This window comes from Rhipicephalus microplus, chromosome 2, assembly GCF_043290135.1.
Source record: "Rhipicephalus microplus isolate Deutch F79 chromosome 2, USDA_Rmic, whole genome shotgun sequence".
NCBI lineage: Eukaryota > Metazoa > Arthropoda > Arachnida > Ixodida > Ixodidae > Rhipicephalus > Rhipicephalus microplus.
Window position 1 is genome coordinate 34,025,098 of NC_134701.1, and position 144,179 is coordinate 34,169,276.

Here is a 144,179-nt window from a genome sequence, read left to right on the forward strand (position 1 = left end):
ATTACTTGACGCGAACAAACGACGAACGTAAATGACACGCGCAAACAAGTTAGTCATGACATGCGTGTAATTGAAAGCATGACTACTTGGTAGGCTCATAGTGTGCTCGCAGTCGTTTCGCTAGCTTCACGTATACCAATTTTGGTGTTACGTGACGTCAATTATTGACGAAGGTATACGACTGGTTCAAACATGGTATTCATCACGTGCGTGTCATGTAAGAACATGAACACATGCCACGCTTATCATGCGCTCATAGCCGTATCGCTAGCTCCACATTTACGAAATTAGGTAATACGTGACGTGAATAGACGATGGATAATCATGGCATGCGTGTCAAGCGAAACATGACTACATGCTATGCTCACAGCATGTTCGTGGCCGTTTCACTAGATCTTGTGGGGGTACTGACACCCCCTAAGGGGTTGTTTGAGCCGCGTGGCGATCATGGCTCGCACAGAAGCCATATTTCAGGGGTCACAACTATTGAACGATAGGCGGCGTTATGTTTGTGAGCGGTGATCGCCCCTATAATTGTGTTGGTAGAGTTGTAGCGCCGGCGGCGACTCCTGGCGGAAGGCAAGCTGGTGGGGGTAAAAAGAGTTGAGCGAGTCTCTTCCGCGCGTGGCGGTTGCCGCGAACGGTCGTCTCTAGCGTGGGTCCCTGGTGCGTGGCACCGCGGGTTGCGCGTCGGAGGCCCGCGTGGTAAGTCAAGCGTTGGCGACGCCACCTTGGGTGTGTTATTTTGTTTGTCATGTTTGGGAGTGTATGGTAATATTGTGTAAGGTTGTCCTGCCGTGGTGATCACGATTTATGTTATAATAATTCGGCGGATGATATCATCGTTCTCAAATCAGTTAAATAAACACATATGTTGTTTGGTTTGTTCCAACCGTGTCTGCTGAGACCGTTTACTTGATGAGCGTGACGCTCACCGATTCGATACTCCACAATCCACATACGCGAAATTTAGTATAACGTGACGTGACATGACACGTGCAGGCATAATAATCATGGCGGGTGTGTCATGTTTTACATGGTTTTCGTCCACGTCGTTACATTGTGCTTATTTTCAAGTGACATATGAACCTATTTCATTCGTGCCTCGCATTTCGTCAATTCCCACTGTACGTGGAATCTGGAAGTTGTTTTGTCTTTACTCGAACAAAAAAGCGCATATGTAGAGTTTATAGCTCGTGCGAAGCATGGGATAGATGTTTTTGTGTTATAAGCAGTTTTAGTGTTAGTAAATGTAGGCTAATCAAGACTCCCAACGCCATCTAGCTCATTCCAAAATCTCTCAATACTGGTGAATATACTCTCCTACAACTACAATTATTGCTCAATGATGAGATCAATACAGTTGATGATAAGGCGCGTTTAGGTGGTCTCATACACTGACATGTCGCTCTGATTCTAACTGTCATTTATAGGTCTTTAGTGTCCATTTATTAGTTTAAAAGCATGGGATATTGCTTGTCATGCAAATTGCGTTCAATTCAGGCTTACATAGAGATAATATTCCTTAGAACAAAGTCCAAAGACAGCCAAAACGAGCCATGGCCTTGTATTCCTGCTCATTAGTGTGGATTTACCGTGTTGAATCAACTTCCATGTTATCCGCTTTACTTTGTGTTCCTTTATCTGCCATTATCTGTGTGTCCAACGCCGCGATTCCTTAAGATGACATGGATAATTGCGTAAACAAAAGCGTGAAAATAAATAATGCCCAAGCAGCATAATTTAGTTATTCGGCTCCCACTTTCTCGCTCTCCCTCTCACAGGCACTCACTCACACTTACCAAGTCCATCGTTTCAATCATGTCTGTCTTATTGTTCAGTCTCCTGAGGAACACTGGGAAAAATGATAAAGAACCACAAATTAGCCGTGCGCAGAATACTGCTCTGTGAAATTTTAGTGCCACTAAGCTTTTCATTTGAAACACTAAAATACCAGCACAGGTTACGATATCAATAAAATATTACGGATACCTTAAGAGCCGTGATGCGATCTCATGATCGCACGTAGGTTAGGAAAGTGCTGTAGGAAGCGGCAAGCAGCTTGGTGCAATCCCTTGGAACACGTAATAGCGCGTGAAGTCCAAAAGGACGCTGCATACGCTTGCTTCAATATCCATTTCTATCGGTAATAGCTAAGAGCCATGACAAACCTCCAATTTCGTTATGAAGCTTTTCACGCGTCAGTTGCCCCCCCCCCACCTATAACAAACAAGTAACCATAATCTGGCGACAAAAAATTACCAAGAAAGTACCAAAAAAGTTCTCTTTCTTTCAATAAAATGACAGGGGGCTGAGCAGGATGGTAAGTACTAATTATAAATGACCTAGCATTAAACACAAATACAAGAAAGAAAGTGAAAACACCACAAACACTGAGTAGCAACAGCAATTTCGAATGAATGCAGAAAAGAAAGCATAAAATTCTCTGTGCATCCACAAGCATCAGGTAAGAACAATCTAGCATACGATCTGTATATTCCTGTCGTCGTTTTATATATAACACTGTACTTATGAGTATTTTCGTAGGGCATATGCAGACATTACTATATACTCTCACAAAGTTCTTTTTGTCAAGCACCCCACGATCTTTCATAATCGAATTCTACACAAGAGAGAAATTAAGTAGCCTATTAAAACTGCAGTCGCTTTCATTATGCAGGTTGTGACGTCACATACACACTCATGTTATATAAATATATTTATATGTATCGAGCTGTGGCACGGCCGCTTACGAATGCCGTGGCATGGCTGAATATATATATATATATATATATATATATATATATATATATATATATATATATATATATATATATATATATATATATATATATATATATATATATATATAAAATAAGGGGAAGAAGTGTATACCTAAGGGCTCATTTTTTCGTGTTTTAAAACAGTATTAATGAGATCTAACAGACAGTAATGCCAAGGAATGTACAGGGGAAGTTATTAAAACCAATGGAGTGTAAATAAGAAGAAAGAAAAGTGGATAAAAAAATAACCAGCCGTGAGCAGGAATCGAACCTACAACCTTCGAATAACGCGTTCGATGCTCAAACCACTGAGCTACCACAGCGGCCTTCCCTCAATCCACTTTTTTTGTTTATATGTGAATTTAGAAGTAGGAGTGACAGTCAGCGCCATCTATAAGCCAAACGACGAGTGTGAAAATACTCTTATTCGCATGTTTGGCGTCACGTAGCACGTGAACTTATTATGAGCGGGCAGCTGAATAATTGTCCCTCTTATACAACCTAAACACACCAAGTCTGCCAGTACGAGACCCTCGTTCAATGAAATGAGGGGAAGAAGTGTATACCTAAGGGCTCGTTTTTCCGTGTTTTAACACAATATTAATGAGATCTAACAGACAGTAATGCCAAGGATTGTTTAGGGGAAGTTATTAGAACCAATGGCATGTAAATAAGAAGAAAGAAAAGTGGATAAAAAAATAACCAGCCGTGAGCAGGAATCGAACCTACGACCTTCGAATAACGCGTTCCATGCACTATATATAACAAAAATTGCGCAACATTATATATATATATATATATATATATATATATATATATATATATATATATATATATATATATATATATATATATATATATATATATATATATAATGTTGCGCACATGCACGAAGACAAAGAAGCGTATACGGTGAACCCACTTGTCGCCCGTAGCGAGAAAAGAAGAAGAGGATTGGGAGGATCATCATCAGTCGGCCGCTTCTGAGCTGCCTCTCATGACCTAATAAACGGCCCCTCTCCAACTCTACCAGTCTCTTTCAAGCGTAACAGAGTGTTGGAGGTGCTGGGTAAGCGCTTCAAGTACAGAACGATCACTGCCGCAGCTTCGACGAAGCCTTCGACTGGTCGGTCTCTCATCATCTGCCGTGAGTGACTTCGACATGCCCGAAGAAACAGGCGTTTCCAGGACGGCACCGTCTGGTCCGCTTCCGTACTACCGAGTTCCACCGCCCTTCAAAGGAAAAGCCGAAGAAGATGTCGACGCCTGGCTCACCAAGTACAAATGTATGGGCAAGTCCAACGGTTGGGATGCAGCCGTTATGCTCGCCAACGTAGTGTTCTGCCTGACCGACACCGCACTGGTATGGTACGAGAACCACGAGGACGCACTCACGACGTGAGATCTTTTTGTTGAAGAGCTCAGGGCGCGTTTCGACGACTCGGTTGCTAGAAAGAAGCGGGCTGAGCAGACACTGTCGCAATGGGAACAGCTACCAGGGGAGACATGCACAACTTACATAGAAGAAGTGTTAAGGCTGTGCAAGGTGGTCTGCGCTACCATGTCGGAAGAGGACGAAGTTGGGCATCTGCTCAAAGGAATTGCTGAGGACGCATATAATTTTCTAATTGGAAAAAAAAGCTTCAGCTCTGTGTCCGACGTCATTCAGCATTGCTGAACGTTTGAAACACTCAAAATGCGTCGAATCGTGCCCAAGTTTGGTTGACTGGCTAACGTTACAACTGTTGCCAGTGTGGACACGAATCCTGGCCTCGACCTCATTTCTACCATTTGCCAGATTCTTCGTGAGGAACTGTCCCACCAAGAAATGTCGTGTTCGACAGCTAACCATCGCGAGTTGTGTCTGCCACGTGAGGCAATGAATGTGCCTATTTTGACCCCACAGCAACCGACGATGAGCTCAGCAACTGGGGAGTACAGCCCAGCCCCACAGTCAGGAATGACAACTAGATTTCTCGCGTCGCGGTATGACCGACGCTCTCAGCGCATGCCTCCTCGACACCGGACGTCTCGGTATGACGTACCCGACCAGTACATTAGTCACACAAGAGGAAAATGATGGCGCTCTATTCATCGACGAGCGACCAACGTTTTGACCTCAGCTGGTGTGCTATTCCTGCTGTGTGCCAGGCCACATATCGCGGTTTTGCAACCGTCGGGTAACTCCTCGGTATCATCAGCCATTCGATTTCTCACGACCCTTCGAACAGTCTCATGGTGTCCGGTGACCGGCCAACATACCACCTGATGACAACTATTGGCCCACCAACTTTCGCAACCACTCCCCGGCATCTGACAGGAGTTTAACGCCCCCATCGCGACCTCGTTCTCATTGTTCTCCTTCACCGCTGCGTCGCAAAGCGCCCTCTTCACCACCGAAAAACTAGCCAGCGCGGCCAATGGGGTTGAGGTCGCTGGAAACGTGCTACTGACAGAAATACCTCCAGTGTGTATGTTTAAAAACAAAGTGCGTGTTTTGGTAATATATGTGCCTGTGATGGCCTTGATGGACACAGGTGCAACGATTTCCGTGATGAGTGCTTCATTTAAAGACGTGGTAGGCCGGAAAGTTGTTTTTACCTGGGACGAAACTTTGACGTTCTGTGGAGTGAGTGGAGAGCCGTTGCGCCCCATTGGTGTGTGTAGTGCTGAAGTATTTTTGGGAGGCCGTATGATAACGACAGAGTTTGCAATTATTCCTTGGTAGACACTTGACGGCATTCCCGGCATGAACTTCTTGCGAGAATGTGGTGCCACTGTAAACTGTCGCACGGGAAAAGTCTTTGTGAGTGGCCAGATGCTGTCAGAACTTCTGGAAACTCCAGCGGATGACCAAACAACGCTATGTGTCTTCGGCGATACGTTCATACCTGCGTTGTCTACCATACGCGTTCCTGTTATTTGTCGTGGCGCGGATTCTGACAGCTTCGATGCGAGCGTAGAGCCAATGCACATAAACTGCTTGAAGAAGAATGTGTTGGTCCCTCATTGTGTGGTGTCGATCGATGGCGAACGAACTAGCCTATGGACTGTAAACTGTTCTTCTGAGCCCGTGACACTACCCAATGGTTTTAAATTAGATTCAGTCAGCAAAGAACACGTGACCTTATCGGTGGTCGAGCTCACGGACGTGCCGGAAGAACGTGACGGAACTGGATGTCACAATTTGGACGGCGCGCTCATGGCAACGATAAAAAAGTCGCTTAGCTCAAGTGAGCACCAAACTCTAATGAATGTGCTGTTGAAGTACGTTTCGGTATTTGACTTTGCGCAGAAAGGCAAAGTAATCCCTATCCCCCTGCCTCGAACGCACCATTCTATCAACACTGGCGTGGCGTGTGCGATTTGCGAAAAACCTAATCGCGTTTCCCCGTCAGAAAGACAAATTATACAGGAACAAGTGCAGGAAATGGTGCAAAAGGGAGTACAAGAGTCAGCCTGTCCGTGGGAAGCACCCGTAATCCTTGTTAAGAAGAAAAATCGATCTTGGAGATTTTGCGTCGAATATCGCCGACTGAATGCCGTGACCAAAAAGCTCGTATACCCGCTGCTCCTTATTGAGGACGCAATAGACTGCTTACATTCGGGCTCTTATTTTTCCTCCGTAGACTTACGATCCGGTTATTGACAAATTCCGATTGATTGATTGATATGTGGGGTTAAACGTCCCAAAACCAACATATGATTATGAGAGACGCCGTAGTGGAAGGCTCTGGAAATTTCGACCACCTGGAGTTCTTTAACGCGCACCCAAATCTCCGAGTATCATCCGAGTTTTAAGGGTGTCCCTTTGATTGCCGAAACCCTCAAGAGTGCACTCGGTCGCGGAGACTTCGACGCTGCCACGGGGTGGTCGACTCAACCAGCAGCTCCTGTCAATATGCGTTCAACAGAACAAGACACCCACGACAAGAACTCTGCATATTAACATACACCAGGAGCACCACACCCACCCAACATGACAGACGAGTTCCCGACAATCGGCAAAACTGTGACTTCGGCGAGCCACAAGCACCCCCTCACCATCATCAACAGCGCACCACTACTAGGGGGAAGTCTGCTGAACAGCCAACACGCGTCCCTCCATTGCGGATGTCGATACCAAAAGCACTACACGACAGCACCACTACAGCCCTCTTCAAAGGGAAGCCTGCCGAACTACGAAACCGCGTCCCCCTATTGCAGACCCCGGAACTGCCAACAAACACGTTCGCCGGGAGCCCAACGCCGAAATCCTCCCTACAACGACGAAAGCCTGCCGGACATAACTACAACCTGCGCACCTCATCAGTGTAATCCCCGCACCCAAAAGAAGATTGACTTCTGAAATGTAAGTCCAGCTCATCGCTTCCCAGTTGCAGTGCCACTTTCCTTAAAGTACGAAAACTTGCTGACAAACGAATTATACATGAAATGCATAAATCAACAAGATAATAATAATATTATTATTATTATTATTAATACGTTTAGTTCATCATCATTGTGTACATGATGACAGGGGCGCGCAGTAAAAGCTGCAAAATCCGGGGATCAAAAAACAGCTTGACTGAGCTGCTGACCCCTAACTTGGCAAACAGCAAGGATTCAAGAATAAAAAACCAAATGTGCATAACATATCAGAAAAAGAAAAATGAAAGACACAATACAAGGAAGTACACTTTTAAGGCACAGAAATCGCGAGCAAACAGATAACAGGAATTATGAAAGAAAAATGATAACAACTCTTTATTTGTCAATGTTTCAAGAGGTGCGTTTTTAGCTGCGAAGCTATTGAGCAGTCGCGGAAGCTGGTTTTCCAGGGTTTGCGTGCCGTAAGTTGTTCTGTATATTTGAACGTGCCATATATCTGTATTTCTTGTTCTGCATATATGTTTTCCCGGCTCTAGCACAGCAATCTTACGAAGTAGAAATGTACTATACTTAATTTCACGCTTGAAGAAATGACAAAGAAGATACTCATATAATTTAGTTACTCGCACAATTTTGTGCTTGGTAAAAAGTTCGGTTGTTGTGTGCCAGCGAGGAAGGTTTTCCATTACGCGTAAGAAGCTCTTTTGTAGGACGTGTAATTTGTTTAGGTTTTCTTGTGTCGTGGTGCCCCAGACTAAGTGACAGTAGTTTAATGAGAATAAAATAAAGACTGATAGATTAGGATCATCACGTTCAGCGGCAGCATCTCACGTTTTCTGTAAACAATGCCTATTATCTGCGACAGCTTGCTACCAAGATAGGTTACATGGTCGTCCCAAGACAGTTTTTGATTTATCATAACTCCTAATGTTTTAATAGACGGCTTTATTTCTAGGGGAATACGCTGAAAACTTATATTTCTTGTTAATGCGACTTTTTTGTTTTTCCTCTAAAGATGACGACTTTAGTTTTTGAGCTGTTTATCTTTAATGCGTTCTTTCGTGTCTAGTTATCAAGTTTGTCTAGTGCGTCATTTGCTTGTTCTGTCAACTCGCCTATATTATCTCCAGCTAGAAATATGCTCGTGTCGTCAGCGTAGCATACAACTTTTGCGAAGGGTAAAGCCTGCACAATATTATTTATAAACATGTTAAAAAGAAACGGGCCCAAAATGCTGCCTTGTGGGACGCCACACTGAACAGGCCATGTATCGGATAAGAATCCGTCTACAACAACTGCCTGCCTACGGAAATCAAGATAAGATTTTACGAGTGCAGATGCATGTCCACGAAATCCGCAACTCTCTAACTTGCGTAGCAATCGTTCATGGTTTATTAGGTCAAAAGTTTTCGTAAAGTCGACATAGATCCCAATAACTATTTTATTTTTGTCAAGTTCCTTTAGAATGTGTTCTTTTTGTTCCAGTAACGTGAGCTCTGTCGAACAGTGTTTTCTGAAAGCGAATTGAGAGTCGCTAATTAGGAAATGCTTAGATTCAGAGCTCACGAAGCGCTTATGAATAACTTTTTCAAACAGTTTTGAAAATATTGGTAGTATAAATATTGGCCTGTAATTTCCCAATATATTTCTGTCACCCTTTTTATAAAGTACTGATACACGCGCAAGCTGCATACCACGAGGAAACACTGCCTTAATGATACACTTGTTGAGAATATGCGTAATGCGCGGCGAAATAATGTCAAATATAAACTTAATTGGTTTAACTTGGAATCCACCAATGTCACAAGATGTCGTGTTGTTTAGCGTGTTGAATGTGCCCATCACCTCAGCTTCATCAACCGGGCTAAAAAATAGAGTATTTTCAATCGAGGTAATGTTTAGGAGGTCATTGATTACTTTAGCTTCACTTAAAACGCTTACAAAATGGCGATTATATGGCGATTACAAAATGGGAATTATATTCATTGGTCAGTTCCTGGCCGGATATAGCTTCCCCGTTTAGTACAAGTGTGGAAAGTTCTTTTTCACAACTTTGTTTCTCTAGAATACTGTTTAGCTTTTTCCACGTTAAATCAGTGCGACCCTGGCATGCAACAAACTGATTTGTGTAATAATCTGCTCTAGCTTTTTTAAGTTCATTGTTCAGGCGATTACGGAGATTCTTGAAGATACGCAAGTCATTCGCATCTTTAGTTTTGATAAACTTGTGATACAAAGTGTTTTTCAACCTAATCTTAGTAAGCAGTTCTTGTGTGATCCATGGCTTCCGAGTTCGGTGGTTGTTCCTCACAACTTTGAATGGAAAACTTGCGTTGTAAATTGGCTTAAGAACATTTATTAACTTGTCGTACGCTATTTCAGGATCATTTTCTTCCAGAATAAAATGCCAGTTTACTTGCGCTACATTTTGCCTAAATATAGAAAGGGTATTTTCAGTGATAGGTTGAAAAGAGCGGGTATTGCTAACATGTTTTTTGAACTCTTTTGTAAAACACAAATAAATCGGTAAGTGGTCACTAATGTCAGCGCTAATTACTCCATATTTTACCGTTGCTCTGTCTATGTTCGTAATAAACAGATCTAGCAACGTGGAAGAATTTGGCGTGATGCGGGTTGGTAAATCAATGACATTTGAAAACCGATTTGCCTGTAATAACAAGTCGAAACTCTTTTTCGAAACATCATTATTCAACATGTTAATGTTCATGTCCCTGCCACATACTAGGTCCAATCGCTTTTCGTGGCAGTATGAAAGCAGAGATTCGAAGAATGCCCCGCCGCGGTGGTCTAGTGGCTAAGGTACTCGGCTGCTGACCCGCAGGTCGCGGGTTCAAATCCCGGCTGCGGCGGCTGCATTTCCGATGGAGGCGGAAATGTTGTAGGCCCGTGTGCTCAGATTTGGGTGCACGTTAAAGAACCCCAGGTGGTCGAAATTCCCGGAGCCCTCCACTACGGCGTCTCTCATAATCATATGGTGGTTTTGGGACGTTAAACCCCACATATCAATCATCAGATTCGAAGAAACCAATAAATGCTGTGACTGAGCCCTGTGGATGACGATAACACACTGCAAAAAGGTTGCGTCCTGAACATACCGATAACACTTCATAGTCGCTCGTGCATACTGTGAATAACGGTAGCAAGTCTGGTTCCCAAATATTTTTAAACAGCATACAGACACCTCCCCTGCGACCATTATCGCGGTTTTAAAAAAATGTTTGGTACATAGGAAGATGGATAAGATCACAATCATTTTTCGACCAAGTTTAAGTTACTATAATTACATCCAAAGATGTATCTAACTGTTGCAAAAATAAATTTAGGCGCATTTCTTTATTTCCGAGTGACTGTGCGTTAAAATGAACAGATTTGAAAGATTTTGCGAAGGGTGGACCAAGCATTTTTGAAAACTGGTTAGGATTAACGTAGGACGTATGGCAAACAGGTGCCATCTGGTGATTCTTTTACACACAAAAACCTAGAAGTACTAGTCAGACATCTAGGTGAGCTTAGCAACATCACGGAAGTCCGAGATAGGCTTCGTTGGATGATTCTCCGCCTTTTTTACGAGGATTTTGTTGTTTCTATGCTAAACGTACTTATAGTCGTTTACCTTTGCCCAGTCTTTTACTTCCTTCAACAGTGCTTCACTGCGTTTTGTGAGGTTTTCCAGCACGCAAACTTCTTTGTTCATTTCCAAAATTTTAAGCCGGTTGTCCCACCACGCTTCTCGGACGTTTAGTTTAGTGAAACGACAAATTATTGCGGGAATCTTATCTTGCTTGGATGGCAAACGGTGAATTGCTGCCACATCGTCGCGTGATAGTTCAGGAAGCTCGTTTTGGATAGCTAACGCATTTATCTTGCCAACAAGATCTTCTTGTTGAGTCTGTTGTATGCCATGAAATTCGAGAATGTACCTTCGGCTACGCCATTCAAGGTCGTCAAGCTGGCGGTTTAGCGATTCAAGTTTTTTGTCTTGCATTTCGAGATTTTCAATCCTGGTACGTGGTTCTTTGATGCTGCGCTCATTTTCTTCGGTGCGCTTCATTACATCCGTCATCTGATCGGACATGAACTGCACAGACTCTTCTATCTTATCAACGGTTTCTTTCAGGGGCATCAAAACATCTAGCTTTTGATTGACCGCCTGCAGCATCAAAAACACATCCCGTACGCAAGGTTCGTCATCAGTTTTTTACGTTTGCCCAAAATTTTTTGATGGTCTGCACTTCACACATTTCCACCTTTTGCGATACGCATCCCCTTTGGACTTCAATGTTGTGTCAGACACACCCGCACATTTTCCCGTATGATACGGGAGCTTACATAAAGTGCACACTATGCCATCACTAGCACTCTCTAGTAACTCTTTACACTCCGGGCATTCAATGTTGTCAGGCATAACACTTTTGGCGGCAGCAGCGACAAATATGAGCACAGGCAAGAGCCAAGTGAGACATTTTACAAACCTGTAACAGTACAGGGCGATAAGTTAGGGCGACGTTCCAGTAGCCACCGCTGCCGCCAAAGTGATGCTCGGTTGAAGAAGAGGTCCCTTTGTAGGCTGCGATGACCGCGCCAAGTGCAGATTGCGGCAGGTCACGTGAGGTCCCATGTCGATGAAGTCAGCAATTTGCAAGTGTACATTCGTACAATTTGCACATTGTGCAATTTGCAATTGCAATGCAATTTGCGATTCGCAATTTGCATTGTACAATTTGCATGTACAATTTGCATTGTACAATTTGCACATTGCAAGTGTACCTTCGAGCTAGAATAGCCCCCAAGGGTATGACACTCTCCCTCACACCAGCCGCTACATATCTAGATGAACACGACCAAATAACATGGAAAAACGTCCTCCTTGAGGCATCTTTAAAATTAACAGAAATCGCTCTTAATCACAGTGATAAGCAGGTTAACAAACTGGTCGCCATGACCAACATCATTCTCCGCCGCAACACTTTATCGAACGAATAAATCACGCGATTAACAGAATTTGAACAGAATAAATACCAAGCCATCATGACAACAAAAATTCATAAACTCAAAAAAGACCATGTGCCCAAACCCGCGTTCCCTGATATAGTTCCTTATCACTACAACACAACCGCCCAGGAAATCACTAATAGTACAATCGAGCACCCATCTAGGAACACACCCTGTGACACTGTGGTTGTAAACTTATCGGACACGAGCTTGTCACCTGACGAAGAAAAACTGCTAGCTAAGGGACTAAGCTTCTGCCCGATCACAAAATTTTTCGATGAATTCCACTTGCTCTGAGCCCTCGACAACTTCGCTCGAAGCTTAAGGTTGCGCGAATATTTCTTGAACAGGCCTTATAACCACGAAACAATTCACCGTCGTAAATCAAATGATTGGACACCGAACAGTAATCGAGACAAGTGCTTGGACCTTTATATCACCGCAGTACTGAAAGATATAGTACACAAATTCCACAGACAGAAAGGAAACCGAGAAAACTTGACAAAATCTGAAAAAAAGGAGTATGAAAAATTTGGCATTTAGGACAGACATAACAATAAAACCCGCTGACAAAGGAGGAGCAATTGTAGTGCTTAATACAACCAACTACTTACAAGAAGCATACTGCCAACTAGACGACTCCATATTTTACGAACGCCTCACAGGTGATCCGACAGACGAATACAAACTTATCGTATCAACAGAACTAAAGAAACTGTTGGGTGCAGAAAAGATAACCAACACTGACCACAAACTGATGCTAGCAGCATACCCTCGTCCAGGTCGCTTCTACATCCTCCCAAAAATTCACAAACACGGTAACGCAGGTCGACCAATCATATCAGGCATAGGTACAATAACTGAACCCATATCAGGGTACGTGGACAAACTAATAAGCCACATTCCATGCACCCTCGCGTCGTACATAAAAGACACCACACATTTTCTTCGAGACATTGCAGGTCTCTGTGTGCCGAAAAACTCGTACTTGATTACTCTTGATGTCTCTTCATTATATACAAATATTCCTCACGATGACGGCATAGCTGCATTACAAAACATGTACACAAACGATAGACACTCTAACACCCCAGATTTCTCTGCCACTGCAACTTTGACGAGGATGGTCCTCGAATTAAATTCATTCGAGTTTAACCAAGAGTATTTTCGACAAATCAGCGGGACCTCTATGGGCACCAAAATGGCACCTAACTATGCCAACATATTTATGGGAAAGCTAGAATCTGAATTTCTCGCGCAAAGTTCCTTGAAACCAATGTTATACAGAAGATACATAGACGACATCTTTCTTATTTGGACCCACAGCGAGGACGAACTTCTCAGCTTTATAGACACTTACAATGCTGTACATCCGAACATACACTTCACGCACACATACTCGCAAGTTACCGTAAATTTTCTTGATGTTACCATAACGATAGAAGAAGAGAGCTCTCTTCGACCCTATACCGCAAACCAACGGATCGACGACAATACCTCCATTACCAAAGCGATCACCCACGCCACTGTAGAAACAGTATTCCAAACAGCCAGGCTCACCGGTTTAAGCGAATCTGCTCTAGATACGCTGACTTTGACACGAGCTCACAGAGGCTAAACCTTATGCTCGAGAACCAAAAATACCCACCACATGTAATTAATGACGCTGTTCAAAAAGCGAGAAAACTAAAGCGTGAAGACTTACTTATGAAGCGACCACCACGAGACCCTACAACATACAAACCTCTGCTTTACTTACAACACAAACTTCCCCAATGTAAACAAAATCCTTAAACGACATTACAACATTCTGGAACAAAGTGAACGTCTGAAACGCGCATTCCCATCCGCTCCAGGCGTCGTTTACCGACGACCACGTAACCTCAAAGACACCCTTGTCCACTCCCAAATTAACACATCACCTTCCAATAATTCATGCCGCCCTTGTTTAAAGGCACGATGTCTTGTATGTAAGGCGATGCGAGAAACAGACAAAGCAACCAGCACACAATCCAAGTTTTCGATTAACATACGAGGAAACCTAACATGCGATTCCTCTAAAGTGGTATACCTACTCGAATGCAACGTGTGTGGTATGCAGTACATCGGACAAACAGAAACACCATTTAGGATTCACTTCAATAATCACAGAGCCCATGCGAAATCAGCCCCAAGTCTACCTCTATAAAAACATCTCAATCTTCCCGGCCATGCATTCGACAAACTATCAGTAACGCTCTTAGAGACGGGATTTAAATCAAATCGAGAACGTGAACAACGAGAGTCATACGTTATCCACCGATTTAACACCCTCGATAGAAGAATAATTGAGAATCCTGGTACACTTGCAGCAATTAAAGCATTAGAAAACAATAACAGCAACAATGAAAATAGGAACTGAGTTCACGGCACTGCAGCTGCGAAGGGCACTGGACAACCCAAAACAATTCCAAGTGTAACTACTCTTCCTAAGTGCAGCTGTCGTCTGTTTTCTGTTTTATTTTACTACTCAATCAATTGTGCCATGCATGACATGCCCAACAGCAACCCTGTGCACAGCCGGGAGGCCCCCACTACACGCGTCATCCAGAAGCGGGCAAGGAATTCGCATTGCGCCCGCTTACCAGCCTCTACCGAAATATGGGGCACCCCTCTTTTTACGACGTAATGTTGACAGGGCGCCGAGTAGTTAAAGGCTTAGAACTTCCTAAAATGCCCGCTTACCAGCCTCTGCCACAATACGCGGCCTCCCTCCTTCTACGATGAATTGTTTACGGGACTCCGAGTAGTGAAAGGCTTAGAACTTCCTAAAGAAGCTCTTTTTGCCCCACACCGAACCGCCAGTGCCACGAGGCGCCGTCTGGTCGGGTGGAATGCGTTAGTGAAAGGAAACATACACAGACCGCTGACATCAGAAAGGTGAAGGGGAGAAGGGGGAGAAAGATGAAAGTGGAGGGAAGAATGGAGGGGGGAAGTGGAGGCAAGGTGAAAGGGGGCGCCCGAGGGGAGTCCACCGTATATAATTTTTCTCTTCTTCTCTTTTTTCTTCTTTTTCTTTTCTTTTTCTTTTCTTTTCTTTTTCTTCTTTTCTGTCTTTTTTCCTCTTTCCTTGCCCTCTGATTTGAGATTGTATAAAGCTGAGCACCAACAAACTGTACCTTTAATCCTGATGAAGGCCAGACTCTAGGCCGAAACGTCGAAATAAACCACGTTGTGACCGCTCACGGAGGATCTACTGGACTATATATACATATATATATATATATATATATATATATATATATATATATATATATATATATATATATATATATATATATATATATATATATATATATATATATATATTTATATATATATATAGATATATATATAGATATATATATATATATATATATATATATATATATATATATATATATATATATATATATATATATATATATTATGAAGTCTTGGTGTGGAAGGCCTTTATTAGGCCCGAAGAACCGGCTGCCGACAGCTGATATGAACGGACCAAGATGATGATGCTACGTGACAACGATGAGGATGCATGAGCAACACATGATAATGATGATAATGCTCAGATGAAGAGGATTGGTATACTAAATGCCCACACTAATTCCCCCCACGTGAAAGCGGCCAGCCTGGCCGCGGCAAGTGGAGGGGACAAAGAACGTCGCATGAAGGGCTTCATACGGGAGACATGGACGACCTCAGTAGTTCGATAACGGCGATCAGCTAGGGCTACAAGTGGCGTCACGCGATGATTCACTGGTGCAGTTTCTTCAAGAACTGTGTACGGCCCTATAAATCGTGGCTGGAATTTGTCGCACAAACCAGGTGTGCGAATAGGCGTCAAAAGGAGCACTTCGTCTCCAGGTTGAAAGGATACAGCACAATGCGATTCATCATATACCAGCTTTCTGTCTTGCTGTCGGGCTTCAGTGTTTATACGATTACGTTGGCGGCTCTCTGCGAGCCGTAAAACGTATTCCTCTGAAGAGGATGGAGATGAATCCACATGGCAGGTAAAGAAAGAGACGTCCAGGAGAGAAGTATTGGAGCGTCCATAAACTAGGTAAAATGGTGAGTAGGCGGTTCTCCGCTGAATAGCCGTATTGTAGGCGAAAGTGACGAATGGTAGGACTACATCCCAGTTCTTGTGGTCAGGTTGAATGTAGGCGGCGATCATGTCAGAAAGCGTGCGGTGGAATCGCTCAGCGAGGCCGTTAGTTTGGGGATGATAACTAGAGGCAGTCTTGTGAGTTGTGCCAGAGGCGCGAAGAAGTTCGTTCACTAGTTGTGAAAAGAAGTCCCTTCCATGGTCACTGAGCAATACACGTGGTCCTCGGGTGGTCCATGGAGGCAAAGTTTTGTATGAATCGCCGAAAGTAGGAGGCGAGACCAAGGAAACTTCGCAAATCTTTTGGCTTGTCAGGGCGAGGAAAGCGAAGCACCGCAGCAGTTTTCTCAGGGTCTGGACGAATTCCGTCCTTCCTCACAACATGACCGAGGACCTTGATAGATCTGCTGGCGAAATGGCACTTCTTGGTGTTAATTTGAAGACCAGCGCCCGCAAGGCAACCAGGACCTCGTCCAAGCGTTGCAGATGTTGAGGAAACGTCGTTGAAAAGACAACAATGTCATCGAGGTAACATAGGCAAGTATTCCATTTCAGGCCACGCAGCACGGTGTCAATCAAGTGCTCAAAAGTTGCGGGAGCATTGCATAGACCAAACGGCATAACATTGAATTCGTATAGGCCGTCCGAAGTTGCAAATTTGTCCTCTTCGTGCATGGGGATTTGCCAATAGCCGGAACGCAATTCGAGGCTTGAAAAGAATTCAGCACCTTGTAAGGAATCGAGGGCGTCGTCGATACGTGGCATGGGGTATACGTCCGTCTTAGTGATCTTATTGAGTGCTCGGTAATTGACGCAAAATCGTACGCACGAGAACCACTGGAGACGACCAAGGACTTGTTGAGAGTCGGATTATCTCCCGTTGCAGCATATCGTCTACGTTTTCCTCAATGATTTTTCGTTCGGCTAGGGAGACGCGGTACGGACGACGATGCACAATGGATGTTCCGTCGGTCTGAATACGATGTGCTGTAGCAGTTGTCTGACCCAGGCTGGATGAATGAACGTCAAAAGAGTTTGCATGCTTTTGCAACAAATCAAGCAGCTGCTGCTTCTGCGAGTCTGTCAAGTCCTTGTTGATGGCTGCTGTAAAGGCCGAGGAAGCAGCATGATCTCCAGGATGGCCTTTAGAGGAGGCAGGGGTAAAAGGCACGACGCACACAGGCTCCAGATCGGCAACGCAGGCGACAGTAGTGCCCCGCGGCAGTAAAATTTTATCTGGTGTGGTGTTCGTAGCAGCGAGTACAGCTGACCCATTGTTAAAGCGAGCCACACCTGAGGCGAGCGCTATGCCTTTACTAAGGCAACGGGGCGATGGAGTGACCAAAATGTCACCAGAGTCGACGTCGTTGGACAAAACTGTGACTAATTGATGTTCGTTCGGGGGTAACTCGATGTCTACAGCAGCGATAAGTCGAAGTGGCCTGTAGGTTTCATCACTAAGCAAGTGGTCTGTGTCAGTAAGATGGACGACACGTTGTGCACAACAAATAGCCGCGGAAGCAGACGAAAGAAAGTCCCAGCCTGAAATGAGTTCGTGGGAGCACGGGGATAGCACAGCGAATTGTATGTGATGAGGAATGTCGATTAGCACACGGGCAGTACAGAGAGCGGAAGGGCGAATCATTGTTCCCTGGGCTGTAACCAGTGTTGGTCCATCATAAGGCGTCACGACTTTTCAAAGACGGGCACACAAATTAGCACGAATAATAGAAAACCCAGCCCCAGTGTCCACCAAAGCATCAACGTCCACTCCCTCAACTGAGACTGCAATAATATTGTAAGGGCGCGCTGGAGGAATTGGAGTACTGTGTTGGAATGCAGTTTCTCCTCAAAAACTGCATTGCTTAGTTTTCCGGACGCCGATCAGAAGCGACAGAAGCAGGCTGAAGAGGAGAAGAGGAGTGACGATAGGGCGACGGTGCACGGCGTCTGGTTGATCGAAGACTACTGCGCAGTTCACCGGATGCTGGCGGAGATGGAGACCGACGCGGTGGTGACGAATAGCGACGGCCCTGGTACAAGGCTCCTGCGGTATAGTCTCGTTCACGTATGTCGTACCCTCGGTGCTCATCTTGCTGGCACTTGCGGCAAAAGCGTGAAATGTGACCACGATAGCCGCAATAATAGCACGTAGGGCGAGTCGATCGATAAGGAGGGTAGTAGCTTGTGTTAGATGAACCGGGAGAGAGAGCAGTGAGAGGGACAGATGATGGCTCCGGCGGTGGTGATGGAAAGCTCGTGGGAAAGCTTCTGGGAGGTGTGGCAGCAACCGACGCGTACGTTCGTGGTGGTGACGTCGAGCTGACGGTGCCTGATGGTGCGGCGACGGCATGCGAGAACGATGGGAGAGTACGAGCGACAGTGGGCTGCAGGTGGGCCATGTGGGTCATGGACGTGAGCTCCTCCCTGATGACATCCCGCAATGACATTGAAGAAGACTGAATGGGACACACTGAAGGTAGTGTGAATCCCATTGATTCTAATTCTTCGCGTATTATCACCCTTATTGTGTCTCGTAGGTTTGGATCCGCCGTAATACGGGCCGCGTCATTGTCCGGTCGTAGGCGCATCGACTCAAGTGCTTCGAGGCACTGACAGGTTGTCGCGACGTCAGCAACGGTAGCCGGATTCTGGATTGCAATGGCATTGAATGCGACGGGTCCAATCCCCTTAAGAAGCTGGCGTACCTCGTCTGACTCTGTCATTGGGGTGTGAACCCGGCGGCAAAGTGAAAGGACATCCTCGATGTAGGATGTATACGACTCCCCGATGTGCTGTTTCCGAGTCGCGAGAGCTTTCTTTGCGAGAGCTGAACGAACAGCCGGTGTGCCAAAGACATGGCGAAGCTGATCTTTGAAGGCTGACCAGTCGGGGATGTCGATGAAGTGGTTGAGGAACCACGTCTTCGCGACACCCGTGAGGTAGAATGACACGTAAGCGAGTTTAGCAGCGCCGACACGTTCGAAATCGTCCAGCCATTCCTCCACATCTTCTCCGCGCATACCAGCGAAGGGATGGGGCTCACGCTGGAAGCTGTTAATGACGTGAAAAGGCGCGGCACGCGGTGGCGGAGTGGGAACGGCTGCAGCACCGCCCTCTTCTTGGTGCGACATATTTCCGGACACCTGGCCCAAGCGGCGACCTGAACGTAGCTCCAGGGAGTAGAGTGGTCGAGAGGATGACGGGGGATCGAACAGCACGCTCCACCACGTATGAAGTCTTGGTGTAGAAGACCTTTATTAGGCCCCAAAGAACCGGCAGCCGACAGCTGATATGAACGGACCAAGATGGTGATGCTACGTGACAACGATGAGGATGCATGAGCAACACATGATAATGATGATAATGCACAGATGAAGAGGATTGGTATACTAAATGCCCACAATATTTATATATATATTGTAGGCATTCATCAAGCACCTCTACTGTCTTTACACGTGTCCACCCTCATGAGTGGTCGTCATCTTCATCTGCTGTAGGGACTTCGCTTGCCTGAGTTCTGTGCCTTGGGTGTGGCCGCTTCGTTATGTCTTCTGGGCCTAATAAAGGTTGCCTTCACCGTTACATCACAAGTGGTGGAGTGTGCTCTACGATCTTCCGTCCTCTACCAGTTCACTCTGTCTCCTAGACCTCCGCTCAGGTCATCGTTTGTGCCCCGTGTCCGGTAACACGCCCCAGGACGAGCCAACCGGAGCTCCTGTGGCTACCTCCACGGCCCCGGCTACCGCGGCCTATCCATCACGGATTACTACCGCGCACCAGCGTGAGCTGCCCACGCTCGCTGGACTTCGAGGTGGAGATGTGGAGGACTGGTTGGATCAGTTCAATCGAGCGAGTTCCACTAACAACTGGAATGATCCTACCAAGCTTCGTCGTGTTTATTTCTATCTGACAGGCGTAACAAAAACATGGTTTTTCAATCAATTTTCAAACCCGACCACAGTTGCTGACGTTGTTGCCACGTGCCAACGCCTAGAGAAACTTGAGTCCCAACAGTTACCACCGGACAGCGCTGAAACCACCACCACGACTGATGCCTCATTGCGTGCCATGATCCGGGCGATTATACGGGGAGAGCTGCAATATTTCGGCCTTTAAATGATAGCGAGTCCACCTCCCCCCTCTAACACCATTTTTCGCGACGTTATCAAAGAGGAGTTCGCGTCCATGACCGGGCCAGCGTATGAAGACTCTCCAGTACCTCGACAGCAGCCGACGTACGCACAAGTCCTCGCTGGCTCACCACCCGTCGTACAACCGATGCCCGCACACTCGACACCTGTCCCACTGGCTTCGTTAACTCCGAGTGCGCCTAGTCAGCCCTTTCACCCACCATGGCAGCCATCTCGTCCGATCTGTTGCTACTGCGGCTATCGGGGCAACATTGCACGCTTCTGTCGGAAGTGTCAGCTGCACGAGCGTCGTGGATTCGACACCTACGGATAAGATGATGTGACAAGCTGGTACGCTTTCCAACGTCTTCCTTATGATCTGCCGCTACGTCGCTCCCCGTCTCCAACTGCGACATCTGAGCCAACCACTTCTTACAGCTCTACTAGGCGCCGCTCACCATTTCCCCTCCACCGCTCCACGTCTCCATTGTGACCTGTCTCGCGATTCACCTACCAACGCCTGGAAATCTAACCTCCGCAGCTTTGCGAGGAAAAGCTGCATCGAACGAAAAGGCAGAAGTTCCTCTATTACGTTCATATACGACATCTTTTTAATAAAAGGTGTGTACGTGGACGCTTTAAAAGACACTGGTGCTTGTTTGTCTGTGATTGAGCGTTCCTTGTGCTCACGTCTTTGAAACGTCACCACCCCTTAGGATAGACCTACACTGCTCGCAGCTCAAGGGGACGCCATTACACCTGCCGCTATGTGCAACGCTCGTGTTTTCATAGCTGGCCTTGTCCATTTTGTGCAATTTGCCGTGCTGAGTACGTGTGCCCACTAGCTCATGTTAGGCTGGAATTTTCTGTCTACGGCGAACGCTTCTATCTGCTGTCGAGAAAATGTTGTTCATATGATGGAAACTGACTATGCCCTTTATGCGGTTGACAAGCCTGTTGGCTTGCTCACTGCGGAAGATACCGAGCTACCACCTGGTGATCAGCGAAAAGTTACTATCACTTCCAATGTGATCAACTCTGGTGACGTGTTTGTCGAAGCATCTGCACGCTGTCTCGCAAGAGGTATAGCCATTGCTTCAGGTCTAGCGCGGTTCCACAATGATTCCGGACTTCTCTACGCTACAAACCAGACGTCTGAGATAAATTCTCATTCCTAAAGGCACCACGATGACTTGCGTTACCGAATCCCAACCTGTCTTTATTGTCCCGCCTACGCCAGCATGTTCTGACCTTAATTACATTGGACGTTCATCAAGCGTTTCTGTTCTTGCTGCGACTATTAGTCCAGAGCTGACCTCTTCACAGACAGACGAGTTGCTTGCCTTGCTACAAAAGCATAGGAGATTGTTCGATGCCGATTCCTCATCTCTCGGACAGTCGTTAATTATTACGCATCGTATCTATACCAATGGCACTTCCATTGTACGCTGTCGCCCATATCGCGTCTTTTCGTCTGAGCATGAAGTCATTGAACAAAATGTAGCCCATATGCTGCAACGGAACATTATACGTCCCTCCTCGAGTCCTTGGTCATCCCTTGTTGTTTTAGTAAGGAAAAAAGATGGCTCCGTTCAATATTGCATGGACTACAGAGCACTTAGTAAGATTACCCGCAAGGATGTTTACCCCATGCCGCGCATAGAGACGATGCTTTGGATTCACTGCAAGGTGTCGAGTACTTCTCAAGCCTAGACCTGCGTTCAGGTTACTGGCAAATACCCATGCACGAGGATGACAAGGAAAAGACAGCGTTTTCAACACTAGATGGGCTGTACGAATTCAACGACATGCCATTCGACTTTTGCAATGCTCCAGCAACATTCGAGCAGATGATCGACACAGTATTACGAGGCTTGAAATGAAAGACTTGCTTGTACTATTTAGACGATATTGTTATTTTCTCGTCAACCTGGCCTCAGCACTTGCAACGACTGGACAAAGTTCTCACGTGCCTTGGTAACGCAGGGCCTTCAGCTGATTTGCGAGCAAGACGATTGGAGTGTTAGGCCACATTGTAAGCAAGGACGGTATTCGTCCTGATCTAGACAAGATTTCCGCTGTCCAACACTTCCCGCGTCCTGAAGAAGCCAAACGTTTGCGCAGTTTCCTCGGCCTCGCTTCTTATTTTCGCCGATTCATTCGAGACTTCGCCTCTATAGCTTCACCATTGCACAAGTTGCTCGGATCAGGGGTCGCTTTTGTGTGGTCTCCTGAGTGTGAAGCGGCGTGTCTCAACTGAAGTGTGCACTAACATCCGAACCAGTCCTCTGCCATTTCGACAAAACCACGCTTACGCTCCTGCATACAGACGCTAGTGGTCAAGGCATTGGTGGAATTTTCCTACAGCGAGACAAATCTTCACGTGAGAAAGTCGTCGCATACGGGAGCCGTGCACTGAGCACTGCCGAAAATAATTATACCATCACCTAACAGGAGTGCCCAGCGGTCATATGATCGATACAAAAGTTTCTACCTTATCTCCACGGCCACCACTTTACTGTGGTTACGGACCATCACGCCTTGTGCTGGCTCTCGACAATCAAGAACTTGTCCGGCCGCCTTGGTTGCTAGATTCTTCGCTTACAAGAATACGACTTCGCGATTACATACAAGTCGGGAAACAAACATCAAGACGCCGACGCACTTTTGCGTTGCCCACTCTGTTAGGAGCCACTTAACAAACCCGCCACTGCTGCACTCGACAAGCTTTCGGCCGCCTCTTCCCCACAGGTTTTGTGCTTCGCTAGTGTGGCCCCAGCTACTCCAAGCAAGTGTGGTTTGTTCTTATCTCACCAACGTGCTGAGCCGTACTGTCGCCGAATCATGGAGCGTCTTGAAAGGACTTGCCAGCTTCCTAACGCCCGTCTTCGCCGACAGCTGACGCAATTCAAGCTCAACAACCACGTCCTGTACCGTCATATCTACCACCCTTATGGTCAACGCTGGGTGCCCCTTTCGGGACGTTAAACCTCACATATCAGTCAATCAATCAATCAACGCTGGATGCCTGTTCTACCTCGCTCTCTTCGGGCTCAAGTCCTCAAGACATATCACGATGACATTTCTGCTGGACACATGGGCTTCCAGAAAACGTATGATCGCATAGATGTCACTACTACTGTCCGGGCTTGTCCACCTGTGTCGCAAAGTACGTTGCCTCATGCGCCCTCTGTCAGCGTCTCAAGCTACCTACATCTACTCGAAGTGAACAATTACAACCACTCCCGTGTCTCCCGCAACCATTTAGGTAGTTGGCGTTGACCTGTGTGGTCCCCTTCCTATGACTGTCACGGCAACCGATGGATACTTACAGCTGTCGACCACATCACCCGCTCCGCCGAAACAGCTCCCGTGCCTTCTGCATCAGCTTCGATTGTGGCTGTCTTCATCCTTCGAGCAATTATCCTTCGTCACGGAGCTCCTCATGTGATCCTGAGCGACCGAGGAAGAGTATTCCTTTCAGAACTCACCGAAGAAGTGCTCAAGGAATCCGGCACTACACACAAAACAAAGCTCCAGTTATCTTCCTCAGACGAACGGCGTGACTGAGCGCTTTCATAGTACACTTTCAGATATGATAGCGATGTATATCGAACCGGACCACAGAAACTGGGACACCACTAAGCCATTTGTCACTTTTGCGTATAATACCTCTGTACAGCGCAAAACCGGTTACTCGCCGTTCTACATCGTCCACGGTCGCTTCCCCTCTTCATTCCTCGATGATTCTTTCTTCTCTGCGCCTTTTAAACCTTGTTCATCTTCAAGCGAAGCATACGTGTCGCGTCTACTTCGTTGCCGCCAGCTGGCTCGCGTCAACACTGAAGCAAGCAACAAAATCGCAAGCTTGAATATTAGGCCTCTCATCGTGCCATGTCCTTCAGCCCTGGCGCTTAAGTCCTTCTTCTTTCACCCATTCGCACTCCCGTTCTGTGCGAGAAGTTTCAATTACGGTATATTGGCACCTACACTGACTTGGAGCAAACATCGCCTGTGAATTATCGCGTGGTACTCGTTCTTCTTCCAACGGACCACCGCGGTAGGACAGCAGAAATAGTCCACGTATCCCGGACGAAGCCTTTCATGCGGCATTTTTCTTCACTTTAAGCTGCGGCCAAAATCTGCGGTCATGATGGCCGCTTTCACGTGGGGGGGGGGGAGTTAGTGTAGGCATTCATAAGGCAGATCTACTATCTTTACCCATGTTCATCATCATGAGTCGTCGTCATCTTCATCTGCTGTGGGGACTTGGATTGCCTGAGTTCTGTGCCATGGATGTGGTCGCTTCATCGTGTCTTCTGGGCCGAATAAAGGTTGCCTTCACCGTTACATCACATTATATATATATATATATATATATATATATATATATATATATATATATATATATATATATAGATAGATATATTGTGGAGATAGGTTTGCACAGGGCTTACCTACTATGCGCAACCATGTAGGTATGCGACGTCCCCCACTGCCGCTGCGTGCGAAGACGTTGCCGCCGGGTTCGTCATTTTCTCCGACGCGGTGCAGAAACCACGCACGAGGCAGGATAGCAACAACAACAACAACGGGTTTATTAACCCAAGATGCAGCACAGTGTGACACTCACGGGCTTGCAGGCCGTATAGGGAACTCCGCCAGACCGAGCAAGTACGCTTGCCTAGGGCGCTATGACTCTCGCACTAGGGCCAAAGTCGAACGCACGAACGAGAAGCCGCGCCTGCTAAGTAGCGCGTCAATGTCTCGTGGAGGCCTGAGAGCATCTGCTGTGACGAGCGATTCGTCGGGCGCAACACAGCTCGTAGGAGAGGAGGATGTCACGCGTGCCCAATGGAAAATTGCGCTGCGTTGTGACGTAGGCCCGCGCAGCGCACCATCTTAGCGTGCCCGGACATGCCAGCGCGGGTAGAAGCCGACGGTTGACTGGCCCAGACCAAGAGGCGCCCTGGCAGCCATCTTGGCGGATGCCGGCGCTTATGCGCGCCCGGGCTACGCTGCTGGCGCGCGTGCGGCAGCTGGGAACGAGGTGCCAGGTAGGAGGGTGCTCTCGATTCCCACATCCCACCTCCTAAGACCGAGCCCGCCCTAAGAACGCCGTAATAACAGCATCCACTCACCAAAAAAACTGAGGTCCAGCTCCGTGCCGTCCACAAGATCGTCGGTTGCCCCGGTGTCTTCCTTCGGCGGCGTCTCAGGCGGAGCCTAGGGCCGTTGGGGGGTGGCTGGCACCGAAGCAGCGATGGCCGATTTGAATGAAGAGTCCGTGACGAGCACCGCCGCGACCGCCTGATTGGAGTCGGTCGACAAGGCGGGTCGAAGGCCCAAGCCAGGCGGCACCGCTGGAGTGGACAGGACCGCAGGGTCACAGCCGGACTTCGCTCGGTGAACCCGCGAACACAGGTGGGCAGCCTCGTGCACCAGCCGGACACCGCAAGCGTCGCAGTAGGAAGCCTCAGGAACAGGCGACATCGAGGCACCTCCGGAAGCGTCTAGCAGGTCCGAAAGAGTGCGTCCGCAGAAAGGACACGGGACGGACTCAGGGTCTAACCCCACCCAGACTGTGCGTTGCTTGGACCAGCGACGAGTCGACACGAAGGCGACTGGGGTCTCAGTGCCTTGTTGGAGCGTCCACGTAGCGACTTCACAACGAGGTGGTGTCTTGTTAGCAGGGGCCGGTGGAGCATTCGACGGAGGCGGCATGGACGCGGCTGGTGCCTGCGGAACGACCGAACGCGCGGCTGGTCTCCCGGGCTTTTTCTTGGAGGAACGGGCTATCAAGGAGGACATAACGAAAGCTGAGGTGTCGGCGAAAAGCCGAAACGCAACTGAAGGTGCGGCCCTGGAGGCGCGACAGGCTGGCCCAATAAAGAGAGCCAACTCCGTCGGATTGAAGGTTGCGTCAGCCAATAGGGCGCACGCTTCCCTTCTCCCGCCGACTACGCGGAAGATACCCACTGAGAGAGTGAGCCACCGGGGAAAGGGCTTTTCTCTCTCGAGCAGCCGGGAGCACTGTGAACTGGGGGGATATTCCGTGCCCAGCCCGTGTAATGGTGTTATCAGCGAGAAAGCTCGCCAGGTAGCAGTTACTGTTGCTGCTGGATGAGCAATCGCACAGCAGCTATAATCTCCGCTCCCTTACATTGAGGGGCCCCGCTGCGGTGGTCTAGTGGCTAAGGTACTCGGCTGCTGACCCGCAGGTCGCGGGCTCGATTCCCGGCTGCGGTGGCTGCATTTCCGATGGAGGCGGAAATGTTGTAGGCCCATGTACTCAGATTTAGGTGCACGTTAAAGAACCCCAGGTGGTCAAAATTTCCGGAGCCCTCCACTACGGCGTCTCTCATAATCAAATGGTGGTTTTGGGACATTAAACCCCACGAATCAATCAATTACATTGAGGGGATGACGTCCCGCTACATGCCAGGTGCGAAAATCAGCCTAGGTGCGTTTTTGCAGATTTTACCAGTGGCGTGGTTTAGAACCAGCCTTATCCCGGTTTCCCTGCGGTTCGGTGACCGCCTCCCCCTCCCCGAATTCGTTGCTGGCTGCGGGCAACGAAAGGTGTGAGGTCGGAGACGTTAACTGAACCGCCGACCGGTTTCCCATGGGAGTCTGCCAGCTTGTATACCCGGGGCGACACTTTGGTGTGCACTCGGTATGGGCCCAACCACTTGGCTGTAAGGGAGGCCGAGATGCCTTTGGAGGCGTCACTCAAGACGTGATTGCGCCTGATGACGAGATCGCCGACATCGTAACGGACATCCCGATGCGACCGGTCATATTGAGCCTTCTGACCAGCTCACGCTTTCGCTAGGTTGGAACGCGCCAGGTCGAGGGCTGCGTCTATCCGTGAGCGTAGTTCCACCGCGTAGCCAGATGGGCTGATCTTTGAGGCGCTTGCCCGCCTCTGCCCCGTAGGACGCGGTCCATGGGGTTAGGCAGCTCTTTCCCAAGGTTAAGGAGAGCGGGCGTGTACCCTGTCGAGCAATTGATCGTAGACCGCAAGTAGAAGCCGATCTCGTTAAGACAAGCATCCCAATCCCTGTGTTGCTGCGCAAAAGCTGTCAGTAAGGGCTTCAGGTTCCGGTTGATCCGCTTGGTCAGGTTGGCCTGTGGGTGATACGTGGTTGTTTTATAGTGCTTAATGCCTAAAGCAGCACACGCATCCACAAACACCTTGGCCGTGAAATAGGACGCATTTTCCATGATCAACTCTGCCGGAAAGCCAAAGCGGGTAAAGACCTCGGTCAACTTGTCCCAGATTACGCGTTCCGTTACCTTCCGAAGGGGAAACAGTTCGACCCACTTCGTGAAGTGATCTGTGACAGCCAGGAGAAAAACTTGGCCTCTCCAGCTTTTTGGGAAAGGTCCTATAATGTCACAGGCCTCGACCTGCCAAGGCTGTTGGCTGTCGATCGGCTACATGAGCCCGGGAGGCTTGCCCCCGCGAGGCTTTACGCATTGGCACACTCGGCATGAGCGGGTGTAGGGAAGGGCGTCGCGCTTCATGCCAGGCCAGGTAGCGCAGCGGCACAACTTTTGAAAAGTCTTAAGGCCAATCGCGTGTCCGGCCAACCACGAGTCGTGGAAATCACCCAAGGTGGCTTTCCTTAGACTGCGGGGCATCACCACCTTGAAACTAGGACATCACCACCTTGAGACTGCCCCGCATCACCACCTGGGGAGCTTCTTCAGATGGGACGTAGCACAGGAGAACGCCGTCGGCATCAAGCAGTTACGAGTCCAATGTGCCCGCAGCAATACCAGCCTGCGTACGGCACTTGGCGCCGACAGCAATACCAGCTGTCTGTTCGCGCCCGGCGGCTTGACCGCCACGCTCCACTTGGGAGCTCAGCTCTTTGAGCTCATCAACAACGAGGTGACAAAACGGGTCGTCCTGCTGTGCCTTGAGCAGCTCCTTTCTGCTAAATACAATACCGGTGGACGTGACAGGGTCCACAAGGTATGCATCCTCACCCGATGCTGTCGACTCGAAAGGCGCGTCACCATCGGGGTTCGCGCCTTTCGACCTTTGGAGCCAGAGAGCCCGGGGTCTACTTGATGCGACCGCTCTCGGGAGTGGCGGACGCAAGTGCCGGACGCCAAAACGGGGGCACGCGACAAAGCGTCAGCCACGACGTTCGAACTCCCTTTCCGGTAGTGCACAACAAAGTTGCACCGCTGCAAGGTCAACGCCCAGCGTGCGAGGCGGCCCGAGGCCTCGCGCAAGTGCTTAAGCCAGGTGAGTGCCATGTAGTCCGTTTCCAGCACGAATGGCACACCGTCGACATAGCAGTCGAACTTCCGGAGAGCAAAAACTATAGCGAGACATTCCCTTTCTGTGACGCTATAGTTACGCTCGGCGGCGTTAAGTGACTGGCTCGCAAAGGCGACTGGCTGGAGGACACCGTCATGCTCCTGAAGGAGTACCGCGCCGAGATCCAGGTCACTCGCGTCCGCTTGGACAACAAACTCTCTGTTCAGGTCGGGCAGCTTTAACTCGGCTGTGGCCACTAGAGCTTCGGAAAGCGCCTTGAAGGCTCGCTTTTGTTCTGGCCCCCAGCTCCATCGTGCCGACTTCTTCAAGAGTGCAGTCAAGGGCGCTTGGAGGGCTGCGCAGTTTGGGATGAACTGTCGATAGTAGTTCAGCATGCCCAAAAAGCGCCTCAGGCCCTGAATGTTTGCCGGCGTCGACTACTCTACAATGACACGTACCTTCTCCTCGCACGGCAGAACACGACCGCTCTGAATGGTAGAGCCTAATACTGAGATGCGAGTCTCAGCTACTCGAGCTTTCTTCGGGTTCAACGTCCACCCGGCGGCACGCAACGTCCCGAGGACATCCTCCAAGTGGTGAAGGTGTTCCTCGAACGTTCGAGAGAAGATGACGATGTCGTCGAGGTATGCCATGGCTTGTTGCCATTTAGCGTCCCCTAGAACGTGGTCTATCAATCTCTGGAACGTAGCTGCAGCTCCAGAGCAGCCAAAGGGCATGCGGATAAACTCGTACAAACTTGTGTGAGAGGTGAACCCAATTTTCTCCGCGTCATCCGGCTCCATCTGAACCTGTAGGTAACCGCGGCTAGCATCCAAGGTGCTGAAGTAGCAAGCACCACCTAGAGCAGCCACGATCGAGTCAACGTTAGGCATAGGATAAGTATCCTTCCTCATGACCTCGTTCAGCCGGCGGTAGTCCACACAGCCGATGAGAGCTGCCTCTTTTGGGGACCATTACCACCGGTGAACCCCAAGGACTGTTTGAGCATTGGACAACTCCGGTCTCACTCAACTCATCCAGTGCCTGGTCAATTGCTTTCCTCTTTGCCGTACTAACGGTACGAGGATTGCATTTCCACGGTTGTGCGTCGCCTGTGTCAATCCGGTGCCTCACCAGAGAGGTTCAACCCGGCCATTCCGTGAACGTGTCGCTGAAACGTGTCAACAGCGACGACAGGCGTGCTTTCTCGCGTTTCGACAAACTGTCCGGCAAAGGCGGCAGCGAGCCATTCGAGTTGCTGCTTAACGGGGGGGGGGGGTCACCGGCATAGCCGAGACCTCGTTCACCGCGACAGCATTATGCTCGAGGGAAAGCTGTACGCACGGACCGTTTTCCACCGTGCCGGCCAAAGAACCAGGCTTGGCGTCGGAAGGGGAGACGCGGGCCGCGGGGGCACCGCTTGGTCTCCTTTCCTCCTTCCTCCTCGTGGCGTCCGGCGACTCACTGGTAGCCGAGACCACGGCAGGTTCAGCAAAAGGCCGTAGGGCGCTGGAAGGGCCGTCCCTGTAGCTTCCGCTTGCGACGTCAATCACGATACCTGTGCGCGCGAGAAAGTCGCGACCGAGAATCACAGGCACAGAAAGACCAGGGAGATGCACAAAGCGCTGTCACCGTGCGCAATTCTCCTAACGCACAACCAACAGCGCAGCGCCGCACAAGGTGGCGGTACCGCTGGCGAGGTGGAAGGCAGTGTCGCAAGCTCGAATGCGGACAGAGCGGTCTCGCGAAAGAGCCCTAACCTCTTCGCCGAACAACGAGATAGAAGCCCCGCTATCCAGCAACGCCGCAAACTCTCGACCAACCATCGTAAGGGCAATGAACGGCGCTGGCGTGGCTGGAATGTCATGTGCAGCACGACACGCCATCAGTGCCAGAGGTTGTGTTACACTCCCGTGCTCTCTTACTGCTCCAGCCGCCGGCAAGGGGGAGCACACCGACGGCTCACCCCGTTTCTCGACGGGTGAGGAGGCCCTTGTGTCGGTTGGGGCGCGTTGCACTCACGCGCGATGTGACCACGCTCATGGCAACGAAAGCAGACAACACCTTTTCCTGTAACAGGGGGGGGGGGGGATTTTGGCAATCCTTTAGAGCTACGAGGTGTCCGTTCGGGAGCCGCAGTGGGGGCTCCGCGATCGAATATTTCCTCGTGCACTGGAGCACGGGGTTTCCGCTCTTGTTCACGCTTCCGGGCAACGGTGGCCGCCCGGCCGTACGAGTACGGGTCCAGAGCGCGGTGCGACACGTAAAGCGCGTCTCGGTCTCTCGCGGCTGAGGCCGCCTCATGGTTCGGGGAACCCCAGTGTGACGAGCCACGACCAGCCCACGCGCAACGAGGCTCAAAAGACGCGGACGGCGGTGGCGGCGGGCGATAGGCTCGCGCCGTCAGAATGTCGCCCTGAATACGCTTTGCCTCTGATGCCAGCTCGTTTAGGTCACGATAACGGGCGCCCCGAAGGTAAGCGCCGAATGTTGGATGAGCCTGGCGTATGGCTCGCTCCACCTTCTCAGCGTCTGATGCCATGGGATCGGCAAGGAGGTAGAGCTCCTGCAAAGCCCGAACGTACTCGAGAAGAGATTCGTCGGGATGCCGTGTGCGAAGCTCTAACTCGCGATGCATGCGGCGCTCGTATTCAGGAGGAAGGAATTCGCTTCGAAAGAGTGCCCTAAACTTCTCCATCGAGCGAGCTTGGTGGCCGACGAGCCGGTACCTCCTCGCCGCTTGAGCTGTCAGCGGCACGGGCAAAACAGAGCCTAGCATAACGCTGTCGCTCAGCCTCGTAGTCTGCTGATAGCGGTGCAATGCATCGAGGTACTCTGTGGCACTGATGCGGTCAAAATAACCGCTGTACTCAGGCAGAGGTACCCTTAAGCTACTCGGAATGCTTGGCTGAGGGGACGCGGGGTCTCCCTTTAAAGCACAAGGCTGCGAGCGCATCGCTTCCGAAAACAGAACGTTTAGGAGCTGCGCCGCAGTTGCGTGCAGCGGTGACTGCTCCAACGCGAGCGTGGCCGTAACAATTGCGCGCGCCTGTTCCCCAACATGCGCCTCCGACCGAAAAGGGCCAGTACGCGGCATGGAGGAGGGTAGGGTTTGCGCTCCGACTGGTGCTTGAGGCCTCACGCGACTGGTAAACGGGTTGACAGTGGAGCACGGTGGCCCACGTCTGTCGAAAGCATCGCCCACGCGAGTCTCAGGCCAGCGAGCGTCGGTGAACGTGGTGACGTTGTCGGTTGAGCAAGCAGGCTCGCGAACAACATCGTCAATCTTTTGCGCTCGCGACCACGACGGGTCAATAAGCGCGTTCTCACCAGCACCTGAGTGCCCTCAGTAGGAAGGACTGGGTGCGGCTATTTGAGCTGTCAACCGTGCTGCTGACGGGGAAAGGTCAGCGAGCTGAGACTGCGCCGGGACGGGCCCGTAAGCGCGTGAGTCTTGAACAGCTGATACAGCCCGTTACTGGCTTGGCTAGGATTGTGGTCCTCGTTCAAGCGACTCGCATCACCGTAGGGGGCCCCGAAAAAGGGATCTCTCCCGGTGAACGAAAGCAGAGGGTCGCCAAAATGGCCGTACCCCGTGCTGTTGAAGCCGTCCGCCTCGAACGAGATCAAGTTCGTCACCACAGGATCGAACATGAATGAGCGCCTTGAAGGGTTCTGCTCTGAAGCCATGCCGAAACGAAGTTGGGCGCCAGTTATGTGGAGATAGGTTTGCACAAGGCTTACCTACTATGCGCAACCGTGTAGGGATGCGACGTCCTCCACTGCCGCTGCGTGCGAAAACGTTGCGGCCGGGTTCGTCGTTTTCTCCGGCACGGTGCAGAAACCACGCATGAGGCAGGATAACAACAACAACGGGTTTAATAACCCAAGATGCAGCACAGTGCGACACTCACGGGCTTGCAGGCCATATAGGGAACTCCGCAAGACCGAGCAAGTACGCTTGCCTAGGGCGCTACGACTCTCACACGAGGGCCGAAGTTGAACGCACGAACGAGAAGCCGCCTGCTAAGCAGCGCATCAACCTTTCGTGGAGGCCTGAGAGCATCTGCCGCGATGAGCGAAACGTCGGGCGCAACACAGCTCGTAGGAAAGGAGGATGTCACGCGCGCCCAATGGGAAATGGCGCTGCGTTGTGACGTAGGCCCACGCAGCGCACCAGCGTAGCGTGCCCGGACATGCCAGTGCGGGAAGAAGCCGACGGTTGACTGGCCCAGACCAAGAGGCGCCCTGGCAACCATCTTGGCGGATGCCGGCGCTTATGCGCGCCCGGGCTACGCTGATGGCGCGCGTGGGGCAGCTGGGAACGAGGCGCCAGGTAGGAGGGTGCTCTCGATTCCCACAATATATATATATATATATATATATATATATATATATATATATATATATATATATATATATATATATATATATATATATTGTCACGTTCCTTTGTCTCACGTTTTCTTGCCTCTCAGCGAAAATCACACCTGCATAGAAAATCTCTGAGGCTGTAGTAGATAATTTCGTCAACATTATGCCCACTCCGTGAACATTACATGTTCATCTTGACCCTACGTCGCCTTTAGCGATATTGCCAAAATATTCGATGGCAATGTATACATGCCGACGCGTTTCGCCGCTTGACAGTTGATCGGTGATCAATGCTCTCCTCCCCACTCTCAGTGCCCGTGTGTTCCTGTAATCTGACCTTCAGTTTTCTGACCACAAAACACAAGATCGGCTGAATTAAACGTTTATCTGAATAAATAGTCTGTTGCCTTCGCCCACGTCACGAACCCGTGACATCTGGTCGAGGTGCAGGTTATACGTCTTTTTTCGTCATCGTGTTGAGTCACCGATAGTTAACGCAGAAGCGTAGTGTAACATCCTTCTTCTTCACTAAAACCCCCGGTGACGACCATGGACTCTTTCAAGGCTGGGTGATGCCGTCGCATTGATGAGATCGTATCCCCCTGCTTTACACTCTGCTTGATTGCTATTTTGTTGCTTTCTTTTAGAAGCACTATGGTGGCAGTTGATCCTTTGTAGATTTCCTCCACGATGTTTATATATGCTTCGTCGACGTCCTCATTCTACAGTGTCTGCTTGAGTGCTGATACTTCAACAAAATCAAACGCCGTCTCGTAATCTATGAAAGTTATATATAAGGGTTAGCTGTATTCTGAGCATTTTTCAATTACCTGATTCACAGTATGAATGTGGTCTGTTGTTCAGTAGCCTGTTCGAAATTCAGCTTGTTCCTTTCGTTGATTGAATTCAAATGTGGTCCTAATTTTCTTAGCGATTACTTTTGTCAATAGCTTGTATACGACAAATACCAAGCTGATCAGCCTGTAACTCTTCAAGTTCTTGCAATCTTTTTCATTATGTAGTAACATGATGTTAGCATTTATCCAAGATTCTGGTGCTCTTCCTGTCAGGAGACACTTTGTTACAGCTTACAGGAGGTTTTCAAAGGTCTAGAGTAGGAATAGTTAGGGATAAGAGTTAATAGAGAGTGCCTTGATAACCCTCACTTTGCCAGTTATATCGCATTGCTGAGTAACGGGGGGTACGAATTGCAGGTCATGACTACGGAGTTGGACGAGGAGAGCGGAAAAAGTATTTCGTAAAATAATCTGCAGAACACGAAAGTAATGTACAACAACTACGTTTACTTAGGACAGGTAATAACCGTGGAGCCAAACTACGAAATTGAAGTAACACAAGAATAAGAATGAGTGAAGCACATTAGGCAAGCACTCACAAATCATGACACGTAGATTTTCACTATCCCTCAAGAGGAAGGTATATATAACAGCTGCGTCTTGTTGGTACTTAGCTGTAGAGCAGAAACATAGAGACTTACAAAAAGAATTTATCTTAAACGGAGGATGGCGCAGCGAGTAATGGAAAGGAAAATTACAGGCGTAACCTTAAGAGACAAGAAGAGAGCAAAGTAGATCGAGGAACAAACGGCCGTTAAGGATATCATATTTGAAATCAAGAAGAGGAATTGGACATAGGCCGGACATATAGCGCGTATGCATGATAACCACTCGTCACTTAGGGTAACTGACTGGATTCACAGAGAGAACAAGTGGGTTAGGGGGAGAGAGAAAGTTAGGTGGGCAAATGAGATAAAGAAGTTTGCGGGTATAAATTGGCAGCAGCAAGCCCAGGACCGAGATAACTGACGGAACATGGTGAATGCCTTTGTGCTGCAGTGGCTATAGTCAGGCTGATGATGATGATTTTGTCGTGGAGCATTTCTTCGACCTAGTGTTCTCGCGTTTAAACTTTGTACGGGCTCTGGCGGAGTGGCCTAGAATTTTCTCTTATTACGATTTGATGTTTCGCGACAGGGGTCTGTCGAATTCTCGACGACGACCAAAAACAGTTCTTGTATTTCAGGAGTAGGTTCTTGAGCTGTTCTTGTTTGTGTGTTGGAAGGCTCGGATTAACGACAAAAGCTGGTTTAAAGGTTTCAGTAGTCAAAGTAGATTCAGTGAAATCGGTGAGGGCGAAAGAGTTTCTGGCTTCCAGTATCTTTTTGTTGTATGCGACCGTCGTGACTTTGCTCACGTGGTTGTACTCGTTGCTGAAGTTTGTGAGCATCATTCTGGCGTTTCCTTCTCGCAGCTCAGCTATCCTTCTGGCGACGGAAATTTGACGGTTAATCAACAGGTGCAGGTCACCTCGCATGGTGTAGTCTGTGACTTCAAGAATTCATTCGACATCACCGTCGTTTACAAGTCGGTGCGAAGGCACTCTGACGCCAACTTCCTGTCTTGTGCCTCCACTGACCCAACATCCCCGGACAGCGAGGACTGGCGCCATTTTCCTCGCGTAATAACATCCTCGTCAAGAAAAACTTTTCCCAACGTCAGCCCAACTACTTTCTCATAGTATCTTCAGCGTAACGTTCAGAAGTTCTGGGGGCTCTAGATAACACTCTGACGGCTAGACACCTCGATGTTTTCTGTACACTCACAAGATCAAAGACGTATTACTGGCAATGTCTCGCCACCGACGTCACTCGTTACGTCAAGACATGCTGTGGCAGCCAACGTCGAAAGACACCGCCGAATCGGCCATCCGTACTTCTCCAGCCCATCCAACCACCTAACCAGCCGTTCCAGCAAATCGGCATAGACTTACAGGGACTGTTCTCGGCGCCGAATTTCGGGAACGAATGAATCGTCGCAGCTACTGACTACCTCACGTGCTACGTCAAGACAAGGGCCCTGCCAAAGGGCTATGTCACCGGGGTAGCGAAGTTATTCGTCGAGAAGATCGTCTTGCATCATAGTGCTCCAGAGTTCCTCATCACAGACAGAGGTACGTCCTTTACGGTAGACCTAAAAGGCAATTCTGAGGTACAGCCAGACAAGTCACCACAGGACCACCGCCTACTCTCCACAGACCAATGGCCTCACCGAGCGGCTTAACAAGACCATCGCCGAAACGCTGGCTATGTACTTTGACGTCGAGCACAAGATGTGGGATCCAATATTTGCGTACGTGACCTTCGCGTACAATACGCCCATCCAAGAAACGACGCAGATGGCGCCGTAAGAGATGTTCTATGGAAATAGTTTGACAACGACGCACTACGGCTTTCAAACGTCGCTAACGAAGAGAACGTTGACGTCACTGCCTATCTTTAGTGCACTGAAGAAGCTCGTCAACACGCCAGTCTGCGCATCAGACGTCAGCACAAGACCGACTGCCACCGTTACAACCTTCGACGAAGCTTCGTGGAATACCAACCCAGTGAATTGGTTTGGGTATTGACGCCAATACGCCGATGTGGACATAAAAAACTTCTGTGACAGATTTTCGCACTATACAGGATAATTCGGTGTCTCCACCCACTCGATTACGAGGTTGTCCCAAGCGGTATCACAAGCTTTTAACAACGCCGATCCCGAACTGAAGTCCTCCATGTCGCATGCCTAAGCCGTTTCATGCGCGTTAACGAACTGAAACAGCGTACTTTATTGTTGTTGTTATAGCTCTATTGTAATCAATTGCTTGTACTTTCTTGCATCATTTTTGTAGTTTCATCTTCTGTTAAAGCATCCGGACAATGATTTTTTAGAGGGGGCAATACCACATTAGATTCTTTTCTCAAGTTTTGTTTCGCCCCGCCGCGGTGGTCTAGTGGCTAAGGTACTCGGCTGCTGACCCGCAGGTCGCGGGTTCATATCCCGGCTGCGGTTGCTGCATTTCCGATGGAGGCGGAAATGTCGAGGCCCGTGTGCTCAGATTTGGGTGCACGTTAAAGAACCCCAGGTGGTCAAAATTTCTGGAGCCCTCCACTACGGCGTCTCTCATAATCATATGGTGGTTTTGGGACGTTAAACCCCACAAGTCAATCAATCAAGTTTTGTTATCGGCCTGTTAACTGTACGTATTTCTTAGCGGAAAGAGCTCCTATAGTGTTCGAGAACCTTTGGGACTGTAGTGGATCTTTTTGTCAAGATTACGCCCACTCCGTGCACACCAGATTATTCTGTAACCTACGTTGCCCCAAGCAATAACGCTAGACTATTTTATAGCAAGTGTATAAATGCCAACACGTCTCGCCCCTTGTCAGTTGATCACCGGCCGACGCTCTCCTCGCCGCTATCAGTGCCCGTGTGTGCTGTATTTTGATCTGCAGTTTTCTGGCCACAAGTTCGGCCGAATAAACTGTTTCAACTGAACATTGAGTCTGCTGCCTTCGTCTACATCACAACCCAGTCACAACGTATACATTTATATATATAAATCTATATATATATATATATTTATATATATATATAAATATATATATATATATATATATATATATATGTATATATATATATATATATGTATATATATATATATATATATATATATATATATACATATATATATATATATATATATATATATATATATATATATATATATATATATTGTGATCTACTAGACACAGAACAAGAGACAACACCCACCCGATCCTGGGCCAGCTGTTCTTATTCTGTTAGTTGCCCACGCGCCCGAGCCCCAGCGTCTTTCTTGGTCATGACGCTCGGCGATGACTGCGCGCGCGCGGAGCTGGCGGCAAAGTTTCTGGTGGGCAGGCTTGGCTGCATCGTGGTGGTCAGCCCGGACCACAATGCAAGATGGAGCGACGGTCTGGGGACGCATCTCTGGTGGACCGCACTGGCTGCCTCGAGCCGGTCGCTCTTTTACACGCCACGATGTCTCTTGAAAAAGTGCTGTGGACTCAGGTGGCCGTCACTGGCTGCCCCGTTGCGGCCGCTCGGCCATGCTGTGATTTGGTCCGGGTATCTGCCAGAAGTAGATCTGGTGGTCGATACTGAATGCATCTCGGAGGTCGGCCTTGACCACGCTGGAACTGGGTGCCGGAGTCGGCCACAAATCTATCGGGAGGTCGAGACTGGCTGCAACGTTGTGGTTGGTCTCGGCCATGCAGACTCTCTGTGGGAAGCAGCTAAACATGCACCTGACAGCGCGCGCTTCGGACGGGCCGCAAAATCAGCGGCTGACGTAAAACGCCGGACGAGGGTTGGCGAAAGCGTATCCTAAAAGACGCGCTAGGTGCCTCGGCTGGTGTCGAGAGTGGGTACGCAACTTCTGTGATGTGTGGCAGAAAACATAATTCACGGCCGGTCTTGGCATCTGTGGCAGGATATTCTGTGAAGCTGTCATCGTATTGGCTGCGTCTGTGGGGTCCCTCTCGTGGACGTAATGACTCGCCTTGCGGGGCTGTCGAACACTCTGGTCGGTGACCACGGCTATCTTGTAGCGGTCACAGCACGCTTAGCAGGCAATTTCGTTGGTACAGTCTGGGGCACTGGTCTTCATTGCTTTCGGCGTTCAGGACCGGCTGCGATGCCAATTGTGGAGGCCTGAGGGTGGTCTTGTTGCCTGTTATCTAACTGGAGGACTGCGATGAGACATCGACCTGCCGCCCCGCTTGGGCTCGATATATTGTAGTGGGTGCATTGACGAAGGGTCCAGCTACCCTGTGCCCCTCTGTATCTTCCCCCAGGAAAGAGGACGGGGTGGCAGATGGCTGACACAAATTTGGGTCCGGTACCAGCGACGAGTCTGGAAGCTCATGCGGAGAACTGGAGTGCTCAGCTGGAGCCTCGAGATGGAACCCTTCTTGAACTCCATCCTCGGTACCGGTCAGGTTGGACTGGATGGTGGAAGGGAGATCGGAGAGTGTCCGGCCGAAGGCAGCTATGAGCTTGGAGCTCCGCTCCACCCAGGACTGCTCCTTGAAGCCTTCATACCGGTGCTACGCCGCTGCACGTTCCCGAAGATGGTCTACAGCCACGGTCTATTTCTGAGATTCCGTCCAGGCCTCGCGCATTGCTATCGCGTTGACGGTTGCCACCCAGCGGTCGGCGTCGTTTCAGACCCCGTGGAATTCCGGTAGTTTGCAGACGGCTGGTGATTGTGAGGTGAAAGGTGGCCACGCAGAGATCACCGACGCGAAGCAGTCGAGCTGGTGTGAGAGCTCGATCAGAGAAGACCAAAGCTTTCTGCGTTGCTCCGGTGTGCCTGCCTCATGGTCGTATGAGGCAACTACATCCAACACTTCGTTAATGTCACACAATGCTGGCAACATTGTAGGAGCTCGCTTGGTGATCAACGCTGTCAGTTTGTTAGTCTCGGCGTGAAGCAGTGCGATGGTATGCCGCAGTTCCACGGCACTGTCGCACGAGGCTTCTGAACCGCTTTGGTTCGTGTCCGTGAAGTATGTGGTTTTAGTAATACTCATGGTGGTTTCACGCACGTCCCAGGAAGCATGAACAGCAATTCTTGGCGGTTTATGTGGTGGAAGAGTACCGGGCAGGGAATGCAGGCCGTGGAAAGCTTGAACAGCATTCCCAAAGGACAGGAGCCCGTGTGTATTACGGCCGCGAAGTGGTAGCATAGTGTCCATTGCATGATGCCCTGGTACCACAGAGGAATCATGGACACCATCCACTGATGGTCCGATGGGCAGCTGAAGCGGCGGCCGGGTTGTTGACTCTATCGCCAAAGAAGCGTGAACGGCGTTCCTAGATGGAGAAACCCGCACTGCCGACGAACCACGAAGACACATACCGGTGGCTTCCCGCAGAGGGTTCACTTGTCGGCTTGCACTGACGGCAGAATCATTAGCCAAGGACGCGTGGACGGCGTCTCTTGTAAAATGGTACCAGTAACGTGTACTGCAGCCGCTGAGGAGGCCTTGGTGCCGTTCCTGAACGGTAGTGGCAGTGCCGGCAGGTGAACAGCTGCCGAGGAGGCCTCTACGTCGTCCTCAAGTGGCGCTTATCATGGCTGTCCTGGATGACGAAGCCGGGACGTAAGACTTGTTTGTCGACTGCGCCATTGTGATGTACTAGACAGAGAACAAGAGGCAACACCCAATCCTGGGCTAGCTGTTCTTATTCTGTCTTCTTCTTCCTCTACCTTACTTTAGCTGCCCACGCGCCCGAGCCCCAGCGTCTTTATTGGTCATGACAATATATATATATATATATATATATATATATTGTGAAGAAGAAAACGCATCGTTGGCAAACAACATCGCCACCGCTTGGGTACTGGGTGCTTGGCTTCGCTCGCTCGGCTCGTGCTGATCATCGCCGGCATCTGCTCAACCGTTGCTCTTGTCCGATCGTGTTTCATCGTAGGACCACCATCGCAACAGTCGCCAATAAACCCTTTTTCAATTGGTGGAGGGTGCTGACATTCCCCGTCGCCTGAACCTGGGTGCTGCCATTCGCCGTCGCCTCAACCTGGAGCTGCGCAACCGAACGCTACCTACCATCATGGCTACCAACAACGCGCAACCTGGCTCTTCCACTCCATCCCCCAGCAACCCCGGCGTTCTTCGTTTGCGAGAGCCCAAAGTCTTTAGCGGAGCTGATGAGACTGACGTGGAAGACTGGTTCGCTAACTACGAACTGGTAAGCGCAAACAACAAGTGGGATGACGCGGACAAATTGACTTACGTCATCTTTTACCTCACTGACGTAGCCGAAATGTGGTATAACAACCACAAAAACGACATTACGACGTGGTCCATCTTCAAAACGTTGTTCGCTGATGTTTTTGACCGACCCGCTGTCCGCAAGTCCAGAGCCGAACAACGCTTGCGGACTCGCGCACAAAAACCAACGGAATCTTTCACAAGCTACATTGAAGACATCATTGGACTTTGCAACCGACTGAACACCACCATGCCCGAGTCGGAGAAGATTCAACACATCCTCAAAGGGATAAATGACGGTGCATATCAGCTGCTCCTCGCCCGTAATCCTGCCACCGTTGCGGAACTTGTTACTTTGTGTCAAAGTTTCGACGAGTTGAGCAAGCAGCGCGCCCTGACTCGGCCATTTTCCTCACACGCCGACTCGCTCTCCAGTCTCACTTCCGTTCCCGACCACGCACCAACCCTGCAAGAGATTAAAGACTTCGTGCGTGAAGAAGTAGCTCGGCAACTGTCGTTGATTCCCTTCACGCAGCAGCCGCCGTCCTCTCGTCTGCCCTCACCACTCCGTGACGTTATTGCCGAAGAGGTAGCTCAGGCTGTTCCCGTCGCTGCCCACCAGCAGCCTGTGGCCGTGACTGTTCCCCATGCGCCGGCTATGCAGCCCGTGGCCGCGCCTCTTACTTATGCCCAGGTGGTACGCAGCAGACCCCGCCAGCAGCTTTTGCCACCCATGCCTGCAGTTGCTCCCCACTCTACCCCTCTTTCGACACCTTGGGCTGCACCGCGAGTCAGCAATTCCTGGCGCACTGCTGACAATCGACCAATCTGCTACGCCTGCGGTACTCCAGGACACGTGGCACGATATTGTCGACGTCGTTTCCAATCGCAACACAACGCTACGTGGCCGTTACCGTATGACCCGCCGCCCACGCACCTACCTGCTCCCTATCCTTCACCGCAGTATGGCTACACTAATCTTCCCGGGTCTCAGTCACCCCAGCGCCCAGCTCCGACTCACTCTTCCCGCTCGCCGTCTCCTCGCAGGCGATCTCTGTCCCCAATGCGTCCCCGACCCGCTTCCTCCAACCGGGAAAACTGAACGCCGCAGTTCCAGAGGCAAGAACTGCGCCGTCATCGAAATGCCCAAGTCCTCGCACTTCACCTGCTAACGTCGTCGCCATATCTGTCGATGGTGTTTCTACATTTGCCCTCATCGACACAGGTGCTGCCGTTTCTGTTATAGCCGCCCAGCTCTGCCGCTCCCTCCGCAAAGTGACCACGCCGCTCTCTGGACTATCGCTTCGTACGGCTAGCGCACAGCCAGTCAGACCTCTCGGCACCTGTACAGCCCGCATTTTCATCCAAGGCTCTATGTACGTTGTCGAGTTCATCGTCCTTTCGGTGTGCTCGCATGACGTTATCCTCGGGTGGGACTTCCTGTCACAACATCATGCCGTCATCGACTGCGCACGCGCTGAAGTTCAATTTTCGCACCTGTATGACGAACCTTTGCACGAAACTCTTGAGCGGTCTCCAAAACTCGTCGTACGTGAAGACACTGAAATTCCGCCAGCCTCTCTTGCCGTTGTCCCTGTTTGCTGCGATGACCCTAACGACGCTACAGTAATGTTTACACCTTCCGACATTTTCATGAGCCGCAGAGCCGTTTCCTTGCCTTTCGCTACACTCGACGTCACTGCGGGCCGAAGCAATATTTTCGTCCACAACCACCTTTCTGGACCGCTTACGCTACTTGCCGGCGAATGTCTCGGTTGAGTGGAGTACCTCGATTCCTCTTTATTCCTTAACATGCCAGACGAATCGTGCAGTAGCGCCTCGACCGAACTTCATGCCCTTTCCCCACTGGAATGCTCATCGAGTGACACCTTCTCGAGTTCCATCGCCGACACCTTAAGTGCCCATGAACGCGCCGAGCTTCTTAATCTTCTCCAGCACTTCGCGAATTCATTCGACGTTTCTCAGCCGCAATTGGGTCGGACTTCCGCAGTGCACCACTACATTGACACCGGTTCGCACCAGCCATTGCGTCAAAGACCGTACCGTGTCTCTGCAGCAGAACGTCACGTCATCAACGACCAGGTCGAAGAGATGCTACGCCGTCGCGTTATTCAACCATCGCACAGTCCTTGGGCATCTCCTGTCGTTCTAGTTCGAAAGAAGGATGGATCGATTCGATTTTGCGTCGACTACCGGCGATTAAACAAGGTGACGCGGAAAGACGTCTATCCATTACCGAGCATCGACGACGCCCTTGACAGCCTCCAAGGAGCCGAATTCTTCTCCTCCTTAGACTTACGATCTGGATACTGGCAGGTTCCTATGGCAGAAGCTGATCGCCAGAAAACTGCGTTCATTACACCAGATGGCCTGTACGAATTTAACGTAATGCCATTTGGGCTTTGTAATGCTCCTGCCACGTTTGAACGACTCATGGACAACACACTGCGTGGACTGAAGTGGTCTGTGTGTCTATGCTACCTCGACGACATTGTCGTTTTCTCTCCCGATTTTCCTACACATCTGCGTCGGCTCCAACTGGTGCTGACGTGTTTAACCAACGCTGGGCTCCAACTGAACCTTAAAAAGTGCCGCTTCGCCGCGCGAGAGCTGTCCATCTTAGGGCACATCGTGTCCAAGGATGGTGTTCGACCCGACCCTACAAAACTGCGAGTAGTCGCTGAGTTCCCGAAACCTACTACACTGAAAGAATTACGCAGTTTTGTCGGACTATGCTCGTACTTCCGGCGCTTCGTGCGAAATTTTGCGTCGATCATGTCACCACTGACCAACCTCCTACGCGGTGATGCAGACCTTTCATCCTGGTCTTCTGACTGCGACGTCGCGTTTGCCACGCTCCGTAGTCTGCTAACATCTCCTCCAATTCTTCGGCATTTCGACGCAACAGCTGCAACGGAAGTTCACACAGACGCTAGTGGGGTTGGTCTAGGCGCCGTCCTCGCCCAACGCAAGCCGGGCTACTCCGAATACGTCGTCGCTTATGCGAGTCGCACACTTACTAAAGCTGAGGCCAATTACAGCGTCACTGAAAAAGAGTGCTTAGCGCTAGTGTGGGCGCTTCGCAAGTTCCGCCCTTATTTGTACGGTCGCCCATTCGACCTGGTAACGGACCACCATGCACTTTGTTGGCTCGCCACATTGAAAGATCCTTCTGGCCGCCTAGCTCGGTGGGCACTGCAAATCCAGGAGTACGACATTCGTGTCATCTATCGCAGCGGACGCAAGCATTCTGACGCCGACGCCCTGTCGCGTTCGCCTTTACCTCCCGACTCGGCCTGCGAAACCACTGGTACCAACTCCGTCGCATCTCTCGACCTCGACTCTTTTACCGGTGAACAACACAAGGACCCGTGGATCGCTTCCCTTTTTAACTGTCTCTCTGGATCGTCAACCACTGCGGTACCACGATCTCTCCGACGTCAAGCTGCTCATTTCGCGATTCGTGATCGGCTGCTACACCGACGCAACTACGCCCCCGAAGGTCGTAAGTGGCTCTTGGTTGTCCCGCGCAGCTTGCGATCACAAATCTGCGCCTCCTTTCACGACGATCCCCAATGTGGTCATGCCGGAGTTTTCAAAACTTACGAACGCATTCGCCATCGCTTCTACTGGCGCGGAATGTATAATTTCGTTCGAAAATTCGTTATGGGCTGCCCTGACTGTCAACGCCGCAAATCACCGCCTTTCCACTCGTCCGGTGCGCTTCAACCGCTCCGTGCCCTGCCAAACCTGTCGATCGGATCGGAATTGATCTCTATGGCCCTCTACCGACAACATCAGATGAAAATCGGTGGATCATAGTCGCTGTGGACCATTTAACACGCTACGCTGAGACCGCCGCCCTTCCAAGTGCCACTGCGCGGGACGTAGCATCCTTCATCCTTCATCGCTTCATACTAAGACATGGTGCACCTCGAGAGCTACTAAGCGACCGAGGTCGAGCCTTCCTATCAGAAGTCGTCACGTCTCTGCTTTCTCAATGCCATGTTGTTCATCGCAAGACTACTGCATACCACCCGCAAACTAACGGGCTCACGGAAAGATTTAACCGCACCCTTGGCGATATGCTCGCCATGTATGTGACATCCGATCATACTAACTGGGATCGCATTCTTCCATTCATCACGTTCGCATATAACACCGCGGCACAGTCTACCACTGGATTTTCACCTTTCTTCTTTATGGACGCGAACCATCCCACACCATCGACACTCTCCTTCCATACCATCCTGACGCATCCGAATGCCCATCTGTGTCCGAAGCTGCCCGTAATGCGGAAGAGTGCCGTGAATTCGCACGCACCTTTACGTCGCAAGAACAACAGCGCCAGAAAGAAAACAACGCCGACTCTTCACAAAGCCCTAGCTATTCCTCGGGATCACTTGTATGGCTGGCTGTTCCTTACCAAAGCCCCGGCATATCCTCAAAACTCGTTCCAAAGTACGAGGGCCCATACCGCGTTTTGGAGCAAACCTCGCCGGTGAATTTTCTCATCGAGCCACTTTCCCCATCTGACGACATGCGCCGGCGTGGACGTGACATCGTCCACATCGCCCGCCTTAAGCCATATCATAGCCCTCTGCCTCCAGACTCTTAGGTCGCCAGGATGGCTCTTTTTCGGCGGGGGCAAATTGTGAAGAAGAAAACGCATCGTTGGCAAACAACATCGCCACCGCTTGGGTACTGGGTGCTTGGCTTCGCTCGCTCGGCTCGTGCTGATCATCGCCGGCATCTGCTCGACCGTTGCTTTTGTCCGATCGTGTTTCATCGTAGGACCACCATCGCAACAGTCGCCAATAAACCCTTTTTCAATATATATATATATATATATATATATATATATATATATATATATATATATACATATATATATATTTTTCAATATATATATATATATATATATATATATATATATATATATATATTTATTTATTATTTATTTATTTCGACATACTGCCAATCCCATCAGGGATTTTAGCAGGAAGGGCGTGAACATAAAAATTCGAATAGGTACACAATAAAGACATACATCGCGATAAAGTACAGAATGAAACTAACAGAATCGGATCATTTAACAATTTCAGATCAAAGGCATAAAACATTAGTGTAAAGAGAAGTTGTCAGAAGAAAATAAATGCAGCGACTTGGTTGACACATTGGTTGACATATTGGCATATGCATCAAGAAACACAACAAGAAATCACAGCAATAAGAAACTACCCTACAATATGGCAAAGTATTTCAAGGAAGGGCAAATTTGTACACACTGAAAAACAGAAACATGTTCAAGAATCAACAGGGCGATTTCTCTTCACCTGGATTCAGTACTAAGAATTGCTTAAAGAAAAAAAAATGATGACATGATACTTCGCTCGTACATTGTTCACACGAACACCCATATTAAAATCAACCAGGTGATTCCGTTTGCATAATACAAAGTTCATTTTCTACAAGGGTTAGAAATTTTGCTAATTCGGTAGTGCTGGAGATACTCGGATCCAGTTTATTCCATTCATTAGTGGCTAACGGAAAGAATGAGTACCTAAAGCAGTTTGTGTTGAAGGAGTATTCGTTAAGTCTCATTGGGTGTTTCTGGCGTGTTTTTCTAGTTTGATCAAACGTAAGATAGGCGGATATATCAATGTTTAAATGACCATGTATTAATTCATGTATGAATTTTGCACGTGCTAACCTTGTTCTATTCATTAGAGTAAGTAATCCAGCTTTTTTCATTAGTTCAGTCGGAGAATCTGTATGTCTGTATTTGTTGTAGATGAACCTCAAAGCTTTCCTTTGTATTCCTTCCAGTTTCGTGATTTGCTGTTTTGTGAATGGTGACCAAATAATATTACCGTATTCCAGTAATGATCGCACAAGGGAAGTGTATGCAAGCAGTTTTAGAGAAGGCGGGGCCTGGCGAAGCCGGTATCTGAGTGTAAACAAGCGGCGTAGTGCAGCTGAAGTAACGTAACTTATGTGTGCATCCCATCTTAGATCTTCAGTTATAATAATTCCAAGATATTTATGCTGACTTACTCTAGTTATGGGAATGTCATTAATGGTGTAAAGAAAATTTGACCTAGTTTTTTTTCGACTTACTGATAAAATTGTACACTTGTTTGCATTAAGTGACATCTGCCATTTACGGCACCAGCAGGAAACATCTTGTAAAGCACTATTTAAAGCTACATGGTCCTCCGTTGAGTTTATTTCTCGATATAGCACGCAGTCATCCGCGAATAATTTGATTTTTTCCTTAATATTTGTAGGCAAATCATTAATAAAGAGAAGAAACAAAATTGGCGCCAGCACACAGCCCTGCGGAACTCCAGATGTGACGGTGGTGGTAGCAGAGGTTTCATCGTTAAATTCCACATACTGTGTACGATCAGTAAGATAATTTTTGATCCAGTTAAGAACAGTAGAATTTCCTAAGGTGGCCTCAAGTTTTTGAAGTAGTTTCTTGTGCGATACCTTGTCGAATGCTTTGGCAAAATCGAGGAAGATTAGATCAGTTTGTTTTTGGTTGTCAATACTCTGGGATACCTCATGTGTTAATTCCACTAATTGAGTTATGGTTGAAAGACCTCGGCGGAAGCCATGCTGATAGGGAGATAATATACGTTTTTCTTCTAGGAAAACAGTTATTTGTTTAAGAATTATGTGCTCCAAGATTTTACAGATTGTACATGTCAGGGATATAGGTCTAAAGTTAGATATATCATTTCCGCATCCTCCTTTATGCACAGGAACAACTTTGGCCTTTTTCCACTCCACAGGTAAAGAGCACGTTGATAGTGATTTGTTAAACATGACGCACAGATATTTAGCTAGCACCTCTGCATATCTTACAAGAAAGATGTTAGGAATGTTGTCAGGCCCTGCTCCTTTTTTTGTGTCCAAGTTTAACAAGAGATTTATGACACCGGCCTCATTGACAATAATCGGTTCCAGGGTACCTTCCGCACTAGTGTCGATGTCTGGAATGTTTCCGTCATCGACAGTGAATACAGACTTGAAATAGTTGTTCATTTTGTCTGCAGTGATCGGGTTATCTTTTTCCGGGGGTGTGTTGCTTTTGTTGTTTTTTGCAGGCTTTAGGTAGCTCCAAAACTTGCTGGGTGAATTTTTTAGAAAGTTTGGCAACGTTTTAGTGAAATAGTTGCTCTTCGCTGTTTTGATTTTTGTTTTTAGGTCACTCACAGCAGCAGTCAAATTATCTACTGTTACTGCTCCGGGTTTTCGTTTCATTCTCTTTCGTATTCGCTTTACTTTGCGTTTCGCATGTATTACCTCACGTGTTATCCACGGGTTATGTTTCTTAATTTTTTTCACTCTAAGAGGTACAAAGGTATTAATACAGTGGTGCATAATTTCTTTTAACTGAGACCATAATATTTCAATGGTCGTGGAACTATCATTCGACAATTCTTCGAAGGACGGAAACTTTAAAATTAGATAATTTAGTATGCTAGCGTCGTCGGCATATTTAAAATCCGGGTAAGTAATTTTTATGTTCGTTGGTTCTATTTTATCACGAAAGGGGACAGTGCACAAAGTGAGCTTGTGATCAGATATGCCATCCATAACTTCAATCTTTGTTTCATCGGCTGGGAAGTGGTTACTCAAGAATATAAGGTCAAGAATATTTGAACTTTCTCCCTGGACACGTGTTGGTTGGTTGACTACTTGGTGAAGATTAAATCGCAGCATTGTGTCGATAAGGACATCTGAGCATGCGGAATGAAATTTCATGGATTGCCAGTCGATATCAGGAAGGTTAAAATCACCCAACAAGATGAATCTTGCGCTTTGTATGTTTTGTTCAATGTAGTTGTAGAGCGATTGCATGCTATCTTCGCCAGAAGTAGGACTGCGATAGCAGCAGCCCACAATTGTTGTGTGAAGGCCAAATTTTAGTTTCAAAAAGACAGCTTCTACACCTTCAACCTCTGGCAGCACAGTGTATTGAATTTCGCGTTTTATCATTAACGCTACTCCACCGCCTCGTGTCGGTCTGTCCTTCCGTATTATATTGTAATTTGGGGGCGTTAGTTCACTATCTAAAATGTCATTATTTAACCAGGTTTCGGTTAAAGCAACAAAGTCTGGCTCAAGGTCGAGAAGTAGGCATTCAAGAGATTCTAATTTGTTTAAGACACTTCGGCAATTCACGTTTATAAACCTCAACTGGGGCGGTTTCGAGTGCGAGACGCCGGCCCGTTGCTTGGCAGGTTTTTTTTTCCAGTTGAGGGATTTTTAGTCTCGCCAATCATCACTTTATCGTTTACGGTGTCATCCCAGCGATAAAGAATACGGTCTATACTAATTTTGTCGTAGACAAGATGTACCTTTTGCCCGGATTTCTTATTTGGTTTCGCCGAGTCCCACAATTTTTTTCTTATATTCCGCACACGCTGGGAAAAGTCTTCACTAATTGATATGTCGGTATCCTTTAGTTTATGACAGTTTTTCAAAATCTTTGTTTTGTCTCGATCATCAAGGAGTTTGAAAATTATTGGTCTAGTTTTGTTCGCGCTTGGTTTACCGAGCCGATGTATCCTTTCGATTGAAACAGGTTCAATTTTCAGAACACCTTTCGCAACTGTATTGTTTATTACTTGCTCTAGTGATTCCTTGTCTTCTTTTTCATCCTCAGGGATGCCATACACTATCAAGTTACTTCTTCTTGACCGGTTTTCTAATTCATCCAGCTTGAATTCTAGGCCTGATACTACTTTTTCTAAGGCGGAAACTTTTGTGGTGCAGTCCAGTATTTTTTCATCTAAGGCAGCCAGTTTTGCTAATTTGGACTCAATAGCGGTTAGTCGTTCTTCTTTAATTTGTTTAATATCACCAGCAATTTGCGTTAGTTGTTGAGAAATTTGTTTTAAGTCGGGCCCGGGGTTTGTCTCGACGTCACCTGCTAGTAATAACAGGTCCCTCAAATAGCAGGACAAGTTACACAAGGGATCACAAAGCAACCGTGGGCACGGCAGCACAATCAAGAAGAGGCAGTCAGAACGCATGCATTCGCCGTAGCGTTTTCTCACCTGTACGACATACAAGAAGGGATTAGCGCTCTGCATGCTTCGGGTGCCGCCGTGCCCATTGATCACCGTCGCTTGGGGGGCCGTATTTATATCCAGGGTTGTCGACGTTGAGTGAGGCACCGAGGGGGCGCTGAAGATGGCGTCGGCGCAGTACGTCGCTGAACCCAACGGGTCCAACTTGAAGGGCCGGCCATCCATACCAACCGGCGCGTGATGCACGTGGCGGGCTTTATCACGGCCTGGATTTGCTGTCCACGCTGTCGTCGGTTTGCCCGCTTCTTCATACCCCGCCGGTATCAGCAGCAGGAAAGTGCCGATCTGTACGACATACAAGAAGGGATTAGCGCTCTGCATGCTTCGGGTGCCGCCGTGCCCATATGTATATATATATATATATATATATATATATATATATATATATATATATATATATATATATATATATATATATATATACATATATATATATATATACATATATATATATAGTAATGATGAATGTGGTGGGTCCTGCAAAGCTCGGCAAACACTTTGTCAGGGTTAAGCACGAGACGCTTGGCCCGGACGTTGTCACTGATTTCGCTGGCTAAGCCAACGCTCCTACATGGTCTAGAATAGCAGTTCTGACTGTCCCAGTTCTTTATTATAATTAGTGAAGTTTGCTGGGTCTTCCTGCTATCTTGGAGTTGCGAAGCTGGACTCGGCCTTACATCATGACCCCTGCATCGGCCACAAGCCATCCACCTATGACTCCCCAGGCCAAGGTGTGCTCCGGCGCGGTCCGTCAACGAGATCCTCCCATACTCAGCGGCACTGACAATCACGACATCGACGACTGGCTGGCTACTTATGAACTGGTGAGTGTCTTGAACAAATAGGACGAAGCCACGAGACTGGCCACTGTCGACATTTACCTCAGTGGCAATGCCCACTTGTGGCTTTTTTCTTTTTGCTTAGACGGACGTAAGTTTATGAATGGCTACACAATTGTTATTGTTATTGTAACTTTCACATCCATGTAACACAAAACTTCGCAAACACTTGTTTGGTCCCATAGCCTAACTGGCTAGTAGAGGGACCGATTGTGTGACATACCTACATACTTGCGCAAGCGGTTACACAGCGACAAAGGACATCAAACTAGATACAATGTTTAAAATAGAAACCATGAGACCGACGTTCCCACCTGGACAGCATTCAAGGCAAAGTTCAGTGAAGTCTTCGGTCGTCCTGCTGTCCGCAAACTTCGTGCGGAGCCGCGCCTTCAGTCGAGATCACAACTGCCTGGTGACAATTTCACATGTTACGTAGAAGACGTCATTGACTTGTGCAAACGCGTGGATGGGAACATGACAGAGGTGGGCCCCATCAAGCATATTTTTAAACGTATCGATGAGGACGCCTTCCAGATGCTCATTTCAAAAAGCCGTGCTTCTGTCGCCCAAATTACCGAGCTCTGCCAATGCTATGATGAGCTCCGCCGGCAACGTCTTGTCACCCGCCGTGCTGTCACACATCAAGAATCGATGTCCGGCCTAACTCCCTCGCAGGACCCCGCCCTCCTCTCACAGATCAAAGATTACGTGCGGCAAGAAGTTGCCCGCCAACTCTCGCTCACCTCCAGCCTACCGGATCGCAGTGCGCCACTTAGCCCTACACTTCGAACTATTATACGAGATCAAGTATCTGAGGTCCTTCCTCCGCAACTGGTGCCACCAGTCAATGCACATTGACGTACGCTGAAGCAGCAGCACGACCATGACCACAGAGGTTCCAAGCGTCGCCTTCAATGCCTGCTCCTGTTTATGCCGACCAGCCGCCACGACCTCCTGTCCGCCGAGTCCCTAATCCAGGGCGCACTGCCGACAACCGACCGATCTGGTTTTCGTGTGGTCTACCTGGACACGTCGCACGTCTGTGCCGCCACCGCCCACTCCACTCACGTGAAAACCCACGTCCATATGAGAACACGTATATTCCCTACACTCCAGACCCCAAAATTTACGCTCCTCTACCAAGCCATAGACCAGCTCCTGATTGCTGATATCCTTCTCCACGTCAACGCTTGCCCTCCGCGATGCGCCGACGCCCCCCTACAATCGACGCGGAAAACTAAATGAAGCATTTCCCAAGGCAAGAACTGCGTCCTCATCGCAAAGCATAAGCCCTCTTCGTTCGCCGCTGAATGTAAATAATGCCGTTCTTCAAGGTGTACCCGTACTTGCCCTTATTGATACTGGCGCCCCTATTTCTGTCATCGCCGAAAAAGTTTGCCGTTCGATTCAATAAGTGACAATGCCCAACTTGGGTTCATGTCTACATACTGCCAATGCACAGCCTGTGCAGCCTGTAACCACGTGTACTGCCAGACTTGTAATTGAAAGAGTTCCCGACGCAGTGCAGTTCATAGTACTTCCGCACTGTTGTCTTGACATCATTTTAGGTTGGGATTTTTTCTCCAATTACCAAGCCGTCATTGATTGCGCCCGTGCCGAAGTCGTTTTTTGAACCCCTGGTGATGCGCTACCAGCGCACGATCGCCCTTCCTACGCGAAGTTGGTCATTAGTGACGACAACCAGATCCCTTCACGCGCTACCGTCTTCGCACCTGTGTCGTGTTCCGCCGTCGTCAACGCTACTGCATTCTTCACACCTTTGGCTGCTTACGTTTATCGCCGCTTATCACCGCTCCCAACCACTCTCCTTTTTCTTCAAGGTGGTGCAACCGACGTGCCTGTGGAGAATCTGTTCCCATTCACGATTACGCTGCTTCGAGGCGAATTCGTTGGTTCGATAGAATCATTTGAAACCATCGCTACACTTGACGTTCCTGATAGATCACCGGAAGTCAGTGCCATCTCCTGTAGTTCCGTGAATGACCCTTCCACTACCGATATTTTCAACCGTATCGTCGACGAAGGCCTGAACCCACAACAGAGGTGTCAGCTTTTGAGCCTCGTTAAGAAGTTTCGGCCATCTTTTGAAAGTTACAGCGCAACTTTATGTCGGACTTATACCGTATGCCACCAGATAGACACAGGTAATCACCCACCACTACGGCAGTGACGACACCGTGTTTTGCCGACTGAACGCCATGTCATCGATGACCAAGTAGGTCACATGCTAAAGCGAGGCGTCATTCAACTACCAAACAGTCCTTGGGGGTCGCAGGTTCTTTTAGTTAAAAATAAGGATGGCAAGATACGCTTTTGCATAGATTGTCATCGCCTAAACAAAATAACACGAAAGGATGTTGATCCTTTGTCTCGAATCGATGACGCCCTCGACTCTTCACAATGTGCAGAGTTCGTTTCCTCCCTTGATCTGCGCTCTGAGTACCGGCAAGTGCCCATGAATCTGGATGATAGGCCAAAAACTGCCTTTTTTACACGAGACGGCTTATACGAATTTAACGTGATGCCATTCGGCCTATGCTATGCGCCGGCAACATTTGAGCGCATGATGGACACTATCCTACGAGGCCTCAAATGAAACACGTGATTGTGCTACTTGGACGATAAAGTGGTATTCTCGACCAATTTTCCCCCGCACGTTCGTCGCTTGGAACAGGTTCAACCCTGCCTCTCTGCAGCAGGCCTCGAACTCAACATGAAGAAGTGTCACTTTGGAGCACGCAAGGTGACCATTCTCGGACACGTAGTGTCGAAGCATGGCGTTCTTCCTGACCCCGCTGAGCTACGTGCTGTTCGCGAGTTCCCAAGGCCCGCGTCTCTCAAGCAGCTGCGTAGTTTTATTGGGCTTTGCTCATACTTCCGCTGCTTTGTCCGTTATTTCACCTTGATCATGGCGCCTCTGACAGACCTACTTCAGGGAGACCGCAATCTATCTGCGTGGTCTCCAGCCTGTGACCGTGCCTTTGCGAAGCTCTTTGAACTGCTTACAACACCACCCATACTGCGCCATTTCGATTCAAGCGTTCCCACAGAAATCCACACATATGCTGGTGGCGTCGGTCTTGGCGCTGTACTCGCCCAACGAAAGCCTGGTTACCAAGAATATGTTGTTGCATACGCGAGCCGCACTCTTACAAGAACAGAAGAAAATTATTCAGTAACTGAGAAAGAAGGCCTAGCGATCATCTGGGCCATTATAAAATTTTGGCCTTATCTGTACGGCAACCCTTTCGATGTTGTTACCGATCACCACGCGCTCTGCTGGATATCCTTCCTCGAAGATCCCTCCAGACGGTTGGCACGATGGGCTTAACGGATCCAAGAGTACGACATCTGTGTCATTTATCGCTCAGGCCAGAAGCACGCCGATGCCGACGCTCTTTCGCGTTCGCCTGTTTTTACTGATATTGTGAGTGTCTCCATCCAAGACAACTTCCTTCCACTATCAGGACCCATCAACGTGGCTGCGGAGCAGCGCAAAGATTCTTGGATTGCGTCTCTGATGAAATACCTATCTGATAAACTTGCCCACCCGCCATCTCGAGCGCCACACAGACAAGCCTCTCACTTCACCATCCGTGATGGAATACTTTAATGCCGCAACTACCACCCTGACGGCCGCAAATGGCTACTCGTCATACCCGGGCATCTCCGTGCCAGCATATGAGCTGCTTTCCATGCCAATCCGCAGTGTGCACACGCCGGTTTGTTTAAAACCTACGCCAGGCTTCGCTTTCGGTTTTATTGGCACGGCATGTACACATTCTTTCAAAAGTACATTCGATCTTGCACAGAGTGCCGACGCAGCAAGCACAATCCTAGCCGTCCTACTCCACCAATGCAGCCGTTACCGTGCCCAGTGCGACCACTTGACCGGGTTGGAATAGACCTTTACAGTCCTCTGTTATATACATCAGCGGGGAATCGCTGGAGTATTGTAGCGATTGAGCATCTCAGGATATATGCAGAAACGGCCGCTCTACCAGCCGCGACGGCACGTGACGTTGCGTCTTTCCTGCTGCAACGTTTTGTTCTGCGTCACGGTGCTCCACGTGGACTTTTGAGTGAACGAGGTCGCGTCTTTCTCGCAGACGTTATTCAAGAACTTCTTGCTGAATGCCATGTGATTCACCGCTATTCTACCGCATATCGCCCACAAACAAATGGCTTGAGCGAGCGTTTCAACCGCACTCTTGGCGACATGCTGTCTATGTATGTCGCCTCCGACCACACCAACTGGGAGTTTATCCTTCCCTACGTAATGTACGCTTACAACATGGCACCTCAACCGATGACAGGCTTTTCTCTTTTCTTTTTACTTTATGGTCAAGAACCATCATCTCCAATCGACACCATTCTCCCCTATCGACCCGACTCATCCAAAGACACACCAGCTTCCGAAGCCGCTTGGTTATGCGGAAGAATGTCGGCAATTAGCTCGCACGTTTACAATACAAATACAAGGACTACAGAAATTTCGTCACGACGATGGATGGTCCAACTACAGTTTTCGCCCAACTCTCTTGTTTGGCTGTGGGTACCCCCAGTGCTGCTCCTGGTACCTCTACGAAATTTTTCAGCAGGTACCATTGACCTTCTTGCGTCATAGAACAAATTTCCGCTGTTAAACCTCATCGAACCCCTCACGGCCACGGTGGACCTGCGTCGCCGAGGCAGCGAATTCATAGATGTGGATCGCCTCGAACCATATCACGAACCACTTGTCCTCACTCACCACTTGTCCTCAGTAACCAGTTGTCCTCAGTAAGCTTGATAATCAAGCAAATCCTAGACACTCTAGAAAGCTAAGGATAATCAGCTGAATCTTTGCTAACGCTACGTATATCCTGGCATAGCCGAGCTAAGCCACTGCCATTTTTTGGCTACCGACGTAACAACCAGCAGCACCTGCAGTAAGGCGCTCGTGACGATGCATCATACAATCGCGCTCCTGCGATATCAGTGGCCGTTCCAGCCATTCATCTTGCGATATCAGTGCGCCGTTCCAGCCGTTGGCCGGCCCCGCGTGACCATCACTCTAGGTCACCTCCGCACCGTTGCTATTCATCGCCGCGCCTTACTGCACGCGTGTCCTCGGAAAACTGAGCATTCCGCTCCCGTAGGTGATGATGCTTTGGACTCCCGACCTGAAAACGCCCTGCTGACTCTGACTATGGACCAGAACCTGCGTGATGTAGACGTGGATGACCTTCCTGTTACTGCTCCTATTGACACCAGCGCACATATTTCAATTCTGAGCTCTGACGTCCGTGCACGCTTAAATTAAGTCCTTACGCCACCAGAGTCCCTATTCGTACGTGTCGCTAGTGGAGCGACTCCGATTGTAGTCGGAATGTGCACCGCACGTGTGAAGTTCGCCGACTGCCAGACGTCCGTTATGTTTCATGTTCTCACTCATTGCCCTCATGACGTCATCCTCGGAATTGAATTTTTGCCTGTCCACTTCGCTATGATTGACTGCTCAGCCGGCGTCTTGCAATTTGACTTGCCTGCGGCCACGAACGCGTCGAAGATGGTGCAGAACAAGGTTTCGTGTGCCGAGTGTGTTTGCCTCCCACCACAAGCCCTAATTTGTGTCACTGTTGAACCATATCTCATTGTGCCGGATGAGGATAACGTGGTCTCTTCCACTCCCGATGTTTTACTGGCCCACAATGTTTCCTATTCGTACACTGTTTAAACTGTTACAGCGCACAAGACGTACCTTCCTCTTCTAGACTTCGAACTCAGCCCTCAAGTCCTACCACAAGGCATTGTTAGCACCACTGTCACGCCATTGCACGAGTGCCAGATCTCACCAGGGCCACGTGAACTGGCCGCAGTCATTCCGCCTAACGCGCATAGCGCCGACGCAGACACATCTACACCGCACAACAGCGTAACCAAGATGATTGCCCAGACCTGTCGCCATATCAAATGAAAGACTTCAGTGATCTCTTCTCAACCTATTCAGACATATTTGACTTTGACGGTCGGCCCTTAGGTCAAATCTTGCAAGTCAAACACCGCATAGACACCAGTGATGCAGCTCCGATTGACAGGCGTCCCTATCGAGTTTCACCGTCGGAGCGCCAAGTTATCCAACAGGAGGTCAATAAGATGCTCACAAAAGGCATCATCAACGCCAACATGACCGAGGAAGACAAAGTAAGCAATTTGCTCAAAGATATCACGGGTGATGCTTTCAACTTACTTGTTCTAAGGATTGTTCAACAATTGACGCCATTATCAAAGAGCGCCGCCGATTCGAAGAGCAGAAGAGACCGTGGGCGTCTCTGCAGTATTAGTTTAAACTAAAGACAGTATGGCGTTTTTGCGTGGACTATCGCCATTGCATCGGCGTGGACTGTCAGCATGGATTATCGGCTAGGGTCATCAATTAACGGAGTCAACTGTCCAACAATGTGATGTTGCAGCCATCTCTGATCTTGTTCTTGTCCCATGCTGTGTAAATAGCTTGTTTTCCTTTTTGTTGTGTTAATACCTGTACTTGATGTACTTCACGTGTTTCAAATTTACTTGAAGCGTATTTTATTTATATTTGCATACACCTTGTACCACATATAGTTTGTTTTTCATTGTTTTTGTGTGCCTCAAATATTTGTATAAAAATATCAAATATCAAAAATAGCTGTATAAAATATTTCTATACCATGCTATGAAAATTGTCTAATGGGGTTGCATTATTTGTAAATAAATAAATCAATCAATAAATCAATATAAACAAGGTCACCTAAAAGCGTGTCCACCCGCTTCGTCATATCGATGATGCCATGGATTTCTTTCATGGTGCAACCTACTTTATCTTCTATAGACTTATGATCTAATTTCTGACAAATCGCCGAGGACGATCTCGACCAGGAGAAGACCACCTTTGTAATGCCAGACGGTCTATGTCAATTTAGGGTAATGCCGTTCAGCTACTACAATGCGCCAGCCATGTTCTATCAGATGATTGACACACTGCTGCGTAGTTTTAAATGCTCTATCTGCCAGTGTCATCTGGACGACATCATTGTGTTTGCCACAACCTTTGAGTCTCATCTCGAGCGACTTTTCTCCATTCTTTCAGTACTTAGTAAGGCTGGGCTCCAACTTCATTCTTCGAAACGCCATTTTGGACATCGTCAAGTTATTATTCTAGGGCATCTCGTTGACTCATTCGGCATCCGCCCCGATCCGCGAATAGTTCGCGCTGTCCTTGATTTTCCCGTACCGACTTGTGCCAAGGACGGTTCAAGTTTTGTAGGCCTGTGCTCATATTTCAGACGACTCGTCAGGAACTTCGCAGAGGTTACACGGCCCCTCACTGATCTTTTGAAGAAATATGTGCTCTTTGAGTTGGGTCCTCATCAAGCCACGGCTTATTCCTGGCTTATAACACACCTGACCACACCATCGATTCTTGCCCACTTCAACGCGTCCGTTCCAACCGAGGTCCGCACTGATGCCAGTGGCTACGGTATTGGCGCGGTGTTAGCCCAGCGTCAATTCAGTCATGATCGAGTTCTTGCGTATGCCAGCTGGCTCCTTTCTCCTGCCGAACGCAGTTACTTTATTACTGAGTGCAAGTGCCTGGAGCATGTATGGGCAGTTAGTAAATTCCGCTCTAATTTATATGGCCGGCCTTTCACCACTACCACTTACCATCACGCTCTACGCTGGCTTTCAGCCCTCAAAGATCCAACAGGACGCCTTGGCCGTTGGGCTCCTCGCCTCTAGGAATTCACGTACACAGTGGTTCACAAGTCCGGTCATTTACACCGAGACACCGACTGCCTTTCTCGGTACCCCATTGACGCTCCAGAACTCGTAACGGACGACGCGTTCCTCTGTATTTCCTCGCTCTCAGTTGTCAGAAAAATGAGATGTGAGCAACGGCGTGACGCGTCGCTACGAGATCTAATCGACCGCTTGATTAAACAGACAGCTCACTTCGAATGTTCGTCGTCATAGACGACATCTCATACAGCCGCAACACGCATCCTGTGGGACACTAACTGCTACTCGTTGCACCCACTCATATGCACTCGACCGTACTTCAGCAACTACATGATGTACTAACGGCTGGCTACCTTGGTGCTGCTAGATCCTACAACCGTGTCCGCCGACGCTTTTTCTGGCCCAGCCTTTACCATACCACGTTATGTTACTTCTTGCGAGTCGTGCCAAAGCCGCAAAATGCTATCTGTACAACCCAACGGGCTTCTTCAAGCGATCGCCATACCCACCGAGCATTTCTATTGTGTCGGCCTCGACATGCTGGGCACTTTCTCTCTTTCTACCGACGGTAACAAGTGGGTCGCCATCGCAACAGATTATTCGACCCGTTTTGCCAATACGAGAACTCTTCTAAGCAGCTGCGCTACAGACGTCGCCGACTTTTTGATTCAAGATGTCATCTTACATCACGGTGCTCCTCGTCAACTGGTCAACGACTGCTGTCGGTACTTCTTTATAAGGTAATCGACCCTTTACTTTGTTCTTGTGCAACTAAGCACAAGCTTACGACGGCCTATCATCTTCAACGAAGGGCCTCACTGTACGTTTGAATCGTATGCTCCATGATACGCTCGCCATTTACGTGTCGACTGATCATCGCTATTTGGACATTGCACCTCCCTTTGTCACTTTCGCTTACAATAGCTCCCGCCACAACACTGCTGGATATTGTCCCTTTTAGCTTTTGCACTAATGAGACACGACATTGCCGATCGACACGCTTCTACCCAACCCTGCCGACATGTCCACAGCATATGCTTGCCGCACAATTAGCACAGCCGAGAAGGCCCGTAATATTGCCCATCGACACCTTTCGGACTCGCAGCTCCGCCGGAAAAAAAGCTATGACACCCACCATTAGAACGCCCGCTATAATCCGGGTGACCTCATTCTTCTGTGAACTCCGTCGCGGCATGTTGGCCTGGCCGAAGAGCTTCTACCCAAGTATTTCGAACCTTACCGTGTGCTATGGCAGGTAACAGATGTTACCTCTTATATAGCCCCACTACACACTTCAATGCCTTCCATATCTTCCCACATCATCCACGTTGTTCGCCTGAAGCCGTACCTTTTGTCCAACACCCGCTAAGAAGCATCATCAGGTCGGCGCTTTTGCCGGCGGAGGTTGATGGAGTGGGGTCGGGGCTAATTCAAAGCGAGGTACTTTGAAGAAGAGGGCGTATATATATATATATATATACATATATATATATATATATATATATATATATATATATATATATATATATATATATATATATATATATATATATATATATATACAGCTATATATATATACCACGGGTTCAGCTGCCGCTTTATTCAACCAACAGCATGATGGTGCTGATAAAAAAGAGAAACGGAACGAATATTGATGATGGTATTGACAGATGAGGAAGATGGCGTCCATCGAATTCTAACACCGATTTCCCCCGTCGACGGAAGCGGCCAGCCTGGCCGCGAATTACGCTGTGGAACGCATGCCATAGCGCTTGAGACGCGAAATGTGCACAATCTCTGTCCCGTGGCAGCGTTGGTCAGTGGGGGCATGAACAGGTGTGACACGGTAGTTCACCGGTGAGGTCTGTTCAAGTACTTTGTAGGGGCTAATATAGCGTGACTCAATCTTCTCGCATAAGCCACGCGTTCACGCAGGAGTCCACAGAAAAACATCGTGGCCAGGGCGGTAGAGAACGACGCGAAGAGCGGCATCGTAACGATGATATATATATATATATATATATATATATATATATATATATATATATATATATATATATATATATATATATATATATATATATAGCTTGCAGGAAAGTTTATTTACAACCAAAGATGCACAACCAAATAACTGTGGTCATCTAATAGTTTCAACTATTGGTACGATTACGGAACCTCTTTTCGGCTACGTTGACGCTCTTATAAAGAAATTTCCGCCTCCTTTTCCTCGTATCTGTGAGACGCTAAGCACTCCTTGTGTGGCATCGTTGATTGGAACGTCCCCGACAAAGCGCTACTATAGTTGCTCTAATGTAGCTTCTCTTTACACAATTATCGGAAATGACGACGGCATTCAGTCTATAACACGTGCATGTGACGAATCTTCACTATACAAGCCTACTGACGGCTCAATTCCGGCCACCCTTTTAAACTTATCATGCAACTAAATAACTTCAAATTTAATCACGCCCGCTATGTACAGAAGAGTGGCACCTTGATGGGAACCAAGATAGGACAAAATTATGCCAATATAATTATGGTCACATTCAAAGACAGGTTTCTTGGCACGCACGCCCTAAAAGCATTTTCTATAGCGCTTTATTGATGATATATTTTTGACACAGCATCACGGAGAAACTGAACCTATGTCTTAAGCGGCAAGCTTTAATAATTTTCATCAATCAGTCTTCTTCTCGCCTTTCCACTGAGCGTCGAAGAAAATCTTTCTAGACATCACGGTATGCATATCAGGTGACAAGCTAAAGACAAATTTTATAGAAAGCCGACTGACAGACACCGCTACCTTCACTTTGGAAGTAGTCACGTAAGCCACAACATAAACATACCGTACAGCCCAGCGCTCCTTTTTAAAATGCTGTGCTCCGCACAATCCTACTTCTGAGACGATTGTGACAAACTCAGTGACTGCGCTAATAAGCCAAAAGTACCCGCCTGAGATAATTGACGGTGTCAATAAACGTGCCAGTATAATGAACAGGAGTGAGCTCCTTCACTTCAACGTGCCTGTTCATCAGAGACCATCTACAAACCTAATATTAGCGCATTCCGCATCAGCACTAAACGTTCACCACATCCAACGAAGGCGCCACAACGTCCTCACGCAGAGCGACTGTCTCGAAACCATAGTTTTGGAATCACCACTTGTAGCGTATTGTCGGCCGAGAAACTTGCACAATATGCAGGCTTTCTTTGTACTTACTCCTCCTGCCTATTCTGGTTGCCACCCTTGTTTCAAACCACGTTGCGAAGTGCGCGTACATATACTTTAAGGGAGAAGGTTGTTGAAAGGGTGTGCGGTTCGTCCTTTTGGGGACTACTATTCCCAAAACCATTATTCTTTTTAAAGACTAACAGCCCCGGGTCTAACAGTTAGTCTCCACAGACCAGCTCACAGCTCACGGTTGCCTGCTAAGGTGTCCTCAAACTTACACCTTAGCAGGCAACCGTTAAACCGACAAATCATCTCAAAGAACTTACATTTAGTCCTCACATTTACACCTTATCGAGCAACCGTTTTCCCCCCCATTTACACCTTACCGTAAAACCGTTAGTCTTCAGAGTTGCACCTCACCGAACAAAGAGTAGGTCCATTTGAATACTCCAATTAGATCAAATTTTATCCCCAGTTCAAATATTGTTTTTCTATTTATTCTCCGCCAAGCCTAATACTTTTTTCGCCTGTTTTTAGGGCAGTGAGAAACAAGTGGTGCGGGAAAGAACATGCCAAAAATTATTTAGCCACCTGTGTGTCTCTGCATTTGCAGTCTCTGCAGCTACGAAAGACAAAAGTGAGAAATTAAAATCTTTTATTTTTTATACACATGAAGGTTCTCCGTTATTTAAGAGAATTCATGATGAAATGTAATATTCCGGCCCTGTTGTCACTTTTTCTACAGCCCTTGTGAAGCTCCTCCGACAGAAGCAGTAGATGACAGGTATTGCAGACGTCAGCGCACATAGTCTTCTGCATGTTGTGTGCCCACGGCTGTACAATAGGATAGTAAAAAAATAGTTACACGTGAAATATGAGGATGCAACCATATGAAAAGTACGTGCAAGTTGATGTAAAAACAAACGTGTAAATTATGACACTCAAATAACTTTACCTTCGCATTTTTTACAGTCCTTCTGAAGGTTGTCCGACGAAAGTGATAGATGATAGGCATTGCTGACGCAAGTGCACACAGCCACAGGCTACTGCACGGTGTGTGCGCACGGCTGCCCAATAAGATTGTAAAAATAGTTATTCACACGCGACAAAGGATGGATATGCATGGGTATGACAAATACATGCAAGGTGACATAAAAACATACGTGTGTAATAGGACGTCTAAATATTGTAACGTGATGTCACACATCGTCAAAGATGCATTTTGATCGCCGTAGCATAACACCTTAAGTGGGGTAGCCGCCGTTCAGCTCGAGCAAGCGAACGTGCGACCAAACACGGTGTTGTACGCGGGGAGTCTGCCGCCAGCGAACCTCGAAGATGAGAGCAACCATACACTGAGATGCCGCCACGAACAGCACTGAGTTGGTTCGGAGTGGAGCGAGTGCCTCAGAATCGGAGGATAATGCGGCCTTTTTCCACAAACTCGAGCGAGGGCAGCGGGCAAACGCGAGTCCGCCGCTGTGGCAGCCGCCAACGGTCGGCGCCCAGCTGCTGGCCAGCGGTTTACGGGGAAGCCAACTGTAATTGCGACTTATTTTCACAGAGCTCCAACGCTAGCAAAAGCCCCGCCAGCTAGTGCCGATTCACTTACAGAGCACGGCGTACTACAACCAAGCTCGTTGCGAGCAACTGTAACATGTTTCGGACGACTCGCAAAACAGCCACGAGGTCTCCGCCCAAATATCATCAGCCCGGAGCTCCTCACGGCGGTGAAGACAAGCCAGCACTCGATGAGCGAGTGTCCGGGCGGCCGAGGGCAATGGCGGCCAATTTCCGAGCGGTCGAAAAGCACAGGCGAACTAGTGACGCCGAAGCTGACATCCGCGGTGCATTTCTTGCATGCAATATACAATACGACCGAGCCCGTTGCTGCAAGCGCAGACGTATCGCACACCCGACAAGTACGGCAGAATAGAGAATGTTTACCTACCCTTGAAAGAATCCAGCGCTGCATTTTGCCCTGAGTCAGGCTGAAATAATGTATCCGACAGGCCTGCCGTCTTCTCGGTCGCCATGTTGCCCTTGATTCCCAACCGGTGGTGTCCCGAGTTGGTCGTCACCATCTTGACTAAGCTAGCGATATCAAGCGCGGCGTGGTGACTTCTCGAGACCGGCTCCACGTTTCGTGGGTGCGGCAAAGCGTAAAAGCAGCAGCGCACGCTCAATCAAACGTACGTACATACAAAAGCCGCGTCGTAAATCATAGATCGCCGAGCTCTGTGAGCGCGACGCAACGCGTACCGTAACCAGCCAAATCGGAGGGGGAAGACAGATCCAGGAGAGAGAAGGACAGCTAGTTTTCGACAGCGGTTTGCGCACGGCTGGCATCTCCCGCGTGGTTCATCCCTTAGCATGGAAAAGGGAGACCGAGTAGTCTGCACGTGGCACCCATCTCTTTGTGGTTAATCCTAAACAGTCTATCTGTTGATCACGCGCGTCTATCGGGCTCCGTTACTCTTTTTTTAGGTAATTTTGCTTACAGTGTACCCCCTATTTCAGCCCAGAGTTTGCAGTCAAATTTCAGAAATAAAATTAAAGGTGTTACGATTGCCATACAAGTAACTGTGTGTACCTACTTGATTGCTCAGCCAATAAGCTTCAGTGCCTAGGCAAGACAGCGACACCTTTAAGACTGCGGTTTAATAATCAAGAAACGTATTTCACAACGTTTCCTAACATACCCTTGTCTAAGCACCTGACTGCGACTCGATGACCTAACAGCAACCGTATTAGAATCTGGTTTTAAATCTCACCACGAACGGGAAGCACGCAAATTATTTCTCGTCTACTAATTTAAAGCATTGTCGTTCGGCATTAAGGCAAGCTCAGGAAAGTTGACGTTCCTGGGCACACGTTAATCAACGGGATCACGTGGACATGAACTAGGCTGAATTCTTTATCACATGTCTGCCGCTTTCATTAGTTTTCAGTCTGTTACCTACGATTCTGTTATGTTTCATTCTCATAATTGCTATATATCACTGTTTTACTTAAGCCTTGGTTTTGTTTGGTTTGTTTATCTCCATTGCCGCATAAATCACTTATGTTTCCTTTATATTGCTGTTCTCGTTGCTTTACACCTGTTCTTTGTTAGTTCCTTTAGTGTCTTTTTGCCGGTTGTTTACTTACGTTTTCTCTTAGTTCATTGAGTTATTTTAACGTAATGTTGTTAAATGTACTTGCTGTACGCAATCATCCATGTTGTGAAGTTATTACTTTTTGAGACTTCGAAAAATGCCCTTCATTACTGCGCAGACATCGCCATACATTATCATGTTGGGATGTATTCTTGTTATTATCGCATGGTGTTCTTTACGATGTTGACTTGTGTACCACTCTCAAATATGCGAAAAATTAAATACAATACTGAGACGTGTTGCGGGCCACATTGTATATAAGCAGTAAATTTTACATTTACAATATAACGAAGGCCAGACCCCGGCTGAGACGAAGGAATCAATAAAAGATTTCGTACGTTTGTCCAGTCGAGTCAATTTTAATTTATCACTAGATCCTCAAAAGACACTCGCTCGATATATAAACACACACACACACACACACACGCACATAAATAAATAAAATATATATATATATATATATATATGAGATCTAGCAGACAATAATGCCAAGGAATGTATAGGGGAAGTTATGAGAACAAATGTTATGAATGTAACAAGAAAGAAAAGTGGGTGAAAAATAACCAGCCGTGAGCAGGAATCGAACCCACTACCTTCGAATAGCGCGTTCGATGCTCATGAAACGCGTTATTCGAAGGTCGTCGGTTCAATTCCTCCTCACGGCTGATTATTTTTCACCCACTTTTTTTATTTACATCCCATTTGTTCTAACAACTTCTCCTATACATTCCTTGGCAATATTGTCTGTTAGATCTTATTATTGTGTAAAAACACGGAAAAACAAACCCTTAGGTATACACCTCTTTCCCTCATATATATATATATATATATATATATATATATATATATATATTGAAAAAGGGTTTATTGACGACTGTTGCGACGGTGGTTCTACGAAGAAACACGATCGTGCAAGAGCAACGGTCAAGCAGATGGCGGCGATGATCAGCACGAGCCGAGCGAGCGAAGACCAGCACCCAGTACCCAAGCGGTGGCGATGTTGCTTGCCAACGACGCTCTTTCTTCTTCACAATTTGCCCCCGCCGAAAAAGAGCCATCCTGGCGACCTAAGAGTCTGGAGGCAGAGGGCTATAATATGGCTTAAGGCGGGCGACGTGGACGATGTCACGTCCACGCCGGCGCATGTCGTCAGATGGGGAAAGTGGCTCGATGAGAAAATTCACCGGCGAGGTTTGCTGCAAAACGCGGTATGGGCCCTCGTACTTTGGAACGAGTTTTGAGGAAATGCCGGGGGTTTGGTAAGGAACAGCCAGCCATACAAGTGATCCCGGGGAATAGCTGGGGCTTTGTGAAGAGTCGACGTTGTTTTCTTTCTGGCGCTGTTGTTCTCGAGACGTAAAGGTGCGTGCGAGTTCACGGCACTCTTCCGCATTTCGGGCAGCTTCGGACACAGATGGGCATTCGGATGCGTCAGGACGGTATGGAAGGAGAGTATCGATGGTGTGGGATGGTTCGCGTCCATAAAGAAGAAAGAAAGGTGAAAATCCAGTGGTAGACTGTGCCGCGGTGTTATATGCGAACGTAATGAATGGAAGAATGCGATCCCAGTTAGTATGATCGGATGTCACATACATGGCGAGCATATCGCCAAGGGTGCGGTTAAATCTTTCCGTGAGCCCGTTAGTCTGCGGGTGGTATGCCGTGGTCTTGCGATGAACAACATGGCATTCAGAAAGCAGAGACGTGACGACTTCTGATAGGAAGGCTCGACCTCGATCGCTTAGTAGTTCTCGAGGTGCACCATGTCGTAATATGAAGCGATGAAGGATGAAGGATGCTACGTCCCGCGCAGTGGCACTTGGAAGGGCGGCGGTCTCAGCGTAGCGTGTTAAATGGTCCACAGCGACTATAATCCACCGATTTTCATCTGATGTTGTCGGTAGAGGGCCATAGAGATCAATTCCGATCCGATCGAAAGGTTTGGCAGGGCACGGAAGCGGTTGAAGCGCACCGGACGAGTGGAAAGGCGGTGATTTGCGACGTTGACAGTCAGGACAGCCCATAACGAATTTTCGAACGAAATTATACATTCCGCGCCAGTAGAAGCGATGGCGAATGCGTTCGTAAGTTTTGAAAACTCCGGCATGACCACATTGGGGATCGTCGTGAAAGGAGGCGCAGATTTGTGATCGCAAGCTGCGCGGGACAACCAAGAGCCACTTACGACCTTCTGGTGCGTAGTTGCGTCGGTGTAGTAGCCGATCACGAATGGCGAAATGAGCAGCTTGACGTCGGAGAGATCGTGGTACCGCAGTGGTTGACGATCCAGAAAGGCAGTTAAAAAGAGAAGCGATCCACGGGTCCTTGTGTTGTTCACTGGTAAAGGAGTCGAGGTCGAGAGATGCGATGGAGATACCAGTGGTTCCGCAGGCCGAGTCGGGAGGTAAAGGCGAACGCGACAGGGCGTCGGCGTCAGAATGCTTGCGTCCGCTGCGATAGATGACACGAATGTCGTACTCCTGGATTTGCAGTGCCCACCGAGCTAGGCGGCCAGAAGGGTCTTTCAATGTGGCGAGCCAACAAAGTGCATGGTGGTCCGTTACCAGGTCGAATGGGCGACCGTACAAATAAGGGCGGAACTTGCGAAGCGCCCACACTAGCGCCAAGCACTCTTTTTCAGTGACGCTGTAATTGGCCTCAGCTTTGGTAAGTGTGCGACTCGCATAAGCGACGACGTATTCGGAGTAGCCCGGCTTGCGTTGGGCGAGGACGGCGCCTAGACCAACCCCACTAGCGTCTGTGTGAACTTCCGTTGCAGCTGTTGGGTCGAAATGCCGAAGAATTGGAGGAGATGTTAGCAGACTACGGAGCGTGGCAAACGCGACGTCGCAGTCAGAAGACCAGGATGAAAGGTCTGCATCACCGCGTAGGAGGTTGGTCAGTGGTGACATGATCGATGCAAAATTTCGCACGAAGCGCCGGAAGTACGAACATAGTCCGACAAAACTGCGTAATTCTTTCAGTGTAGTAGGTTTCGGGAACTCAGCGACTGCTCGCAGTTTTGCAGGGTCGGGTCGAACACCATGCTTGGACACGATGTGCCCTAAGATGGACAGCTCTCGCGCGGCGAAGCGGCACTTTTTAAGGTTCAGTTGGAGCCCAGCGTTGGTTAAACACGTCAGAACCAGCTGGAGCCGAAGCAGATGCGTAGGAAAATCGGGAGAGAAAACGACAATGTCGTCGAGGTAGCATAGACACACAGACCACTTCAGTCCACGCAGTGTGTTGTCCATGAGCCGTTCAAACGTGGCAGGAGCATTACAAAGACCAAATGGCATTACGTTAAATTCGTACAGGCCATCTGGTGTAATGAACGCAGTTTTCTGGCGATCAGCTTCTGCCATAGGAACCTGCCAGTATCCAGATCGTAAGTCTAAGGAGGAGAAGAATTCGGCTCCTTGTAGGCTGTCAAGGGCGTCGTCTATGCGCGGTAATGGATAGACGTCTTTCCGCGTCACCTTGTTTAATCGCCGGTAGTCGACGCAAAATCGAATCGATCCATCTTTTTTTCGAACTAGAACGACAGGAGATGCCCAAGGACTGTGCGATGGTCGAATAACGCGACGGCGTAGCATCTCTTCGACCTGGTCGTTAATGACGTGACGTTCTGCAGCAGAGACACGGTACGGTCTTTGACGCAATGGCTGGTGCGAACCGGTGTCAATGTAGTGGTGCACTGCGGAAGTCCGACCCAATTGCGGCTGAGAAACGTCGAATGAATTCGCGAAGTGCTGGAGGAGATTAAGAAGCTCGGCGCGTTCATGGGCACTTAAGGTGTCGGCGATGGAACTCGAGAAGGTGTCACTCGATGAGCACTCCAGTGGAGAAAGGGCATGAAGTTCGGTCGAGGCGCTACTGCACGATTCGTCTGGCATGTTAAGGAATAAACAGGAATCGAGGTACTCCACTCGACCGAGACATTCGCCGGCAAGTAGCGTAAGCGGTGCAGAAAGGGGGTTGTGGACGAAAATATTGCTTCGGCCCGCAGTGACGTCGAGTGTAGCGAAAGGCAAGGAAACGGCTCTGCGGCTCATGAAAATGTCGGAAGGTGTAAACATTACTGTAGCATCGTTATAGTCATCGCAGCAAACCGGGACAACGGCAAGAGAGGCCTGCGGAATTTCAGTGTCCTCACGCACGACAAGTTTTGGCGACCGCTCAAGGGTTTCGTGCAAAGGTTCGTCACACAGGTGCGAAAATTGAACTTCAGCGCGTGCGCAGTCGATGATGGCATGATGATTTGACAGAAAGTCCCACCCGAGGATAACGTCATGCGAGCACACCGAAAGGACGATGAACTCGACAACGTACATAGAGCCTTGGATGAATATGCGGGCCGTACAGGTGCCAAGAGGTCGAATTTGTTGTGCGCTAGCTGTACGAAGCGATAGTCCAGAGAGCGGCGTGGTCACTTTGCGTAGGGAGCGGCAGAGCTGGGCGGCTATAACAGATACGGCAGCACCTGTGTCGACGAGGGCAAAGGTAGAAACACCATCGACAGATATAGCGACGACGTTAGCTGGTGAAGTGCGAGGACTTGAGGATTTCGACGACGGCGCAGTTCTTGCCTCTGGAACTGCGGCGTTCAGTTTTCCCGGTTGGAGGAAGCGGGTCTAGGACGCATTGGGGACAGTGATCGCCTGCGAGGAGATGGGGAGCGGGGAGAGTGAGTTTGAGGCTGGTGTGACCGAGACTCAGGAAAGTTAGTGCATCCATACTGCGGTGAGGGATAGGGAGCATGTATGTGCATGGGCTGTTGGTCATACGGTAACGGCCGAGTAGCGTCGCGGAGTGGTTGGAAGCGACGGCGACAATATCGTGCCACGTGTCCTGGAGTACCGCAGGCGTAGCAGATCGGGCGATTGTCAGGAGTGCGCCAGGAATTGCTGACTCGTGGTGCGGCCCAAGGTGTCGAAAATGGGGCGGATTGGGGAGCGACTGAAGACATGGGTGGCAAATGCTGCTGGCGGGGTCTGCTACGTACCACCTGGGCATACGTAAGGGGCGCGGCCACGGGCTGCATAGCCGGCGCATGGGCAACAGGCATGGCCACAGGCTGCTGGTGGGCAGCGACGGGAACAGCCTGAGCTACCTCTTCTGCAATAATGTCGCGGAGTGGTGAGGGCAGACGAGAGGACGGCGGCTGCTGCGTGAAGGGAATCAACGACAGTTGCCGAGCTACTTCTTCACGCACAAAGTCTTTAATCTCTTGCAGGGTTGGTGAGTGGTCGGGAACAGAAGTGAGACTGGAGAGTGAGTCGGCGTGTGAGGAAAATGGGCGAGTCAGGGCGCGCTGCTTGCTCAACTCGTCGAAACTTTGACACAAAGTGACAAGTTCCGCAACGGTGGCAGGATTACGGGCAAGGAGCAGCTGATATGCACCGTCATTTATCCCTTTGAGGATGTGTTGAATCTTCTCCGACTCGGGCATGGTGGTGTTGACACGGTTGCAAAGACCAATAATGTCTTCGATGTAGCTGGTGAAAGATTCTGTTGGCTTTTGTGCGCGAGTCCGCAAGCGTTGTTCGGCTCTGGACTTGCGGACTGCGGGTCGGCCAAAAACGTCAGCAAACAAGGTTTTAAAGATGGACCACGTCGTGATGTCGTTTTTGTGGTTGTTATACCACACTTCGGCCACGTCAGTGAGGTAAAAGATGACGTAAGTCAATTTGTCCGCGTCATCCCACTTGTTGTTAGCGCTCACCAGTTCATAGTTAGCGAACCAGTCTTCCACGTCGGTCTCATCAGCTCCGCTAAAGACCTTAGGCTCTCGCAAACGAAGAACGCCGGGGTTGCTGGGGGATGGAGTGGAAGAGCCCGGTTGCGCGTTGTTGGTAGCCATGATGGGAGGTAGCGTTCGGTTGCGCAGCTCCAGGTTCAGGCGACGGCGAATGGCAGCACCCAGGTTCAGGCGACGGGGAATGTCAGCACCTTCCACCAATTGAAAAAGGGTTTATTGACGACTGTTGCGACGGTGGTTCTACGAAGAAACACGATCGTGCAAGAGCAACGGTCAAGCAGATGGCGGCGATGATCAGCACGAGCCGAGCGAGCGAAGACCAGCACCCAGTACCCAAGCGGTGGCGATGTTGCTTGCCAACGACGCTCTTTCTTCTTCACAATATATATATATATATATATATATATATATATATTGCTACGTAGCTGACATATCAAGGGTCAGAAGACGACGACGAGGAAGTGCTCTGTCAGTTGTATGCGGTGCCCTCCACCTCAGTCGATGATATACGCATCAGTTTCAATATAAATTTTAAATATACACGCCTCGTGTCATTTTTATGCAACATCTTTGTGGTGGAGGTGTGGGGTACTTCCCTGTCTTCATCACAAAGCTCCGCAACGGCCGCGTCATCATAGGTCCAACCATGTCACAGGTTGAAAAACAATGGTCCTCACCACCTGCCCCTTCCTTGAGTTCTACGTATGCCGTTCTACCTCCTGCTCGTGACACCGGTGTTTTTTCGGGCCAGGATCGTGTTGACGTCGACAGATATATCAACCGGTACGAACGGGTCAGCGCAAGCTATAGGTGGGACATGACTCTTATGCTAGCCAATGTGGTTTTTAACATCGACGGCCCCCCGCGGGTGTAGTTCGAGACGCACAAAGAGGATATGACTCCTTTAAAAAGAAGATCCGCGACCTTTTTTGGCAACACCACTGGGCGGAAGATCGCAGCGTGTTATGAACGGACGGCTCATGCACAGACGTCGACGAAGTCGTGCGTCGCGTACATTCACGACGTCATGGCCCTATGCCGCCAGATTGACGAGCACATAAGTGAGCCTGAGAAAGTGGCCCATGTGCTGAAAGGCATAGCAAACTACGCCTTTAATCTTCTAGTGTACAACAATGTTGCCACCATCGACCCCATCATAAAAGAGTGCCGGCGGTTCGAAGAAGTCCTAAGACGCCGTATTACTCAGTCATTCACCCGGCTGCCCAACATGGCCGCAAACTCATCGTGTGAAGCCTCCCACCAGTACCCCAAATATGACAACGTCACGCACATTGTTCGTCAGGAAATCGAAGCCGCCTGTCTGGCTCCTCTTCAGCCACCCGTTTTCGCAAAACTTCCCTCTGACCAAAAACAGTCGTTAGTGGCGTTAATACAAGATGTGGGGAGGCAGGAGTTTGCGACTCTCGGCCTTCCATCAGCATGTTCCTTGACTCGCCCTGAAGTCCCGTCTTACACCCTAGGACATGCTCGCCGTTTACCTCCAATAATGCCCCTCCATATCCCTTCGTAATGGCGACCACCTGACGACCGGCCTATTTGTTTTTCCTGCCAACATCCTGGGCACGTTTCTCGCTATTGCCGCCACTGTCGTGCAAACCAACCACGTCAGACCTTCTCTACCTCGGCGCACATGTACTCGACGACCCCTCAATGGTCAGTCACCGCACCCTTCAATTTCTATTCGTCGTCATATTACGAGCCTTCCACTGACGCCCCTTTGCCCGGTCACCGCTACACTGGCGCGTTTTCGTCCGGTCGCCGCAGTTCTCGCTCCTCGTCGCCACTACGTCGCGAATCCCGCTCTTCACCACCTCGGCGCTTTTCCTCGCTGAGCTTCTTTGGACGACCGTAGCAGGAAAACTAGATATTGCAGCTTATAGAGGTGAAGCTGCAATACCAATGACGGCCGAAAATCCTCTACTGACGCTTCCCACAGACCACAGCCTGTTTGAAGTACAAGTTGACCATGTTTTTGTGACCACCCTCCACAGACCACAGCCTGTTTGAAGTACAAGTTGACCATGTTCCTGTGACCACCCTTATTGACACAGGTGCGCATCTGCACTTCTCTATGCCGCCACTTGCAAAAGATTATGACGCCGTCCACGATGCAGGCAATACGTGTCACAGATGGCGGTACTGTACCAGTAATCGCAATGTGCACTGCTCGTGTCAGCATTGCCGGTGCTCACGCCGTGGTTTCTTTTGCCGTAATAGCCTCCTGCCCTCATGACCTCATACTTGAACTTGATTTCCTTTCAGCACACTCGGCCTCAATTGATTGTTCGTCTGGTACCCTTAGCTTCCATGTTTCAATCTTCGCCGACTACTCTGCAAAGACCACCAGCCACTTGAGCCAAACCACTTTCGTTCGCCTGTCACCTCGAGCTGTCACGTACGTGTCTTTCTCATCGGCCCCTCTCGTTCCTGACGGTGATTATAACGTTATGCCGATTACTGACGTTCAGCTGACGCGCAGTGTTACTGTGCCCTATACCATCGTGACCATAGCGGATAACTGTGTGTTCCTTCCACTCCTGAACTTTGGTTTCACCCCTCAAGTGTTGGCCTGCCAGATGTCTCTAGCCCAACTAACTGCCATAACAGAGGACGATATCAGTGTTGTCACTGTATCTGCTCCTGATCGAAGCGCAGTGTCGCGGTCACCCTGCTCATACGATGCTATTTTTGAAACATGATTGGATCGGAGCTTTCGCCTCAAAAGCCCGGCGCTCTCTGCCAGGTTTTCACCTCATACAGTGACATTTTTGACACCGACGATAGTTTCTTAAGCCAGACTAAAATGGTCACTGACTGAATCAACATTGGTGACTCTGCGCCTATTCCCCATCGGCCGTATCGTGTATCAGCGTCCGAGCGAGAAGTGATTCAAAAGGAAGTGACCGAAATGATTACGAAAAACGTAATCGAACTGTCATTAAACCATTGGGCATCTCCCGTCGTGGAACTAAAGAAGAAAGACGGCTCATGGCGTTTCTGCGTTGATTATGCCACCTGAACAAAATTACTAAAAAAAGACGTGTACCCTCTACCACGCATTGACGATGCCCTCGATTGCCTCCGTGGTACCACCTTCTATTCATCTCTTGACCCCCAATCTGGCTACTGGAAAATTGTTGTAGATGACATGGGCTGAGAAATGACCGCCTTCATAACCCCTGACAGTCTTTACCAGTTCAAGGTCTTGACCTTCGGTCTCTGCAATGCTCCAGCGATTTTCGAGAGAATTATGTAAACGATCCTACAAGGATTTAAATGGTGGACTTTTTTGTGTTACCAGGACGACGTGATCATATTTTCACGTACCTTTGCAACCCACCTGAAAAGCCTTTCGACCATTCTATCCATATTTCGACGGGCCGGCCTGCAGCTCAGTTTCTCCAATTGCCACTTCTGTCTTTCCCAGATTACCATGTTGCGTCACCTTGTTGACGCTGTAGGCGTACGACCAGACCCAGCGAAAGTACGCGCTGTAACAAACTTCCCAGTCCCACGCTCTGTCCATGATGTTCGCAGTTTCGTGGGCCTCAGCTCCTACTTTCGCCGGTTCGTGAAAAACTTTTCGGCACTCGCACGCCCACTCAGCGACCTTCTCAAACAAGACCTCCCATTTTCTTGGAGTTCTCTTCAATTGGACGTCTTTTCTAAGCTAATCACCGCTCTAACGGCACCTCCTGTTCGTGCACATTTTGACCCCGATGCTCCTACAGAAGGGCGAACAAATGCGAGTGGTCACGGAATCTGTGCACTTTTGGCGCGAATTCAGACGGGCAACGACCATGTAACCCCGTATGCAAGCCATCTGCTTTTAAAGTCTGAATGCAATTACTCTATAACAGAACGGGAATGTCTCGCCCTTGTCTAGGTGGTGTCGAAATTCCGTCCTTACTTGTATGGCCGCCCTTTCCTTGTCATCACAGATCATCACGCGCTGTGGTGGCTTTCTTCTATGACAGACCCCACTGGACGACTTGGCTGTTGGGCATTACGCCTACAGGAGTATTCCTACTCGTTTACTTATAACTCATGACATCTCCACCTGGACGCCGATTGCTTATCCCGCTACCCTGTTGATCAGCCCGACGAGTCAGATATCGAGCCTAGCCTAAGCGTCATGTCAATGTCCCAGTTTCTTCAGATTAGTGATGAACAACGTCGTGATTATTCTCTACGACAACTTATTGACCGTCTCGAATCTGCTCCGAACGACGCGTCGCTTCGCATGTGCGTCCTCGTGAATGGCATGGTGTACCATCATAGCCTCAAGCCAGATGGCCCTGAGCTCCTCCTTGTCGTTCCGAAACATTTGAGTTCAAACATGCTGCACGAGCTTCCCGATAAACCAACTGCTGGTCATCTGAGTGTATCTCGGAGGTACGACCGCGTGCGTCGCCGCCTCATTTGGTACGGTCTCGCCTGGTCCATTCGCTGTTACGTGTCCTTCTGCGATAAATGCCGTTGTAAAAAGTGACCTATTGCGTCTCTGGCTAGAATTCTTCAACCGATCTCCATCCCAACTGAACCTTTCTTCCGTGTTGGTATAGATCATCTTGGTCCTTTTCCCAAGTCGAAATCAGAAAAAAATGGGTCACTAATGCTATAGACTACGTGACTAGGTATGCAATCACTCGAGTGCTCCCCACCAGCACCGCTACTGACGTTGCAGACGTTTTGCTCCACAATGTCATCCTACACCATGGCGCTCCTCGCCAATTACTCACGGATCATGGCCGCGCATTTTTGTCTCGAGTAAATGACGATCTTCTGCGCTCTTTCTCGACGCAGCACAAGTTGGCCACTTCCTACCATCCCAAAACAAATGGCCTTACCGAACGGCTAAACCTCACCCTCACGGACATGCTCGCGATGTATGTGTCCTCCGACCACCATGACTAGGACCTGGCGCTGCCTTACGTGAACTTCGCGTACAATTCGTCGTGCCTCAACACCACTGATTATTCACCCTTTTATTTGCTCTATGGCCAAGATCCGACGTTACCACTCGACACTCTACTTCCAACCACTACCACGCAGTCAATAGAATATGCACGCGATGCTATTGCTAGTGCCGACCACGCACGTCAGATCACCCGCTCTAGACTCTCGGCTTTGCAAGCCACCCAGAAAGCCATCTACGCCAGCCGGCATGTTGAAGTTCGCTTCTCATCCGGTTCTCTCGTTCTCTTGTGGTGCCAAGTTCATCGAGCTGGCTTATCAGAGAAGTTGTCTCGCTACAAGGGTCCTCATCGTATCATCCGCCAGGTAACTGACGTCAACTATGAGGTAATTCCTGCATGTGAGACCAAAATCATGCCTGCAACCACACGAAGTGATGCTGTGCACGTCAGCAGGCTAAAACTTTACCACCTGCCTACTGAAGACCGTAGTTAATGTTCACCGAGGCGGTGCTTTTAGTGCCGGGAGGGGGGGAGGGTAATGCTACGTAGCTGACATATCAGAGGTCAGAAGACAACAACGAGGAAGTGGTCTATCGATTGTGCGTGCTGTCCTTCATCTTAGTCGATGCCATACGCATCAGTTTCAACATAGATTCTAAATATAAATAGGCCTCCTGTTATTTTGACGTAACAATATATTATTGAAAAAACGGTGGAAAATGCTGGCTCATGGCGGTGAGGCAAAACGTGTTTGGTGGAAGGCTTGGTGAGCAAGGTGGATGACGGTGGCATGGTGGAAGCTTGGTGGATGACGGTGTCACGATGAAAAGCACTTATTTGGAGTGTTTCATTCTTGAATGCGCAGATACATGTTTACGGTCAAAAGAAACCAACGCTGCTCATTACGCTTTCTAGTACGTTTTTTTTTATTCCTGTGGTGTCAACAACGCTTCAATTTTTGTGGAGCATAGAATATGCAGCCCGGAATATGTTTACATTTTGCGCACGTACTTACATCAGTTCGACATCCGCGATGTATTTCTTTGTTGTGATGCTTAGAAGAGTAGAATTGCCACTGTGAACTTGATAGTAAACGTTTTACATCGGTGCTCAGTTGTCGACCAATAAATGGGCTCCAGTTCGCAATCGCCCCTGTATGTGTTAGAGCAGAACACAGTGGTCTCTCGACGTCGCCACGCTAGAAACGCAACTCTGGTAATTCTTGCACACTCTATTGTTTGAGCCGTACCTTTAAGTTAACAGAGTGCGTGCGAATATGCATAAACTTTCACTTTCAGCATGCGACGAGATGAGCCCCAGCAAATTTGATTTTTACCTCTCTGTTCTACCCCCCTGATTTTCACTAAAGGTTAGTGATACCGACCGAGCCCGTACAAGTGTTTTCAGCGCTTCTGACTTTCAGAATAGACTATTTTGACGAGTAAAAATGACAATACAGCACAGCTGTGGCATCGTTTACCCTAAATGAAGCCTTTTTTATTGTAGACGGTGTCCGCGCAAGAAGCGACTAACATTGATGCGACGCGCTAGCAGCACTTCCACAAAAGGTACGCGTCTCCTCACCGACTGCCGGCGGTCATACTCGCCGGCACTTCACTGGCTTTTATGCGAGAACATAGACACGTCGATTTGTATGCTTACTGAACCAATATGATAGAATGATATTTCTGGCACACTGCATTCGTTTTCGCCAAGCCATTATGTAGTTGTTCCTAACGACAGAGCAACAGCGGTGTGCTGGCACGACTGCGCTTAGCGTTGCACCGAAAACATCAGAATCAATTGTGTGGGCGTATCTATCGAATGAGCATAGAAGCGTCATAAAGCCTGAACCTATATCGCTCTTTTGAAGGAGCGAGAAACGCATAATAAACTTGGCAGTAACCGCCGATAAACTCTACCTGCTCCTTAGGCCACTGAGTTGTTTTTCTTTTCCTTGCGTTTGCGAATTGTAACAAAAACATAGCGCTGTTGCCATCATCGCAGTGTCAATCGTTAGAGGCAGCAGTTGTTAGTGTTTATCAAATGCGCAAATTTTACCAGATGCAGATCATGCCCTCCCGAGTAAACAACAAACAGAACTGAAGTTAAACAGTGACTTCCTTAGTTGACTACCGCTTAAACACCCACATCGCCATCTGTCGGCGTGGCGCAGTGGTTAGTGTGCTCAGTTCAGAATTTGGAAATGGCAGATTTGATTCCCCGCTGTTTTAAGTTTTTTTTTTGCAGGTGCTTTCTACGTCGTTTTTAATACAATTATTTTTATTATCTTAAGTGACAGCCTGTCACGGTGGTTCTGACGCTGCTTCACGCTCCAGCATTGCGAGCTGGAGCACGCAATCCACCATCCGCTCAACCATAGCCACCATACACCATGTGCCACCAACATTTCCACAGGCATAATTCACCAGAACGGTGGTTGGTGAAATCCACCGTTCCTATGATGGACGTTTTTTTTCAGTAATATATATATATATATATATATATATATATATATATATATATATATATATATATATATATATATATATATATTGTAAAGAAGAGGAAGTACTCCGGCGCAGAGGCAGCAGCATCGAGTGTGCAGCAGCGGCTCGAGCTCGGAAATTGCGGCTGGTGCATCGCCTTCCAAGCCTTCCAAGCATCAACCTTTCTGCTTAATAAATCTCCTTTATAATTGGTGGAGCCGTGCCGGGTACCGTCCCTTACACCTTCCCGCTACCATCCTGGAACTCCGTTCTCGACGACTACCTTCTGCTATGCCGGACGCCGATCAGCAGACGCTTCCATCTCTTCCGGCCACCTGTCCAGGCAGTGTTCCTCAGCGGGAGCCTCCAATCTTCAGTGGAACAGATGACAACGACGTTGAAGAGTGGCTCTCGACTTTCGAACGGGTGAGCGCTTTAAACAGATGGACAGACGCGGACAAGTTGACACGCGTTTCGTTCTATCTCGCGGGTGTAGCCAGCCTTTGGCTTAGAAACCACCAGGCAGACGTCCGAACGTGGCCGCAATTTAAAACGTCAATTGTAGCAGTCTTCTATCGACCTGCCGTCCGAAAACTTCGTGCCGAGCAACGTTTACGCACACGCGCACAAGAAATGGGTGAAACCTTCTCAAGTTACATAGAGGACGTCGTCGATTTGTGCAGACGCGTGAACGCCGAAATGACGGAAGCTGAAAAATGTAAGCACATCCTCAAAGGGATTGACGACGACGCTTTTCAAATGCTCTTGGCGAAAAGCCCGACCACTGTTAACGACGTATTTAGCCTCTGTCAAAGCTACGATGAATTGCGGAAGCAGCGAGCTCTGACAATACGTCCTCCAGCGCACGATTTGGCATCGCTGTCTAGTGTGATCAGTGGTCATGACCACGCGTCACTAATAGCCAAAATAAAAGCATTTGTCCGCGAAGAAGTTGCACGACAGCTTTCCTTGGTGCCTTTCACACCAGAAGCTACCACAACTTTACCATCGTCTCTACGTGACGTCATTCAAGGAGAGGTCGCCGAGGCCTTATCAGCTGCTCGCGAGCCTAATCTTGTGGCTGCTCCTCTCACCTACGCCGCGGCTGCAGCCATGCCAACTCGCAAGGCGCCTGCGCCTCCCTTCCAGCCTCGCGCGAGCTATCTCCCAGCTCCAGTTCACTGGACCAGCACTAACACCGCCAACCCGTGACGCACCCTCGATAATCGCCTGATATGTTACGCTTGTCGATACCCCGGACACGTCGCAAGGTATTGTCGCCGCCGGACGCATATCACCAATGAAAACCGCCGTGAGCCTTTCTTCCCGCTTGACTCCAACGCGCGATACGGTTCCTCCACTCCAATGCCAGCCCGCTACCAGGACGACCACCGCCCTCGGCCGGGACGTCTTCGCTCGCCCTCTCCACGCCGCCGCTCGCCTTCTATGGGTCGACGGCCCGCACCTAACGAGGAGGAAAACTAGACGACGCAGTTCCTGAGGCAATAACTGCGCAAGTTTCGGTTTGCCCAAGTCCTCATTTGTCACCTACCAATGTTATTGATGTGTTCGTCGAAAATATCCCTACTGTCGCTCTTGTAGATACCAGTGCAACTGTTTCGGTTTTTGATGCTGAATTTTGTCGCTCAATTCGTAAGGTTACGACGCCTTTCTCCGGATTATCGCTTCGCACAGCCAGTGCTCAACCTGTTCAACCGACCGCAGTATGTACAGCCCGCGTGAATATTCAGGACGTTCTGTATACGATAGAGTTCGTGGTTCTTTCATCATGCTCCCATAATATTATTTTGGGATGGGACTTTTTGTCGCGTCATAACGCCGTAATCTACTGTGCTAGGGCTAAGGTCGAATTTTGCTCACTGGATGACCAAGCGTCCGTCGACACCCAGTTTGCCACTAAACTTGTCGTTAGCGATGACACCTACATCCCTCCGTGCTCTTTTGCGTTCGTGCCAGTTTCATGCAGCGCCATATCCAACGGCATGGTCTTCTTCACACCATCTCCATTATTCGTCGCCCGAAGAGCTCTCCCCCTGCCTTTTGCTGCTCTAGATCTTGTAGAAGGGTCAACCACAATGCCAATTTATAATCATGAGTCATCGTCTTTATCCCTACTTTGTCGCGAGTGCCTTGGTCACGTCGAGACAATCAGTTCTTCCAGAATTATATCCGTCCCCGATGAGGTGCCTTCTACCTCCGTCTGTGAACTGGCTGTCGTCTCAGCGCCTGACTCAACGTCGGCAAACATATTTCAACCATTCATCGCTGCAGATTTGACATCTTCGCAGCGTTCACAACTCCTCACCATTCTTGAGAGCTACCGCCACTCTTTCGACGTTGAACAAACATCTCTCGGCCGTGCCTTAGCAGTAGAACACCACATCGACACTGGGTCCCACTCACCGCTGCGACAACGACCATATCGCGTGTCTGCTACAGAACGCCGCGTCATTGCTGACCAAGTAGACATGCTTCGCAGAGGCGTCATTCGACCTTCACAGAGCCCATGGGCGTCTCCGGTGGTTCTCGTCAAAAAGAAAGACGGTTCTATTCGTTTCTGTGTCGATTTCCGGCGATTGAACAAGATCACGCTGAAGGATGTCTATCCACTACCGCGCATTGACGATGCTTTGGACAGTTTGCAGGGTGCCGAGTTCTTTTCCTCGTTAGACTTGCGGTCAGGCTACTGGCAGGTGCCTATGGCGGAGGCCGATCGCCCCAAAACCGCTTTTGTCACGCCAGACGGCTTATATGAATTCACCGTCATGCCCTTCGGACTTTGCAATGCACCTTCAACGTTCGAACGAATGATGGACAACATTCTGCGTGGACTAAAATGGAAGATATGCTTGTGTTACCTCGATGATATCGTGGTCTTCGCCCCTAACTTTGACACACACTTACGTCGCCTTCAGCACGTCTTTACTTGCTTAACTAACGCCGGTTTGCAATTAAACCTCAAAAAATGTCGATTTGCCATGCGTCAACTGAACATTTTGGGCCACGTTGTTTCCAAGGAAGGCATCCTCCCGGATCCCGAGAAATTGCGAGCTGTTATGGCGTTTTCTAAACCTGCCACCATCAAAGAACTTCGAAGTTTCATCGGCTTGTGTTCGTATTTCCGGCGATTCGTCCGAAACTTCGCGTCTATTACATCACCTCTCACGCAACTTCTCAGCAGCTGTAAAGACCTCTTATCGTGGTCCCCTGCCTGCGACGAGGATTTCACCACCCCGCGACGGCTTCTTACGACGCCACCCATTCTACGCCATTTCGATCCTGAAGCTCCAACTAAAATCCACACCGACGCCAGTGGTGTAGGCCTGGGTGCTGTGCTCGCACAGCGTAAACCGGAACATCAGGAATACGTCGTGGCATACGCTAGTCGCACACTTACCAAGGCTGAGAGCAACTACAGCGTCACAGAAAAGGAGTACTTGGCCATTGTGTGGGCCCTTGGAAAGTTTCGCCCATATCTATATGGTCGTTCTTTTGACGTCGTGACCGACCACCATGCGCTGTGCTGGCTTTCGACGTTAAAAGACCCATCTGGCCGCCTCGCTGGCTGGGCGTTGAAAATTCAAGATTACGACATACGCATGGTTTATCGGTCAGGACCGAAGCATGCTGACGCTGACGCCCTTTCCCGTTCCCCCCAGTCCCAGAATGCCACAGCTGACTCCGCTTGCGATTACACATTGTCATCGATTGACTTTGACACCATTGCTATCGAACAACGCAATGACCCGTGGACTGCGTCTCTCCTCAATCATCTCTCCGACACTTCTGAACTCCCAAAGACGCGAACGCTTCGGCGCCAAGTTCCACACTTCTCGATACGTGACACGCTTCTCTATCGACGTAACTACGCACCAGAGGGACGCAAGTGGCTGCTAGTCGTTCCACGAACCCCGAGGTTGCACATTTGTTCCTCTTTTCAAGCTGACCCACAATGTGGCCACGCAGGAGTCTTCAAGACCTACGAAAGGCTTCGACATCACTACTACTGGCGTGGCATGTATACCTTCGTCCGCAACTTCGTCCGCTCTTGTGCCGAATGTCAGCGCCGAAAATCTCCACCACACGCCTCCGCCGGTGAACTGCAGCCTTTACCATGCCCTTCCCGACCCTTCGAACGAGTTGGAATAGATATTTATGGGCCACTTCCATTGACTCCGACTGGAAACAGGTGGATAATAGTTGCTATCGACCACCTAACGCGCTATGCTGAGACCGCTGCTCTTAAAACGGCCACAGCACAGGAAGTTGCCACTTTACTACTGCGTCATTTTGTGTTGCGTCATGGAGGCCCTGAAGAACTCCTCAGTGACCGCGGCCGTGCTTTCTTGTCCGAGGTCATCGAAAAATTGCTCGCTGAGTGTGCTATTGTACATCGCACATGTACCGCTTACCACCCACAAACCAATGGGGCTACCGAGCGCTTTAATCGTACTCTCGGTGACATGCTATCTATGTATGTGACGCCTGACCACTCTAACTGGGACTTAGTTCTCCCATTCATTACATACGCCTATAATACAGCAACGCAAGCGACAACAGGCTTCTCCCCTTTTGACCTCCTCTACGGCCGTCACCCCTCCCACATTATTGACACCATTTTGCCCTATCGACCAGACGCGTCCGAGTGCCTACCGATCTTGGACGCCGCCAGACACGCAGAAGAATGCCGCCAGTTAGCTCGTCGCTTTACCTGCGATGACCAAAACAGGCAAAAAGCAATTCGTGACGCCCAGACCTCAACTCCCATTTTTCTTCCGGGTTCACTTGTATGGCTGTCAATGCCGCATCGCACACCTGGGCTCTCTTCCAAACTTCTGCCAAATTACGATGGGCCATAATGTATTGTCGAACAAACTTCGCCAGTAAACTACCTCATTGAGCCTCTTACGCCACCATCAGACTTGCGACGTCGCAACCGCGAGGTTGTACACGTCCAGAGGCTCAAGCAATACCACGGTTCAACGCCGCCTGCCCAGGACTAAGTCGCCAGGATGGCTCCTTTTTTCTCCGTGAGGCCATTGTAAAGAAGAGGAAGTACTCAGGCGCAGAGGCAGCAGCATCGAGTGTGCAGCAGCGGCTCGAGCTCGGAAATTGCGGCTGGTGCATCGCCTTTCAAGCCTTCCAAGCATCAACCTTTCTGCTTAATAAATCTCCTTTATAATATATATATATATATATATATATATATATATATATATATATATATAGGCAGGCATGGTGGTTGAGTGGCCATAGCGTTGCATATAGTCCAGTAGATCCTCCATGAGCGGTCACAACGTGATTTATTTCGACGTTTCGGCCTAGAGACTGGCCTTCATCAGGATTAAAGATACAGTTTGTTGGTGCTCAGCATTATACAATCTCAAATTGGAGGGCAAGAAAAAAGGAAAAAAAGACAGAAAAGAAAAAAAGAAAAAAAGAAAAAGAAAAGGAAAGAAAAAGAAGAAAAAAGAGAAGAAGAGAAAAATAATATATGGTGGACACCCCTCGGGTGCCCCCCTTCCACTCTTCCTTCCACTTCCCCCTCCACTCTTCCCTACACTTCCCCTTTCATCTCTCTCTCCCTTCTCCCCTTCACCTTTCTGATGTCCGTGGTTTGTGTATGTCTCCGTTCACTAACGCATTCCTCCCGATCAGACGACCCCTCCTGGCACTGGTGGTTCGGTGTGGGGCAAAAAAGAGCTTTTCAAGAAGTCCTAAGCCTTTAACTACTCGGGGTCCGGTAAACAATTCGTCGTAGAAGGAGGGGTGCCGCGTATTGTGGCAGAGGCTGGTAAGTGGGCATTTTAGGAAGTTCTAAGCCTTTAACTACTCCGCGCCCTGTCAACATTTCGTCGTAAAAAGAGGGGTGCCTCGTATTGCGGTAGGCTGTGCAAGCGGGTGCAATGCGAATTCCTTGCCCGCTTCTGGATGACGCGTGTAGGGGGGGCCTACCGGCTGTGCACAGGGTTGCTGTTGGGCATGTCATGCATGGTACAATTGATTGGGTAGTAAAATAAAACAGAAAACAGACGACAGCTGCACTTAAGAAGAGTAGTTACACTTGGAATTGTTTTGGGTTGTCCAGTGCCCTTCGCAGCTGCAGTGCCGTGAACTCAGTTACTATTTTCATTGTTGCCGTTATTGTTTTCTAATGCTTTATTTGCTGGCAAGTGTACCAGGATTGTCGCTTATTTCTCTATCGGGGGTGTTAAATCGGTGGATAAGGTATGACTCTCGTTGTTCACGTTCTCGATTTGATTTAAACCCCATTTTAAATCGGATTAAATGCGATTTAACACACCCTGTGACACTGTTGTAAACTTATCGGACACGAGCTTGTCACCTGACGAAGAAAAACTGCTATCTAAGGGACTAAGCTTCTGCCCGACCACAAAACTTTTCGAAGAATTCCACTTGCTCCGAGACCTCGACAACTTCGCTCGAAGCTTAAGGTTGCGCGAATATTTCTTGGACAGGCCTTCTAACCACGAAACAATTCACCGTCATAAATCAAATGATTGGACACCGAACAGTGATCGAGACAAGTGCTTGGACCTTTATATCACCGCAGTACAGAAAGATATAGTACACGAATACCACAGACAGAAAGGAAACCGAGAAAACTTGACAAAATCTGAAAAATAAGTATTAAAAATTTGGCATCTAGGACAGACATAAAAATAAAACCCGCTGACAAAGGAGGAGCAATTGTAGTCCTTAATACAACCAACTACTTACAAGAAGCATACCGCCAACTAGACGACTCAAGATTTTACGAACGCCTCTCTGGTGATCCGAAAGACGAATACAAACTTATCGTATCAACAGAACTAAAAAAACTGTTGGATGCAGAAAAGATAACCAACACTGACCACAAACTGATGCAAGCAGCAAACCCTCGTCCAGGTCGCTTCTACATCCTCCCAAACATTCATAAACCCGGTACCCAGGTCGACCAATAATATCAGGCATCGGTACAATAACTGAACCCATATCAGGGTACGTGGACAAACTAATAAGCTACATTCCATGCACCCTCGCGTCGTACATAAAAGACACCACGCATTTTCTTCGAGACATTGCAGGTATCTGTGTGCCGAAACACTCGTACTTGGTTACTCTTGCTGTCTCTTCATTATATACAAATTTTCCTCACGATGACGGCATAGCTGCATTACAAAACATGTACACAGACGATAAACAATCTAACACCCCAGTTTTCTCTGCAATTGCAACTTTGACGAGGATGGTCCTCGAATTAAATTCATTCGAGTTTATTCAAGAGTATTTTCGACAAATCAGTGGGACCGCTACGGGCACGAAAATGGCACCTAATTATGCCAACATATTTATGGGAAAGCTAGAATCTGAATTTCTTGCACAAAGTTCCTTAAAACCAATGTTATACAGAAGATAAATAGACGACATCTTTCTTATTTGGACCCACAGCGAGGACAAACTTCTCAGCTTTATCGACACTTACAATGCTGTACATCCGAACATACACTTCACACACACATACTCGCAAGTTACCGTAAGTTTTATTGATGTTACCATAACGATAGAAGAAGAGAAGCTCTCTACAACCCTATATCGCAAACCAACAAATCGACAACAGTACCTCCTTTACCAAAGCGATCACCCACGCCACTGTAAAAACAGTATTCCAAACAGCCAGGCTCACCGGTTTAAGCGAATCTGCTCTAGAGACGCTGACTTTGACACGAGCTCACAGAGGCTAAAACTTATGCTCGAGAAACAAAAATACTTCCTATATGTAAATAATGACGCTGTTCAAAAAGCGAGAAAACTAAGGCGTGAAGACCTACTTATGAAGCGACCGCCACGAGAAGACCCACAACGAACAAACCTCTGCTTGACTTACAGCACAAACTTTCCCAATGTAGACTAAATTCTTGAACTACATTACAACATTCTGGAACAAACTGAACGTCTGAAACGCGCATTCCCATCCGCTCCAGGCGTCGTTTACCGACGACCACGTAACCTCAAAGACACCCTTGTCCACTCCCAAATTAACACATCACCCCCCAATAATTCATGCCGCCCTTGTTTAAAGCCACGATGTCTTGTATGTAAGGCAATGCGAGAAACAGACTAAGCAACCAGCACGCAATCCAAGTTTTCGATTAACGTACGAAGAAACCTAACATGCGATTCCTCTAATGTGGTATACCTACTCGAATGCAACGTGTGTGGTATGCATTACATGGCACAAACAGAAACACCATTTAGGATTCGCTTCAATAATCACAGAGCCCATGCGAATCAGCCCCAACTCTACCTCTATCAAAACATCTCAATCTTTCCGACCATGCATTCGACAAACTATCAGTAACGCTCTTAGAGACGGGATTTAAATCCAATCGAGAACGTGAACAACGAGAGTCATACCTTATCCATCGATTTAACACCCTCGATAGAGGAATAAATGAGAATTCTGGTACACTTGCAGCAATTAAAGCATTAGAAAGCAATAATGGCATCAATGAAAATATTAACTGAGTTCACGTCACTGCAGCTGCGAAGGGCACTGGACAACCCAAAACAATTCCAAGTATAACTACTCTTCCTAAGTGCAGCTGTCGTCTGTTTTCTGTTTTATTTTACTACCCAATCAATTGTGCCATGCATGACATGCCCAACAGCAACCCTGTGCACAGCCGGTAGGCTCCCACTACACGCGTAGTTCAGAAGCGGGCGAGGAATTCGCATTGCACCCGCTTGCACAGCCTACCGCAATACGGGGCACCCCTCTTTTTACGACGAAATGTTGACAGCGCGCGGAGTAGTTAAAGGCTTAGAACTTCCTAAAATGCCCGCTTACCAGCCTCTGCCACAATACGCGGCACCCCTCCTCCTACGACGAATTGTTTACGGGACCCCGAGTAGTTAAAGGCTTAGGACTTCCTGAAAAGCTCTTTTTTGCCCCACACCGAACCGCCAGTGCCAGGAGGGGCCGCCTGATCGGGAGGAATGCGTTAGTGAACGGAAACATACACAGACCACTGACATCAGAAAGGTGAAGGGGAAAAGGGGGAGAGAGATGAAGGAAGAAGTGGAGGGAATAGTCGAGGGGGGAAGTGGAAGGAAGAGTGGAAGGGGGGCACCCGAGGGGCGTCCACCGTATATTATTTTTCTCTTCTTCTCTTTTTTTCTTCTTTTTCTTTTTTTCTTTTTTTTTCTTTTTTTTCCTTTTTTCTTTTCTCTCTTTTTTTTCTCTTTCCTTGCCCTCCGATTTGAGATTTTATAATGCTGAGCACCAACAAACTGTATCTTTATTCCTGATGAAGGCCAGACTCTAGGCCGAAACGTCGAAATAAACCACGTTGTGACCACTCACGGAGGATCTACTGGACTATATATATATGCGCTTTGCGCTCTCGCATAGTTGGCGCACCCGTAATATTTTGCCAGCTTTCTGGGTGAAATAATCACAGCATATCTACGATGTGAATGAGGTCTAGTGGGGCGAAGTGGTTGTAACGATGGATGCACAGACGGATGAACAGACGCATGGACAGATGCATGAATGAACGCATGGATGTACGGATAGACGTATCAACGAATGAGTGGACGCACAGATGTACAGGTGGACACACTTATGAATGCACGGATGAACCGATTGATGCACCGGTGGACGCGCGGACGGACGAAAGCAAAAATGTGAGGATGGACGGAAACGCCGATGAACTGATGAATAGTTTGCTCCACTCCTTATTATTTACTCCATGAATATGCTGTGAGTTTCATTATTTATCATACTACCAGTAACGTGATCTAGTATCGTACTGTTTGCATTTTTCAACGTATATGCATTTCACTATACGTACAATTCGCGCCCTCTACGGACGATCCAAGATGTAACGAGAGATGGCTACCTACGCTTACGACGGGACGCTCAGGCCAAGCCTGAAGGAGCTTCGCCTCTAAAAAATGATTACACGCATATTTTGCGCTTCCCCACCCGCCCGACCCAGGTGGCCTTCGAACGGGGACGTTCGAAAATGGGGACTTTGAACTCGCTCGACGGGACCGAGGACAATGCGCTTCGTGAGGGGGCGGTTGAACGGCCGCGACGATAATTCCCAATCGAACTTCGCAATCAGTGATTCCCTCTAGACCGCATGTCACCAGATCTGACTGGCTAGAGGGAAGCTGAAGGAATTTTAGAATTAAATCAAATTTCGTGTTTAGGAAGAACTCCCATTATTGTTAGCGATGTCATAATTGTTTTCGCGGTTCTGGCAGCAGAAGCTTTAGAACAGGCAAAATAAAACCTTGTCTTGCTCCGCCCCCGCGAGCGCGCTGAAAGTGTGGGCGTAGAAACATGCGTCATCTTCGTTTCCTCTGGCCCGGAGCAAGTGTTCTTTCTTATCTTCAACCATGGCCTCCGTGAGTAACCCATGACATGCTGTTGTCGGAACTAATCGAAGAGGCCACACTTCAGTAGTGCTGCTGTTGCAGATGGCGCGTCATATCGAGATAGACGTCACCGTGTTCGGTCGGTGTCTCAAGAAGCCCGGTGACCAGAGCCACTGTTTTTCACCAAAAAGTGCTATTTTCGTTCACTTTTGAAAACTCCTACATCGCTTTTCTAATTAAGCAGCGTTCAAGCTGTCCTTACACGCTTCTAACTCATTTTCTCAGAGAAGTGCTTCAGCTTACACCCTACTTCTTTCACCCTACCTCTTTCAAAATGAAAAAGTGCACTTCGTTGGGGCTATATTTTATCTCTTCTTTTTTATAGTACATACTGCGTGCGTTTACGACTGTGACACCGTATTTCGCATTGGCACTCACGAAATTTCCACGTGATTTGCGCATCCGCTTCTCGGGGTCCCGAAATTGCGCGGAAAAGTGCTAAAATTATGCAACTAAACAATATATATATATATATATATATATATATACATATATATAAATATATATATATATATATATATATATGCGTGTGTGTGTGTGTGTGTGTGTGTAAAGACGAGAAACACAGAGACAGCAACCGTTCCTGGGTCGGCTATTCTACAGGGCGTGTCACGTAAGGTTAGCGAGAGTTTAAAAATATGCCAGAAGACTTAATTCCGATTGAACAAATGCACGATGCTCCTCGTTGCCTGGGGCTAGTGAGACTTTTTTCTCTTCTCAAATATTGTTTTATTACATCTGTTTAATTAACGAACTTTCGAAGATACGAATTTGGATAAAAATTTGAATAAGAAAGCTGTAGATCGTTTCGCAAAAAGTCCAAATAGATAGTTTCGAGCTTTATATCCTTTAAGTATTACTGTTTGCCAGCTAAGTACAAATGCCCGCAAAATACAAAAAAACACCTCGTGAGAAACCGGCTCGCGCGTGAGTGCACACACTTATTTCAGTGCTCCCTAACGTTTCGCGTACGAACGACACGCTTACCGGTTCTTGACAGCGATAAGTAGTCACACTGGTTATCGTTTTTGTGCCCGATAGCAAATCGTGTTTATCGCAAAGCCACCAACATTGTTGCGTACCTGCCGAGACAGCACAATGGGACAAATAATATTTTTGTTCGCACGCGGAACGTTAGGGAGCACTAGAATCATTGTGCGCACTAACGCGCGAGCGGTTCTGTTGCGTAGTATTTTTTGCATTAGGCAGGTATATGTAGTTTGGAGAAAAACGCTAATATATAACATATGCACAGTACAAAACTATCTATTTGGACGTTTTGCAAACCGATCTACAACTTTTTCTCTGAAAATCTTTGTCCATCTTCATTCCTTCAAAAAGTGGTTCATTAAAGAGGTCTAATTAAACAATGTTTTAGAACACAAAAGTGTTTAACTCCAGGCAACGGTGAGCAACATGCATTTAGTCGTGCCATAATTAGATGTCCTGGCCTATTTTTAATCTCCGGCTGAAGGTACGTGGGACACCCTGGACACCTTTTATATTCCGATCTTTCTCTTCCTCTGCTTCGCTTTGCTGCTCATGCACCCGAGTCCTAGCGTCCTTCATGATCATGGCACTTGGCCATAGTGCGCACGCGCATAACTGATGACAAGGTTTTTTATGAAACAAATTTGAAGCGCAACAAACAAGGACCAAAGAGAACAGTACACACGATGAGCGTTAACCTAAAGTTGATATTTCGAACAAGAGAGTAAGGTGAAAAGACACACCCCTTTCAGACGGCACGCATGCGTGGCCACTTGCCCATACAGCTCGAGAAAAACCAACCCCTTACATAGACACACAAAAATCACTAAGACACCAGACTTATGCAGTAGGCTCTATTCACCGTCAAGCAAGCTCAATGAAGGCTGGCTTACATGCGCGTCGCCTTTCTCTTTTATCAAAAATGTTCGACAATTTTTTTGTTAATTTGTTGTGTCTGAAAACCGAAGAAGTCCTGGAGAACTATCATTTTTAAATTAGCGCTGGTCGTGAGTACTCTTCTCTTCAGTTCTTGTTTGTTGCACTTCAAGTTTGTTTCTTAATGTCGTAAAAAGTCCCCCAAGCTTACATCCTAATAGGTTTCTGTTGGACGGGCTTGGCTGAATCGTGGTAGTCGACCCAGACCACACTGCAACATGGAGTGAGATTCTGTGAAGTGTCTATGGTGGACGACCCTGGCTGCCTCTAGCTCGTAGGCTTACGCCACGGTCGACATCTGCTTGAAGATCTCTCAATGTTTTCTTCTCGTTGGCAGATTTGGCTTTGTCGCCGCAGTCAAACCCTTTCATGGTGCATCGTTTTCAGACAACTCGTAGAATACACTTCTAGCGACTGGCCTTGACTGCTCCCGTAAGGTCGCAGAGTAAGGTGGTAATGCTGGTGTTTGTCCTACGCCTAAAGGGGACTGAACTTCAGCCGGATGCTCCGCAAGGCAGCCGTGTGGACGCTTTGGCCATTTCTCGAAATTAGATGCGACGCAGCTCATGGTCTGACATCAATAACGCAGGACAACTCTGACATAGCTGAACCGGTGGCTCCTGGCTAAGTGTCACGTGCACACGTGGAGTCATAGAAGAGCACATCAGGAGACTTGATGGTCTACAAGTTCTCAATGACAGTGCTTTCAGCGTGGCTAGGTATCTTGGTTCTCTCGAAGGAAGCATCCCTTGGGAGTCGAGTGTCTGCGTGGCTGAGCGTCTTCAAAATCGAATGTATCAGGCTTCTGCAATTATGGCTGTGTCTAGTCAGGGCTGACCTTGTTGGCAATTGTGCCTGGTATAGTTTATGCTGAAGAGGAGTGCCCTGTACGGCCGCAGTCAATGCGTTCACGGGATCAAGGGATGGTGAGCGAGAGAGCAGCATGTCCGACTGATGTTGGTTACAACTCTGTAAGATCATCATTGCAACCGCTATTGACGTTTCACGAAGGGCACGACACCGCAAGCCACACCATGCTCAACCCGCTTCTGACTTTGCAGATGCTGGTGTGCTTCATCGCCACCGGTGTGTGCCCATCCCTTCAAGACAAGCTCGGATCAACCTACCCCCCTGCGCCCAGGAACTTAGCCTGGGAAACTGGCTCGCCCCTTGACGCTCCGGATCCTGCTGCTCCGCCCAAACCAGCCCAGTGGCCCCCCTACAGCTGGCAACCAAGCCCATCGATGACATCACCGGTCACATGGCCGGTGTCACCGCTACAAAACCACTCTGCCGATGCCGTCAGTTTGGGGCACGACACCGCAAGCCACACCATGCTCAACCCGCTTCTGACTTTGCAGATGCTGGTGTGCTTCATCGCCACCGGTGTGTGCCCATCCCTTCAAGACAAGCTCGGATCAACCTACCCCCCTGCGCCCAGGAACTTAGCCTGGGAAACTGGCTCGCCCCTTGACGCTCCGGATCCTGCTGCTCCGCCCAAACCAGCCCAGTGGCCCCCCTACAGCTGGCAACCAAGCCCATCGATGACATCACCGGTCACATGGCCGGTGTCACCGCTACAAAACCACTCTGCCGATGCCGTCAGTTTGGGGCACGACACCGCAAGCCACACCATGCTCAACCCGCTTCTGACTTTGCAGGTTAGTTATCTAAACAATTGTAAATCGTGTAGAAGCAGTAGTCGCTTCCTTATTGCTGTGTCGTGCCCCAACGACTTTAAATTGCGCAGTATATTGGACTTGTGCGTTGACGCGATTGCTTTTGGTTTATGTTCTCAATTAATACTGCTGCTTTCTGGCGACGTGGAACTGAATCCCGGCCCAACAAAAAGCAGTGATATAGCCGCAATCTTGGATTCTATCAAACGCGTCGAGGACAATCTAGAAACGATTCGATTAGAGATAGACGGCCTTAAAACTGCCCAAGCAACCCAGGAAAAACAAATTTCCTCAATTAGCAACCGACTCGAAATCCTAGAAAAACTAAAGCCCCAAACCAGCAACCCTAGTGATAACGATTCATCCCAGATAAGCCACGAAATTTCTGTGCTCAAAGCCGCAACTATTGACGCCAGCAACCGCCTACGACGGAACAACCTTCTCTTTCTTGGCATAAAAGACAACATAAAGGAAACATGGGAAGAGTCGGAGCAAAAGATATCCACGTTTTGTGCCGACAAGCTTAAACTTACTCTGGAACCGGGTGCGATAGAACGCGCACACCGAATCGGGACCTTTTCAGAAAACAAAACTCGACCCATAATTGTAAAACTAGCCCACTACAAAACGAAGGAGCGCATTCTGAACTGCGGTCGCATGCTTAAAGGCACAGACTTCGCCATTAGAGAGGACTTCGCAGCTGCCACCCGCATTGCGCGGTCAAAGCTGTTGCAGTTCATCCGCCCCCAAAAATGCGCATTTAAACTCAGCCTCGACAGACTTCACGTGGACAAAAAGTGCTACATGTATGACCAGACTTCCAACAAAATTGTAGAAATCAGCAAAAAACAGACTGTGCGTGCTATAGCTGGTGAGTCATTAGGTATGAGTAGCAAAGCCACCGAATGACGCCCCTCTGTCTACTGTACCTCTAACCCTCGACCAAGCCGATCATCAACGCTAAATCTAAATGTTGCCTTCACTAATATACGAAGCATACTGCCTAAACTAGACAGACTACACAGTTTTATCCAAGATGTAGAAGCCGACATTGTCATGCTAGCAGAAACATGGTTACACGAAAGCGTACTCGACAACGAAATCTTCCCGTCTAACATGGACTACACTTTATATCGCCATGATCGCACTAACCGCCGGGGTGGAGGCGTGCTCATAGCTATTAAAAACAATCTAACATCTTCTCTTATCACTCATGACGACACATTAGAACTAACCTGGGTGCGAGTGTCAAACGTTGCCCAAAAGGCGATTTTTGGCATCTGTTACCGGCCGCCTGATTCTGAACCTGGCTTTTCCATCCTCCTTTCAAACTCACTCACCCGGATTAAAGACAAGTTCTCGGACGCCCCTATTTTTCTTTTCGGTGATTTTAATTTCCCTCAAATAAACTGGCCTTTACTCTCAGCCCCTAGTGCATCCCCGTCCAACGAATCAAAGCAATTCCTTGATCTGACGCTAGATTTTAACCTACACCAAGCTATAACATGCCCCACAAGAGGTGATAATACTTTAGATCTTCTTCTAACATCAAGCCCGGATGACATAAAGCGCACAATAGTACTCCCCGGGTTTAGCGACCATAACCTTATCCACAACTGCATATCTCTACCTCTGATCAGAAGGTCGCCGATTGAAAAATTCATAACTGATTACAAACGAGGAAATTATGACGCTATCAACGACAAACTCGGTTCTTTTCTTGACAGTTTTCGCGGATCATATCACACCCGCTCAGTAAACGCCAACTGGCAGATATTCAAAAACACGATACTCAACTTAGAAAAACAGTATATTCCAACCATTCGCGTAAAATCAGATTCCACAAATCATTGGTTCAACAAACAACTGAAAAGTCTTTTAAATAAAAAGAAACGTCTTTATAGGACCGCCAGTCAATGCGATTCCCCTTTAACATGGGAAAAATATCACCTGTGCGCCAAAAAGTATCTTACGGAACTACAAAAAGCCAAAGATAAATATTTTTCATGTGACCTATTATCTATCCTCCGCTCAAATCCCACTAAATTCTGGCGCATGCTCTCTCACAAAAATCAAAGTACCAACATAGATCTTCTAGACCCAGACGGGGAACCAATAGACGCAAAACACGTTGCCTCCGCTTTAAATGATTACTTTTCATCAGTATTTTCTACCCCTAACATTACACAGTCAACACGAATACCTACCCGTTCCCCCGGGGCTGTATCCCCCGAAATAGCATTTAACCCCGAAGGAATCGTTAAACTAATCACCGGTCTTAAGATATCTTCAGCGCCAGGTCCTGACAAAATAACCCCCAAACTTTTAGTTAACACCGTCACAGTGGTTAGTCAGATTCTTTGCCTCATCTTCATGCAGTCCCTTGAAACAAGCGAAATTCCAGACGATTGGAAGATAGGCAGAATAGTAGCCATCTTCAAAACAGGAGAGCGAACGAATCCAGCAAACTACCGCCCTATTTCCCTGACAAGCATTCCCTCTAAATTACTAGAACACATTATATCTTCTCACATCATGACTCACCTTGAATCAATAAATTTCTTCTATAATCACCAGCACGGTTTCCGAAAGCACTTCTCATGTGAGACCCAATTAGCCGAGTTTACCCACGACCTACTAAAAAGCATGGATGATAACCTGCAGATTGATGCCATATTCCTAGACTTTTCCAAAGCTTTTGATCGCGTACCACACAACTTATTACTTAGCAAAATTAATTCCCTTGGCATTGCACAGAATATTGTCTCCTGGGTTAAACACTTCCTCTCCAACCGTAAACAATTCACCTCTGCTAATAATCATAACTCCTCTAAAACTCACGTATCATCAGGCGTCCCTCAGGGTGCGGGCTTATCACCTCTTCTATTTTTAATATTCATAAACGACCTGCCAACAAACATTCAAACAAAACTTCGACTATTTGCGGATGACTGTGTCATATACTCCCCCATTCACAACTTTGAAAACAGTACTAAACTACAGCAAGACCTCGACACAGTTGCGCTATGGTGCCAAGACTCATCAATGCCGTTAAATCTAACCAAATGCAAATCGATGTCATTTTCCCGTAAACGCACCACTGTTCATCATACATACTTTATCAATTCGCTTCCTCTCGATTCGGCTTCGTCATACAAGTATCTCGGAGTGCACATGTACCCATCTCTTTCATTTGCACCGCACGTACAGTCCATCTGCTCAGACGCTCTGCGTACGCTTGGTTTTCTGCGCCGTAACCTCAAATCAGCATCTCCTGACGTTAAAAAACTAGCATACTTAACATACGTACGGCCAAAGCTCGAATACGCATCGTCCATTTGGAATCCATCCCAGGCATACCTCGTTAGCGAACTAGAAGCAGTTCAAAACCGCGCTGCCCGCTTTATAACCTTACAGTACTCCAGAGAAATCAGCGTCACCGCCCTAAAACAATCAATTGAACTGCCATCACTCGCGTCGCGCCGCCTCATCTCGCGCCTATGTCTCCTCCACAGTTTCTTTTTCCGACCCCAATCAAGACACGAACTTTTACAGCCCCCAAACAGAACTTCTTCCCGCATTAACCATTCAAACCCCATTGCACGAATCAACGGCCGTACATCCGCAATGAACGACTCCTTTTTCCCCCAAGCAATAACACTTTGGAATCATCTTCCCGATACCATTGTTGCCACACCTGACCGCACATCATTCCGCGCAAAATTGGAATCCCACTTTGATTCCACCCATTAACCCGTGGCTGTAAATATATTCTACCAATGTACTGTATGTATAATTTGCTTGTGCCTAGTTATTTGTTCTCTAATTCCCAGCCAAAGCGTTTCTTTTGTGTATTATTTGATTCATTTTTGTTGTCATTTTTGACCAAACTACCATATTAGAACTGTACTGTTTATAATAATTTGTTCAACTTGAATTATACACATTCACAGCGTATTTTTTGCCCCCCCTTATGTAATGCCCTCGGGCCTTTAAGGATGCAATAAATGAAACAAGCCCTCTCAGTTCCTGTCGGTATGGCGGTGGTAGCACAAACTGACGCACCCTCAGATAGCTGTAATGATGCAAATGCAAAACTTCCGAATTGACTTTCACCGGTAGTTTTACAGATGACATTTTCTGCCGAGGAGCCATAGAGCACAGCTACAGCGTCGGGATGGTGCCCCTCACGATCTCGGTCTTCGAGAGAGGACACAATACTAGGCCAGTGCTGCGTGATCGACGTTGTGTGCCACGCAGCTATTATGCGGGATAGAGACTTGGTCGGTGTCAAGGTTGTCGTTTAAGCAACGCCTTTACGAGGTCGCCCTTTGGTATTGGTCTATCGCCGTGATAAACTTGGTCTGGTGTCAACGAAGAGTCTTGAAGCTCAAGTAAAGAACTGGATCGCTCAGCTGGTCTCTCAAGATAGAACCTTTCTTGAGCTCCATCATCGGTACTAATCTGGTAGGTCTTGATGCTGGCAGAGAAGTGGGAGGTAGTCCGGCCAAAAGCAGCAATCAAAGCTCTATTTTGCCCACAATTATCGCTACACGCCTTCGTACGTATTCCACGCCACGGCAGGGTTTTGCAGGCGGTTTATGGCTATGCACCGCTTGTGCTTTCGGTAAATTGCTTGTGAGCTTCGAGAACGTTGATTGTAGCCACCCAATCGTAGACGCCGTCCCAGAAGCGGCGGAATAGTGGCAGTTCGCAGGAAACCAGCGATGATTATACGGATGCCGAAACTTTGGAGCATGTCGACGCCTAGCAGACAAATTCGTATGAAAGCTTTGTGAGGGTAAACCAGAGCTTACTGCGGCTCTCGGTCGCACTCTTTTTGTTGTCCAGGAGGCGGCTCTGGCCAACGCCTTATTCATTTCGTGCCGTCCTGGCAAGGCCGCAGGGAACAGCGCAGTAGAGGACGTTGTTAAGCAGCTGACCTCAAGGCAAAGCCGGGCCATATTGTGCGACAGCTCGACGGAGCTTTCAGGCGAACCGCATGCGGAGCCAAGGGTAGTCTTCGCAAATATGGAGTACTCATTTATTAGCGTACTCAATGCAGTGGTATCCTCGAGCGAAAGTGCATGGGTAAAACTCCTGAGCGACTGAGGTAGCAGTGAACAAGTAGTGATAGGTTGTCAGCATGGGAAGTGTGTGCACCGGCGCCTAGCAGTGAAACGCCGCGTGTCGTCTTGGCGGCATTGATATACGCCTAGGAAGCCTGAACGGCATTCGTTAAGGTTCACTCTTTGGAAGTGTTTTGCGACTGAGATTCGCGTCACGGGGTGCATACGTGACGATCCTAAACAAATAGAGCCTGTGCGCTTGGAGCCCGTATGCGTTCTCAGACGCTAGTGGTACCGACGTTCCTTTCAGGTGGTGTCCTGGAACCACCGAAAAGTCATTGACGCCATTCGTGAATGGTTTGGTCGGCAGGTGCTGCAGTGGTCAGGCCACGGAGTCAACAACTAAGGAAGCGTGGACAGCGTTTCCGGTTGGAGAGACTCGCGCCATCGACAAACCCTCAGGACACGTGTAGATGTCTTCAGCCTAAAGAATTAGGTGCCAAACTGCGTCATTGTAACGACGAGAAACACAGACAGCACTCATTCCTGGGCCGGCTGTTCTATATTCTGATATTTATTTTCCCCTGCTTCGCTTCGCTTCGCTGCCTACGTGCCTGAGCCCTGGCGACTTTCTTGGTCATGAAAATATATTGCCGCATAGTTTTAGACACTTGCTGTAGCCTTGCACCACTTCCTGCTTTCATGAACTCCACCACACCAACTCACAAGCGAAACGCACCAATCAAAACGTGCCATAAAATGCCCGACTGCGCGTGTCAACACACTACGTGCTGGAAAAAGAAGGTTGGTGGCTTTTTGAAGGAGCGGCACGCAGCGCGACGCTAGAAAAAGTTGACCAAGTTTTCACTAGCGAGCTCGAAATAACCTCTGTGTAATTAGTTGACGAGCACAAGTTCGCCAAAAATAAATAGTTGTTTTAGCCGACGGTGTTTTACATGTGTGTTAGAAAATGGTGGAGGAGCCGGGCTATTATTAGTCTGTTATTGCATAAATAGTACGTGTCGTCGTAAATGAAACATTACTTGCAGGTTAGCGCTGTGTGTGTGCCTCTTTGTGTCATGGTGCGCTATACCCATATAAATGATCCCCCCCTTACCAGCCTGGCAACGTGTTTTAGGTTTTCAAGCCCATCTCAGGTGAGGGAGCATAACCCAGCACCCCTAAGGTTCGAGCCAGTGCAGTTGACTCCCGTACACCAACGCACCAGTCGCCGCTAGCGAGGTGAGCAGCCCGAGCTTGTCAGCCTCTTCGAGTCTTCGACACCAGTGGAGAACCCAAGTTCTGAAGCCCCTGCAATGGCCGCCCAAGTGACGTCATTACCATCTCAAGTTGTCATGGTCCCGCCCCAAATCCCAGAGGTGTTCCACGGTAATATTTTCGAAGATTCTGAGCACTGCCTCGATGATTTCGAACGCGTCAGCATATAGGACTGTTGGGACGAAGCCAGGAAACTCCACTACGTCTACGTGGCACTGCAAGACTGTGCGCCTATTTGGTTTGAAAACCACGAAGCATCCTTGTTGTCGTGAGAGGACTTTAGAAGGGCGTTTCTTTCTACCTACACAAACACAGTCCGCAAAGAAAAGACAGAAGCCACAGTTCAGATGTGAAACTAACGAAACAACGAGAGCACCTCCAAGTACAGACGGATCCACTGTTAAAGGGAACACCAGCGTGAGCAGCATGTTTATATTTCACAATCTCACGGAGTCATAGCAGCTTAGATATGCATTACTACTGGTGGCTAATGGTTCCGAATCCTCTTGACTGACTATTGACTTGCATGTAGATTGTTTCTTAATCCACTTGCCCTTAGAGGACCAGGAATAATTATTTTGTGCATTCGAGTGTTCCCTTTAACAGTAGACCATACTGTACATTAAAAATATGTCCTGACTGTTCCGCCGGGCCGACCCAAACATGGATGAGGAAAAGAAGTTGCAGCATCTGATGCGTGAAGTGAAGGAGGAGCTTTTCACATGCCTGGTATGTAATGCACCCTGTTCTATTGCTGAGTTCAAGATACAGGCGACAAAAGAAGAAAAGGTCCTGCAGCAGCACGCGTGCCCGTACAACCGGGACGCTAGCGTCTCATCTGTTAGCGCAGTGTCGACAGCCCCCACGAGCTACGTGGACCTCTTGCACAAAATATTCAGAGCTGTCGGAAGGGAAGCACTTCAGAAAATACAATTGACTCAAGGTCATCCAGCGACGTCCTCGTTTGCTGACGTTTTGCATGAAATGCGGCAAGCGGTTCTTTAACCACAACCTCATGTACTACAGCACGAACAACTGGAGCATACGCCTCAGTTGTCATACGAGAGGACCTCGGACGTATGAAACGGACGGCTACAACTGCTGTGATGCCTCTACGTTTCCTCTGAGTACGACACTACACATGCCGGAAGCGAGACCACGTAAGAGCTATGTATGGCGCACTGCAGACCAGCGGTCCCTCTGCTACCATTTTGGAGAAGCAGGTCAACTTTGCCGGGTATGCCAGAATTGTCAAGCTGGACTGCGTGGTTTTCCAGTCAACGCACCTTGCCCGTGGAATGGTGAATGGCCTTAAGAAATCGAAGAGTGTTTGTCTTCACGCTATACCCCTCAGGACATGCAACAACGGCAGTCACGCTCTACAGCACCGATGCGATATCGGTCACCGAGTCCTCGTCGTCATTAAATCTCCGAAAACCATGTTCACCTAGCTCGGGGCGGAAAAACTAGGGCCAGCGACCTCTGGAGCCGAGGCCGCTCATATACTGACAACTGAGGACACTTCATTGTGAACCCGACAGGATGGCAGCAGTTACCATACGACTAACAAGCACAGTAGTAGGGACGTTACCTCTGAGATATTAGTTACGATCGACGACGTCGAGGCTATTGCGCTAATACACTGTAAACAGAAATAGGCTCATAAGGGCGTTTTAAGCAGGTTTTTTGCGCTGTTTCTACCCAGCTCGAAATACGAAAACCTTCAAAAGGGGTAAGGTGGGCTCAAACCGCTGTTTTACCATGATCATCAAAAATTTAACAATATGGGAGGTAATTAAGGCAGTCTGAAATGTTAGTAACTGAAAAAATTTTTGAAATTTGGCATGGGTCAGAAGGGTGAATCTAAATACGCCCATTTAGACAAGAACAAACAAGTGAGAAGGATCGTTTCAAGCCGCAGCGTCAGCGTCGTAAAAGTTACTTTAGTGGGCAAGTTTCAATAGCCCGCGCCGCGTCAACGCTCTTCGAAAAGTTCATAAACCATGTCTTAAAATCCGGCGTATCAAGAACGACACGCACGCGCGGCGAAGTGGTGTTTACTATGTCATCTTCTCCACTTCAGAGTGCGGAAAAATGCGTCGCTTCTGTGCTACCTTCTGTTCGTCGAGGCGGCCAGCGGCGGCCGGGACGAAGTCGTCGGTGTTATCCGACTTTTAAGCAGAGTACACATGGTGAGTAAATATAAATAAACTTTATGTGTTTTTTTATGTGTGCGCCACCGCAACCTAATCAGTTTTAAGAAGGCTCGCGCTGGGTTCAGATTCGACATTTCTTCTCTCTGGAGCGAAAGCGGCAAAACTCACCAGAAATTCACTCGCTTCGCCATCTAAGCTGCTGGGAAAGCATGCCGCAAGACCAGAACGAAGAAATCGGTCTGATTTTCCCGTCACGCGAAAAGAGACTCTCTTTCCGACTCATGGCTGAATAGCTTAAAACCACGCGATATGAATAGCAGGCCACATATGCAACAATGTGACAAAAGCGTCGGCGGTGGGTAGCGTCGGCTCTAGTTGCAAACTACTCGTGCAGCTAGACGAAGCTTGACGGTTTCAACGGGGACGCGTTAATCGAGAGCTTGGTTAGGATTACGATCTCGGAGAACACTGGAAGTAGACGGTGCAGCAGCGGCAAGTCAGCATGCTCCAACGTGTCGTTTTTGTGCACAGCCGGTTGAATCTGGCGCCGCCGCTACCGATACGTTCGCTCGGTCCATGTCTGCTTGCGTATTTCCCCAAACAAAGTTTCAAAAAGTGCGAACTGTATCTTTACAGTACTTCGCGTGAAAACTGGATTTGGGTATGAAACTTAGCGCTCAGAAATCAGGCCAACTCGAATTCGCGAAAGAAGCAGTGGCCACCGATCCCCGGGTGCATAACAAAAGTGAACGTTTTCGCCACGCGCGCACCAGAAAGTTCGGCCAGAAAGTTTTTCTATGAAGAGCAAACTTGCTTGAGTTCCTGCAGCGTGCGATCACTCAAAATGCTTGCGTTCGATGATATTCATATGTATGAAATGAACCAAAAACAATATATTTTCGCAAGTTCAAATTAGGTTTTTTTTCTAAAAGCGATGTGGTAAGAGAGGCTGATTCTTAGCTATGATTTGAAACATCCGTTGTAGGAGCATAGCGGCCGAAATGTTAAGACGTCACTTCATCTGTTTTTTTTTCAGCACGAGAACCGTGTGAGTCTACAGTCAACGCATGTGAGACCATAATGAGCTTATTTAGTATCCAGTCAATAAAGAGTAGTTAGCCTCTATTTGAGATTTTCTTCTCTGACTCACGGAGAGCTCGACTTGGAATATTGATTGATATGTGGGGCTTAACGTCCCAAAATCACCATATGATTATGAGAGACGCCGTAGTGGAGGGCTCCGGAAATCGTGACCACCTGGGGTTCTTTAACGTGCACCCAAATCTGAGCACACGGGCCTACAAGATTTCCACCTCCATCGGAAATGCAGCTGCCGCAGCCGGGATACGAACGAGTAGTTTGTGCTGCCTACACTTATACGCTGCCTACACGCAGAATACGCTGCCTACATTTATTGCTGATAAGTTCGTGTCCTAGGTCGATTAGCACCTTCCATGAGACTTGATGGTCATGCCGGAACACCGTACGGTATAACGCTGGATGATTATTTCCCGAAAGGTGACGCTGCTCCCAGTGCACACTTGACAACTGGCAAAATTTTATGCCGCTTGTCACAGGTAGGCACTTTCAGCTAATTACACTGCGAGTGGCTAGCGTTGAAGAGTACTTTAGGCTTCAAGTATTGCTGGCCTGGCCGTTTCTGAACTATTTATTAGACAAGTTTACAGAGCGCTTTAAAAGGCATGGCACAGTTTGAAGAGGCTTTCTTCCCTTCTGCCACAGAATATTCCCGAATCTGCCACTCTTCCTACTGCCGAGAAGTTTGCTGACGTGTACTCGAACACTATCTCAACTTCGACATCGCAAGGGGAGTTAGCAGTATGGGCTGCGAAATACAAGCGAAAGAAGCGAGAAATGCTGAGTATGCTTGCGATGCAAACGGTATCAACTGCCCAGAGGTATTTTTTCCGAATGTGCACCATATTGTAAAGATTGTGCCAACTCTGCCCGTCAGCACAGCTGAAGCAGAATGCTCTTTTTCATAGCTGAGACGCCTAAATTTGCATTGAAGAGTTACAACAACAAATTAAAGATTGTTTGGTATTGCTTTCTGAGCATCCACCATCAAATACAAGTCCGCCCAGAAAACCTTTTTGGTTCTTTACCGGCAACGTAGACGGCTTCATCTGAATGGGTGCGTATTATCAACCATAGGCGCCTGTTAAAAATTATGAACTGAAGATTCTCTTGGATTGAGTATTTTTAAACAAGAGTGAAAAAACATAGTAATGATCCATTGATGGGGTTTCACATTCCAAAACCACGATATGATTACGAGAGACAGACACCATAGTGAAGAACTCAAGAAATTTTACCACTTTGGTTCTTTACCTTGCATATAATCCAAAGTGCATGGGCCTCAAGAATTTCAGCCTGCATTGAAAAATGACATGAATTCAATCGCGCTACCTGCGGGTCAGCAATAAAGCACAAGAACTACTGGACCACCCTGGCGAATAGTAAAAAAAGACGGTTTCATAAAAATCAGTATGCGTTACTTTTCGTCTAGTTATGGAAGCAAGCTCAACTGTATGAGACATGTTGCTGAAAATCACATCCACAGCACGGCAGAGTTATCCCGTTCTCTTCCGTTGCCTACTCCTTGCTTTTCGGTGGTACCTTTCAGTTGCAGACGTGGTTTGCGGATATTAAAGATGTTAACGCAATACAACGACCCAAATTCCCATGTCGCGATTCTCGGAAATATTGCGGAAGACGGGGCATAGAATATGACTTGTAGTGCGAACGATAACCTTCGTGTGAGCAGAAAAAGGTAATCAACAGTATTCTACTATGTAATGTGTCTCTTTGCTGCATTAGACATTTATTGCACAGACTTTCCTTCATTTCTTGCAAAAAATTATGGTTAATATACATATGGCTCGTAATTTTACGTGATGACACGCCCAACTACGTTTCTTGATTCTATGCATTTCTTGTCGTGCGTCATGTCAATAGTTGCATAAATAGCTCGGTGTGTCCTTGTAGTCATGAAAATTTAAAGAAACGAACAGATGAAGCAAATTAGTACACAAGGTGCTTCAGATATCTTTAGCCAATGTTTAAAAATATGCCGACACACACAATTACAACGCAACCAAATGCATGCTGCTGAATGTTGCCTGGAGTTACGCTGTTTTTTTTTTGTTCTAAAATATTGTTTGTGTAGATCTCTTTGAAATAAATAACTGTTGAAAGAACAAAGATGAATAATAATTTTAAATGAGAAAGTTGTAGATCAGTTTGCAAAACGTCCAAATAGATAGTTTTCAACTTTATATCTGTAAAGTATTAGTGTTGTCCTGCTAATTACAAATGCCCGCGAAAAGGAATAAAATACCACGTGGTAAACCTGCTGACATGTTAGTGCGCACGATGATTTCGATGCTCCCGAACGTTCCGCGTACAAACGACACACTTCCCTCGCAACGGTCCAGGACAGCAATAAGCAGCCACAACGGTTATTCTTTTTGTGGCCGATATTAAAACGTGTTCATCGCAAAGCTACCACCATCGTTGTGACCCTGTCCATACAATGCAATCGGGCAAATATATGGTCGTTGGTACGCAAAACGTTGGGGAGCACTAGAACCATTGTGTGCACTGGCATGCGAGCACGTTTGTCGAGTGATAGTTTCGTATTTTGCGGGTATTTGTAGTTAGCGGAGAAACGCTAATATAATGCAGGTATAATGCAGGTAAGCAGGTATATTGTTCAAAGTTTGCCTAATCAGACGTTTTCAAAACAGTCTACATTTTCCTATTGAAAATTTTTTTCTATCTTTCTTTCTTCAAGTGCGGTTAATTAAATAGGTCTAATAGTAAAATATTTTAGAACACAAAAAACATGACTGACTCTAGGCTACTATCAGCAACATGTCTTTGGTCGCGTATATACTCCGTGTGTCCGCATATTTTTAAACTCTGGCTGAAGATAGCTGGGGCACCGCGAGTATAATACGTGACATATTTTTTCAGCTTTGTGTTCCTTACTCTTGCGGTCTTTGCCACACTGCTGAACAATAAAACTTTCGCTCACTTCAGCTGCCCACACTGCATTTCTCAATATGCTGCTTTAGGTTTATAACCACAATTTTTTTTAATGATGCGTATTTTAGTAAGCCCTTCTAAAGATGTCATTGGCCTGCACGTTCGTGACCAGACGACACTTCAGAGTGCGTTTAGCCGTTAGGGCTTAGTAAAGATGTTTATTGTACGCTTGCATGCAAGATAAGTTAGAAATATGAATCGAATATTACGTCGCGCGCTTGTGTGTGTGTGTGTGTGTGTGTGTGTGTGTGTGTGTGTGTGTGTGTGTGTGTGTGTGTGTGTGTGTGTGTGTGTGTGTGTGTGTGTGTGTGTGTGTGTGTGTGTGTGTGTGTGTGTGTGTGTGTGTGTGTGTGTGTGTGTGCGTGTGTGTGTGTGTGTGTGTGTGTGTGTGTGTGTGTGTGTGTGTGTGTGTGTGTGTGTGTGTGTGTGTGTGTGTGTGTGTGTGCAAGCGTGTGCTTAGATGTTAGCAGAACGTGTGAAGGTTTCGTCGTCCTTAGCCGCCAAGCTCCTGCAGCGTTTGCATCCTGCTCTCTTGCATCCTCGTTTTGTCACGTCCTGGGGAGCAGCCTTCTGCGAAAGCCCCGCCGTGGTGGTCTAGTGGCTAGGGTACTCGGCTGCTGACCCGCAGGTCGCGGGTTTTAAATCACGGCAGCGGCGGCTGCATTTCCGATGGAGGCGGAAATGTTGTAGGCCCGTGTGCTCAGATTTGGGTGCACGTTAAAGAACCCCAGGTGGTCGAAATTTCCGGAGCCCTCCACTACGGCGTCTCTCATAATCATATGGTGGTTTTAGGACGTTAAACTCACAAATCAATCAATCAGCCTTCTGCAAAAGCTGAGTGAGCACTCGAAGGTTTCGTCGAAGAGTCGGGCTGATCAAAATATTAGAGGTTGTTAGACCAATTACAGTTTGTTCTGCTAGCTGAGCTGATGTCGAAAAATTCTTCAGGAGGTGGCCAGGGGCCGTCTTGGCTTTAGTCGGCCTACCTTTTACCTGATAAAATGCCACTTAAAGCGTTGTTTCGCGGTGGTGTAAACAGTATTCCTGTAGCTCTAGTTCTCCTGCATGGAGGATCCATTCGGCTTACGACCCGAAAGCGGTACAAGCTGAGCTCCAGTAGACCACGAGCCTCCTTCACATTGCTGATATTCAGCAGTTAGGCAAAAGTGACATAATTTGTAGGTCACGTGACCAAACTTGTGTGCATGATCTTCTGGAGTGCCCAACATTTGGATGGATGAAAGCGAATGCTTTCATTCAGTCACACCATGTTTGCACCGAGAGCACGGCGGAGATAATAGCCTAAGCCCAGAAGAGATACTCGAGAAGCTTTCCGCAGCTGCTGCGGTAGCTATATACTGGTAGAACAGTACATTCGATGAACAACTGGTTCCTACTGAGTCGGTGATAGACACATTTGCCGTGATGCCATGCCATTTGGAAATCAAATTGTGGCCTCAAATTTTTTGAGTAGACCCGGTTGCCTCACGTTCATTAAAATGTCGCAACTGGTGGTGCTATGGCCATAGTATGGGAGGTAGCAAATATGCTTTGCGTTGTTGTTCTTGTAGTGATGGTCACTCCCCGGACAACTGCTCTGCTCAAGTCCTCAAGTGCTGCCTGTGTGGAGGTACACATAAAGCTGATAAACCTGCATGGCCAGCTACAAACCAAGCGATACAAGTCTTAGAAATAATGGACAAAAGGCGATGCTCACGCAGGGAGGCTGTTTCAGCAATAGAAGAAACAGAACATGATTATGCTAGCGTAACTGCACCTCACAAGGCAATAATTGAGGCAAAATTTGCACAAGTGATCATAGAATGGGTCGAGAAATTCATGTCGTTACTGATGGAACGTGTCGTAGAGACTGTGTCCGAAGGGTTTAGTGAGTTATCAGCATCACATATGGGGCTATTGCCTTAAGGGAGTAGTGTTAGTGACAGTGGTCACAGCCATGTAAAACTTTCCTCACCAGTAGACGGTGTTTAGATGATGCCCTTCAATGAGGGTCCTAGCTCCAGCTTGTCTGTAAAATGTGATAGCTATTCAGACTCACAAATCTACTATGCGGAAAGAAAGAAAACATTTTATTAAGTATATTTAAGCAAAGAATGTGGAAAGGAATCCTAGTCCGGGCTCCTTATGACGATCTTGGCGACCAACCTGGCCTGATGAATCAGGGCCTGGTGGATCTCAGGCCCGTCGCAGAGGGCATCGTCCCACAGCTCTTTGGTCAGAAGGGATGCAGGATAGAGGGAAGGGAAGGAAATAATTTTGTGGCGCACTCCACCATGACAAGAAATACTGTTGGGGAGCTGCCACAGCCCACAGCGGTGGCAGCTCCCCCCTTTTACCCATAGCTCCCTCCTTTTGCCCGCAGCCTTCAGCAGTGGCAGCTCCGCCCTTTTATACCAGCCTCGTCTTCATGCATAAATTATACCCACGGTGAGGGTATAATTTATGCATGAATTTTAACATGAATTTATGCATAAATTTATGCATGAATTTAAGCAGCGGTGAGGGTATATCTTATGCAAAAAGAGGAGGCTGGCGAACATATGCGTTTGGAATTTGAACCGGCAGCGGCACCTCAATTGAGCAGTTGGATAGGGATTGCTGCTTCCAAGCCTCTTTGTCCCCCCGCTGTCAATTCTCTATTCCAGCTCTTCCTCTCGCGAGAACGATGGTGAGGGAGGGTGCATGGTGCGTCTAGCTTTGGTGTAATACGCCAATATATCTTGGTATGTAAGTGGAGGGCCAACCTGATCTGGACTCTCAGCTTCGCTATGCCAGGCAGCTCGGTGGATAAGTTCTTGATGGAGCGCGCGAGCGCAATCATTACCTGGCATGGAGGCGTGACCAGGAGTCCAGAGCAAGTGGATACGTTGTGGACTTGATGTTTCGATGCTTGATGCCTTCAGTAGGATGTGGAAGGCTGCCTTGGGAAAACCGCCTCCTATCAAAAAGGCTCGGCATGCATGCTGTGAATCGGTTGGTATGTTAAGCTTCCCAGGAATATCAAGAGCGTGTTAAACAGCAAGCACAGGGGCGCTCTGAGCACTCAATGTTGACGAATGCACTCCACGTTGGCTCTGTGGACTTTCTCCTATTTCTGCAGATCACCACCTCTACACACTTCTATTCTGGGTTTGCCTTCACCAACAAGTCTTACGCTTAACTCTTAGACACCCCTCCTGTCCAGGTGGGCCCAGCTTTGGCACTTGAGAAAATTATCACTGTAGCGTCTACGCCGGCTCGCTAGGAAAGCCCCTTGTGGTGGCTCTCTGCCCAGTGATGGCGGCTGCCAACGTGGTTATGGGCTACGACCCTGTTTCAATGCAAGAAGTGTTCATGGACGTTTCTTCCCTGGACAAGGTATGCCATCAGAAGACGAATATCTCAATGACATGGTGCGAATATGCAAATGCAAGCAAGCGCAGTCCAAGTCTGGGTCCCAGCAACAGCGAGACGCCGCAGCTGGCCGTTATTCTCCAGGTGTAAAAGACCGCTGGTGCCCCGACTCATCGGTGGTGCGTCTATGTCTGCTCCCTCATCACTGCCGGTGAAGCAACGCAATTGGCGTTCACGCTAGACGCCTCGTCTCTCTCGAGATGACTACATTGTGGTCATTAAACCACGCGTTCGCATCGAGCTGCGCACGTGTGTCCCGGCTGATCGCGCTGGCGACGTCATCCGGAACTACCTGGGTGACCAGACCACCACACTAGTTTAAGTGTGGCCGACCTGGAGGAAAACATCTTGGTCTGCAGTACTATCACGCTGGCTATCGCAGACAAACTCCTCAGTGACTTCCAGCTGCAAGAGGGGTCCACAGCTGCCTGACCGAGGCCACGGCAAGGTGTCAGGGAATTCGCAACTTTCACAGATAGTGGCGTCGCCATGCGGCACCCGTCGTAACAGTCGTTTGGGGGATGCCCACGTAGCCAGCCTATGCCATCGTTCAGTCAGCCTCCTTTTGGTGGCTCGCCGATGCTTTATATTTTGTTACTGGCAATTTATACTACGATTGTTGTGAAGTCAGACAGTTACTGCGAGTCGTAGTAGGAATGATTTAATCTTGACTGTTTGCTTGGTGAGCTAGAAGAATCAGAAATTATGTTGGAAGCTGCTGTACAGAGGCCGTGCAGTCAAAGGCGAGGTTTCTTGCTTAGCACGAGCACGGCCGATTAGTCTTGCGTGGTCGTGGCACGAACAGCGTTCACAAAGCTGTACACCACAGCAGACAATGTGCCCAGTGTTCGAAATATCGTTTCCTTCAATATACGTTTCCTTCAATGCAGTGTGGGATATGATACATGCTACAGTGAAGGACCTTTTCAGTAAAGCCTTGACAACACGGTGGCTGCAGCCGAAAATACTACACAGGTCGAAGTGACGGGCCCACCAGTGGTGGCTGCCGGCGCGCCGGCTGCACGATCTGCCAAACGACAGCCATGTTGGGCTTGCACCAGCGCCCTCTCAAGGTGGTGAAAGTTGCCAATACGTGCAAGGGTTTCATCACCGTCAACCCTGCTGAAATTACGGAAAAGGTAAAATTGTATTTGTCTTGGCCTCGGGGAATGATCCTCGCGGTCAGAAAACTCGGAGACTCCGCAGCGGTGGTGGTGATTTTTCAGGGCACGAAATCGCCCTGCTTCCTCTTCTACCACGGCGTGGCCACGTTTATCCGCCCTTACAAGAAACCCGTTCTGGCCTGCACCAAGTGCTGCACTATCGGCCACCGGCCACCAGAGTGCGCTCACCCCACTCCGACACAAAGTACCAAGTGTGGCACCCTTGCCCCGAAGGCATCACTGAACATGATCGCCACCCACCCCAAGTGTCTTGACGCCCACGAGACTGGGACTAGTGGCTGTACTGCAAAATACCGGAAACCCATGTCGCCCTCAAAACCGCATCGAGGGCCCACCTCATCTTCTTCACAACAAAACGAAGGGACCCACCTGAAGTAGAATGCTCCTTCAAAATCGACGAACACTCAAGCATTCCGACCACTCTTTGAAACGGCAGCGGCACCTCAATTGAGCAGTTGGATAGGGATTGCTGCTTCCAAGCCTCATTGTCCCCCCGCTGTCAATTTTCTATTACCTGAACTTGTGAATCTTCGCCAGAAGGTTGTTCAGCTTCAAAAGCAAAACGAATTCCTAAAAAAAACCGCTCGCACTCCTAACTAAGCGACTTGCTCCCCAACAAGGCTCTGCAAAGCCCCTCGGTACCGCCGCCTCTGTCCAGGCGGCTACGCCAGCAACCTCCAACCACAGCACTCACGCTACGCGCACTGCGAATAACCCGGACAACTCACTTGGCTCTCAGCCGGCTGTGTTGGCACTTCAATAATTTGACGCGACCGAACTTTTAAGGATATTGCTCCTATGTGGGAGGCACCACTGCATGCCTTCCTGTGCATAAGGCGTACACGGCGATACAGGTCGACCTCAAGCTGGATCTCCCATATGACTATTGTATGATTTTAATGCTGTCTCAACAGAGAGGCCAACCAATGATTCACATAATGAACGTGTATTGTCCCTCTCGCCTTGCGAGGGTCTCCTTTACGAATCTGTTTCATAGAGCACTGCGCATTGCAGACCGTCAACCCCTGGTGATTTTCGGGGACTTCAACGCACCCAGCCCTCACTAGGGTTACCAATATGAGAATGCCCGGAGAAGAAAACTCAAGAAGCTTATCTCCTCGCTAAGCCTCATGCTCTTTACCGATCCAGCACAGCCCACACGTTCCGGCAGTTCGGTCACACGTGACATATGCCCAGACCTCTCCCTGACTCGTAACATTTACGATGCTACATGGGAAAACTTGGGCGAGACCTTGGGAAGTGACTACTGCTTGCTTCGTAGTTCCTTCACACCGCGGCAGAAAATGCGCCTTTACTGGGCGCTAGCCCGTCTCACAGACTGGACTGAATTTATAATACAGTCATTTCCTATGATCCTCAGCTCGGGCGAATACGCGGCGTGGGGGTCCTAAGTCCTTCATATGCAGCGGGCAAACACTCGCACTCTCAAAGCTTCTAATTTGACTTCTGCAATCGACCTACACCTCTTACTTCTCTGGAATGTTCGCCGCTGGCCTATAAAGCGCTGGAAACAACGAACTCAATGGAAAACTTCGCGCTCGCATTGAGGCGCTCACTGCAGAGGCTGCAGCATACTGTGCGCAGCTTGCCGATTCAAATCAGGCTGACACCTGCACAAAGGCGGCAAACCAGGTGAGCTTTAAGGGCACCTGGTGATTATTTCGTAGCCTTCCGGATACCTCGAGCACTCGGGCAGAAACACAACACCAGCTCCGCCGTGCTCTGCATGCCTATCAGGGCACTACTGATCAACTCGCGCGCGAATCGTGTGACCAATACATGTGTCGTACAACTCGCTCATAGGCCCAGAATATACATATTCAAGCGCCCCTAACGCCGAGTTCGATGCGCCATAAACGCTTTCAGAATTACGGGCTTCACTTAAGAAAATGTGACGGGGCACGGCCTCTGGGTGGGATGACATCACAGTGTCGCTTCTGGCTAACCTTCTCGACAAAGCACACCGCTCACTACTTCACCTGATAAGTTTTATGTAGATTGGCTCCCCACTTCCATTGGAATTGACGACATCACTCGTCACAATCATACCCAAATCGGGCAAACCAGTCAGCATTCAGGCACTGCGATCAAAATCACTAACCTCCTGTGCCAGAAAGCTGATGGAAACCATGGTCTGCGAACGTCTTTCTGTCTACCTGGAGACCATGGGGACCTTTGCTGACACAATTTTTGGCTTTCACCCTCATCTGTCGGCGCAGGACATCCTGATACATCTTCAAGACGACATTATAGAACCGACCACTATGCGCTGTAACAATAAAGCCATGCTCGCGCTCGATCGTAGAAGGGCGTTTGATTACATCAAGCACAGTAGTACTCTTTCTAGCCTCTCTACCACAAACTTCGCCAGAAGACTTTCAATTACATTCGAGCCTTTCTATCTCATTGCGCCGCTTTCATCCCTCCCAATTCTATCGAACATGGCCCGTACCTATTAGGCACACGGGGTACACCCCAAGGTGCAGTCCTGTCACCCCTGCTCTTTAACCTGGCCATGAAGAGCCTCCCCTCCCTTCTGCGCGAGGTTGAGGGAATACGCCACGCTTTATATGCCGAAGATATTACAATTTGGACCAAACACTGGCCCCACAGCAGAAATCGAAGAGCGCCTAGGAAAGACTGCCCTTCTGGTGAACGCCTACGCTGCTTCTCATACCCTGGAGTGCTCTCCAGCTAAATCGGATATTCTCTCGGTATTCGGCTTACCTCTACCCAAGTTTTCTTTCGGTCCGGTTCCATTTCATCAGTCGAGAAAATTCGAGTTCTCGGGCTCCACATCACTTCATCTTAGCATCCACAGGACACAGTAGCAAGCCTCTGACACACCAGCGAACACGTGAGCCGTATGGTGCGGTGGGTGTCTACGAAGAGCGGTGGCCTCCGTGGGACCCAGTCTATGAGGTTGGCCCATGCGTTTGTGACCAGTCGCGTCCTATACGCTTCACCTTCGTCTGCGTCGTCACCACGAGCACCAGCTGGACGTCCTCCTTCGTTAAGTATACAAACGTGCACTCGACCTTCGATTGCCACCTCCAACAGCTGATTCGCGGCACTGGGGTACATAATTACTTTGAAGAACTGCGGGAAGCTGATCGTGTTAGCCAAATTAATCGTCTGTCACAGACGCCCTCAGGGCGACGTCTACTACACAGGCTCGGCATCAAGGCGATCTCCGATCAAGACACTCCGATGACCATACTTGAACTTTGGCGGTGAAAACTGTGGGTGGAACCACTACCTCGCAGCATGAACCCTGAGCTACACCCCGGCCGCAGACTTGCGCGTTCCGCAGCCCTTCAGGCACGACACTCCACCATCCTGGCGTTTTCTACGTAGACATCGCGGGCACTTCCCCCTAAGGTCGCTTCACGGCCGCCATGATCAAATAGGAAAAACACGTTGATGGCCTGTCTTTTAGAGCCAACACCGTGACGCAAGCTGAGGAGGTTACCATTGCTTTGGTCGCCTCGCATTTGACCTCAGGCATCATCGTGACGGACTCGTGCTCAGCCTGTTTCCCATACCTTCCGGGTTCCATTGCCCCGCCGGCCGCTAACCTACTTCATGCAGCCTCTTGGTGCTTCAACCCTCACCCCAATCGTATAGTATGGACCCCAACTCACTCGGGCCTTCCCGGCAACGAGGCGGCAAACGCCGCGGTCCGCGCTTCTTTCATCCGGGTGGTTGGCCCTCCATGTCCCGAGTCAGAATCTGGCAATACGAATATGATGTGCTTTCGCGAAACACTTGCCTATTACGGGCTACGCGCCGCCTGTATCCTGACCCCGCAAGTGGTCAGAAGAAAGCGGACGAGCGAATACTACGCCGCCTCCAGACAAACAACTATCTCAGTCCGGCGGTCGCCAGGAATTTTTCGCCGGAAATCAGTGGCCCCTGCTCGACCTCCCAGGCCCTGGCCGACACCTACCACCCTACCACGTCGTCATCGTGCCCTACTAACTCCCTTCTTTTTTCATTCCTTTCCCCATCCCAACTAGAGAGGCTCGGGAGGAGTACCTGCTCGGCTGCTCGGCTTTGGATGCTCAATCCTCCATGATGAGGCGCACTCGAGCAGCGGCCAACTTCATTGGAATCCTGAAATAGGGTCTCGCAACTCAATCATGAAATATGCCGCCACTTCAAGGTACGTATTTCTAATAAATTGTTTCTACCAGCACCACCACTAGCAGCAAGCGCTACACCAAAAACGTTGCCACCCGCAGAAGTGGAACTCTGCAAAGAGGCAGCTGTAAGTAATGTTACGTTGCCATCCATCCAACAATACCGCGGTGTACCAGTTTCTGCATCGTGCTGAATTTGTATATAATGTGTTGGCTTCAGCTATATCACTGAGCATGCACATCAGGTACCCAATACGGGTGCGCCGGCGTCCCGCATTGTGCTGTAGACTCATGTTCCGGGAGAGCAAATGCACCTTCAGGGCACGAGGTACCCAAGGTGAGACACCAATAGCGATGTCTTCCACGTGATTGTGCAAGACTGGGCATTCCAGTCGCCAGAGCTGGTGTCACCCAGTGGGTGTGAGCAAAAGGTGTTGCCTTTGGCTGGTTCACTGAGCTTCCATTAGTTCTGAGAATGTGTTATGGGTCCCTAGGGCCAGTAGACATGTCGTGGCAGTGTAGCTTGGGAGGCCGTAGGCGAACTTGGTCGCTTTTCGCAGCATTACGTCGACCCGGACCTGCTCCGGCTAGGTAAGTATGTGGAAAAGGAGATGGTATGTGATGCGGCTGATTACCCAGGCTTGCACCAGCCGCAGCAGATCACGTTCTCGTAGTCCTGAGCGCCTGTTTGATACCCGTCGTAATAGGGCGAGAATCTGTTTGGTTTGTCGGGACAAAAGAGAAACAGTGTAGTCCACTCTTCCGTTCGCCTGAACGTTCATGTCAAGTATGCGGGCACGCTCGACCTGAAGGGCGGCAACGCCATTCACCTGCACAACAATCTGGGGTGGCGGCGTGATGCTACGCGCCCGGATAATAGCAAGCTCAGACTTTTTATTGGAACAGGTCAAGCTGCACGGTCGTGCGTAGGCGATACCGATGTCGGTAGCCTCCTGTAGGCGGTTCTGAATAGCCCTTTCTGAGCCTCGCGTTCTCCAGATAGTTATGTCGTCTGCGTAAATTGCATGGGCGACATCGGGGATCTGATCGAGCTACTTTGGCAGTCTTGCAATATTAGACAGGTTTGGGGACGAAACTAATGTCTTAGGAGTGCCGCGACCTGTAAGGCGAATCGTGTCCAAACAGTGTGACCATATCCCGGGTGCTAGCTGCCCTTTTACGCAGAAAGAAACGAATGTAATTATACATGCGGCTGCCACAATTATATTCTGCTGGATTTCGTAGGATCAAGTTGTGTGCCACGTTATCAAACGCTTCTTTTAAATCTAGCGAACCTAGCGCGACGATGGCCCTTGTCCGGGCACGCAAGGGAGGGCCGAGAACCTCGTCCGTGAGTTGTAGAAGCACGTCCTACGTAGAAAAGATCTGCCCAAAATCTAAACTGTGAGTGTGAAAAGAAAGGCTGTAGCTCGAGGAAAAGCTGCAGACGCCGTAAAACAACGTGTTTCCTTACCTCCCCGACGCATGAGGTATGGGATATTGGCCGCATATTTACTTTGGCTTGAGTTTTGCCTGGTTTACGTAATAAAGAAATATCAGCATGACGCCATGCTTGTGGTAGTGTACCCTTACGCCAATAGCTATTGGAAAGGTTTCTTAGATGGTGCAGATCTGAGTCACTGAGGTTACAAAGGACTGAATATCGAATGTGATCAGCACCTGGCGCCGTATTTTGATGGAGATCTTGAACTACGCGAACTTCACCAATCGTTATATCCGCGTCGAGTTCCTAGTTAGATTCCACTTCGAGTGGATAGTCAGGATACTTTGGCATGGGACCCGTAGTGACGCAACGGCGTTCAAGTTCTTTGAGAGGGCTGGATGGATCGTTGCGGCACATATGTGTTTAGAGATTTAGTTGGTGAAAAGTTTGCGTTTTGGTAGCGGATGTATTCATAAGGGCGCGAAGTATCGACCATGTTTTCGAAGTGCCCAAGATGCCTGAAACGCGATAGCCGAAACGCCACCAGTAGTTTCGGGCGAGGTGCTGCGCGTAATCTTCTGCCTCCTACGAGAGTTGGTCGATACGCTGGCGAAGTTTGCGATTTAGGCGTTGGCGCTCCCAACACCGCGAGAGCCCATTACGCGCCTGCCACAGATGCAGAAGATGTGAATCCACGTCCGGGTTTGAGGTTGTGGTAACGACTGCATGCGTACTCCCATTTAATTCATTAATTACTACCCATTTATCGCACTCTGACTCGTCGGAAAGGTTTTGTCGGCGCTCTCTAAACCACACCCAGTCCGTGCTACACACCTACCACTCGGGACAGGGTGCATTGTGTAGCGTTAGCATAGTGGCCACAATATAGTGGTCACTGCCAAGATGTTCGTCGAGAGAACACTGTTATATTACTGGTCCCGTGTTTTTAGAAAAAGTGAGGTCGGGGCATGTGTCTAGTGAGAGACTCTTCGCTATGCGAGCAGGGCGTCCGGAATCTGTAAGCAATGTGTATCACAAGTTGCATATATTGTCCCAGAGCCTAGTTCCCTTTGCTGATGATTCGCGGTAACCCCAGACTGTGTGCGCAGCATTGAAATCTCCGTACGCAAAAAGGGTGTGCCCAAGACGCCCAAATTCAATTAGTAGTTGATGAAATTATTGTGTGCGTGAGCTGGGAGAACTATACATGTTTATCATATAGAAACTGCAACCTTTTTACCCTGGGTGGTTGTTTCAAGGGTTTCGTGAGAAATATTGATGCTTGTAGTGTGAGTGTTGCATTTGATGTTTTTAGAAACTAAGACTCCAACGAGTGGAGAGTTACCTGCAGAAGAGTTTAAACCAGATAGAGTAGGGGAGCAGTTTGGCTCCTGTATGGAAATTACATCTGGAGGGTTAGTGGCCATAGCATGTAATGTTTCAGGGAGCCCCTCTTTTTTGGTTTCTCCGGTTGTTCCATTGCCCTACCACGATTCGCTGCAGGGTAAAGGACGCCATCAGGATCGTGAGAGGAAGTGGTCGAGTGGGAGTATGAGTGCATCCACCTTGCACCTGTAAGTGGGGGCTGAGGTCACACGGCTCGAGAGTTTGGTAGGAAAGCGACGAACTCAAACCGTGAGACTAACTCAGTGAAAAAGGAGTGCGTGCGCTTTCGTGATGCTCTGCATGGTGGTTATTATCTCTTGCAAAGCGCTAGAGACCCCTGCCTCACACTCTCTGTAGCTTCTTGAAGTTCAGCGTTCGTACGCTCTATTGCTGACTCCAGCTGCGCATGCATCTGTGCGTAAGGCGCTTCCATGCCACGGCATAGCTGTGCAATTTTGGGGAAAGGGTCGGAATTGGTATTCAGGAGCGGAGGGGGACGTGCCTTAGGGTGAATGTTTAGGGCTATCGAGCTGTCCGGGACTCTGCCCCCAACTTACCTCCCGAGATGCCGCCTTGGCATTGCTGGTCTCTGAAGCATGTGGTTGCTGATTCTCCGCGGTAGTGGTTGTAGTTGCCGTCTTGTCTAAAAGTTCCTTCTTGTAGGGTGGCGGGAATGCCTGTGAGGCCGGAATAGGACCACGCTTCGCCCGGATGCTTGGTTAAGTTGACTGGGAGTGGGATGGGGATCGAGACTGATTTTGTCCGTGTCTTGGAGTGGGATGTAGACCGCGCCTTGGAACCTGACCATTCGTCACCAGTGTTGCAGACACATCAGTTGTCGACGATGATGAAGGAGCGTCATCGTTGGATTTCATCGATTGGCGGTGTTCCTTGTGGATGGCCTTTTGAATACAGGACCTGTTTAAAGGTTGTTGTTGGAGTCACGGGCACTGTGGATCAGTTCTGGCATGATCCCCTCCACAGGAGTTGCACCATGGGGAGCACGGGTGCAATAACTTTCGATTATCGATGCCACACTGCTCACAAATGGTGATGTCCGGAGGGGTGCAATGGTCAGCTAAGTGTCCCAATTTGAGGCACGTTTTGCAGTTCTGGTGTCGGGGGTGGTGTGGCTAGTAGCGTAGCTCTGCTCCCAGGAAACAGACGAAGTGGGGCACATGAAAGCCTTTGAAAGTCACGAGTGCATTACTTGTCTGACTCATCATCCGAGCTTGTAATATCTGGATTTCAGTCGCTTGCAGTTCCTCTACCAACCTATGTGAGGTGGTACCTTGTTCCAGTCCCAGAACAATACCTTTGCACAAATCGTCGGGGGCTGCCAGATATGCAAATACAGGATACACTCTAAGGCGAAATTGCCCGAAAAAGAAGGAACGGAGCCCAATAGGCGTGCACGATTGACGGATAGACCGTTGAGGAGCAACTAGAGAGGGAAGCGTGCCGCACGAAACCAAGGGACGAACCGCCCGGGCATTGCAGGCAGCGTGAAAGCCGTTGCCAAGGGGGCCATCCCTCCTTCTCCTACCTTTTCCTCGTCTGCTGGCTCAGTCTTTCCCCGTATTTTGCCGGCGACGGTTGGCGTTGCGTCACGCTCGGAGTGCTCGACCATGGCCACCTGGATTCGACGATCTAAAAATAACGACGTTGTGCTTGTGTGTACGCTTGGATGAGCGTGGGATGCTGCTTTTGCGTTTCGCTGCACCCATGAAGTCTGGAGCAAGTCTCGACGCAGCACCACACCACGCTGTATATCTCTGGTTTCAAGATAGTCACGACCAACGAACGACAGCAACAGTCGGGAAAGCCATTATGGCGGCCGAGAAGACAACAGGCCTATCGGATATATACTTCAGTACGACTCAGGGCAGAAAACAGCGCTGGATTCTAAGGCAAAAAGGATATCATTCTTTATTCTACTCTACTTGTCACGTGTGCGATAACGATCGCGCTTGCCATCAACGGGCTCGGTTGTGTTCTATATCGCACGCACGAAATGCATCGCGACGGTCAGCTTCGACGTCTGCAGTTCGCCTGTGCTTTGCAATCGCTCGAAATTGGCCGCCATTGCCGTCGGCCTCCCGTACATTCGCTCATCGAGTGCTCACCTGTCTTGGCCGCCGCGATGATCTCCGGGCTGACGATATTGGGCTGAGACCTCGTCGCTGTGTTGGGAGTCATCGAAAATACGTGGCAGGTTCTCGTAAAGAGCTTGGTTGTAGTATGTCGCGAGCTGTAATTACACCAGCACGGGCTGGCAGGGCTTTAGCTAGCGTCGGAACTCACTGAAAATTGGCCGTCATTAGAGTTGGCTTTCCCGTCAGTCGGTCGCAAGCGCTCGGCGCCGTCCATTGGCCGTGGCGTCGGACTCGGGTTTGCGACCTGCACTCGTTCAAGTTTGTGGAAAAGAGCCGCAGTTCCGCCGATTTCTTCAGCGCTAACTCCAAACCAGCTCGGCGATGTTCGTGGCGGCGGCCAAGCGTACGCTCGCTCTCCTGTTCAAAGTTCGCTGGCGGCAGACACTCCGCGTGCTGCGCCGTGCTTGGTCTCGCGTAGGTCTGCTTGGTCTCGAGGAGTTGTGGCTGCGGCCACCGCTCTTAAACTGTTGCGCTACGGTATCGAAATGAGTCTTTGACGATGTGTGACATCACGGTGAAATTATTAGCACGTCATATCTCACGCTTGTTTTCATTTCACCTTGCACGTATTTCTCATATGCGTTTGTATCTATCATCTGTCACGTGTGACTCATTATTTTACATACTATAATGAGGCGTTTTAGAGTGGCACTCTTTTATAAAACAGGAGAGCGGTCACGACACGTCAAGTGGTAATGGCGGAACTAGCCTGAGTCCCCAGCCAACCAAAACGTCGTCTTCTTCACCGACTGAGTCATACCCCCTGCCCTTCTGAGTAGCATTCATCTTCTTCACTACATTTTCCTCCCCTCCGGAAAAGAGCCATCCTGGCGACTCATGGGCAGGAGACAATAGAGGCATCGTAATACGGTTTTAGGCGGTCTATGTGGACGGTCTCACGTCCACGGCGTCGTTGATCATGGGGCTGCTCAAGCGGCTCCACGATGTAATTGACGGGTGAAGTTTGTTGAACCACACGGTAAGGTCCGTCATACTTGTACATCAGTTTCGTTGAGAGACCAGGGCTGGTTGAAGGGATGCGAAGCCAGACAAGGTCATCCGATGCATAAGAAGCCGGAGGCGTCGGGCTATCGCGGTGGTGTTTCTGGCGTTGCTGTTCAGCACTTGTGAAGGAGCGGGCAAGCTGACGACACTCTTCCGCGTATTTAGCAGCTTGTGACATCGTCGTCGACTCAGCAACATCCGGGTGGTAAGGAAGGATGGTGTCTAGCGTGCAAGAGGGCTCGCGACCATAAAGGAGAAAATATGGCGAGAAACCAGTGATTGTCTGGACAGCAGTATTATGCGCGTAGGTTACAAAAGGGAGAATACTGTCCCAATTGGTGTGATCTGTTGCGACGTACATCGACAGCATATCTCCTAATGTACGGTTGAATCTTTCTGTAAGGCCATTTGTTTGAGGATGATACGCGGTGGTGGTGCGATGAATGACTTGGCATTCCTTGAGAAGCGATTCGACAGCGTCCGACAAAAACACACGCCCTCGGTCACTCAGGAGTTCACGTGGTGCACCGTGACGTAAAATGATCTGATGCAGTATGAAACGACCGACGTCGCTGGCTGACGCAGAAGAGAGTGGTGAAGTTTCTGCGTAGCGCGTAAGGTGATCAATAGCGACAATTACCCAGCGATTTCCAGCCGGTGTAATCGGAAGAGGTCCATACAGATCAATACCAACACGGTCAAACGGTCGGGCAGGACACGGTAAGGGTTGTAGTGGAGCTGGAGAACTTGGAGTGGGATTCTTCCGGCGCTGACAAGCGAGACAGGAACGTACGTAGCGACGGACGAAGCGATACAATCCACGCCAGTAGTAGCGGTGGGACAGGCGGGTGTAGGTTTTCAACACTCCAGCATGGGCGCATTGTGGGTCGGCGTGAAAGGAGGCGCATATGTCTGAGCGGAGACGTCTTGGAATGACTAGAAGCCATTGGCGTCCTTCGGAGAGATAATTACGTCTGTATAGCAAACCATCTCTGATAACAAAGTGCTGTATTTGACGGCGCATACCTCTAGGGATATTTTGCGAGGGAGTTCGATTCAACAAGTTGATAAGTGAAGCGATCCAAGGATCTTTTCGTTGCTCCTGTCGCATGTCACTGACACTAAGTGCAGATACGTCGGGGGTAGGCGAAGACGGCGGCTTGTCACTACATCGTAGAGGTGATCGGGACAAAGCGTCTGCGTCGGAATGTTTTCGGCCAGATCGGTAAACGACGTGGATGTCGTACTCTTGTAGCCGAAGCGCCCAACGGGCAAGCCGGCTGGTGGGATCTTTTAACGAGGAGAGCCAACATAATGCATGATGATCTGTAACCACGCTGAATGGGCGCCCGTAAAGATATGGTCGAAACTTGCCTATGGCCCATATGATGGCTAGACACTCTTTTTCGGTGACTGAATAGTTGGCTTCTGCTTTTGTAAGTGCACGGCTGGCGTAAGAGACGACGTACTCATCAAATCCAGGTTTACGCTGGGCGAGCACAGCACCGAGGCCAACTCCGCTAGCATCCGTGTGTATTTCCGTCGGTGCAAGAGGATCAAAATGTCGCAGTATAGGAGGTGACGTAAGAAGGTGGCGGAGTGTGGCAAATGCATCATCACAAGCTGACGACCAACTAGAAAGGTCGTTGTTGCCGGCAAGAAGGTCAGTCAAGGGCGATATGATGGAGGCGAAGTTGCGAATAAAACGACGAAAATATGAACATAAACCGAGGAAGCTGCGAAGTTCTTTTAAGGTCTTCGGCTTGGGAAATTCGGCAACGGCACGGAGTTTCGTCGGATCCGGAAGAATGCCATCTTTAGATACAACATGGCCCAAAATTAGGAGTTGTCGAACGCCGAAGCAGCACTTCTTCAAGTTGAGCTGTAGACCGGCGGCGGTGAGGCAAGTAAGCACTGTCTCGAGCCGCTGGAGATGCGTTGAAAAGTCGCTTGAAAATATTACGACATCGTCTAAATAGCACAGATATGTCTGCCATTTCAGGCCACGGAGGATGTTGTCGATCATGCGCTCGAAAGTGGCAGGCGCATTGCGGAGCCCAAATGGCATGACGTTAAATTCATATAAGCCATCAGGGGTAACAAAAGCCGTCTTGGGGCGATCAGCCTCAGCCATGGGAACCTGCCAATAACCTGAACGCAGATCTAGTGATGAGAAGAACTCCGCGCCTTGTAAGCAGTCAAGGGCATCGTCTATGCGAGGTAGCGGGTAAACATCTTTGCGCGTGATCTCATTCAACCGGCGGTAGTCGACGCAGAATCTTATTGAGCCATCCTTTTTCTTGACTAGAACAACTGGGGAGGCCCACGGGCTGTTAGAGGGCTCAATAACACCTCGCTTCAACATCTCGTCAACTTGTTCCGCGATTATGCGACGCTCAGATGCCGATACCCGATACGGACGCTGACGTAAAGGAGCGTGAAGGCCGGTGTCGATTTCGTGAGATACTGCGAAAGCACGGCCCAAAGTCAGTTGCTGGTGGTCGAAGCTGGCGCGGAAGCGCTCGAGGAGGGCGATGATGTCGGTGCGCTGCTGGGCCGTAAGGTTGGTGTCGATGCAGCGCGAAATTGCGTCGGTGAATGATGGGGAAGAGGATGACGCGCAGAAATCAACAGCATCAATAGGTAGCGTAGTCGAGTGGTCAGGAACTACACGTGCACTCGAGGGATCAATGTCATCGGCAAAGCCCAGGCACTCTCCGCGCAGTAACTTGGAAGGCGAGGGAAACGGATTTGATACATAAATTGCACTTGATCCATCGTGAATATTCAGCACGGCGAAAGGAATCAGGAAGCACTTGCGGCGAACAGCGGTTTCAGACGGCGTAAAAAGAACAGTTGAGCCACTATAGACGTCACAGGAAAGCGGAACTAGGGCGGACGAGAACGGGGGTATCGAAGTGTCGGCGGCAACGAAAACTTTTGCAGGTGAAAGGGACGAGTCGAGTGAAGCAGCGTCGCATAACGGCGCGAACTCCACTTCCGCGCGAGCACAGTCGATGACGGCATGATGAGTGCAGAGAAAGTCCCAGCCTAATATAATTTCATGGGAACACTGCGGGAGCACTACAAACTCGACGACATAAATATTGTCAGCAATAACGACACGTGCTGTGCATGCAGCAAAAGGGCGAATTCGTTGCTCGCTCGCAGTGCTTAAAACGAAGTCGTGTAGAGGCATTGTGACTTTTTTTAGTCGACGGCAAAGTTTTTCAGTCATTATAGACACTGCGGCGCCAGTATCGACCAATGCAAAAACAGGTATACCTTCAACGGAGACAGCAACGACGTTGGACGGCGAAAAACAAGGTCTTGTGGAGTTCGAAAGATCCGCAGTTCTTGCCCCCGGAACTGCGGCTCCTAGTTTTCCTCAGAGACAGGGCGAGGTCGACGTAGCATAGGGGAAAGGGAACGGCGTTGAGGTGAAGGCGACCGGTGTCTGTTGAAGTTCCGGCGAGGTGAAAATGTGTCCATGGTGGTAGTCTCGCCATATACAGCCGGCTCCGGTCGTGGGGGTAAATCATATTTGTTGGGCCTGATGTCGTCACGCAGAAAAAACTCACGCCGTCGACAAAATCGTGCCACGTGACCCGCAATTCCACAGGCGAAGCATATGGGGCGGTTGTCTTGAGTGCGCCAAGGGTTCTGAAAGCGTGGAGGTGGTGGTCGGGAGAACGGACGGGCAGCCTGGTACATAGGCTCAGTCTGTACGACAAAGGGACGCGTGGACGTAGGCGTTCGCGACAAAGAAACGTGGCCGTTCGCGACAGGTGGACGTCGGGTTCCGTTCAGTGCTTCGGCATAGGTTAATGGAGCAGCCATAGGTGGTGCGTGAGCTGCTGGTAGCGCCTCGGACACTTGCTCCTGGACTACTCACTGTATTGATGGCGCTAAAGTAGATGGGGCACCTTCGGAGGTATAAGGCACGAGGGACAACTGGCGTGCGACCTCCTCTCGTACAAATTGCTTGATCTCGAGAAGCAAAGTGGTGTGATCTATAGAGCCAGCCGATGTTAAAGCGGAGATTGTTGCACATGGCGCGGTGGCACGACGAGTGGTGTCACGCTGTTTCCACAGCTCATCATAGCTCTGACACAGTTGGATCACTTCCGCTACCGTTTGCGGGCTTTTGGCGACAAGCATCTGAAATGCGTCGTCAGTCACGCCTTTCAAAATGTGTTTGATCTTCTCGGCTTCTGTCATGTCCGAGTTGACGCGCCGGCAATGGTCGACCACATCTTCGATATAACTGGTGTAATTCTCACCATTCTGCTGAGCCCTGGTACGCAAGCGCTGTTCGGCCCGTAGTTTGCGAAGCGCTGGACGGCCAAACAAGTCCGTAAACGCCGTTCGGAAGGCCGACCAGGTGGGGAGGTCTCTCTCGTGATTGCGGTACCACAGACTGGCGACGTCGGTCAAATAAAATTGGACGACAGTAAGCTTGTGCGGATCGTCCCACTTGTTGTGCTTGCTCACCCGGTCGTATTCGTCGAGCCAGTCTTCCACGTCTTTGTCATCGGTTCCACTGAAGGTAGGTGGATCGCGTTGCCGAAAGGAGCCAAGACAGACAGGAGCTGCAGTAGTTGGAGCCGAGGCGGCCGCCTGCTGATCTTCGTCCGTGGACATCGTAGCAACTGGAGGCAACGTACGGTTTCGCAGTTCCAGGATTAGGCGTTACCCAGCACTCTCCACCAATTATAATGAGGCGTTTTAGAGTGGCACTCTTTTATAAAACAGGAGAGCGGTCACGACACGTCAAGTGGTAATGGCGGAACTATCCTGAGTCCCCAGCCAACCAAAACGTCGTCTTCTTCATCGACTGAGTCATACCCCCTGCCCTTCTGAGTAGCATTCATCTTCTTCACTACAATACTTATTGTGCAGCCGTGGGCACACACCGTGCTGAAGACTGTGCCGAGGGCATCTGCAATGCCTGTCATCCATTTCTTTCGTCAGAGCAGCTTGAGAAGGACTGTGTGAGATGCGAAGTTAAAGCTATTTGTGTGTCACATTTTAACGCCTCTTTTCTATGTTAACGTGCACGTACTTGTCATATGCGTGCATCTTCAACTTCTGTCACGTGTGTCTGTATTTTTACTATGTTATTGTACGTGCAGCCGTGGCAACACAACAGGCAGAAGGCTGCGTGCACTGGCGTCTGCAATGCGTGTCATCTATCGCTTCCATCGGAGGAGCTCCGCAAGGAGTGAACCAGATTTGACAACGAGACTGGACTTGTCCACTTTATCATGAAGTCACCTAAAAGAATGGAGAAACTTCATGTGTATGTAGAAAAATGAAAGATTTCGATGTCTCACTTTTGTCTTTCATTGTTACCGTGACCGCGAAAGCAGTTACACATAGGTGGCTAACTACTTTTTCGCGTGTTCTTTTCTACACAGTTTGTTGCTCACAGCGCAGAAAAACAGGCGAAAAAAGTATTAGGCCTGGCGGAAAATAAACAAAAACAATGTTTGAACTGGGGACAAAAAGTTTATTCGATTGGAATATTTTAATGGATCAACCATTTTTCCGACAAGGTGCAACTGTGAAGACTAACGGTTGCCCGGTAAAGTGTAAATGTGAGGATTAGCAGTTGCTCTATTGCATGCTAGAAACGATTGCTTCGTCTTTCTTTTGTGTCATATACATGCCCTCTCTGTAATGATCTCCTTGAGAGATCGGCAGTATTGTTAAATAAATAAATAAATAAATAAGGTGCAAATGTGAGGGCTAAGTGTTAGTACTTTGAGGTGAATTGTGGGAATAACGATTACTAACTAAGGTGTAAATGTGCGGACTAAATGTTAGTCCTTTGAGTTCGTCTGTGGGGACTAACCGTTAGACCCGGTGTCATTAGTCCTTGAAGGAATTAATGTTTGTGGTACCCCCATTAGTCCCGAAAAGGACGTACCACACACCCTTTTAACACCCTTTTTCTTTAGAGTGTAGGTGCACTGGCTGAGTGACATCTCTCGGACCTTCAGGAGGGCATCTAGACGTGTGATGATGGGGTGCTTATTACGGTCAAGTTTTGCTCTTGGTGGGCTCTTATGATGAGGTTTCTGCGGTCATTCGGAATCCTCCAGAAGCGGCATAAAGTGCAGTGCCCAAGGTTGGTAAGGGAAATAGATCCAATCTGAGGCCTCCGAGCTGACGGAGCATAACCTTTTTATCTTTGAATGGAAGAGGAGGTAGGCGCTGTGCCGCACCTGGTCTCGGCTCGACCTGAGGGTTCTCTGAGCTGGTTGGGGGGGAGGGGGCGACTCTGTTTCAGGGCTGCAGCTTGCGGGCGAGTCGCTTGTTGTGGATCACCATCCAGCAGGCACCATTCTACGCGTCTTCCTCCGCCGTGTTTGGGACGTCGTTGAAACCGGTGGAATCTTCGTCCATGCCTTCCTCAAGTTGCTGGTCATTGTTTAAGCAGTTTTCCAGAAACGCGAAATTCACATTTCTCTTCAGATGATCTGCTGCATCATGAGCGCATAAATTAAGGTTAATTCAGCATGTCAAACAGGCTTAATCCACACATTCTATTTGTGCTCTTTGAGATAGCCAAGATACTGAAAAAAGTATGCTTCAACAAATTTGTGCATTTTGCTCGTGTGAAAAGGCCTCAAAAAATTGATATACATAAAGCTAAAGAAATGCGCATTTACTAAATTGTGCGTTTTTCCCATAGACGTTTTGCAGATTTCTATAGGCTGAGACTAAAACGTGATCGTCAAGGTGTGTTTGTATGTCTGTATTTCATTTTATTTTACCTTTTCAACTGTGTAGTACAAATATGTGAAAAATTTGTATTTGTACTTTAGGTGCTTTATTTATTTTTTTATTTTACAGATACTGCTAACCCCATTTGGGATTTTAGCAGGAAGGGCATTTCATAGAATGTGAACAATGAAAAGAAAAAAAACAAATCATTTGGGCTTTCAAGTTATTACACATACATACACGAGGGGAATACATGTTGAGGGCTAGGCACTTTTTAGCACAGGGTAATTGTTTGAAAAAGGAATGAACAGTAAAGGCGTAACATAATTTGCATCGTACCTAGTGTGACGAGCATGACAAACAAGTCCCGCAGTATATAGAATAAAACAACAATCAATGTTCATACTCGTACCTGTGACAACCTGACAACAACTACCTTCTTTTATTGATTTAACAAAAACACAAAATTCGTACAGAACACGAGTAATTCAGAGAGTCTGCAATGTAGACGGGTTATTCGTTGTCGCCTTGTAAATGCTCTGTTACTGCCGCGGTAAAATTATCCAGTGAAGTACAGTGAAGTATAAAAGGTCTCAGCCGGTTCCATTCCCTTATTGCCAATGGGAAGAATGAATATTTAAATGAATCTGTGTGAAATGAGCACTTGTCAAGCATTTCAGAATGTATGTGACGTGTCAGTCTTGTTTGTGCAATAGAAATGTATTTGGATGTATTAATCTTTATCTCTCCATGTATCAGTTGGCACATGAACCGTAGTCGTGCTAATTTGGCTCGGTTTTGAAGAGTTAGGATTCCAGATTTTTAATAAGTTCAGTGGGTGAGTCAGAAAATCGATACTTATTGTAGATAAACCTAATTGCTTTCCTCTGAATTCCTTCTAACTTGTTATTTTGGTGACAGAAATTGGGAACCAAACAATATTGGCATATTCTAGCACGGGTCTGACGAACGTTTTGTACGCAATTAGTTTTGTTTCTGCAGGAGCTAATCGAAGGCGTCGTCTAAGAAACATCAAGCGCCGTAACGCAGCTGAGGTTACTATGGATATGTGGGAGTCCCACCTGAGATCCAGGATTATTGTTAGGCCGAGGTATTTATGTTCGTAAACTCGTAGCAGGGGAATGTTAATAATGATGTAGGGGAAAGTAGACCTGTTTTGTTTCTAGTTATTGTCAGAAGAGCGGATTTTTTGGCATTAATTGTCATTTGCCAATCGTCGCACCATTTTGACACGGTTTCTAGGGCATTGTATAGCGCTATATGATCTTCGTGGGAGTTAATTTCATTGTACAGTATGCAATCATCGGCGAAAAGCTTTACGGTAACAGGAATATTCAGTGGTAAGTCTATAATAAATATAAGAAACAGCAAAGGTGCTAGGACGCTGCCTTGAGGTACTAAGGAAGTTACTGCTGCTATAGAGGAAGTTTTATTATTTATCTGGACGTACTGTGTCCTATCAGATAGGTAATTTTTAATCCAGCGAACAACCGAGCAATTTCCTATAGCTGACTGAAGTTTCTTAATTCATTTTTTGTGTGAGACACGATCGAAAGCTTTTGAAAAGCCTAGTAGGATGAGGTCTACTTGTTTTTGGTTATCAATGCTCGAAGACAAGTTGTGTATCAGTTCAGCTAGCTGAGTTACTGTCGATAGCCCTCCATGAAACCCATGTTTGGAAGGTGACAAAAAGCGTTTTTGCTCGAGGTAAGTGGTGAAATGTTTGTAAGTGGTCAAATGTATGTGTTGGTAATTATTGTGCTCGTGCTGTACAAATCTTGTCGTAAATAATTATGCTCACAATTGGAAAACAAACACAAGTGTTGTGCTTTGTGTGTAATTGAACCTCCATAATAAATATTCTGTAAGTCTTCAGGCTGTGTGCTCTCGTAGTGCATAACAAGAACTCAGGGTTACTCTCATTCAATACCAATGAATGAGTGACTTCCATTCAATTCTAAAAGAACTCCCACGAGCGTCGAGCCAGAACACGCTTGGCTTCATCTAAATACTCTGAATTAAAATGTAAAAAAAAGCAATGCCAGCGTGGTCCCATGAGTAAAATACTCCCGTACTGCTTCTTGAAAACGCCTTGAAGGAGATAAACTGGTGCCCTAATTATGCTAAAAATACTCCCGAAAACCATTAAACTCCGGGTTCCTTTTCAATGAGTCACAAAGGGAGCTAAGCTTGTGCCCAATCGATGCCCTTTATATGCCCGTCCACATGAGCGCTTTTCTTCACTCCCGTTTTGAGGGCGTAAAAGTATGTACAGATGAGAGTGACCAAGACGACAAGCCAGAAATTCCCATCTGGGGGTTTTTCTGTTTAGAGTGTAGACACTGGTGTGGACTATTTCGTCGTCAATAGCGCTCTGGCTAAAAAAGGTGACGACTGAAGGGACCGGACCTCGAAAACGTACACTGAGGAGCACTTAGTTATTCCCATTAGATTATGCACCACAAGGATAGAAATAAGAGGAATCATGCATGTCGGCAGCTTCATTATACTTCCTGAATGCTCTCGTGAACTGAATATAGACATGAACTTCTTGAAAAGAAAATGCCGTCATCGACTTGAAAGAATCCCAGGTTTCGCTTTGTACGGAGAGTGCTGTCGCCATCTGCTCTAGGCAACAACCAATCATTGTGCCTCTCTGCATTGTAGACAAAGATGTAACCGTGCCACCTCATTTCCCCATGACGGTTTTTCTGAGGAGTGAAGTACTCCGCAACTTTGACGAATTAGCCGACGGAAACAATGGACTGCTACTAGGAAAAGGACTATGCATGACAAGAAGTCTGGTGAGCCTTCGTGATAAATTTGCATAAGTCCTACTAATTTTCAAATTGAGCTGCAGGATGTCGCAAAGGAAGCATCTGTAGCATTGCTGCATGGGTATGTGCAAATCTCAGATGTGTACACACTTGATAAAACTTTGGAGTCAATAGATAATGCAATGTAATTACTATACATTGACAGAGAGCTCTCGTCTTCTCAGAAACAACGAACTGCTGACCTAATCAGATAATTTTCGGAGTGCTTTTCCACTTCATCAAAAACAGGACGTACTCTTATCGCAAAGCACCGCATCGTGATGAAAGAACACGCGAGATCTGTGCATCAACGCTCATATCAGTTAGCGCCAAAGAAGGGGAAGCCATCAAGAACCTAGTGCAGGAAACGCTCAACGATCACGTGATCCGGACATCGAAAAGTCCGTGGGCATCGCCTGTCGTACTGGTTAAAAAGAAGTACAACACTCTGCAATTTAGCGTTGACTGAAGAAAGCTGAACCTAGTCAGAAAGCATGATGATTACCCACTTCCGCGGATTGATGATATATTGGATAAGTTTCGAAATGCTCACTTCTTTTCATCTCTAGACCTACAACGTGGATATTGGCAAATCGAAGTGGACGAACGAGATTGCGAGAAGATGGCGTTTGTGACACCCGACTGACTATACGAGTTCAAAGTGCTCCCTTTCGGTTTGTGCTCTGCTCCGGCTATCTTTCAAAAGATGATGAACACTATGCTCCTCGGACTCAAACGACAATCGTGTGTCGTCTACCTCGATGATGTAGTAGATTTTCCCTCTACCTTTGAGCAGCACATCCACCAACAAAGAAAGGGACTGAATGCTATTCGAGGGGTAGCACTGACCATCAAATTAGAAGTACTACTTTATATTTCGTCGGCTTTGGCTCCTCGGACACATAGTTAGTGCGGAAGGTGTCCGCCCAGAACGGGAAAAGATGGCAGCAGTTCAAAATGTTTCGAAACTGCAGGACAAAAAGGCCGTCAGGCGATTGCTGCGACTCTGTGCCTACTACATACACACGCTTCGTTGAAAACTTTGCTAAGGTTACTGAGTTTTTGACACGGCTAACGAAAGAAAGTGTACCATTCGCTTGGCGAGAAAAGCAGGCAGCAGCTCTCACAGTTGCGACACCAATTGCAGTCACCTTGAACTCTTGCCCATTTTATGAAGACGCCGACACAGACATACAAATTGCGCGAGTAACAGTGGTCTCGGCACCATCCTCGTTCAGTGGCAAAATGAAGAAGCAAACGTCATCGCTTATGCAAGCCGCACTTTATCAAATGCTGAGTCCAATTACTCAGCAACTGAGAAAGTGTCTCGCAGTTATATGGGCCATCAGCAAGTTTCGCCCATATCTCTAAGGGAGACAATTTCGAGTGATCGACGATCATCATTCATTGTGTTGGTTGGAAAATCTCAAAGAGCCTTTAAAAAGGCTTGCTAGAAGAAGCCTGCATCTGCAGGAACATGACATCACCGTGGTCTACAAGTTGGGTCTGAAGCACAATGACGCTGATTGCCTGTCTCGCCCACCTGTGGAGTCTTCATCATATGACCAAAAACTAGACACGCTATTTCTTGTTGCTCCGAATGTCTCGGAGATGGCTCGCCGTCAAGAAATTAACCCAGAGCTCCACCCTCCTATCCAATACTTGCAGGGTCATCAAATTAGGGTACCAAAAGCTTTCGTCTGCGTATTGACCTCCTACGTTCTCCGTAACGACGTCCTATACAAGCACAACCTCGGAAACAGTGGTGAGACGTTTCTGCTTCTTGTACCATCATCACTGCGAGAAGAAATTCTAGAAACGTGTCATGACGACCTATCGGCTGGCCATATGGGTAGTAGTCGCAGTTTGTTCCAAATGCGCCAGAAGTATTATTGGCCAAAATTAAGGCATTGAGTGCACCAATATGTGAAGTCATGCCGGGATTGCCAAAGATACAAAATACCACTATTGGAACTAGCGGGTGTGTTGAAACCGACAGGGCCAACAAAAGGGTCATTTCAGCAAGTGGGCAATGATTTTTTGGGCCCATTTCCTCTCTCTTCATTGGGAAAGCGCTGGGTTGTTCTAGCAACACACTACGTGACTTCAAATGCTGAGGCGTCACTTCTCGGGAAAGGAACGGCGAATGAAGTAGCCTAGTTTTTCGTAACTCAGATCGCCCTACGACATGGCGCACCGCAGGTTGTTGTTACTGACAAAGAAACAGCATTTATTGCTTGTTTCATGCAGTCTCTAATGAAACTCACCCACACTGGCCATAGCAGGACAACAGCATACCATACATTTGCTTACAATACTGGAGTACAAGAGACGACACACTTCACGATTTTTGAACTTGTTTATGATTGGATGGTCACCAAGACCTTAGACGTGATGTTTCCTGTCGATAATTCGAATGAAAGTGACCCAGACGTCAGCGACTACATATAATGTGCAGAAGAGGCACGGCAATTAGCAACGCATCGTATCATTTTACAACAAGGTTCCGACGCAAGTCGTTATAATCTGAAGCGCGCCCTGCCACGGTGGTGTAGTGGCTATGCAATTCGGCTGCTGGCCCGACGGTTGCGCCATCAAATGCCGACTGTGGCAGCTGCATTTTCGATGGAGACGGAAATGTTGTAGGCTCATGTGCTCAGATTTGGGTGCACGTTAAAGAACCCCAGGTGGTCGAAATTTCCGGAACCCGACTGTACGGCGTGTCTCATAATCATACGGTGGTTTTACATACATAATACATATTCATACATAATACATAATGATACATATCAATCAATTATAATCCGAAGTGGAGAGATGGACAGTGCAACCCCTGAGACAAACTGTGTGTGAAGACACCTCTACGTGCATCCGGCCTATCTGGAAAACCAGTGCGGTGCTATTTCGGCCCTTACAAGGTACTTCACCGGTTAGGCACACTATACTACGAATAATTCTTGAAGGTCAAGTGTGCTAGACCCGACGCAATAATAACCCAGAAGTCGTACATGTAGTACGAATGAAACCGTACTACGAAAGGCACTGAGCGATACAGCTGTAAACGTGCTCAAGGATCAAATGGATACCACTCTCCAAAACGATTCGACGTCATTCTACGAATCGGGACGATGCGTTTCAGGAGAGAGACTAATGACGAATGCTGTTGGATACCCGCTGTAGTCTTGTGCCGCATGAATTGAATTGAAGTCATAGTTGCTTGGAAAAAAGACACTATTTTCTGCAGCCCTTGCGGGAGCACGGCCTAGCGCCTTGTAGGGAATGGGAGGAGGGGGTTATAAAAGATTATAGGAAAGATATAGTTAAAGCAATAAGACAAGCAAGGGACAGAAAAGAAGAAGTTAGGAAAGTTGGGAGCCGGTCGAAGAAGTCCGAGGACGAGGCACCACACGGCGAGGGCTTCATGGCGTCAGGAGGTAGTGGAGGACGAATCATTCGGCGAGAACTACGCTGGCGTCGGAAATCGCGAGTGTCACAACCGTTCCGCTTGAAATCCTCCGAGCAACTTCTTGCGCCACTTCCTGCTTTTATAAATTCTGCCACACTAACTGACAAGCAAAACATGCCTTGCAACCCTGGACTGCGCGTGTCAACACACCACGCATAAAAAAAAAGAAGGCTGGCGGCTTTTTGAAGTAGGGGATGCTAGAAGAAGTTGATGAAAATTTTCACCAGTAAGCTCAGGATAACCTCTGTGTCGACGGGCACAAGTTCACCCAAAATAGAGTTGTTTTAGCTGCCGGCGTTGTATATATATATATATATATATATATATATAGTCAAGTAGACCCTCCGTCAGCGGTCACAACGTTGTGACCACTCATGGAGGATATACTTGACTACTTGCAACGCTATGGCCACTCCACCACCATGCCTGCATATATATATATATATATATATATATATATATATATGTATATATATATATATATATATATATATATATATATATATATATATATATATATATATATATATACTAGGAGTGCTGACTATGTACTTCATTTTCATCTGTATGACCAAACCATTGTAGTGATCATCATAGTATGTCATGCAGGCTGGCTCTCTGGCTCGTGCGTCTGGATTAAAAAAGATAACCTGGTTACTGCCGTACCGGACGTGGTCTCGTCAGTGGTGGAGCGTGCTTTGGTGCCCACGTCCTCCTGCTCTACCCGTCACAACCGGAGCACTGGTGTGGTCGACGGTTGTGCCCTCAAGCAACAGCGATGGCAGAACCCAACGCGTCCACTGCTGCAACCGCTCCTTCTCAGCCACTTAGGCTTCACTACACTGTGAGTACCTTTCACCGAGACCCTCCGGTATTTTCCAGCATTCGCAACGAAGACGTCGAAGAATGGCTGGACAATTATGATCAAACCAGCGTTTGTGATTATTGGGACGAGGCACACAGACTGCGCTACGTTCCTTTTTATCTCGATGGCATCGCTAAAACCTGGTATTACAACCACGGGAGCGACTTCTCCAATTGGTCGACCTTCACGGGGCATCTCCGTCAGGTATTTGGCACGACTGCAGGATGCTCTGCGGTAGCGAAACAGAAGCTCGCAACCCGAATCTAGTGGGAGGGGGGGGGGGGGAGACGAATCGTATACGTCCTACGTTGAAGGCATTCTGGCTCTCTGTCGCCGAGCACAAAATGACATGACGGAGGCCGATCGCACCCGACATTTACTGAAAGGTATCAACTATGTGGCCTTCAATGCTCTCGTGATCCAGAATTCAAATACCGTCCGCGACGTCATCGCTACATTTCAACGCCTGGACGCGCTTCATTTCATGCGCCTTCCACACGCCTCCTTGCGACGCTCGCTTTACCGGACAGCATGAATTGCGGGCCCTTATGCGCACAATTGTGAGACTAGAACTCCACAGCCTTATTCCAGGCAACCCAATCATTGCGTCTGTCCGGACTTCTCCTCCCAACCTGCGTGACATAATCAAAGACGAACTGGCATCAATGACAAGCGCTACACATGCCCGGTCTCCTCTGCGCTTCCCAGTGACTTCGTACGCAGAAGTTGCATCACGGGCCCCGGCACCAGTTCCAACCGTGCCTGAGGACATCGGAGGCGACCATGTGGCTGTGATGACAACGCAAGTGTCAAGTCCACGCCACAATTCTACATGGTGTCCTCCACGCCCCATCTGCTTCTACTGTGGCATAAGGGGTCATATATCCCGTTTCTGCCGCCGCCGTCAGCAGGATGAACGACGTGGTTACCTACCTTACGAGAGAGACTTTGCCCCGAGACCCAAATGATACGACCCCGCATCGTATCCCTCCACCTCCCGTCAGTTGCCCTCCCCTCCAAGGTCTCAAGCTGGGCCTCATCCTTCTCGTTCATCTCGCCGCCGTTCTGCGTCACCGTTTCGACGTACCTCATCACCCCTGCGTCCCGCGCCGATCGCTTGGAGTCGGAAAACTAGAAGGGGCAGTTTTTGGAGGGGACACTCTTGTCGTCGGAACGTTACAACTCCTCCGTCTCGTCCAGCTAATTTACTGCCTGTTTGCGTGGAAGGTGTTTTTCTTGACGCCCTTATAGACACTGGAGCCGCAAATTAAGTGATCGTCGATGGTGTTTTCCCCTGCCTAAAGTGCAAACTTTTTATGCTGGTTTCATGTTATGTGGCGCTAATGACAGTCCAAATTGCCGACCGGGTTGTGCACTGCTCATGTTCTCATCGATGGAATCCGTCATCACATACAATTGGCTTTGGTGCCTTCGTGCGCTCAAAAGATAATCTGAGGCTGGGACTTCTATTCAGCGGCGTCTGCTGTAATTTTGTGTGGTCGGCTCCTCATTCGCATTACGGACACTGAGCTTTCTTTTGCTGCCGACCTTTCGTCGCCCAACCTTGTGACAGCTGCGGATTTCTTCCTGCCTACTGGACAAGAACGTGTCCTTACGATCAAGTCACAAGACATTCTAGATGGTGACGCTGTAGTTGTTTCTTACCAGCGCTGCCTTTTTTGAGAGATCACCATCGCATCTTGTTTAGTGCGGTTCTCCCGTTGTTATACAAGCATCACAGCCTGCAAGACCACGCCGAAACCACTTTTTCTGCCAAAGGGGACCACTGTCACCAGCATTACCGAAGAAGCACCGGTTTGTGTCGTCACTGGTTCATCTGCTTCGTCATTCTCAAAGTGTATGGCAGCGGAAGATGCATCTCCTGCTCTCAAGGCCACTTTGTGTGAACATCTCAACCCAACGCAAAATGATGCCTTGCTAGCATTATTAATGAAGCACAAAACTTGCTTTGGCGTTTGTTCCGAAGGTCTGTGTTAAACAACAGTGGCCGCCCATTGTATTGACACCGATGGATCCCGTGTCATTCGCCGCCACCCTTACCGTGTGTCGGCTTCTGATCGCAAGCTTATAGAAAAAAAAGTCAACGAAATGCTCGCGCACAACTTCATCAGGCCTTCGACAAGCGCGTGGTCTTCTCCTGCCGTACTAGTCAAAAAAGAGGATGGCTCGGTACGGTTTTGCATTGATTACAGATCACTTACCAAAATTATTCCTAAGGACGTGTACCCAATGCCTCGCATTGACGACACTCTTGATACTTTACAAGGTGCCGAGTACTTTTCAAGTCTCGACTTGCGCTCTGGTTATTGGCAGATTCCAAGGTACGAGTCTGAAAAAGAGAAGACTGCGTTTGCTACGCCAGATGGGCTCTTTGAATTCAATGTGATGCCTTTCGGCCTCTGCAATCTCCCAGCCACATTCGAACGGATGATAGACACGGTACTGTGGGGATTAAAATGGAAGATCTACCTTTGCTACCTGGACGACATTGTCATCTTTTCGTCAAGCCTTTCACAGCACCTGGAACGGTTAGACGAAGTCCTCACGTGTTTAGCTAAGGGCGGTCTCCAGCTCAACACCAAGAAGTGTCGGTTTGCCAGTCACAGCATCAAGGCATTAGGTCACGTCTTCAGTAAACATGGCGTTGAGCCCGATCCCGACAAGGATGTCGCGGTACTGCACTTTCCTACACCAACCACACCCAAAGACCTCCGCAGATTCTTTGGCTTAAGGTCGTATTGCCGCCGCTTTGTACGTGATTTCGCTACTATTGCGGCTCCTCTGCACAAACTTCTGACCACGAGTGCACCCTTTGTCTGGTTGGATGACTGCGAAGCCACTTTTCACACCCTCAAGCGATGCCTCACATTACGGCCAGTGCTTCGCCATTTCGACCCTGCAGCACCTACTGTGCTACACACTGACGCAAGTGGACTTGGCATCGGTGCTGTCCTTCTTGAGCGAAACCACGCTTCCGAAGAACAAGTCGTGGCCTAGGCGAGCCGTACTCTGTCACCTGCTGAGCGAAATCACAGCATCAGTGAGCAAGAATGTCTCGCCATCGTGATTTCCGTAGAAAAGTTTTGCCCTTATTTATACGGCTGGTATTTTACAATAGTGACTGACCATCATGCTCTGTGTTGGTTATTGTCTCTCAAACATTTGTCGGGACGCCTTGGCCGTTGGATATTACGATTGCAAAAGTATGACTACAGCGTCCCATACAGGTCGGGTCGAGAACACCAAGATGCCGACGCTTTGTCACGTCGCCCGCTCTCACAAAGCGCCGAAGTGTCACCTTCCATTTGTTTGTCACCGCCCACCAAAGTGACCAAACAGATGGCTGCTGCTTCAAAACAGTTAGTTGTCTCGACGGACCTTTTTTCGCCCACAAATCTCGCCTCGCTCTAACATGCCGATACCTACTGCTGCACAATCATCGATCGGCTCACTAGCTTATCGCGTGCTCCATACAGCCGCCTAAGACGACAACTTGCCCGTTTGAAGCTTCAAGATGGAACATTATGTCGGCAAATTTACCATCCTCTTGGTAAGCAATGGGTTCCCGTCCTTCCTCGCTCACTTCGTCTGGAAGTTCTACAAGCGTTTCATGACGATGCGACAGCTGGCCATTTAGGGTTCCACAAGACTTACGACCACCTCAAGACTCGCTGCTTTTGGCCTGGCCTCTCCACTTCTGTCGCCAAGTACGTCGCTTCCTGCGCGTCATACCAGCACCGAAAACATACTACGTCTCTTGCCGTGGGGCCATTGCAACCACTGCCGTGCCCGTCCAGTCCCTTTGAATTTGTGGGCATTGACTTATACGGACCTCTTCCGCTTACGCCAACCAGTCACCACTGGATTGTTACTGCCGTAGACCACCTTACTCGCTACGCGGAGACGGCAGCTCTTTCGTCTGGTGCTACCTCAGAAGTAGCCGACTTTTTTCTTTCTTATTATTTTAACGACATGGCGCACCGCGTGTGCTTCTCAGTGACCGTGGCAACACATTTCTTTCACATGTCCTTGCTGAAGTCCTCCAGGTCTCTAACACCATCCACAAGACCACATCAGCGTATCACCCAGAAACTAATGGTCTGACTGAGCGTTTTCACTGACCTTTGTCCGATATGATCTCTATGTACGTGCAACCGGATCACAAAAACTGGGACGCTATACTTCCTTTCGTAACGTTCGCATATAATACTATTATACAGCGTACGACGAATTTCAGCCCATTTTTTCTCGTGTATTGCCATGTACCGACTTTTGTTCTGGACACCACCTTTTTGTACACATCTTACAATCCATCTTCATCTCTCCCGGAAGAGTTCACCGCTGGCGTCGCCCGCATCCGTGAAATCGCCTGCGCCAACAATGCTACCATTCAGGACAAGAGAAAAATCGACATTGATGCGAAACGTCGACTTGTTGGGTTCCGCCTAGGTGATGAAGTCCTTTTGTGGACACCTGTTCGTGCACCTGGGCTCTGCGAAAAATTCCTTCACCGATATCTCGGTCCATACACCGTCCTAGAACGAACATCTGAAGTCAACTATCGCGTTGCTCCTGTCAACGCGGCTCCTGATCGCCGTTGCAGCGACACCAACATCGCCTACGTCTCTCGACTGAAACGATATATTCGGCGTCCCAGCCCTTTCTAACTTGCTGCCCTCTTTTTCGAAGGGGGGAAAACAGTGTGAGCGCTGACTATGTACTTCATCTTCATCTGTATGACCAAACCATTGTAGTGATCATAGTCTATGTCACGCGGGCTGGCTCTCTAGCTCGTGCGTCTGGATTAAAAAAGATAACCTGGTTACTGCCGTACCGGATGTGGTCTCTTAATATATATATATTGTGAAGAAGAAGATGTGCCTGCAGCGAGCAACGTGTCCGGGAGTGAAGCAAGCGTAGCAAATCGGTCGGTTATCGGGCGTCCTCCAGGGATTGGCGACTGGTGCTGCCGCCCAAGGTGCAGTATAAGCAGCCGGGTGTGCGGGCTGTGAGCGCGTGGTGTAGGGTGGTTGCGGGAGCCTACGTACAGCGTCTGCATATGTGAGCGGCGCGGCTACGGGCTGCATCTCTTGCGAAAAGGCGACAGGAGGAGCCACGGGCTGCGCTGCATACGTTAGGGGTGCGGCCACAGGCTGAACGGCTGGCGGATAGGCGACAGGAGCGCCTACCGGCTGTGCGTCATCCGGGCAGTGACCACGGCTAGGTCACTGCCCGGATGAGGAGGAGGTTTATTAGCCGTTAAAGTCGGCGACGAGACAGCGTGAACAACCGTCCAGCGATCGGCACAGCAACGAACCGAAGCACGAGCCGAAAGAGCCGGGCGTTGGCGATGCTGCTCGCTGCAGGCACATCTTCTTCTTCACAATCTATATATATATATATATATATTTATATATATATATATATATATATATATATATATATATAATGAGATCTAACAGACACTGTCTGTTTGATCTCATTATTATTGTGTCAAAACATGGAAAAACGAGCCCTTGGGTATACACTTCTTTCCCTTATATTTATATATATATATATATATATATATATATATATATATATGTGTGTGTGTGTGTGTGTGTGTGTGTGTGTGTGTGTGTGTGTGTGTGTGTGTGTGTGTGTGTGTGTGTGTGTGTGTGTGTCTATATAAAGTTTGGAGTGTGTGTGTGTAGACGGTCACACTGACGGGTGCTGGCCTATCAGCCGAAACTTCTGCAATTAGTTAATAAAAGTGTTCCGCCGAGTTTAATTTTCGACGGCTTTCGGCTGGTAGACCGGTCTTTGTCAGGGTTTGCGAAGAAGTCATATATAATATCTCTGCGAGCCGAGATAGGCGCCGCGGTGCGCCAAGTCGCTAACTGTTTGGCTAAACCTTGGAAATCCCAGGAATACTAATCCTTCAATATATTAGCAGTGAAATGGGATTTATTGGTTCAAGTACAGCACTTGAACAGGAGACTGTTGTGACTCCGGGTCCCGCAGATCTCAGTTTGGTAGTGGGCCCCAGTTTTAGGACCCATCGTCGAACAAGAGCGGAATTCCTAGCGGATTGGGCAGCCGACGTTGGTTGGACTGACTAACCGTGTATTCTACACATCGCAGGAACAAAAACCACAAGCATCGGATTGTCTGGCTGGTCATTCTGTGGCAACGCAGAATCATCAAGTAAACTACGCGCAGGCGCACCTGTGCCTCTGTTCCTGCAAGTACCTACTGCTTCGGATCACGAGGCGTCGACAGTGACACTGCGGACCATCGGTCACGCCCCCATTGGCTATATAAAGAGGCAACCCCGGATAGACGTCATTCAGAGCAGATCGGACAGCCGACGTTGGTTGGACTGACTAACCGTGTATTCTCGACATCGCAGGAACAAAAACCACAAGCATCGGATTGCGTGGCTCGTCATTCTGCGGCAACGCAGAATCATCAAGTGAACTACGCGCAGGCGCACCTGTGCCTCTGTTCCTGCAAGTACCGACTGCTTCGGATCACGAGGCGTCGACAGTGATACTGCAGACCGTTGGGCCTCATCGGCTATATAACGAGGCAACCCCGGATAGACATCATCAGATCGGATCGGACAGCCGACGTTGGTTGTACTGACTAACCGTGTATTCTACACATCGCAGGTAGGAGTCTGATCATTTGCGTAACTTAGCATAAATCCTATGCACTCACGGCTACCGATCCGCCCTGAACTTGCATTTGTTTTATGACCCTGTCATTTTGTTGTTGCTATTTGTGAACAAAGTGTGAACCGAAAAAGGAAAAAATGGATGCCCTGATGGATTTTGCCAATGTTCTAGGTGAAAAAACACCAAGTACTGTAAAGAAAATAGGGAAGGCAATGCAGGAGATGAACACGAAGCTTCTTGACGTTCTCTCTGCTATCAAAACAGATGTGAACACTATTGATTCATTGTACAATGCTATCAAGGCAGAATTGATATCTATCAGGGCATCTGCAAGCTTCGCTAGTGACAGCTTTGGCGAACAAAAGAATGAAATAAAGTCGCTGCGTAAGGAACTGAATGAGGCGAGAAATCAAAGCATTGAGTGCCAGAATGAAACATGGAAATTAAAAAGATTTATGACATAAAAGAAAACAGTTGATAGATCTACAGCAATACACGAGACGGAACATTGAATTGAAAGGCATTCCCTATGTTGAGAAGGAAAAACTAAAAGAGATTGTAGAAAAAGTTGCCCACTCTTTGCGTGTTGAGGTCAGCGCCAAAGATATTGATGTTGTTCACAGAGTGCTGACGAAGGCAAACAATGTTTCAAATATTATCGTTAAGTTCTTGTCTCACTTCAAACGTGATCTAATAGTAAAGACAGCAAGAAAGAACAGGCTTAACACGTCAACTCTTGGTTTCAGTACAAATCAACCTGTGTTCGTAAATGAACATCTGTGTCTTGAAGATAAGGTTCTATTAAGTAAGGCTATACAGAGAAAGAAAGATAAGAACTGGAGATGCGTCTAGGTTTCCGAAGGAAATATCCTTGCTAGGAAGTCTGAGAACTCGAAGGTAGTTCACGTTACATGCGAGGATGATCTCGCGAAACTAGTGTAGCTGCTCTTCTTGATCACCTGCCACAAAAATTTTCAGAGAAATGGCTTTCACAATAGCTCAAGTAGATCAGCTCAAAAATAAGACACACTAACCTATTCCACTGCAATAACCGCAGTATAAGGAAAAACCTAAATTTGCTTCTTGCTTTTTTATCTAAACATACAAAACACTTTGGTGTGCTAGCAACTACAGAAACATAGTTAAAAAAAAGGAGAGAGTGTCGAAATTCTCGGATACGAAACCTTATCACATCAGCGATACTCATGTTCACGTGGTGGTGTAGTGGCACTTTTTGTAAAAACAGGCTGCGCATATACAGTTATATCCTTCCTAAGCCACAGCTCTCCCGATCTAGAAGCACTTTTAATCAGACTCCACTGTTTTAGCATAATTGGCGTGGTTTACCGTCAACCAAATTCCAATGCAGCGCATTTCCTCGATAGGATGGAAGAAATCCTTTTCTGTCTTTCAACTAAGTACCAGAACCGAGCAGTCATCGTTGGGGATATGAACATGAACACCGCAAACACCAGTTACACTCATTACACAAAATTGGTTAGTTCATTCAATTTTCGTAATCTCATACACACCCCTACGAGAGTAACCAGTACGTCGGCAACAACGATTGATCACATCTTAACTAACGTATCATCGAAAGTGAATGCTGGTGTTTATAATGAACCGATAGCAGATCACCTTTCTACCTTTGTTTTGATAAGGAAAATTCCAAACAAGAATGCACAGTTTTTCAGCAATACAAGCAAATTTAATTACAACTTATTACGGAATCACATTCTCTCCGTCCTATTTGAACCATTGTATGACGATGACGCCAACATTGAATTAGTGAACATAACAAAAGCCCTTCGCCATGCCATTGAATGCAGTCGTACAAACGTGTCCGCACGCTCATATAACACCTCGCTGACTTTTTGGATTACAACAAAGATCCTTGCATTGCTGAAGAAGATAGACTTCTCGTACCACATGTGGAGACAGCACAAAGAAAATAAATATTATTTAGGTCAATTCAAACTGTTAAGAAACCAATCCATGAATCTAATGAGGCAAAAAAAAGGTCTATTATTCTTGACTCATTTTCCAAGCACAAGGCGATTCAAAGAAGACATGGCAAATTGTAAAAGAAGTTGTCGGTAAAGAACCAACACAGCGTGTAGCACCTGATGTAGTCTATGCGCGTATACTTGATAAATTTAATCTATTCTTTCCTGAAATCGGCTCTACCATAGCCGCGAAATTCCTTAGTGGAGAAATGAAATGTTTTTAAACCTCCTTAACAAATGCGTTTGCTCTTCACTACATCAGTGAGGATGAAATTCATGACACTGTCGTCAATATAAGCACGAATGAAGCCAGTGGAATAGATAGTAATACAGCTCGCTTAGTGAAAGATAACATTGATGTTTTGAGTTCCATCATGTGCCACGTGTTTAACCATTGCTTGTGTACGTCGACGTACCCATTTTGTTTAAAAAAAACGTCAAAGTTGTGCCGGTATATGAAAAGGGCGATCGCTCTGATCCTTCAAGCTATCCGCCCATATCTGTGTTAAACAATATAAACACCATATTCAAAAAGATTTTTGAAAAACGAATGCGCTGGTTCTTAGGAAAATATAATGCTTTTTGCCCGGAGCAGCATGGATTTAGATCACACCATTCCACATCAACAGCTGTGTTATCGTTATCACAGAGGATTAACAAAGCACCGCACAACAACCTTCTTGTGGCAGTTGTCTTCATTGATTTAAAAAAGGCATTGAATACCGTCGACCATAATATTTTGCTTATGAAATTGAAACACTATAAATTCCGCAGCAAAGTTTTTAGCCTCTTTTCTGACTAAATTGATGGACGTCATCAAATGGACAACATGCAAGATCTTACGTCGTCATTATTAAACACAAAAACAGGGGTACCTTAGGGGTCGGTCCTCGGGCCACTGTTATTCTCACTATACGTAAATTATTTGCCATATATACTCAAAGCGGCCGAGTTGCTAATGTACGCTGATGACACAGCTTTAATAGTTACCGCAAAATAACATAGCCGATCGAGAATGTAGAGCAAATGAAGAACTAGAAAATATTTTTAAGTGGTTTACAGTGAACAAATTAACACTCAATGCAAAGAAAACCAAGTACACCATTTTTCACTCCCGTTACCGAAATGTAAACTGTGAGTAATTTCGACTTAAAATGAACAACTGCCAACTTGAGCATGAAAAAGAATTTAAATATCTCAGTCTAGTGTTCAACAGCCAATTACACTGGAAAAAACAAATTAAGCCTGTTTGTACTAAGCTAGCATCTGGCTGCAGTATGCTACTGGCTCCTAGAAATTATTTTATCAGAAATATTCACAGAGTCCTTTATTATTCAATTGTCCCTTGTCAACTATCATACGAATCACACTCAGGGGGATGGACATTTAAAACTCACCTTGATCCTATTCGAATAAAACAAAAGCGTGCACTCAGAAGTATAGATTATACGGCCTATAATGAACACAGTGCCTCTTTGTTTCAAAAGTTGGATATTCTACCTTTGGATTACTTACGGCAGCATAAAACTGTAGTCACCATCAATAATCTTATTGCACCCAGCCTACCTTTGGATGTATCTATCTTTTCTTCCTCGTCCTGCGTCACTAAATGCATGACATTGCGCAATTTTAATCTTCCACCTACTAAAAACATGTATGATGAAAGCTCACTACAGTTTGTGGGAGCTAAAGTGTAGAATAACATACCACTTCAGATTAAAGATTCTAGGGCTTTCTCGAGCGCCATCAAAAAATATTTGCTACATGTAGTTCAATAGTAATGACCATGTACTAAGCCTTACACATAGCTTGATGTTTTGTCTGAACTTGATTATTTCATTATTTATGAACAAAGTGCAACAATGTGTTGTATATACATTTCTGTACGTTCTTTCAAGCATTTACGTCACGTTAAATCCTAATGATATCTTCTTGTATTTTTGTTCGTTTTTTGAAAAAAAGAACGCTTTTTGATGTGCTGATTTTTTTATTATACAAATTGTATTCTGCTGGTATACTTTTTCCCGTTAGACCCTCTACTAGCCCATGGCGATGGGTCTAATCAATGTTGTGCATTTCTTGAAATGTAGTGATAACAACCTCAATAAAATGAATGAAAATGAAAAAAATCAAGTCAGATGAGGCGCTAGTAAGAACAACAATTTATTTACATGGTTAGTAACTGTGAATTTAAAAAGATGTGATCAAGTGATCCAGTAGA